Below are 144,179 nucleotides of genomic sequence, written 5' to 3'. Positions count from 1 at the left end.
CGAGGGTAACCAAGGGACAGGCCAAAGGTCAGGGTCACAGGCAAACAGGTGTGGTCAGAGACGAGCCAAACTCGGTACACAGAAAGGTAGATGAAGCACACGGCAGACAGGAACACAAACTAACAAACACTGTTGAACAGCAAAGCAGACCTGCAGTGCGCTGGTTAATATAAACGTCCTGGAAAGGCCTGGGGTGGAGCCAAACAGGGAGGAGAGATGATAAAAAAGCAGCCAGAAGGAGAGTCTGGCCTCTAATGCAGATATGAAGGTGAAGGTAAGCTGCCAGACACTATTGCATGTCCATGACAGTAACCCCCCCTCTTACGAGGCCTCCCCCTACCCCGCCTGGGCCCGGATTTAGAGGGAAACTTCAGATGAAAACTTTTTAACAGACGAGGTGCAAAGACCTCCGATGCAGGGACCCAAAACCTCTCCTCAGGACCAAAGCCTTTCCAATGAACAAGGTACTGAAGAACGCCTCTAGAGTTGGGAATCCAGAACTTGACTGACCTCGTATTCCTGATTATCCTCAGAGACCTGTGCCATGGTAGGGACGAGAAAACTTATTGAGGACTAAAGGCTTCAGAAGGGAAACATGGAAGGAGTAAGCGATTTTGAGGCTTTTGGGGATCTGAAGTTTGAAACAAACCGGATTCAGTTTAGAAGTTATAGTGTATGGACCAATGAATCTTGGAGCAAACTTCAGGGAAGGCACTCGAAGCTTGATGTTCCTGGTGGAAAGCCAAACTTTGTCCCCTGGCTGAAGAGAAGGCGGTTTGTCGGCAGCTGCCCGGAGGGAATCATGAACGTCACTCCAGATAGAATTGAAGGACTGAGCTGAAGCCAACGCTGGGATATCCGGAGAACAGGTCATGGGAAGCGGAAGTTGAGGATGTCTTCCATAAACTGAGAAAAAGGGTGTTTTCTGCGAACTAGTATTTACATGATTGTTATGAGAAAATTCCGCCCACGGAAGTAGAGAGGACCAATTGTCATTATGAGTGGAAACTAAGGTGCGAAGAAAGACCTCTAACTCCTGATTAACCCTCTCCATCTGCCCATTGGATTGAGGATGGTAAGAAGAGGAAAAATCCAAGGCAAAATTGAGGGATTTGCAAAAAGCTCTCCAGAAACGAGACGTAAATTGAACGCCCCTGTCGGAAACAATGTGAGAAGGAACCCCATGGAGGCGGAAAATTTCTCGAATAAAAATGGGAACCAAGGCCGGAGCAGAAGGAAGACCAGGAAGGGGAACAAAATGAGCCATCTTGGAAAACCGATCGACTATCACCCAAAATGATCGTATTACCATCAGACAGTGGGAGATCAGTGATAAAATCCATGGCAATATGAGCCCAGGGTTCCTTAGGAATGGGCAAAGGCATGAGGAGACCAGCAGGAGCTTGTGTGGAGGATTTAGACTGAGCACAGACATGACAAGCCTTGACATAGTCTTTGACCTCCAAGCGGAGATTAGGCCACCAGTAGTGACGGCTAATGAGCAAGAAGGACCGGAGAAAATCCGCGTGGCCCGCCACCTTGGAATCATGTCCCCAATGAAGAATCTCAGCTCTTAGCTCAGTGGGGACAAAGGTCTTACCAGGAGGAATTTTTGAGTCCAGAGTGGTAGAATGGGCAACAATGCATGAAGTTGGGACAATCGGCTCAGGTTCAGGAGTGGACTCCTTGTCCAAAGTGTCAAAGGACCTAGAAAGTGCATCAGCCCGACCGTTGCAGGAACCAGGTTTGTACGTAATAGTGAAATTAAAATGGGAAAAGAAGAGACTTCATCTGGCCTGTCTGGGATTCAAACGTTTAGCATTTTGTAGATACTGCAAATTCTTGTGATCAGTGAAGATCGTTATGGGGTGAAAAGAACCCTCCAAAACATGACGCCACTCTTCTAGCGCCAATTTGATTGCGAGAAATTCCCGGTCGCAGATGGCATACAATCTCTCTGCCTGAGAATTTTTTTTGGAAAAGAACGCACATGGTTGACGTTTCTTCTCAAAGAGTTGAAGAAGCACAGCTCCCACCCCAGTGGCGGAGCCAGAGGGCTAGCTGGGGTGTCAATTGCCACCCCAGACAAAGATCTTGCCACCCCTGTTGCCACCCCGCTCGCTGAAACATTACACTCTGCTGCACAGCGCAGCGGACAGCCCACACAGTCTCAGCCCGGTCCGTGCAGCTCAGCTGCAGGCTGATAAATGGACATTCTGTCTGAGAGTCGGGTGTACTGTAAACTATCGGCAGTACACCGGCCGATCTGCTGACCCAGTACAGTGATGGGGGAGGAGCTGCAATTCTGATTGGTTGTGATGCTGAATCTGAATGAGAATGGATGTCACAGGAGACACGTGGAGCAGAGAGGGAGCCGAGAGAGACAGCAATGCAGGGGGAACCGAGTGCACAGTGACAGCAAGTAAGTGTCACTGAATCTATTCCCCACCACCACTGCTGATAAGCTGATTTAATCCATCCCTAGCACTGACACCCATCCCATCCATCCCCCCCAAGCCCTGACACTCACCCCCCCCCCCTCCCTAGCCCTGACACCCATCCCATCCACCCCCCCCCCAGCCCTGACACTCACCCCCCCTCCCTAGCCCTGACACCCATCCCATCCATCCCCCCCAGCCCTGACACTCACCCCCCCTCCCTAGCCCTGACACCCATCCCATCCATCCCCCCCAGCCCTGACACTCACCCCCCCCTCCCTAGCCCTCACACCCATCCCATCCATCCCCCCCAGCCCTGACACTCACCCCCCTCCCTAGCCCTGACACCCATCCCATCCATCCCCCCCAGCCCTGACACTCACCCCCCTCCCTAGCCCTGACACCCATCCCATCCATCCCCCCCAGCCCTGACACTCACCCCCCACTCCCTAGCCCTGACACCCATCCATCCCCCCAGCCCTGACACTCACCCCCCTCCCTAGCCCTGACACCCATCCCATCCATCCCCCCCAGCCCTGACACTCACCCCCCTCCCTAGCCCTGACACCCATCCCATCCATCCCCCCCAGCCCTGACACTCACCCCCCACTCCCTAGCCCTGACACCCATCCATCCCCCCAGCCCTGACACTCACCCCCCCTCCCTAGCCCTCACACCCATCCCATCCATCCCCCCCAGCCCTGACACTCACCCCCCACTCCCTAGCCCTGACACCCATCCATCCCCCCAGCCCTGACACTCACCCCCCCTCCCTAGCCCTCACACCCATCCCAAACATCCCCCCCAGCCCTGACACTCACCCCCCTCCCTAGCCCTGACACCCATCCCATCCATCCCCCCCAGCCCTGACACTCACCCCCCACTCCCTAGCCCTGACACCCATCCCATCCATCCCCCCCAGCCCTGACACTCACCCCCCCTCCCTAGCCCTCACACCCATCCCATCCATCCCCCCCAGCCCTGACACTCACCCCCCTCCCTAGCCCTGACACCCATCCCATCCATCCCCCCCAGCCCTGACACTCACCCCCCTCCCTAGCCCTGACACCCATCCCATCCATCCCCCCCAGCCCTGACACTCACCCCCACTCCCTAGCCCTGACACCCATCCATCCCCCCAGCCCTGACACTCACCCCCCTCCCTAGCCCTGACACCCATCCCATCCATCCCCCCCAGCCCTGACACTCACCCCCCTCCCTAGCCCTGACACCCATCCCATCCATCCCCCCCAGCCCTGACACTCACCCCCCACTCCCTAGCCCTGACACCCATCCATCCCCTCAGCCCTGACACTCACCCCCCCTCCCTAGCCCTCACACCCATCCCAAACATCCCCCCCAGCCCTGACACTCACCCCCCTCCCTAGCCCTGACACCCATCCCATCCATCCCCCCCAGCCCTGACACTCACCCCCCACTCCCTAGCCCTGACACCCATCCCATCCATCCCCCCCCAGCCCTGACACTCACCCCCCCTCCCTAGCCCTCACACCCATCCCATCCATCCCCCCCAGCCCTGACACTCACCCCCCTCCCTAGCCCTGACACCCATCTCATCCATCCCCCCCAGCCCTGACACTCACCCCCCCCTCCCTAGCCCTCACACCCATCCCATCCATCCCCCCCAGCCCTGACACTCACCCCCCTCCCTAGCCCTGACACCCATCCCATCCATCCCCCCCAGCCCTGACACTCACCCCCCACTCCCTAGCCCTGACACCCATCCATCCCCCCAGCCCTGACACTCACCCCCCCTCCCTAGCCCTCACACCCATCCCAAACATCCCCCCCCAGCCCTGACACTCACCCCCCCCCTCCCTAGCACTGACACCCATCCACCCCCCCCAGCCCTGACACTCACCCCCCTCCCTAGCCCTGACACCCATCCCATCCATCCCCCCCAGCCCTGACACTCACCCCCCCTCCCTAGCCCTGACACCAATCCCATCCATCCCCCCCCAGCCCTGACACTCACCCCCCCTCCCTAGCCCTGACACCCCCCCTCCCTAGCCCTGACACCCATCCAATCCATCCCCCCCAGCCCTGACACTCACCCCCCTCCCTAGCCCTGACACTCACCCACCCCTCCCTAGCCCTGACACCCATCCCATCCATCCCCCCCAAGCCCTGACACTCACCCCCCCCCTCCCTAGCCCTGACACCCATCCCATCCATCCCCCCCCCAGCCCTGACACTCACCCCCCCCCTCCCTAGCCCTGACACCCATCCCATCCATCCCCCCCAGCCCTGACACTCACCCCCCCTCCCTAGCCCTGACACCCATCCCATCCATCCCCCCCAGCCCTGACACTCACCCCCCCTCCCTAGCCCTCACACCCATCCCAAACATCCCCCCCAGCCCTGACACTCACCCCCCCCTCCCTAGCACTGACACCCATCCATCCCCCCCCCAGCCCTGACACTCACCCCCCTCCCTAGCCCTGACACCCATCCCATCCATCCCCCCCAGCCCTGACACTCACCCCCCCTCCCTAGCCCTGACACCCATCCCATCCATCCCCCCCCCAGCCCTGACACTCACCCCCCCTCCCTAGCCCTGACACCCATCCCATCCATCCCCCCCAGCCCTGACACTCACCCCCCACTCCCTAGCCCTGACACCCATCCATCCCCCCAGCCCTGACACTCACCCCCCCTCCCTAGCCCTCACACCCATCCCAAACATCCCCCCCAGCCCTGACACTCACCCCCCTCCCTAGCCCTGACACCCATCCCATCCATCCCCCCCAGCCCTGACACTCACCCCCCACTCCCTAGCCCTGACACCCATCCCATCCATCCCCCCCAGCCCTGACACTCACCCCCCCTCCCTAGCCCTCACACCCATCCCATCCATCCCCCCCAGCCCTGACACTCACCCCCCTCCCTAGCCCTGACACCCATCCCATCCATCCCCCCCAGCCCTGACACTCACCCCCCTCCCTAGCCCTGACACCCATCCCATCCATCCCCCCCAGCCCTGACACTCACCCCCACTCCCTAGCCCTGACACCCATCCATCCCCCCAGCCCTGACACTCACCCCCCTCCCTAGCCCTGACACCCATCCCATCCATCCCCCCCAGCCCTGACACTCACCCCCCTCCCTAGCCCTGACACCCATCCCATCCATCCCCCCCAGCCCTGACACTCACCCCCCACTCCCTAGCCCTGACACCCATCCATCCCCCCAGCCCTGACACTCACCCCCCCTCCCTAGCCCTCACACCCATCCCAAACATCCCCCCCAGCCCTGACACTCACCCCCCCCCTCCCTAGCACTGACACCCATCCATCCCCCCCAGCCCTGACACTCACCCCCCTCCCTAGCCCTGACACCCATCCCATCCATCCCCCCCAGCCCTGACACTCACCCCCCCTCCCTAGCCCTGACACCAATCCCATCCATCCCCCCCCAGCCCTGACACTCACCCCCCCTCCCTAGCCCTGACACCCCCCCTCCCTAGCCCTGACACCCATCCAATCCATCCCCCCCAGCCCTGACACTCACCCCCCTCCCTAGCCCTGACACTCACCCACCCCTCCCTAGCCCTGACACCCATCCCATCCATCCCCCCCAAGCCCTGACACTCACCCCCCCCCCTCCCTAGCCCTGACACCCATCCCATCCATCCCCCCCCAGCCCTGACACTCACCCCCCCCCTCCCTAGCCCTGACACCCATCCCATCCATCCCCCCCAGCCCTGACACTCACCCCCCCTCCCTAGCCCTGACACCCATCCCATCCATCCCCCCCCCTGACACTCACCCCCCCTCCCTAGCCCTCACACCCATCCCAAACATCCCCCCCAGCCCTGACACTCACCCCCCCCTCCCTAGCACTGACACCCATCCATCCCCCCCCAGCCCTGACACTCACCCCCCTCCCTAGCCCTGACACCCATCCCATCCATCCCCCCCAGCCCTGACACTCACCCCCCCTCCCTAGCCCTGACACCCATCCCATCCATCCCCCCCCCAGCCCTGACACTCACCCCCCCTCCCTAGCCCTGACACCCATCCCATCCATCCCCCCCCCAGCCCTGACACTCACCCCCCCTCCCTAGCCCTCACACCCATCCCAAACATCCCCCCCAGCCCTGACACTCACCCCCCCCTCCCTAGCACTGACACCCATCCATCCCCCCCAGCCCTGACACTCACCCCCCTCCCTAGCCCTGACACCCATCCCATCCATCCCCCCCAGCCCTGACACTCACCCCCCCTCCCTAGCCCTGACACCCATCCCATCCATCCCCCCCCCAGCCCTGACACTCACCCCCCCCTCCCTAGCCCTGACACCCATCCCAAACATCCCCCCCAGCCCTGACACTCACCCCCCCCTCCCTAGCACTGACACCCATCCATCCCCCCCAGCCCTGACACTCACCCCCCTCCCTAGCCCTGACACCCATCCCATCCATCCCCCCCAGCCCTGACACTCACCCCCCCTCCCTAGCCCTGACACCCATCCCATCCATCCCCCCCCCCCAGCCCTGACACTCACCCCCCCTCCCTAGCCCTGACACCCATCCCAAACATCCCCCCCAGCCCTGACACTCACCCCCCCCCTCCCTAGCACTGACACCCATCCATCCCCCCCAGCCCTGACACTCACCCCCCTCCCTAGCCCTGACACCCATCCCATCCATCCCCCCCAGCCCTGACACTCACCCCCCCTCCCTAGCCCTGACACCCATCCCATCCATCCCCCCCCCCAGCCCTGACACTCACCCCCCCTCCCTAGCCCTGACACCCATCCCATCCATCCCCCCCAGCCCTGACACTCACCCCCCCCTCCCTAGCCCTGACACCCATCCCATCCATCCCCCCCAGCCCTGACACTCACCCCCCTCCCTAGCCCTGACACCCATCCCATCCATCCCCCCCAGCCCTGACACTCACCCCCCTCCCTAGCCCTGACACCCATCCCATCCATCCCCCCCAGCCCTGACACTCACCCCCCACTCCCTAGCCCTGACACCCATCCATCCCCCCAGCCCTGACACTCACCCCCCACTCCCTAGCCCTGACACCCATCCATCCCCCCAGCCCTGACACTCACCCCCCTCCCTAGCCCTGACACCCATCCCATCCATCCCGCCCAGCCCTGACACTCACCCCCCTCCCTAGCCCTGACACCCATCCCATCCATCCCCCCCAGCCCTGACACTCACCCCCCCCTCCCTAGCACTGACACCCATCCATCCCCCCCCAGCCCTGACACTCACCCCCCTCCCTAGCCCTGACACCCATCCCATCCATCCCCCCCAGCCCTGACACTCACCCCCCCTCCCTAGCCCTGACACCCATCCCATCCATCCCCCCCCAGCCCTGACACTCACCCCCCCTCCCTAGCCCTGACACCCCCCCTCCCTAGCCCTGACACCCATCCAATCCATCCCCCCCAGCCCTGACACTCACCCCCCTCCCTAGCCCTGACACCCATCCCATCCATCCCCCCCAGCCCTGACACTCACCCCCCTCCCTAGCCCTGACACCCATCCCATCCATCCCCCCCAGCCCTGACACTCACCCCCCACTCCCTAGCCCTGACACCCATCCATCCCCCCAGCCCTGACACTCACCCCCCCTCCCTAGCCCTCACACCCATCCCAAACATCCCCCCCAGCCCTGACACTCACCCCCCCCCCTCCCTAGCACTGACACCCATCCATCCCCCCCCCAGCCCTGACACTCACCCCCCTCCCTAGCCCTGACACCCATCCCATCCATCCCCCCCAGCCCTGACACTCACCCCCCCTCCCTAGCCCTGACACCCATCCCATCCATTCCCCCCCAGCCCTGACACTCACCCCCCCTCCCTAGCCCTGACACCCATCCAATCCATCCCCCCCAGCCCTGACACTCACCCCCCCTCCCTAGCCCTCACACCCATCCCATCCATCCCCCCCAGCCCTGACACTCACCCCCCCTCCCTAGCCCTGACACTCATCCCACCCATCCCCCCCAGCCCTGACACTCACCCCCCTCCCTAGCCCTGACAATCATCCCATCCATCCCCCCCCAGCCCTGACACTCACCCCCCCCCCTCCCTAGCCCTGACACCCATCCCATCCATCCCCCCCAGCCCTGACACTCACCCCCCCTCCCTAGCCCTGATACCCATCCCATCCATCCCCCTAGCCCTGACACCCATCCCATCCATCCCCCTAGCCCTGACACTCATCCCACCCATTCCCCCAGCCCTGACACTCATCCCACCCCTCCCTAGCCCTGACACTCATCCCACCCATCCCATCCCCCCCAGCCCTGATACTCATCCCATCCATCCCTAGCCCTGACACTCATCACATCCATCCCCAGCCCTGACACTCATCCCATCTGTCCCCAGCCCTGTCACTCATCCCAACCCCTCTCCCCAGCCCTGACACTTATCCCATCCATCCCTAGCCCTGACACTCATCACCCCCCCCCCCCCCCAGCACTGCCGCTCATCCCCCTTCCCCACCAGCACTGTCACAATTGCATGCTCCAGGATTCCCATACAGCCACCTGCACACCTGACTAGGAGGGGGTGACATATAAAGGAACCAATTTTCTAACAGCTAAAAGGCTGCAGGTGGAAAATAAAGGGGGTCTATTCCTCTATATGCCACCCCTCCTATCCACCACCTGCTGCCCCAAGCTCTTGTGCCCGCAAAAAAAATGTAAAAAAATAAAATTGTGAAAAAATAAATAAACTGGTAAAAAATAAAATAACTAAAATAAAAAAAATGACACCAGTCGCTGAACTACCAGGGTCCCAAAAGTTGCACTTGTGACCGGGCCCTAGCATTTTGCCAACGGCTGGGGGTCAGGGGGGCCCTTTATGGTGTCTTGCACCCGGGCCCAGAAGGTTCTAGTTACACCTCTGACTCATTGGCTGTGCTGAACGATAGAGCGTGGGCGCCTCCGCGCCTGCAGCTAGTTCTCTGACTGTGACTGAGCGGTGAGCAGCAGCGGCGCCGTGAGCAGCTGCACAGCTAACCAATCACGCGTGCCTGCACACCTGATTGGTTCGCTGTGCCGCTACTCACGACGTGATTGGTTCGCTGTGCCGCGCTCACCGCTCGGTCATGAAGAGAACTAGCTGCGGGCCGGGCAGACAAAGACTGAACATGTGGGATGGATGTGTCTGTGTCAGGCTGTGTTCTTCTTCTACCTTAGGACGGTAAGTCTCTCTGGTCTCTTTATTGAAGGGGACATGGCATGCTGGTTACTACATTTATGGGGGAGTACGCTGGTCACAACATTGATGGGAGGGTACGCTGGTCACTACATTGATGGGAGGGTACGCTGGTCACTACATTGATGGGGGGCATGCTGGTCACTACATTGATGGGGGGCATGCTGGTCACTACAAAAGGTAGGCAAGAGACTACTACTGTAGTACTGTCTGACTGTACTAGTGACTGAGTAGTGAGAAGTCTGTAAAGGAAAGGGGATCTATGTTATGGGGAACCTGCCCTTGCCCAATGCCTGGTCTGCTGACTGTAAGGGGGATCTATATGGGGGACCTCACCTCACCCTGGCCTGCTGTAAGGGGGGATCTATATGGGGGACCTCACCTCACCCTGGCCTGCTGTAAGGGGGGATGTATATGGGGGACCTCACCTCACCCTGGCCTGCTGTAAGGGGGGATCTATATGGGGGACCTCACCTCACCCTGGCCTGCTGTAAGGGGGGATCTATATGGGGGACCTCACCTCACCCTGGCCTGCTGTAAGGGGGGATCTATATGGGGACCTCACCTCACCCTGGCCTGCTGTAAGGGGGGATCTATATGGGGGTCCTCACCTCACCCTGGCTTGCTGTAAGGGGGGATGTATATGGGGGACCTCACCTCACCCTGGCCTGCTGTAAGGGGGGATCTATATGGGGACCTCACCTCACCCTGGCCTGCTGTAAGGGGGAATCTATATGGGGGTCCTCACCCTGGCCTGCTGTAAGGGGGAATCTATATGGGGGTCCTCACCCTGGCCTGCTGTAAGGGGGGATCTATATGGGGGACCTCGCCTCACCCTGGCCTGCTGTAAGGGGTTTCTATATGGGGGACAAGGTCCCCCATATAGATCTCCCCCCTTACAGCAGGCCAGGGTGAGGCGAGGTCCCCCATATAGATCCCTCTTACAGCAGGCCAGGGTGAGTTGATCTCCCCCTTTACAGTAGGCCAGGGTGAGGTCCCCTGACCTCACCTCACCCTGGCTTGCTGTAGGGGGAATCTATATGGGGGACGGGACCTCACCTTACCCTGGCCCACTGTACGGGGGAGGTCTATATGGGGGACGTGTTGCTGCTACACTTTTCATTGGTTAAGCTGACACGCATCTCCTTCGTGCTCCAAACGGCTCCAAAACAAAACATAACGCGGCAGCACGCACAGGAAACATATTTTTAGTGTAATTGAACACTTTGTATATTGACCCCCCAAAATAATACCTTGCCACCCCTGTTTTTAAAGTCTAGCTCCGCCACTGTCCCACCCCCACCGAAGAAGCGTCCACTTCAATAAAGAAAGCATCCCCAGAATTAGGTTTCCTCAAGAGAGGTCCAGAGACAAAGGCCTGTTTCAGATCGTGAAACGCAGCGACAGATTTGGGGGGCCAGACTTTGGCATTAGCACCCTTCTTGTTCAAAGAGATAATAGGCGCGGCAATGGAAGAGTAATTCCTTATGAACTGCCTATAATAATTTGTGAAGCCAAGAAAGTGCTGCGTGGCCTTAAGGCTAGCAGGAAGAGGTCAGTTGGTAATGGCTAAGACCTTCCCAGGATCCATACGATAGTGATGGGTAAGCCGAGGTTGGGACCACAGGCAGACGAGGGTAACCAAGGGACAGGCCAAAGGTCAGGGTCACAGGCAAACAGGAGTTAAAACTAACAAACACTGTTGAACAGCAAAGCAGACCTGCAGTGTTCTGGTTAATATAGACTTCCTGGAATGGCCTTGGGTGGAGCCATACAGGGAGGAGAGATGATAAAAAAGCAGCCAGAAGGAGAGTCTGGCCTCTAATGCAGATATGAAGGAGAAGGTAAGCTGCCAGACACTATTGCATGTCCATGACAAACTGGCATTGAGTGAAAGATTTGTTAGTGAAAACCTTCCAGATGGAATGGCACAATACTTGTAGCAAGGAGAGTCTATCGCACAGATGTATACCCGCCATCCGGGGCCTCGTACTGCGGATATATGTTTGTGATATGGAATTCTTATTGTTTTACCAAGAATAATGGATAATATTTTTCAGACGTATTTGATCCATATGACTGAAATACTGCTGCTATTGTCTTATGCAGATATAATAAAGCCCCATCCACTGGAACAAATAGCATGGTCACTATTAAATACGGTTTATATGAACTATATTTGATGTGATCCACTAACAGGTAACGAGTCCATGTTTATGAATTAACATGACTGAATAATGAGAAGCCATATGCTCTGTCCTTTGTGGCAGTTGGGAGTCTGTAGTTTCAGTTATGTTCATTCATAGGCATTCACTCCTCAGTTCCTTTGTACTTTTTGAATGTATACATGTTCTGTGATTGGTGGTCTTGAAGCCACTCCTTGTAACCCCCTTTTGTTCACTTGCTGTAAATAAACCAAGCCTGACCCTGAGACTCAAACAGAGAAGGCTCACAGAGGAAGCTCACACACAGCACAGACCACACATAGACACAGGAAGCTCTGACACCCATTCATGCATGCAGACACACAGAAGCACACAGAAACTCACACACACAACCACTCGCTCTCATCCACACTCATGCATCCACACACATATACATACCCAGAAAGAGAGACCCGGACAAATGGCATCGATATGACCCAGCGTGTCTGTTCCTTTTTTTTGTCGCTGAGCGCTTGGTAAACCTTATTCAAACGAGCGGTACATTTGACTTTTCAGTACAAGCTATTAATGGCGTTTGGTGCGTATTAACCTTCAGTGCACTGAGCGGGCTTCTATGCTCCAAGCTCTATTAATTTCCACAGCAGTATGGCGAGCCAGGAAGTCCTAACAAAACGCTTCCAAACGTCACAGCGGAGAAAACGAGTGGAGTGAGTCGGTTCTGGTTCTACAATGGCCGACCGTGTGGTAAGAAAATTTGTTGTTTAAAACCAAAGCTTACTTTCTTTGTCCGCTGTGGAAGTTTGGAAGCATAGCTTAGCAAAAGGACCTTTTCATTTGCAACATTCGCTCTTTTTTATAACGATGGGGTGTTTGTTATTAATATTTGTGGCTGGGGATCAGGTCTATTAATTGGGGAAGAAACCTGTGTACAAGGTTCCCAGTTAATACATCCTGGGGTTGTGATATATGTGTTAAATATTTCCTTGTAACATCTCTGTTGTAATATCAGTTTTGTTTGATAGGATAGCAATATATTATGAATCGGTGTTGGTTTTGGAGGCAGATTGGTTTGTGTATGTGCTTGATTTGGTGTTTGGCGGGAACTCATTTATTAGTGAAACTGGTGGTTGTTTTAGACGCTGACGTTTGAATTGAGCATAGAGCAGACGATTTTGTACTGAGTTTCTGTTTTAAGTGGCAGATTGTGTTGTGCAGCCTAAAATCAGCATTCCATGAGAATAGCTATTGTCTACACTTTATTCTGAATACGGCTGATCGTAAATCCTGTTTTTCTTGTTGTTTGTATCTCTTTGTCGTATACCAAGAAACACATGTTTGCTCAAACTCTTTGTTTTGTGCCACCATTTTGTGCCGACCATGTGCTTGGGGGCCATTTTGTGACGCAATTTCCTTTGTGTGGCAGCCATTTTTTGGACTCCCACATTCCCATTTTGTTAAATGGTGTTAAAACCCATGTGGCTGAGATGCTATTTTTAGCTTTAACAAACATTTTTCTCTGTTTTTGTTTTTGCTAAACATTTTTTTCTCTTTTTTGGTATCTTTAAAGGGCAACTTTGTTATAGAGTTAGTATGTTATTTTTGCACTGTATTTCAGTGTTAAGTGGTGTTTCTTCATTTAAAATGAAATTCAGCATCTAGGAAGATTTTTTTTTTTTACAGGACCATTGCGGTTGTTTTTCTAGCTTGCTTTGTTCATCTTTTTGTTCATATTTAGCATATGCATATCCAACCCATCAGTTTTTTTGTGTTTTCATGTCTGTTTTTAGTGGTAAATATTTTGTTTTTGCATTTGTGCCCTCCCCCCCCATTGGGAAGTGGAGATGCATTCTTTGATAAAAAAAAGAGACCAGGCGGGAAGGAATCAGTTTCTAAGTACAGAGAAATTCCTACATGGGTTTGTTCTAGGTACTGGAAACCCATGGCAGAGGAATTCATTAAATATGCAGCTCCAATCTATCCAGATCTTGGTACAGTTCTTGGTACGCAGGTTTTGCGTTTAGATTTGAGCGCATATTCTAAGAAGGAGCGGAAAGCCGCTGCCACTACTGGGTGGTTAGTTTTGCAGGCACTATGCAGCGAGGTGAAGAAGAAATAAGCGCTTGAGAAAGAGTTGCAGGAACTGAAAGATATGTTGGTTCAAAGTAATACATGTCGAGTAATTGCTTTAGAGGAAAAGTGTAAAGTGAGAGTAATGATTGCAGATCCCACATTGAATCCTGAAGACCTGCACCAGTCTTCAGATGATGACTATGTGTCCTATTCTGACGGTAGTGATGATCTGGATGAGTGTCATGCACGTCCGATAATCTCACACCAGAGAAAAAGGAAAATAAATTGTCAGCATGGTGGAGAGAAGGGTTTGGGGGATAGTGCTTGTGATCAACTGAATGGTTTAGGAAATGGGGCATTCAAAGTTGAACCTGCAGTGGCTTTGAAGTGTGTTCAGACCTCTGTGGGTGGAGCTGAAGATTTGAATGAGCGGTGCGCAACCCTCATAAGCATGTCTAATGATGCCCTAACAAAAGACAAATTCCCTAAGCCTATAATCAAAAATAGGACATCTTGCAATGTTACTCCCATTAAACAGGAAGCTGAGGATCTGATCAGCTATGGCCAAATTGAGTCAGATACAAGGAAGGCAAGGCCTATAGTTTCCAGAGTAAACATGTGGACTGATCTACTTAAGGCGGGGGTCCCTAGAAAGGTAATAGATGGGATTCCTACACCCGCTTTGTTTAGGAGGTGGAAACAAGTGGCTGGGAATGGTAGATTCAGCGACATTAAGTGTTTTTGCGGTCATAGGATAGCGCCTTTTGCTAGATACTGCCACGCTGTGAAGACTGGACAACAGCAGGGTAGTATTCGCAGGACAGCACGGAGAGACATGCAAGTTTATTCGTTTCGCTGGAAGTCAATGCCTTTAGAGAAAGTGTCACTATACAACAGTGGGCACCATACAACAGTTTTTCAGTTTGAAAATGGTTGATCGAGAAGTGTGAGCAGTGAGCTAAGCATTTGTGTTCATTTTGTTTTGTATGTCTGTTTTTCTGTTTTTGTAGTGTATTTTGTCTCATTTTTGCTGTAACTAAGTTTTTTTTCAATAATAGACTACATTGTGGAGTGTGTCTGATCCATTCTTTTATTGGATTTAGTTTTCAGGTTTGTTTTGTGCTGAGTAGCACTCACAGAGGTAGTTTCCGGTACTGCAGGTTGGATTCTAGGTAGAGAGGTCATACCTTCCAGTGTGCAATCAGTAACCGGCGTCTCAATTTCATTTTTAATGCGACATCAAGGAATAGACTGAAGCCAAGGTTTGTATAGGGAGGACCTTCATTGTGCTTTTGGGATTTTTTGGCTGCATGGGTTAGGTAGAAACGAACATGTGTACTTTGAGCCGTCTACGTGAAACGGGTGATTGCGACACGATTGTTTCAGCCTTTAACATGTGAGGAGTAGATACCGAAACCTGCCCCACATTTGGCTGTGTAAAATAATCGAAGTTGGGGAGCGAGTGGGGGTTGATGAGCTGTATAGCCGTACGAAGCCACCGGCTTGAGGTCTTCTAGCTGTCCGGCGGAGGGCCGTGTAAAATAGTCGGAGACCAGAAGCAGGCCAACACTGTCAAAGTTGGCACCTGGCAGTGTTGCTCCTAAACCAGGTGCAAAGGAGCGATCGAATCATCACGGGCAATGGTTCCTCTGTGCAAGGGGGGGAAACGCAGGCCCCCTAAATTAGCCAAACAACTTTTGTGGTACATGAAGTCTGAGTTTGGGGCTCGGGCCATGAGACTCAGCCTCAGGAAGTGGTATAACCAAGGGAAACAGTTGGTGCATCCCTTTGGAAGGTACCTTTGATGTCTGGAGATGGGACTAGGCTCCAGTCAACAAAGATGCTAGGCGTAGAGCAATTGTGGCTTCAGAGATCTATTATGGTCAATCAGCAAGGCGTGCATGAGGTGGTTTCATTCCGGAAGAACCGCATTATGTACACTAGGACTGATGAAATAGCCGAGTCCAGCGATCTGGTGAGAGAAGTGGAGGAAACTCTTCCTGGGCTAACTTTACTGAGACGAGCCAGATCCGCTGACACTGAACCTGTCACTGTCTCTCCTGATTCACGGCTCGTTATTGACTCTGTCTCTGCACTTTAATCTCCGTTTTCTTCAGCTCACAGTGCATATTTCGATACTGGTAACACCCTCCCACCTCACAGTGTCTCTATCTCTCAACAGCCTGTCATAACAGCTGAACCCTCTCCTTCTAACTCTGTGGCAAACTATAAGTTATTTTAACAGGTCTGCTATGGATGTGGAAAGTCAGGGCACATCAGGCATAATTGTCCGACCAACCCGTCTGGTCCATGGGGAAAGTGGCAATTTATTCCAGGGGATCCGGAAATTTCAAAGACAGGTATGGTCAGAAACGACTATGACTTATCATAGGACGTTGGTAAACCGGTGTCAGCCCAAATCCTAGAGGAATTAAAATATCCCCTGCCTTGCCTCACTGACACTGATGCAGCCAAAACGGTTCTAAGATCTCAAGACCCCAGAGGCAAGGTTCCCCTTCCAGGGGAGAAAACTCCCACTGTAGGTCTCATGGGCCAGACAGTGTCTTCACGAATGACACAAATGACTGAACTTCTCTATTGCAGGCTAGGCCAGTTCTGCAAGGATAAGCCTGTTTTTTTTAGGTCATTGCATTTCTCTGGGTACCAAACATCTAACCACTCAGAGAATACAGACATTGAAGGACCCCAAAGACCTCGTAACCTTAAATGATGCACTATTTTTGAACCTTGCGTCTCTTCTTCCTGTTAAGAAGGAAGAGAAGGGGGGAGAAGGTCGTGCGGAAAATGGTAATTTTCAAAACTTTCTCACTCTCTCTTTCTTTCTTTCTCTCTCTCCCTCTCTCTCTCTCTCTCTCTCCCTCCCTCTCTCTCTCTCTCTCCTCAATTTCCAACTTTAGTAGGAACAACACGATTGTCTTTCTTCGATGGAGTGGCAATCAGTGGCTGTCAGTCCAGTGAATCAGAACCCTATTCCAGACGCTAACCTTTTTGTCGATGGTTCCAGGTACTATACCCCAGATGGTAAGACATAGAGATCAGAGGATCAATTTCTATACAGATTCAAGATACGCTTTTTGGGTTCGCACATGATTGTGGTCCTGAAGGCAGGGGGGTTCTTGACTGGTTTGGGGAAGGTGGTGAAACATGCGGGGTTAATCAGACATTGCCTTTTGCTTGCCACACGAGATAACCATTCTGAAGGTAAAGGCTCATACTACTGAGACGACTATGAAAGCCAATGGAAATGCCTTGGCAGATAGAGCTGCTAAGGAAGGTGCTCTGAGCCCTGGGGCAGAGACCCTGATGCTAGCCATCCCCTCTGACATGCTGCTAGAGGAATTTAGGAAACTGTAGTTCAAAGTGGAAATGCAGGAAAAGAGGGGATGGACAGCCTTAGGGGCTACACATGGTCCAGACGACATCTGGGGTCTTGATGGTAAATGGTGTTTACCCAGGTCGGTTTTTCCAATGATGGCCCACTCGGCACATTACCCTGGGCATCAGACAAAGATGGTTATGTGTGCATAGGTGGAGGAGCATTGGATTGGCCCTGACTTTACTACCGCAGCTGAAAACGGTACCGAGAAGGCACTCACCCAAGCCAGAATATCTCTTTCAGCGCATTCAGATAGACTATATCACTTTGCCAAAGAACGGAACGTACAAGCGTGTCTTGGTCTGTCTGGATATGTTTTCTGGGTGGCCAGAGGCTTGGCCCATCCACAATGCCATTGCCACTGCCACCACGAAAAAGATCCTGCCTGAGATAGTTTGTCGCAAGGGGGCTGCCTGGAAAGATCAAGTCAGATCGCGGATCACACTTTGCTGGTCAGATCTTTGCGGAAGTATGTAAGGCGCTCAGGGATTCAAAGTAGCGGTAAGGTTGAACGGCTGAATGAAAAAAGCCATGGCTCAAATTTTTTTCCATTGCTCTTTACCCCATCAGGAATGCCCCATGGGTTATCACCTTACAAGATTTTGTTTGGGAGTCAACCAGAGACTGGATTGTACTTTCCTCAGCAGCTGTCATCTTTACATTCTCAGCTGACGGGGTAGGTGCAGTCCTGGCAAAGGGAACTCCAAAAGGTCCATCATAGGGTTTGGGAGTTTCTCCCGGACCCTGACACGATAACCTGTGTACATTCTGTCCAACCAGGTGACTGAGTCGTTGTGAGGAAACATCAAAGGACAGGATTGGAGCGGAGGTATTCCAAGGTATATCAGGTTCAGCTGACAACGCCCACTTCCTTGAAGCTCTGGATCCATGCCAGCCACTGCAAAAAGCTGCTCAACTCCATCTAAGAATGATAATGAGGAGTATTGTTTTTATTTACATATGTAGCAAGTGTATTTTAGCAAGGGTAATGCATTTTCAGCTGGCCAAGGCGGCAAACAGGTCTAATTGCTGGGTGTGCTCCAAACACCCACCTAGCTATTACACCCCAGCAATGGCAGACATTCGTATTATCACGAAGACGACCAAGAGACACCTGTCCACAGATTTTAATGACACATTCCTAGAGGTTAACATCCATTTTAGTTTTAATGTTAGCTCTGGCTCCTGTTCTTTGCTGGTCAATCCAATTTGGGTATCGGACAATCAGGTAGTCCACGGCTACTCTTTAACTTTAGTTTTGGCACCGGAACTAAATTGGCAGGATCTATAACCTGTGGGACAGGTATAGCAGTCATCTCACCAATGAAACTCCCGGTGTTTTTACTGTAGAAGAAAATGGTACTAGATTTTCTTTTAGCTTCCAAGGGGGGTTTCTGTGAATACATAGGGGAAGACTGCTGTTCCTGGATAGCAGACAACAGTGATAAGGTCCAGGCCCAAATGGATAAGGTAACTTCATTGCAAGGCAGAGCCAGAGCTATAGCTAGCGAGGGTTGGAATCCTTTTAATGCTTTGGGAGGTTTTGGGGATTTTTTTGTTCTCCATTGGATATTGGTTGAAGGAAATAGGAGTATATATACTTATGTTGTTCTTGTTTATATTCCTCCTACACAATCCTGTTGTCTTGTCGACCGAGTCACCAAAGCCCGAGCAGATGACCTCGGCCTGATCACTGAGACAAGACGCCCCAAGATTCTGCCCCTGCACCCGACGCCAAGGACCCCAGCCCGACCGCTGATCAATGCATCCCATCATCTCATGTCCTCCCTCTGAAGTCACCTCCTGAAGAGCGGAACCCAACTGTCATTTCCTTTCGATGGATTGTTTTTACCCGTTATCTTTTTTCTTTTTATAAATTTATTGTGGACATTTCTTTAGTTAAATTGCCATTATGTCTCCCAGTGTCAGTTTACCAGTAATCGCTATGCACAGCGAATATTGCTTTAACTGGCATTGAGGAAAGACTGTTAGTGAAAACCTTCCATTAGACGGGATAGTTTAATACTTGTAGCCTGATTGCAGCGCAAGGAGAGTCTATCGCACAAATATATACCCGCCATCTGGGGCCCCATCTATTTACTGCGGAGATGTGTTTGTGATGTAGAATTCTTATCGTTTTACCAAGATTAATGGATGGCATCTTTCAGTCATATTTGATCCATATGACTGAAGTACTGCTGCTATTGTCTTATGAAGATATAATAAAGCCCCATCCACTGGAACAAATAGAATGGTCAAATATGGCTTATATGAACTATAATTGATGGGATCCACTAACAGGTAATGAGTCCGTGTTTGTGAATGAGCACAGCCAAGTCCATAAGATGGCAGCCATTTCTGCTCACCTCTGCACATAGCTGTGTTTCTATAGAGACACTGATTCTTCGTTCCTATTGTACTTTTTGAACGTATACATGTTCTGTGATTGGTGGTCTTGAAGCTGCTCCCTGTAACCCCCTTTTGTTCACTTGCTGTAAGCCCTGCCCTGAGACACACAGAGGAGACACACACACAGGAAGCTCGTACACAGTGGACACAGACCACACACACACAACACAAGCACTCACATCCATTCATGCATGCAGACACACAGACATTCACAGAAGCACACAGAGACACTCACACACACACATACATACCCAGAGAGAGACCAGGAGATGGCATCAATATGACCCAGCGTGTCTGTTCCTTTTTTGTCGCTGAGCGCTTGGTAAACCTTATGCAAAAGAGCGGTACATTGTACTTTTCAGTACAAAGGATAAATGGCGTTTGGTGCGTATTAATATCCACAAGTGCGCTTTTTTCGGCGCAGCAAAGTCTTCAGCAGGTTTCTATGCTCCAAGCTCTATTAATTTCCACAACAGTTTACTTTCTTAAAAAACAAGGTAAGTAAAGAAAAAAAAATTTGGGAGCATCCATTTGTTTTTCAGGGCATTCACAGCAAGCGAAATGTTGTTTTTGAGCCCGGAACTCCGCTTTAAATTCTTTAGACACTTTATGATCTCTGAGAGGTATATATGATGCTTAATCTATATTCTTTCTTCTCTATTGCTGTTTGCTATAACATTTAGACTTTTGAAGTTTGTTTGCTTGTTTGGTTTTGATAGTTTGGTTTGGGTTTGTTTGAGTTTGATGTGGTTTGGTGGAACTACAGTGAACACATAACTAGCTCAGTATACGGCTCTAATCACATTACTAACAATAGGAACGTATAGAACTATTCATTACATATTTCTGGCCACTTTCTTCCATAAAACTGACTGTGACTGGAAATAGGTCTGTTCAGCTTCCTTCCTCTGGTGGAATGAGTGCTGGCTGTGTGCTGGGAACTTTCCCAGACAAAAAATGAGTGTAAGGCTGGCTGTGATTGGCCAAGACTCTTGCTGAGTGTGAGATTGGCTGTGATTGGCCACAAACTCCTGGTGGGTAATAAAAAGTTTAACTCTGTGCTTTCTGGTTTCAATTCTGCTGTGTCTGAGCTTACCTTACAGGCATACAATGAATCTTACAGGCAGATTTTTTCCTTTTGCTTCTGTGAACACAATATACAACTGTTATATGACATCCATACATAAATCACAGTAAATAACTGTGTTTGTCTCTCACATATAAACATATGCACTGTATTGAGGTTATTAGCAGGTCTAGCTGTATATACAGTGCTTTGCAAAAGTTTTAGGCCACCTTGAACTTTGCGACCTTTTGCCACATTTCAGGCTTCAAACATAAAGATATAAAACTGTAATTTTTTGTGAAGAATCAACAACAAGTGGGACACAATCATGAAGTGGAACAAAATTTATTGGATATTTCAAACTTTGTTAACAAATAAAAAACTGAAAAATTGGGCGTGCAAAATTATTCAGCCCCTTTACTTTCAGTGCAGCAAACTCTCTCCAGAAGTTCAGTGAGGATCTCTGAATGATCCAATGTTGACCTAAATGACTAATGATGATAAATAGAATCCACCTGTGTGTAATCAAGTCTCCGTATAAATGCACCTGCACTGTGATAGTCTCAGAGGTCCGTTTAAAGTGCAGAGAGCATCATGAAGAACAAGGAACACACCAGGCAGGTCCGAGATACTGTTGTGGAGAAGTTTAAAGCTGGATTTGGATACAAAAAGATTTCCCAAGCTTTAAACATCCCAAGGAGCACTGTGCAAGCGGTAATATTGAAATGGAAGGAGTATCAGACCACTGCAGATCTACGAAGACCTGGCCGTCCCTCTAAACTTTCAGCTCATACAAGGAGAAGACTGATCAGAGATGCAGCCAAGAGGCCCATGATCACTCTGGATGAACTGCAGAGATCTACAGCTGAGGTGGGAGACTCTGTCCATAGGACAACAATCAGTCGTATACTGCACAAATCTGGCCTTTATGGAAGAGTGGCAAGAAGAAAGCCATTTCTTAAAGATATCCATAAAAAGTGTGGTTTAAAGTTTGCCACAAGCCACCTGGGAGACACCAAACATGTGGAAGAAGGGGCTCTGCTCAGATGAAACCAAAATCTAACTTTTTGGCAACAATGCAAAACGTTATGTTTGGCGTAAAAGCAACACAGCTCATCACCCTGAACACACCATCCCCACTGTCAAACATGGTGGTGGCAGCATCATGGTTTGGGCCTGCTTTTCTTCAGCAGGGACAGGGAAGATGGTTAAAATTGATGGGAAGATGGATGGAGCCAAATACAGGACCATTCTGGAAGAAAACCTGATGGAGTTTGCAAAAGACCTAAGACTGGGACGGAGATTTGTCTTCCAACACGACAATGATCCAAAACATAAAGCAAAATCTACAATGGAATGGTTCACAAATAAACATATCCAGGTGTTAGAATGGCCAAGTCAAAGTCCAGACCTGAATCCAATCGAGAATCTGTGGAATGAACTGAAAACTGCTGTTCACAAACGCTCTCCATCCAACCTCATTGAGCTCAAGGAGCTTTGCTAGGAGGAATGGGCAAAAATTTCAGTCTCTCGATGTGCAAAACTGATAGAGAAATACCCCAAGTGACTTACAGCTGTAATCGCAGCAAAAGGTGGCGCTACAAAGTATTAACTTAAGGGGGCTGAATAATTTTGCACGCCCAATTTTTTCTGTTTTTTATTTTTTTTTTAAAGTTTGAAATATCCAATAAATTTCGTTCCACTTCATGATTGTGTCCCACTTGTTGATTCTTCACAAAAAATTACAGTTTTATATCTTTATGTTTGAAGCCTGAAATGTGGCAAAAGGTCGCAAAGTTCAAGGGGGCCGAATACTTTCGCAAGGCACTGTACATGTGAGTCATATTAGCAACCTAGGACAAATTTTAGCTGGCCAGCTACACCTCCTCCCCCAGTGAGAGGGGCTTGTTACCTAACTCTGGGGCTGGTTGTCTTCTTTGCATATATTTTATACCTCTTTGTCTGGGCTCCGGGGGTTGTATTGGAACACAGGGGAGGGGGGTTGGAGGGGTTCACAGATCATGGTAAAATATATCAATCTCTTATCACCAGTAACATGAACACTGGTCATACCAAGCAAAGGATAGATATTTGTTCCATTCTGTGATGTGTTTGTGTCTTATATATAGGAAAATGTTACATTGTAGGACAATCCTGACCATAGGAAGCCTTGTGTCTCCCAATAAAATGATGGATGTGTTCCATCGGGATTACGAAGTTCTTTTGGAATGTGATGAGGAAATGACGACCTCTGATACCGGTGAAGGTTCTGGAAGTTTATTTAGAAGAGAAGAGTTACAAAGTAAAAGTAAAGATTAGAAAGTAGAGAGATGAAGGTGTGCAGAGATCCTTAGACATGGCAGGTGGGCCAAGGATCTGACCTCTTCATCAAACGGGAGGCTTTTACCCCCCAATCCTGGACAGTTGTCATGGAGGACCGTCCCAAACATCAACATTTTACAGATGAAATCATTCAGTGAAAAATTTGTACAAGCAGCACATCATTCATTACAAGAGACATTAATTTCTGTTATCTCTGAACACCTTATCAGACTCCCAAATCCCTCATTGTAGAAGAAGGAGACCAACTGTCTCTATGTTCCCCAACAAGACCTTCCAAGGATCCGGAGAACAACAATTTCTTCTAATAACATCTTTCTGTAAAGTCATTCTAGACAGAGAATCTGTTATTATATAAAGAACCTAACATTAGCATATAAGCACTTAGTCATGTCATTTCATCATTAGTAAATCATATCATATTTTCTACAATTAATAGTAATTATTTTTAATGTTTATAATATTTTTTATAATAATTGTAATTAACACCTTCTGGACCCAGCCTATTTCTGACACTTGTTGTTTACAAGTTAAAATCATTTTTTTTTTGCTAGAAAATGACTTTAGAACCCCCAAACATTATATATATATATATATATACATATATATATATATATATATATATATATATATATGTGTGTGTGTGTTTTTTTAGCAGAGACCCTAGAGAATAAAATGGAGATCATTGCAATATTTTTTATCACACTGTATTTGCACAGCGGTCTTACAAATGCATTTTTTTTAGGGAACAAATTCACTTTTTTGAATAAAAAACTAAGAAAACAGTAAAGTTAGCCCAATTTTTTTCTATAATGTGAAAGGTAATGTTATGCCGAATAAATAAATACCTAACATGTCATGCTTCAAATTGTGCACGCTCGTGGAATGGCGACAAACATTGGTACTTCAAAATCCCCATAGGCGACAATTTAAACATTTCTATAGGTTACCAGTTTAGAGTTACAGAGGAGATCTAGGGCTCTAATTTCCCTCACTCTAATGATTGCGGCGATACCTCACATGTGTGGTTTGAACATCGTTTACATATGTGGACGTGACTTGCGTATGCGTTCGCTTCTGCGCGCAAGCTTTCGGGGATGGGGCGCTTTAAATTTTTTTTTCCTATTTATGTTATCTTTTATTTTTTTACACTGTTTTATTTATTTATTTATTTATTTGCATTTTTGATCACTTTTATTCATAGTACAAGGAATGCTATACTCTCTCATAAACATTAAATTAGATTAAATCTTCATTGCACAATGCTGTTTATTAATAATGTTTAATTTGTTAAATCACCCGCGCCAGGGATCTGGATTGTGTATTACTAAAGTAATGAATGAGTAAATGGAAGGAAATATATAATAATAAACAAAGGGTAAGCAGCTGCTGTGACCCAGGCCTGCTAAAGCCAAAGAATATTGAAGAGTAATGAGGAGAAGGTGAATATACCTTATCCCACAGACACAGCGCTCGCTATCAATTCAAATAACCAGATACCTCTTCTGAAGACGTCACACCCCATGACGATACGCGTCAATTTGGAACACACGTAGACCATGTGACTTTCGGGGTGGAAGTTGCAGGTGGAACGCACGCCGTTAGTTCAAACTCTTGGGACATTTTTCACCCCTCTTACAGAGGTTGTGGTCCCCTCCGTTTCGGAAGCCCTTTTTTTATGCTTTTATTTGTACTTTTATTTGTATTTATTTTTAAAAATAAAACATTTTTATGGAAATCACTATGAGGATCCATTCCTTTTCATTCATGCATTGAGCCACCTGGGATACGAGAGGAAAGAGGAAAGGGAGGTCGATCCCGGACGCCACAGATCCATTGGCCACGGAGACCACTCAAGCCTGTATGATCCCCCTGCCGTAAGGCAAGAGAGGATCCACTTCATTTGGTGAGTTTGGTCCACACGTGGTGATCCTGGCCTCTACCCCCTGCATGAACTCATGGATTACTATCTCCTTTGGGAGTAAGGCTGGATACACACTATACAACTTTTGTTTTAGATTTCCTTTAGATTTACCTTCAACTATGTAGTGCAAGGGCCGGTCTGACTGAAAACAAATTGAAAGTGTTTAGGTCTGACCTCATAGTATATGTCTAAAGACAATTGTATAGTGTGTATGGCCCATAACACCATTTTATTTACCAATCCAGTGGGACTATAATCAGACTTTGGACTCTTACTGTCACAAGTAGTATTGTTGAATACAATTTTTTGTAATTTTATCTTTATTTATTTGCACTTATTAATATATCATTTTGGTGATCACCTTTTTACAGGTGTTATATATATACTTTTCACATTGTGATATATATTTCCTATTGCACCATTGCACGTTATTGGATTGGTGGGCACCGTTCACAGGTATACAGTGGGTACGGAAAGTATTCAGACCCCCTTAAATTTTTCACTCTTTGTTATATTGCAGCCATTTGCTAAAATCATTTAAGTTCATTCTTCTTCCTCATGAATGTACACATAGCACCCCATACTGACAGAAAAACACAGAATTGTTGACATTGTTGCAGATTTATTAAAAAAGAAAAACTGAAATATCACATGGTCCTAAGTATTCAGACCCTTTGCTCAGTATTTAGTAGAAGCCCCCTTTTGATCTAATACAGCCAGGAGTCTTTTTGGGAAAGATGCAACAAGTCTTTCACACCTGGATTTGGGGATCCTCTGCCATTCCTCCTTGCAGATCCTCTCCAGTTCTGTCAGGTTGGATGGTAAACGTTGGTGGACAGCCATTTTTAGGTCTCTCCAGAGATGCTCAATTGGGTTTAAGTCAGGGCTCTGGCTGGGCCATTCAAGAACAGTCACGGAGTTGTTGTGAAGCCACTCCTTCGTTATTTTAGCTGTGTGCTTAGGGTCATTTTCTTGTTGGAAGGTAAACCTTCGGCCCAGTCTGAGGTCCAGAGCACTCTGGAGAAGGTTTTTGTCCAGGATATCCCTGTACTTGGCCGCATTCATCTTTCCCTCGATTGCAACCAGTCGTCCTGTCCCTGCAGCTGAAAAACACCCCCACAGCATGATGCTGCCACCACCATGCTTCACTGTTGGGACTGTATTGGACAGGTGATGAGCAGTGCCTGGTTTTCTCCACACATACCGCTTAGAATTAAGGCCAAAAAGTTCTATTTTGGTCTCATCAGACCAGAGAATCTTATTTCTCACTATCTTGGAGTCCTTCAGGTGTTTTTTAGCAAACTCCATGCGGGCTTTCATGTGTCTTACACTGAGGAGAGGCTTCCGTCGGGCCACTCTGCCATAAAGCCCCGACTGGTGGAGGGCTGCAGTGATGGTTGACTTTCTACAACTTTCTCCCATCTCCTGACTGCATCTCTGGAGCTCAGCCACAGTGATCTTTGGGTTCTTCTTTACCTCTCTCACCAAGGCTCATCTCCCCCGATAGCTCAGTTTGGCCGGACAGCCAGCTCTAGGAAGGGTTCTGGTCGTCCCAAACGTCTTCCATTTGAGGATTATGGAGGCCACTGTGCTCTTAGGAACCTTAAGTGCAGCAGAAATCTTTTTGTAACCTTGGCCAGATCTGTGCCTTGCCACAATTCTGTCTCTGAGCTCTTCAGGCAGTTCCTTTGACCTCATGATTCTCATTTGCTCTGACATGCATTGTGATCTGGAAGGTCTTATATAGACAGGTGTGTGGCTTTCCTAATCAAGTCCAATCAGTAAAATCAAACACAGCTGGACTCAAATGAAGGTGTAGAACCATCTCAAGAATGATCAGAAGAAATGGAAAGCACCTGAGTTAAATATATGAGTGTCATAGCAAAGGGTCTGAATACTTAGGACCATGTGATATTTCAGTTTTTCTTTTTTAATAAATCTGCAACAATGTCAACAATTCTGTGTTTTTCTGTCAGTATGGGGTGCTATGTGTACATTCATGAGGAAGAAGAATGAACTTAAATGATTTTAGCAAATGGCTGCAATATAACAAAGAGTGAAAAATTTAAGGGGGTCTGAATACTTTCCGTACCCACTGTATATATATATATATATATATATATATATATATATATATATATATATATATATATATATATATATATATCACTTATTATTTTTATTTCATTTGTCTATATTATAATTGTCTCCATCACTCTCCTATCCCTGAACATTCATAGGGTATTTATGTACTCCACCTTTTTATTTACTTCATTTACTTACTAATTGAACCCAACCCCCCTCCCATTATTTATATATCCCTGATTATATATAGAGGATATTTATTTAGCTAACAATAATAGGTCTGGCAGCCATTATTGTATCTGGTGATTTGAATTTATAGGGAGCGCTGTGTCTGTGGGATTTGGTATATTCACCTTCTCCTCATTACTCTTCAATGTTTATTAATAATGATAAAAGTGCGAAGATCAGATAAAAAAACTCCCATTTCTGAGCGCCTCCAGCGGTAGAACTACATTGGTGTGTAGACTGTCTGATAATAGCGCTCCGCAGTAGCGTGCGTTCCACCAGGACGTCCGGGGGAGGTGGAACACAAAGTGGAACGCACACTACTGCGGAGCGCTATTATCAGACAGTCTACACACCAATGTAGTTCTACCGCTGGAGGCGCTCAGAAATGGGAGTTTTTTTATCTGATCTTCGCACTTTTATCATTATTAATAAACAGCATTGCCCAATGAAGATTTTATGAGAGAGTTCAGCATTGCACCCGGAATGTCTGCATGGGATCTCCTCCATCTACAGTGGGGATCACTAAGTATATCAGGTGGGGGAGGTCCTAGAGGCCTGAATACATCCGCTGAACGGCCATTATTTCCTAAAAGGGGTGGAGCTAAGCACAGAATCTTATTATCTATTGGGGCGCACAACACTTTGGGAGACGTTTCTAAATGAAGAGACTCAGCAACTATTTATATATGAATTGATATTCATTGGATTTTAATTTTTTTACATTTTTTAATTTATTCCCAATTATAAATTGATCCGCATGCACAGGAAATTTACTCCGGATAATTCTATTTAATGCTGAATTATTTTTGCACATTTTTTGCACTTTATATATTCACCAGTAAGAGATCATTCACATGCAGAGTTATTTATAGATTCACACATAGATTTCATAGAATTGGATTTCTGCAGATATTTTTGCACTTTAATATAAATATAGATTTTTCTATAAGAAATAGAATATTGAAGTATAGGAAATGACTATTTAGTAGCAGCGCCTCATCTACAAACCTCACATATTATTTAAGCACAACACTTAAATTGAAGGCAGCACTGCATAGGTTAACCAGTTGGCGCCCCCATACTGTATTTATACGGCGGCAGAGCGGCTCTCCCAGGCAGAACTGCGTATACGTACACCATGTGCCTGGGAGGAGCTAGGGGGCGAGCGCGCGCCAGCCAGCGGGGAAGCCGATGCGTGTGTCAGGCGGCTCCGATTGCTGCAATGACGCTCTCGATCGTTCCCCGCTGAGGGAAAAGAACGTAAACACAGCCGACCGTCCTTCTCCCTGGGATGATCATAGAGATCCTTCTATATAGGATTACATGTCTCTATGGTCATCTCAGAAGCCACGCTCCCATACAGTTAGAATAATTCCCCTAGGGTCACATTTAACCCCTTGATCACCTGTACTGTTAACCCCTTCCCTGCCAGTGTCATTATTACAGTGACAGTGCATATGTTTAGCACTGATTACTGTAGTAATGTCACTGGTACCCCTAAAAGTGTAAAAAATGTCAGTCTGGGGTCCGATCTGTCCGCCGCAATGTCGCAGTCCCACTAAAAATCGCAGATCGCCACCATTACTAATAAAAAACAAAATCATTAAAAATGACATAAATCTTTCCCCTAGTTAGTAGATGCGATAACTTTTGCGCAAACCAATCAAAATACGCTTATTGTGATTTTTTTTTTACCAAAAATATGTAGCAGAAAACAAATGTTAAAAAATTTTGATTTTCTACATTTTTTTTTTGGGAATGTCATATAGCAGAATGTGAAAAATATTGTTTTTTTTTTTTTTTTTCAAAATTGTCTTTTTTTTCTGTTTATAGCGCAAAAAATAAAAATTGCAGAGGTGATCAAATACCACCAAAAGAAAGCTCTGTTTGTGGGAAAAAGGACGTCAATTTTATTTTGGTACAGCGTCGCACGACCGCGTAATTGTCCGTTAACCACTTACCGCATACTGACGTACCGGTACGTCGGTAAACTTTGTGGGGTTATACCGGGATGATGCCTCTAACTAGACCGTGGTTTAGAGCCGACGGTTGGCTTTCCGTCTGTACCGACCGATGCGGCTCGGGAGCCGCTCGATCGGTACCCGGGGGGGCGGGAGGGGACGTCCTTCCCCTCCCGCCGCCTTCCGTGGCTGTTACTGGGGCTCCCGTCCCACCGGGAGCCCCGAGCACCCAGCCGGCACGTCCGCCGGCTGGATGGAGTCCCGATCAAAGCCAGAAACAGCTTTGATCGGGTCTCCGATGATGTAACCCGGAGGCGGCGTTCATGACGTCACTTCCGGGTTACTGTGCTGCAAAAAGGCGGCAAATTTGAAAAACTGCTGTATGCAAAAATGCCGTTTTCGGCGTTTTGCATACAGGGAAGTGTAGTGGAGGGGTCTAGGGTCTTTTAGACCCTCGATCCCTCCATAAAGTGTACCTGTCACTACATATTGGTGTCACAAGGGATGTTTACATTGCTTGTGACAGCAATAAAAGTGATCAGATTTTCTTTTTTTTTTTAAACTGTAATAAAGTTAAAAAAAAAATAAAATAAATGTGAAAAAAAAAAAAAATTTAGCCGCCCCCATCACCGTTAGCTCGCGCACAAAAAAAAACGTATACGGAAGTCGAGCCGCAAATGAAATCGCTGTTCAAACCACACATGTGAGGTATCGCCGCGATCGCCAGAGCGTGAGCAATAATTAAAAAAAAATAGCTACACTCTAACTCTAAACTGGTAACCGTTAAATAAATTGAAAGCGTCGCAGATTGAGATCTCTATTGACCGTAGTTTGTCGCCATGCCACGGGGGGGGGCGCAATTTTAAACCGTAACATGTTGGGTATCTATTTACTCGGCGTGACATGTTCTTTCACAATATACAAAAAAATGGGCTAACTTTACTGTTTAGTGTTTTTTAAATGCAGTGAAATGTGATTTTTCTAAATTTTTCCAAAAAAATGGCGCTTTAAAGACCGCTGCGCAAATACCGCGTGACAAAAAATATTGCAATGACCGACATTTTATTCTCCGGAGTCTTTGCTAAAAAAATATATATAATGTTTGGGGGTTCTAAGTAGTTTTCTAGGAAAAAATATTGGTTTTAACGCGTGAACAAAAAGTGTCCGAAATAGGGCTGGGGCTTAAGTGGTTAAAGTAACGCAGTGCCGAATCGCAAAATATGGCCTGGTCATTAAGGGGGAAAATCCTTCCGGTCCAGAATTGGTTAAATAAGGAATATCATCAAGTAGAGACGCCATCTTTCTTCTCATTACCATTACAAGGAATGTAAACATCTCTTGTAATAGAAATAAGCAGGACAGGACCTCTTTAATGTGAGATCTGGGAGGTCACAAAGACCTCACACCTCACATCTACACTAAAAAGCAAAAAAAAAAAATGTTTTTTTTCTTTAAACCTGTTGCTAGGCAGTGACGTATGACGTCAGTCCGGTCCTCCAAGGCCATAGAGTGGAGGCGGGACTATCTTGCCCTCACTCGACTTCCTGCCTGAGGGAAGAGAGGAGTGGATCGTTTTCCCCTTACTGGCGGCTCCGGTAAGCTGGGAAATTGACCGGGAAGCGGGGGGGGGGGGGTCACCTCTCCTGCCACCCAATAAAGCTGATCCCGCGGTGAATCCGCAACTGGGACCACCCTTATGTTAAAGCGGACCGCCCACCACTCAAAAAAATACCAGGGTTATGGCTGCTCTCTGCTATCTGCTGCCATAACGCCGGTATTCAGCGTCAAAGTGGCGACGTAGAATGGCGGCGGACGGTCCGGAAGTGGTTAATAATTATTTCTCTTTATCAGATGAATAGGGAATAGAGGAAATGTAACAATCGCTCGGCTCCATAAGGATCATAGAGGTGCCGGGACTGAAGGGTTTAATGGTGATTGTAGTCATCGTCCAATCCCTCCCATCATTCTATCTATATCCAATCACTGATCAATATTCCCGTATACAGAGCCAAGGATTTCCACTTCCTGAGACTGTATACCCCCAGTCACCTGTCCACACTACCACACCCACACCACAATCCCCGCCCCATCTACATCATAACTCATTAAGAATAATAAAGTGTGTGTCTAGACAAATCCTATTGTTCTAGATTTGGATGGAGTGGGGGAGGACTAGAACCCCTGTCGGGATTGCAGTAAAAACCTGACAGAGGTTCTAATCCTCCCCCAGCACCATACAAAACATAAAAAAACATTTTCTTATAGATAAACTGTGATGGTGGAGACCCCAGGGCCGTCATCCTGATCCTGACTACACTATGTAGTTAGTCACTGACCCAGAACAAGCATGCAGCCAGTGAAGGTTGAACAATCTGCCCTCCTGCATGCTTGTTCCTGGTCAGTGACACACTAGGTGGTGAAGTGAGGTTTAGGATGAAGATGACGGCCCCGGAACCTGCAGCTTTATACATAAATCAGTCATGTTTCCTGTCCCACTGCTTCCTCCTATTGGATGAGTATTGCACCAATCACCAATCAGATAATCCCCCTTGTGATGTCTCTGGGCAGATCTCTCACTTCTCATTCCCCCCACATATCTTTATATAACCTCCCCTCCCCCCTACATATACCCCAGCATGGAGTGGCTCAGTGAAGGTGGTGGTGAAGGTGTGGAGGTGTCGGATCGGGTCACACAGATCATAAAAGGAGATCCGCCCGGCCTCATAATCCAGATCTATCCTTACTCTCTTACTGGAGACACCGCCGGGTAATCGGATCTTCTTATTGTCATGTATCACTGAGTACTGATTACCCCTCCCCCACATCTCCAAACTCCAGGACTTCTTATTATCTCCAATCACTGACTGATCTCCTCTCCTGTCTATACTGGGGTAACACATCCCGACTCTCCAGTACAATGACCCCCCGACATCCACTTCCCAGTAATGTCTCCCTGAGGAGAAACTCTGACTGCTCATCACCTGAGAATACTGAAACCTCTCTGGTGTTTCTGGGCGATTCTGATGTGATGATGGGAAGGATGCAATTTTCCTGTCATCTGATATATGTAGATGTAGCACCACCCCCGCAGGAGCTGCTGATTATATTATTGGGTCTACACCCTGCCTAACAACCCAATCAAATTGGCTCGATCCCTCCTCAGGCACAACTGACCCAGAATAGGACTGGACTATCAAATAGATACACAGGTTGGAATACAATACTTCACTATGCAACAATACCTTGTTACCTTCTTGAATAGTAGTCCTTCTGGGTGACACAATGGAACAACGCACAAGATTGTAATTAACCAAACTTAGTTTACTATATATCAAATTGAATAGGGGAGATACAATACAATACAATACAAGTCCATAAAAGGTTATTTAAAACAGCTTTAAAAAGGTAAAAGAATACCCCCACACTCCTCCTGCATTAAGGCTAGACACAGTACCAGGTAGGTGGGCCTATCTGAGTCCCTCCCCCAGAGTTCTCTTCTTTCTTGTTGATCTTCGCTAGCAAGGTTATTGAATAGAGCTCATTTGTAATCCAGATTAGGAATAAAGATCAAGAGAGAGAAAACAACGAGCTGTTAGTTGTCACCGCAGGGTGTCTGCGTAACTGAGCAATAACTTCTGCGAGAGAGATAAGCCTCTGGCGACTCCTTTACAGACCTTATTGTTTGTCTATGAGTCTCCTGAGAGAGTATGGTGATAAACCCCGGGGTTTTATCACCTCCTGCTGCGCTACCGCTATCTGTAGATAAAACTGTCTCTTCAGCAGATAAAGTCAGTTATTGGGCATGTGCCCTCTCACCAACAGAAGTTTCTCCTTGCGCGCTTCCACTGCGGTCTCAGTCCTTTGGCTATATGCCAGCCGCGCGGGGTCCTTCTGGCGGATGACTTCCGGTCTCGGCAAACAGCAGTATGACCTCCAGGAATGTGCCTCGTGCTTGAGATGGGACGGTTCCACGTCGTCCCTCCAGGCTAAAAGGCTCTGGCCCAATATCCAGTGTCAGTCCTTCACTCTCGCTCGCTGGTTCCTCAGAGTCCAGCGCAGAAAGGCCCCCCTTCGCGCGCTTCTCTCTTCCTTTAAATAACCTCCCCCATAGTGCCGTGCGGTGCAGCCGTGCACCCTGGATCTTGCAAAGCAGCCTGGGAGATGTAGTTTCTTCATCTTGTGAAAAGGAAGTCACAGCCTGGGAAATTCCATGCAGCTACCACTAGAGGGAGCCTAGTTCCTTCCCACATATCAAACAGTGTCTTTAGGCATGTTTAACCCCGCTACACACTCCCCCCACTTGAGAAACTTTGGTCCCCAAAGAGGTCAACAGTATGTACCCTAGTGCATAGGTTGGCATTATACAACAAAAACATTAACATTTTGCTGAAATAAGTCAATCTGAATATATCCAATTTTGTATTCTAATAGCAGTGCAACAGTAAAACGATAAAGTGCAATTAATAAGCAAATAAGTGATTTCTACAGTGTTAATATAGTGCTGATTTCTAGTGCTTTTATATAGTGCTCCTTTAAAAAGCACATGTGCCTTTGCAATTTCTTAAACACTTACATCTTAAAGTTTGTGTTGAAAAAAAAAACATCAAAAGGTGAGAAAGAAAAAAAAACATATAGTGAGGTCAGAGCAACAAAATGTGCGCAAACATTAACTCACAAAGTAAACCAAATTGTGAACATCAAAAACTGTGCTTATTATAATGGCCAAACCCAATATCCTTATGTACAAACTTAAATGCAAACGTTTTCTACTTCAATACTTTGTTCCCATGATCTCTCACAGACCCCCCAAAACTTGGGTGGCTTGTACAGTTGTGCCTGGGGGTGAGCTAGGGTTGTCCCCCACCAAATCTACAGTGGAGGAACTAGGCTGGTCAGGAGACCTTTTGGAGATAAAAACAGCTTCTTCCGAACATTCACCCAATTGATCATAGGTCAGTCTCTTAGGTGGGTGAATGACTCTCCTTTCCCTCTGTTCCCGTGGAGGCATGCTCTCAGAGGTACTAGGATCAGGCACTTCTGAGGATTCTTCCATGTCCCCCTCCTCATGTTCCAACACAGAGGCACCTGATGGTTCAAGAGAGGTCAGTTCTTCTTCAGAGAAGGGTGCAACCTCCTCCTCAGGATCTTCATCCTCAGCTGCTTCTTCTGGAAGCATATGAAAGGGTATGAATTCAGGGGCTTCTGCCTGAAGGGCTCCTCTATCAGCCAAGTCAGACGAAGACAGGGAGGCAGGTGTGGGTTCTGGCAACTGAGATGACCACAACCAGTCGGGTACCTCCTCTTCATCTTCCAAATCTTCAGATGGAGAACTTCCCTCTCCCTCATCTGGGAGCATCGTCTGAGATCTGGTAACTGGTCTGGACCGGCGAGAAGTCGAAGGGGCCGCTGACAAGTCTTCCACAGGGGGCATACGAACCGCTTCAGAGAGAGGCAGCAAATGGTTCCGATGCCAAGCCTTCAATGGACCCACACTTCCCTCAGGCCGAATTTGGTACACAGGAAGATTTGGCAGTTGCTTACAGATAACATAAGGTTGGGACTTCCAGCGGTCTGCCAACTTGTGTTTTCCCGGGACACCCAAGTTTCTCAACAAAACCCTGTCCCCTGGTTGCAGGTCATGGATCTGAACTTTCAGGTCGAAATTTTTTTTATTCCGCAGTCCACGTTGATCAGATGTGGCCTGAGCCTTGTCATAGGCCGCTTTCAGACTCTTCCGCAGTCGGTCCACATATCCTCTATGCGATGCTGAAGAGGTATGATCAGGCGAAATGCCAAAGGCCAAATCCACTGGCAACCGAGCCTCCCTTCCAAACATCAGCCGATAAGGGGAATATCCAGTAGCATCACTGACAGTGCTGTTGTAGGCATGCACAATGGCAGCTACGTGCCTGCCCCAATGCTGTTTCTTCTCTGAGCTCAAAGTCCCCAACATATCCAAAAGAGTCCTGTTAAATCGTTCAGGCTGGGCGTCCCCCTGTGGATGGTAGGGAGTGGTTCTAGTCTTTTGAATGCCTAACATATCTAACAGTCTCTTGATCAGTCTGCTTTCAAAGTCCCTTCCCTGATCAGAATGGAGGCGCTGTGGTAACCCATAATGTACAAAGAACTTCTCTACAAGAACTTTGGCTACCGTTGAGGCCTTCTGATCCCTTGTTGGGAATGCTTGAGCATATCTGGTAAAATGGTCTGTTACCACAAGGACATTCCCCTGGCCACTCAGATCAGGCTCTAAGCAAAGGAAATCAATGCACACCAGCTCCATGGGTCCCTGACTTTGTAGATGGCCCATTGGGGCTGCTTGACGTGGCAGAGTCTTCCTCTGTATACACCGGACACAAGAATGACAGTATCCTTCAACTTCGGCCCTCATACAAGGCCAGTAGAACCTGTCCCTGACAAGCTGAAAGGTTCTTTCGGGCCCCAGATGGCCATGATTATCATGAAGAGCGGCCAGAACTCCCTCTCTGTATTTAGCTGGTAAGAACAGTTGCCACTTCTCCTCCAGATCTTCAGATGGACCTCTCCGGTAGGCCACTCCTTCTCTGATCTGTAACCGGGTCCACTCTCTATGCAACAGACGGGCCCCCTGAGGGGAGTCAGTTAGAAGCAACTCAGGGCTCTGGATCTCCAGGGCTTCCAAGAGAAGTTTTCCCAAAGGGTCTTCCAACTGCTCCTTCCGCAAGTCCCTTTTGGACAGCCGGGGCAAACCCTCCCCTTCAACTTGGGTCACCTGGCAGTAGCATTTGGGTACTCCGATAGCCGAAACCCCAATCTCTTCTGCTCTTGACCCTCCTCGGGATCGAAATTCAGTTCCCTGATATAGGGCACGCACCCCTTCTGGAGCCAAATGAGTCCATTCTTCCGCAGGTTCCTGTGGAACATGCAACCTTCTGGATAGGGCATCTGCATCCCTATTTCCGATTCCTGGCCGATACTTCAGGCTAAAATTGAAGCTAGAGAGGGCAGCCAACCATCGATGTCCTGTTGCATCCAGCTTGGCCGTAGTCAACAGATAGGTGAGGGGATTATTATCTGTCTTGACAATGAATTCAGCTCCGTACAGGTAGTCTTTCAATTTGTCAACCACTGCCCACTTCAAGGCCAAGAATTCAAGTTTGTGAGTAGGATAATTCCTTTCAGCAGGCAGTAGGCTTCTGCTCACATAGGCAACAGGTCGCAGATGACCCTCATGCTCCTGATAAAGTACCCCCCCCAGCCCATCTCGGCTGGCATCAACATGCAGTTCATATGGTTTTGTGGGGTCCGCATAGGCCAACACAGGGGCAGTGGTTAGGGTTTCCTTCAGCTGGACAAAGGCCCCTTCGCATTCCGGGGTCCACTGATCCTGGATGGATTCCTTAGCCTTCCGGGGGCCTATGGTGGACTTCGCCGGCTTTACCAACTCAGGGACATCATCTTCTTCATTCTTCAGGAGCTCATTTAGGGGTCGGGCAATCTGGGCGAACCCCTCCACAAACCTCCTGTAATAGGAGCAAAAGCCCAAGAATGACCGGAGTTCGGTCACATTTGTGGGTCTCGGCCAGGAAGCAACAGCATCCAGCTTGTCCGGGTCAGTGGCCACCCCTTCTTCAGACACGATATGGCCCAGGTAATGGACCGAGGACTGATAGAATTGGCACTTCTCAGGAGAAAGTTTCAGACCTTCTTCATGTAGCCTCTTCAAGACCTTTTCCAACCTCTCCTCATGTTCTTCTAAAGTTCTGCCAAACACGATAACATCATCCAAGTATACCAGTACCTCTATCAAATTCATATCTCCAACGGTCCTCTCCATCAGCCTTTGGAAGGTAGCAGGGGCCCCGGACAACCCCTGAGGCATGCGATTGAACTCAAAGAACCCCACAGGGGTGATGAAGGCTGTTTTCTCCCGATCTTCGGGGTGCATGGGGATCTGATAATACCCACTCTTTAAGTCCATCACACTGAACCACTTCGCCCCTGACAGACTCTGTAGGGCATCTTCGATTCGAGGAGTGGTATACTGGTCTGGGATGGTTCTTCTGTTCAGCGTTCGGTAGTCGATACAAAGCCTCAAAGATCCATTTTTCTTCCGGACTACCACTATCGGGGAAGCATACGGGCTCCTGGATTCTCGGATAATCCCGATCTTTTTGAGCTCTGCCAGCTGTTGACGTAGATCTTCTAAGTCACCTAAGGGGACTCGCCGGACTCTCTCCCTGAAAGGCTTGTCCTCACTCAGGCGGATCTTATGAGTGGCGCTCCTGGCACATCCCACGTCAAACTCGTCCTTAGAGAATATTTCCCTCCATCGAGCAAGTTGTGCCTTGGCCCTCTTCACCCATTCCGGCGGGAGGGCAGCGTTTCCAGAGCAAAGCTCCTCTATAACCGCTTCACCCTGTTCCTTTTCTTTGAAATCAATGGGGGCAACTGGGGTAGCCGGGTTGACTTGGCCCAGGAGCACTCTGGCCGGTACCTTCACTGGTGTAATAGAGGTGTTTCTGACACTCACTAAAACCCTTCCACGGTTTTCCTGTAACACCTTCAAAGGGATCACCTCAGGGATCACTTCTATCCCTCTCTGTCTCTCCTTTTGACCTGATTCAAAGATAATGAAGGGACCCGGCTGTTGCCATGTGAGTTTAACAGAAGCCTTAAAACAGGCCACCTCTCCTGGCTGTAAGACCTTTTCTGCTCTATCCAGCTTCCAGAGTCGTCCAACTCCTTCTGCGGGGGTCTCTTGCTCCAACACTAATCGTTGGTAGGCCTGCCGTAGCATGGGATGGATCCTTGGCGCCTGAGCATCTTGTCCCTGGACCAGTTGTATCAGAAGGCGCCTTACCAGGTCAGTGTTTGTTCCTACGATGAGAGAGCTTTTGTTGGCCCCTGGTGGACGAGGACAGACCACCGCTAAGGTGTCGAAGGTTTCCGCTTCACCAGCCACTGATGGATCAAAGGTCAACTTGATTGGCAGATACCCGTCATAGGGAAAACTTTGGGTCCCAATACCCCATATCTCCAGATCTTCCAACTTCTGCAAAGGTAGATGGGTAAGATATTTATCATAGAAGTCTCTATACAAAAGAGTCACCTGGGCCCCTGTGTCAAGGAGGGCTCTTGTGTAAATTCCTTCCACCTGAACCGAGACCACTGGGGAGGGCCCGACCAAGTTAGTTGGGAATTCTCTTGATGTAGCCTTGTTATCTGATTCAGTTCTCTGTACCCTGGCCCTCTTCTCCTTTTTCTTCCTTGATCTAGGCCCCCGCCGAATCCGGTGTGCATTGACTTTCCTTCCCTCAGTAACCCGGAGTCTAGAACTGGGGGTGTTATATTTGGGTCTGACCCCCTGACTCAGTTTCCCTGATCCTGCACCACTTCTGGAGTCCCTTAAGACTGGCGGACACCCGGTTGACTCCTTCACCGGTGTCCTCTGAAGTTTCCCGCTGGCTCGCGAGGTTTCGCGGCAGCATTTCCTGAGCTGGGACATACCCTTCTAACATGCCCAACTCCCCCGCAGTTGAAACAAGTTAACAATCTTGCAGGCCGTGGCTCTGGATCTGTGCTGAGACTAACAGGTTCATCTGGCCTCTCCGATATACTCCCCTTGGGTAGAGTGGATACCTGACCAGTCAGGATGGACACCATTTCTATCAACTGAGACACTTGGGTCTTTAGGAGTTCAACTTGAGAGTCACCCTCTTCCACACTTATCACTCCAACCCGGGCAGTTGAGTCAAACTGCCGACTTTTCTTCTTGTTGTCCAACATGACCTCTTCCTCTCTGACCATTCGAATCAGATCGGGATATTCTAGAATGCCGCCATCTCGACGAGTTCGTAACAGTATGGCAATGGGATCTAAAGGTTGAGCCCCTTTCAGAACCTGTCGTGCACGAGTCTCATCTATTTTCCGGGGGTCTATTCCTTTCTTTAACAAAATCTGGTGGATAATCCTATCCAGACGTTTAATAAATTCGGACAACTTCTCCCCCTCTTCTTGATAACAGTGGTCCAACTGGTAGAGAAGTTCAGCCGCGTTCTCCGTCCGACCAAACACATCTTGCAGAATGTCCAAATAATCCTGTGCAGTGCAGTTCTTCTTGCTAAGCTTTAGATTACGTACAGCCTCTAATGCAGGTCCCCTTAAACTCTCTGTGATCCTCTGCTTCTTGTGCTGTTCTGGTACCTCCCATTCCTCCAAAGCCTGAGTGGCGGTATCTAGCCACTCTTCGAACCCATCTTCTGCTGAAGGCACAGGCTGTTTCCCAGAGAATGTCCGGAGCTTCCTATATCCAGTCATCAGATAGCTCGAGGAGTCCCTGCTACATTTTGCCACAATCTCCCCAAGAACAGCACACAGTTCTGAGCTAAAAGTCGACAAAGGTGATGACTCAGGATGCCCTTCTTGGACACCTTTTTCTTGGCTGGATACCCCAGGGGTGGTGGATGAGGGACCCGCAGTAGGAACTCCTGGATGTATCAGGAAAAGTTCTGTTTGGTCAATAGTTTTTACACTGTTTCCATTGAAATAATCAGGGACCCCTTTCCTCCACTCACACAGTGCATACGTGTGTGGGGCAGTGGTGTCAGTTTTTATGTCAATCACCCAGAATTTCCTGTCTGTGGATAGTGCCCTTAAAACAGGGAGGAGCTTTTCTTCAGTCCAGGCTTCTCCCTTGATTTCAACCACCAGGCCATTTTCCACTATGACATTCTCTTCCTTGCACCACTCAGCAGCAGCGACAGGATCCATTTCTGCGTGGGGAGGGGATTCTGGGGCTGAGAGGGTTGTGTTGCAGGACTGTAGAAATCCCGGACGAGCCCCCACGTGTAGCACCACCCCCGCAGGAGCTGCTGATTATATTATTGGGTCTACACCCTGCCTAACAACCCAATCAAATTGGCTCGATCCCTCCTCAGGCACAACTGACCCAGAATAGGACTGGACTATCAAATAGATACACAGGTTGGAATACAATACTTCACTATGCAACAATACCTTGTTACCTTCTTGAATAGTAGTCCTTCTGGGTGACACAATGGAACAACGCACAAGATTGTAATTAACCAAACTTAGTTTACTATATATCAAATTGAATAGGGGAGATACAATACAATACAATACAAGTCCATAAAAGGTTATTTAAAACAGCTTTAAAAAGGTAAAAGAATACCCCCACACTCCTCCTGCATTAAGGCTAGACACAGTACCAGGTAGGTGGGCCTATCTGAGTCCCTCCCCCAGAGTTCTCTTCTTTCTTGTTGATCTTCGCTAGCAAGGTTATTGAATAGAGCTCATTTGTAATCCAGATTAGGAATAAAGATCAAGAGAGAGAAAACAACGAGCTGTTAGTTGTCACCGCAGGGTGTCTGCGTAACTGAGCAATAACTTCTGCGAGAGAGATAAGCCTCTGGCGACTCCTTTACAGACCTTATTGTTTGTCTATGAGTCTCCTGAGAGAGTATGGTGATAAACCCCGGGGTTTTATCACCTCCTGCTGCGCTACCGCTATCTGTAGATAAAACTGTCTCTTCAGCAGATAAAGTCAGTTATTGGGCATGTGCCCTCTCACCAACAGAAGTTTCTCCTTGCGCGCTTCCACTGCGGTCTCAGTCCTTTGGCTATATGCCAGCCGCGCTGGGTCCTTCTGGCGGATGACTTCCGGTCTCGGCAAACAGCAGTATGACCTCCAGGAATGTGCCTCGTGCTTGAGATGGGACGGTTCCACGTCGTCCCTCCAGGCTAAAAGGCTCTGGCCCAATATCCAGTGTCAGTCCTTCACTCTCGCTCGCTGGTTCCTCAGAGTCCAGCGCAGAAAGGCCCCCCTTCGCGCGCTTCTCTCTTCCTTTAAATAACCTCCCCCATAGTGCCGTGCGGTGCAGCCGTGCACCCTGGATCTTGCAAAGCAGCCTGGGAGATGTAGTTTCTTCATCTTGTGAAAAGGAAGTCACAGCCTGGGAAATTCCATGCAGCTACCACTAGAGGGAGCCTAGTTCCTTCCCACATATCAAACAGTGTCTTTAGGCATGTTTAACCCCGCTACACAGATAATTACCAGCTGTCCTCACATCCAGCAATATGTCTGTAACCCCCGACAACCCCGATCTTTGCTGTACAGCCCCAATATTTGGTCCTCCAGCCTGGCAGTGTGAGTGTTGAATGGTGGAGGGTTGGGGGCGTGGCCTGGATGGTTCAGCATTGATGTGACCTTTGCCCTTTGTAGTAGAATGTGGATAGACATGTGTGCCTGTACATTTCTCTACATTTACCCCAGACATGATATCAGATAAACCTGTGTGTAATGTGTGTGAGATCCCCCCCACATCCAGATCCCCTCCATCATGGAGGAGTTTATCATGTCTCTCTCTGTCCTCATCTCCATCCTCAGTATCACACAAGTCACCTGTGTCTGATTCCTGTAGGACAGTCAGTGGATCCGTCATGTTACACAGCTCCTCAATGTCCTCCATCTTCCTGGACAGCTCCTCCTTCTTTATTTCCAGATCCTGGACCAGATCATTGATTACCCCGGAGACCCGCTCTGCCTGCCCGGAGATATCCCTCAGGAGTCTCTTCTCCAGGTCTTCCAGACGTCTCCTGAGGTCTCTGAACAGGGCAGTGACTCTCTCTGTTTCATCATCTGCTTTTCCTTGTACTTTCCTCCTGCGTTCCTGCAGACTCTGGACTCTTTTCTCCATCTCCTCTCTCTCTGTCATCAGTTTCTGCAGAACATTCCTCAGTTTCTTCTTCTTCATCTCAGAGGCCTCATCCAGAGTCTCCACCGGGTGTCCCCGATGTTCTCCAATGAACCCACAAGACATGCAGATACAGGTGGAGTCCTCAGTGCAGTAATACTCCAGGATCTTCTTATGGACGAAGCATTTCCTGTTCTCCAGGGAAGTGGTGGGGTCACATAAGACGTGTTCTGGTGACTTGCTGTGGACTCTCAGATGATTGTCACACAGAGAAGCTTCACACATCAGACAGGATTTCACAGCAGGTACAGGAGTGTGAATACAGTAAGTACAGAAGACCCCGGACTCCTCCTGATCTGGATGGGTGGACAGGAAATTCTCCACTATGTTACGCAGTGTTATGTTCCTGTGCAGTGCAGGCCGATCCTGGAACTCTCCTCTGCATTCAGGACAGGAATAACCTCCAGACCTCTCCTGTGTATCCAACACACAACCAATACAGTCCCGGCAGAAGTTGTGACCACATTTCAGGGTTACAGGATCTGTATAAATGTTCAGACAGACGGAACATTCCAGCTCCTTCCTCAAATCAGCAGACGCCATCACTGAGAGCAGAAGAGAGAAATGAAACTGAAAGTCTCTGACACTCATTAACCAGCCCTGTACACTCCTACACAGGGCGAGGTGACCAGTTCTGTACATTCCTACACAGGGCGAGGTGACCAGTTCAGTATACTCCTACACAGGGCGAGGCTGAGACACGTAGTCATAGGAAGTCTTATACAGAGGAACACAGATAATACATGGGAGGATTCCTGACAATAATCTCCCTATCTGGGGAAAATAAAGGACATGTAATAAGGTGAGGAAACGTTGTGTCAGGAATTCTCCTTCATATCATTAGCACATTTCACAAAGGAACACACAGTTGATGTATTTGGCTGCAATAACACAAATCCTACAGATAGAGCTGGGTTACCCAGAAGGTGACCCAGGCAGGTGCCTAGATACTGGCAGCTTTCCAGGGGCCGTCTATATCTTCCTCATTTCCCCCCTTCACTATCCCTCTCAAATAGTATGAGGGTAAAACATTTCACACCTCAATCAGGGATTGCAGCTGATGACTTCAACTCCAGAAGCGGCTCTCTAATTAGGCAGTTGCCTAAGGCCTCCTGCTTGCAGGGGCCTAGTGACCATCTAATTTGCCTACCATGTGTGTAGGAGGGAATGTACCCTGGTTGGTGTCCCCAGACCAGAGTGGCTGTAGGGAACGCCAGGGCTGTGGGGCCACATGTCCTAACAAGAGCTTCCTTCTCCCGAGCTCCCCTTTCACTCACTGTGTATGGCTGCTTAAACAGACTGCCCCGCCCACCACACAATCTGCCAATCAGAGGTTACATCACAACAGGGCTCTGCAGCCTGTATCCAATGAGGGCGCTGCTGACATCTCCCTCCTCACCCACCACGTGTGCCTGGCACCCCGTACTGTGTGTGCAGTGAGTGCTCAGAGGAGCATGGAGATGGCGGGAGGAGACCAGAGATGACACGGGTGGTGTGCTTAGGACCAGACACAGGTGAGCTGTGCCATTGCTGCTCATTATCATGGTGGCTCTGTACAGCATTGTCTATGGGAGCTGTATAGTGTGTGCTGGGGCAGACTCAGTCTGTATTAGGACTGTCAGGATTATTGGGTGATTAAATAATAGAAAAAAAAATGGATTTAAAAAGCCATGTATATTCCATCTTATGCATACGGATTTTGAACAGCACAGCTTCCATCTTGTTTCGGAGGTGAAGGAAAGTTCATATATGTTCTTTTGCATAATGTCTGTTAAAAGAGAGTCTAGAATTTCTACAGAAAAACCTTTGTAAGTCTTTAGTTATATATGAGTGGTACATGGACATCTCATCAGATAAGACATCATGGTAGGGCCAGTCTGTCTGTAAGTATGTTAACAATTGAGAATAGCCCAGTGTACTCTATCAGACATTTAAAATATATATTTAAAGATACCTGATATTGTGTGTAAGCTGTATATCAACAATTAAGTCTTATTCTATTATTGATAGAAGTGTGAACTTGGAACTTATATAATGTTAGATATATAAATATATATTATATATTTATATATCTAACATTATATACAACTCTATGAAATTTCACACTAATAAATGGGACACATGGATCACACACTCAGATATACTTTTTTCTAACTACTGTACAGGTGACTAACTATTTAAAACCCTTTCATTTGACACCGGGTATCCGGCCTAACGCTTAGTGTTATGAAACTCTCTTTCTAACAATACTGCTCTGTACCTATATCCAGGAACTATATTTTTGATATCCTTGTTGTTATTTTGATATCAAACTCCCATATTTAATGGAGATAACCGGAAATTACTTAAGATTGTTATATTACTATTTACTCTATGTGATACCATTATTTGTCATATTAATGTACCAATTCTCTTTGTACCACCATCTTCTGTTTCCTTTCAATAAGAGTTTGTATACAAAAAAGATATACAAATATATATATACACATAAGTATACTTTTCTATTAAGTGTAAGGACATATGTATCTTGTAACTAATTACCTCATTTTAGAGAAGTTTGTAGTTAAGTTTTTATGACCACTATAGATCTTCCAATCCTAGCCTAAATGTCTGACAGTAATGTCAGAATTCAAATAATGAATGGATCTTCACTAGCAAGAGGTCAAAGGTTATCTTTAAATAGTGGTCTTATTGTATGTTCTAATTATTTTAAATACTGAATCTAATAAGCAGTACAATGCTGCCCCCTTTGGAGATGCTAATAAATGCATTCTCGGGGTAACTTAGTATTTTCCAATAAAAATATAATCTCTATAAATGGTTTACCAGACCCAACAATTGCCAGGGTACATGATGGAGATTAGATGGACATTTATGTATGTACTGAGAGTATGGACAAGCTTTTATTTTGCTTTTATGGTTAATCTTGAATATAAAGGAATTATCATATAGTTTTATTATCCAAAGTATTGGGTTAATTATTAAAGAGGCGTGACTATGACCTCACCAGTTAATGAGTAGAATGTCCCAACCAATGGGGATAATATTCCTCCCTCTGGGTTTAACTTATGGTAATTTTAATAGTCCTTTGTTCAATACCATGTAAAAAGGAGAACCCAGATGTAATCGGACACATTACACATACTGACAACACCCCTTACACTTGCAACACACACACTACTACATCCATCTATAGACTCATCTAGACATACTCCATCTTGCTCCATCATTTATCTGAAACTTTGAGGGAAGCCAAATGAAACTCCTCCCTCACGGCCACCATCTTGGGAAGGCATCCATCTTAAGGACTCTGGTAATGACCATTTGAAGCTAGCAGCCATCTTAAGTGTGGTAAATATACCTTGTGTGTTATTTGATTTTATTCAATATTGTTTATTTCCTTCCTTATATGTTTTATATTGCATATTTAAGGGTAATAAGATTACAATCCCAGCCATATAAACCATAGTAGATTTTTCTCTAAAAAGCTGATTTTTGTTTTTATACATTTATTAATATCAAATTTAGCGCATTATTTGCGATTTTAGTCTTCCGTTTTGCATGGCTCATTCTCGCTCCATCTGCAGTGGAGTGACTGTCGGCAGTGCAATTCGCAGACAATTGTGGTCTGTTTATATAGAACACTTACCTATGGTTTATGCTATACCTGGAGAAAAGGTAATCTTGCTTTCATTTTTTTTTCTTTCATTATTGAGCTACATATCACATTGCATTCATTGTTTAAGCTTGTATTTTATGTAAAGTTATCCTTTTGTGTCATTTCCAGTTTGATCATATATTGTGAATACATGTCTTGTGAATAAATATTCTTATATATATTCCATACTGTAGACTGTTTTCACTAAGATTGGTATATGCTTTTAAAAAGAAATTAATCAATTAAAAATAATTTGTTACATATTGATTTGTGGAAATAAGTTGAGATTCTCCTACCTCACAGATCTTTGCTTATTGACATAAATAGACACTGTTATATTCAGAGCAGTATAAATATTCTGACAGGACACACCTGAAGTGTGGATATGGGGGGGGGGGCACTTCAACTGACTGCCCTCTCCTCTATTATCTATGTGGGCATGAAGAGTTTCCCCCCCCCCCCCCCGCACCATTTACTTGCCACAGTGATGAAATATATGTGCAAGCTCCAGCTTATGTTAAGAGTTTCTGCAGGGCAAAGGACTTTCTACTTACCCCCACATGTAGGAAAGGCACAGTGATATTCATGTCACAGTCTCTGACCATGTCTTGTATCATGTCTGCAGTCTCTGACCATCTCTGGTATCATGTCCGCACAGTCTCTGACCATCTCTTGTATCATGTCTGCACAGTCTCTCACCATCTCTTGTATCATCACTGTACAGTCTCTGACCATCTCTTGTATCATGTCTGCACAGTCTCTGACCATCTCTTGTATCATGTCTGCACAGTCTCTGACCATCTCTTGTATCATGTCTGCACAGTCTCTGACCATCTTTGTATCATAACTGCACAGTCTCTGACCTTCTCTTGTATCATGTCCGCAGAGTCTCTGACCATCTCTTGTATCATGTCCGCACAGTCTCTGACCATCTCTTGTATCATGTCTGCACAGTCTCTGACCATCTCTTGTATCATTTCCACACAGTCTCTGACCATCTATTGTATCATGTCCGCACAGTCCCTGACCATCTCTTGTATCATGTCTGCAGTCTCTGACCATCTCTTTTTTTTTTAATTTAATTTTTATTGAGTTTCACATGAGAAACATAAACAACAATAGGGAAACAAAGAGAAAGGTAGGGGGTACGCAACATGGGTACATGTACACAGATAGGATCATACATGTTCAAAGAAACAAAATATGGCATAGTATTCATTGACTACTCCTATGTGACCATGACTTCCAGGAATTTTGGAAGGAAGCCAACTTGCCTGACCTGAGGGCTATGAGGCGTTCATGTTCATATGTGAAGTCAACATATTGGACAACGTCTGAAAGGGATGGTATGTCGGTCGTCCTCCACCTCCTGGTAATTAGGACTCTCGCAGCCAGAAAAATATGGGCCACAACAGTCCTATATTGGAGTGGGAATTTGTCTATGGTAAGGTTTAAGAGAGCTAGAGCTGGGTCCGGTGGAGTGAGGACACCTGACGTCGATGAAACCAGTCTGAACACTTGGCGCCAGAAACTTGTGAGACTCTTACAAGCCCACAATATGTGGACAAGATTGCCTACTTGTCCTCAATCTCTCCAGCAAAGTGGTGAATGTGAGAGGTAGAAGGAATTAAGTTTGTAGGGGGTTAAGTACCACCTAGAAAGAACTTTGTATGAAAGTTCCCAGTGGTTTGCACAGTGGGAGATAGAATGTGTATAAAGGATTGCCTGTTTCCATTGGGTTATGTCAAAGGATTTATGGAGCTCCGATTCCCACTTCAGCATGGGGGCTGATTTAGAGAATGTTCGTTTCTGTTGGACTGATTGGTAGAATAGTGAGGTCCCTTTAGATGCTAGAGGTCCTTTCGTGAGGTATTGCCAAAGATCGGACTGGATAGTGATATTCGGCACTATATTCAGTGTTTTTTAATAAAGTTGGCGATGCGTAGGTGTGTGTAGGTCTCGGTGGAAGGGAGACGCAAGGCAGTGAGGGATTTCAATATCGGGCCTTCCTGGATTTCAGCTAACCAAAGTAGACCATTACCCAGCCATTTGTGAAGGGGCAGTTAAGGTTTCCAACGGTATGTGTATTGTAGTGGATACTTGGGAAGAAGCTTGGTGTTGGAGAGTATGTCTCCAAGCCAGTAGGGATGCCTGTGTGGTTAGTGGCATTTGGTGCAATGAGAGAGGTTTCCAGCAGTCTGCCGACAACAGAAGGGACATTGGCTATGGCTGTTTCAGCTAGCACCCATTGGACGTCAGTGTTTGGCGTGAACCAATGATTAATGTGGGTCATGCGGGTCGCCACACAATAGTCATGTAGGTCTACCATGCCTAGTCCGCCCACCCGTTTGTGTTTGATAATTAGCGACCAGGGACATCTAGGCCTTTTGTCCTGCCAGACATAGCGTTTGAGGAGTGATTGGAGAATGGATATGTAGGAGTTGGCTATAGAAAGTGGCAACGTTCTGAAAATGTATAAAATTTTTGGGAGTACCATCATTTTCAAGGCAGCTATCCTGCCCACCCAAGATAATTCCTTATACATTTTTTGGGAAAGGATTTTAGTCACCTCCTGAATGAGGGGTTTTAGGTTGGCAGAAACCACATGTTTTAAGGATGAAGTCAGCTGCAATACCAGATACGGGATGGCCTTGGAGGTCCAGCTATAGGGAAGTGATTTTTCCACGTGGGATCTGGTAGAATCATGAGAGCCTAGGTCTAGAATGAGGGACTTGTGGAAATTGACTTTATAGTACGAGATTTTGCTGAAGGATTCCAATGTTTTGTGGGCAAAGGGAAGCGATATAATAGGGTTGGTGAGGGATAAGATAACGTCCTCCGCGAATAAGCTGATGACATGAGAAGTACCACGGAATTTAAAACCAGCTATATGGGGATTCCAACAGATAGCCTCTGCTAACGGTTCAATCATGGGGTTAAATATTGTGGGGGACAAGGGGCACCCCTGTCTAGTCCCATTACTGATGGGGAAAGGGCGGGAGAGCATTCCAGAAGTATAAACTTGGGCCAAGGGCAAGGAGTATAGGGCCAGGATTGCATTTAAAATCATGCCGCTGAAGCCGAATTTGCGCAATGTGAATTTCATATACGACCAGTGGACCCTATCAAACGCCTTCTCTGCATCTATAGAGAGAAGCAGAGAAGGCATTTTTGTGGAGTTAGCGTGATGAATCAAGTTCAAGATTCTCCTAGTGGCGTCGGAGGCTTGTCTGCCTCTCATGAAACCCAGCTGGTCAGATCTAATTAATAGTGGCATCAAGGACGACAATCTGTTCGCTAGTAGTTTTGCATAGATTTTGACGTCCACGTTCAATAAAGATATAGGGCGAAAATTTGCAGGTGTGTCCGGGCGTTTCCCTGGTTTGGGAAGTGTGACTATGTGGGCTGATAGGAATTACTTAGGGGGAGAGGAAGATGATGCAAAGGCCTGGAAAAGTTTCAGAAGATAGGGAGAAAGGATGGGGGCCATGGATTTATAATAAGCATTAGAAAAACCGTCGGGGCCAGGGGCTTTATCCCTTGGAAGGGATTTGATAGTTTTTTGAATTTCCTCAACGGTGAGTGGGGCATTTAGAGTATCTAGGTGTGTTTTCGTGAGGGAGGGGAGGCGGATAGCTGCCAAAAAGCTGTTGATATCCTCATCGGAGGGTTGAAAAGTGTTACTGTCTTCTTTTAGGTTGTAAAGTGCACCATAATAGTCAGCAAACGCGTTGGCTATATCTTGTGGGTTGATCAGTTTGGTCTTGGAAAATGGGTGCATAATGAACGGGATTTTAGCCTTCGAATTACGAGTCTTTAGTTTGGACGCCAGGAATTTACCCGCCTTGTTGTGTAGGTGATAATAGTTGAGTTTAAGGGATCATAACATGTTGTCATGGTCTCGAATAAGCAACAACCGTAGGGTCGCCCTTAGTCGCGTCAATTGGTCCGTCCTGTGGGGTGTGGCATCTACTTTGTTCAGCGTTTCTAGCTTATGAATATCAGAAAGAATAGAGGATAAGGCCTGTTGGTGTTTCCCTGGCATCTAATTGTATTAAAATACCTCTCATAAACGCTTTGTGGGTGCTCCAGAGGGTGACATCCGAGACATCCCGGGTGTCGTTGTCAGAGAAGAACTGTTCCAGATGTGTTTGCACGTTTGGCCAGTTCTGGGTCCTGGACCAACCTTGTTGCACCTCCAGATGCGGGTAGGGGGGCTGGAGTGGCCAAGATCCAGAACAGTCACAACAGCAGCGTGGTCTGACCAGGTAATATCCTGGATGTTGAGAGAAGCCACTCTCTGGAGAAGCCACTTATCCAACAGGAAAAGGTAAATTCTTGAATACGTTCTATGTCTATGAGAGAGTAAGTGAAATCGTGTTCAGTAGCATGAAAACACCTCCAGCTGTCATAGAGATCCGAGGAGTGCAGGAGACCACGCAATGAAAGAGTGCGGCCCCTGCCCCCCACGGATGAGTCCAGGACAGGATCAGGAACAACATTAAATTCCCCACATACTAACAAATTCCCCCTGCGCACCTTAGAAATTCTCTTAAGGAGGGACCTTAGAAATCTCAGCAGGCGGGCAGCGGGAGCATTAAGGGATACCACAGTCATCAACATTTTGTCAATTGTGCAAATTAGGATGATATATCTACCATCGTCGTCTATATGCGATTCATGCAATTCAAAGTCCACGGAGTCTCTAACGGCTAAAAGAATGCCCCGCTTTTTAACGGCAGCAGAGAAGAGAAAAACATGAGGATATGCAGGGTGGCGGCAGTACGGCGTAGCGTCTTTTTTAAAGTGGGTTTCTTGAATGGTCAAGATGTCGATCTGTTGTTTCACGGCTTCTTTCCACATAGTCCTCCTTTTTGCCGGATGATTAAGGCCGTTGGCATTCAGGGTCAGGAGTTTAAGTCCCATCAGTGTTCCATTGATAGAAAGATATGACAGGTCTTGGACACGTCTTATAGAGGATTGATCTGGTAAAGATATTTTTGGTCAGGCTGGTAGAGTCCATTGCAGGAGAGAAAATGAAAGTCATGGAGGAGGATGTTGTCATGAAGAAAGGGTAGAGTGAAGTACTGGTACTGCTGGATCCGGTTCCTTGTATGGTCCAGTGGAGAAGATGAGAGTGGGTTGCGTTACCCAAGACAAACTGGGAGGGGGGAATCCCAACAGGGGTTGTAAAAAGGAGAAGGCCCCAAAAGAAAAGGGCTTTAAGCCGCCGGAGCTGTGACATGGTAAGGGGGTGATGGAGCAAAACGCTCAAGAAAGTAGGAAAGATTCAGCAAGACGGTGGAGGCTCAATAGAGGACCAGGGTTTCTGTTCTGGAGATCCATGTTTTTGTAGGTATTCAGGGGACCTCCGAGGATGGTAGTTGAGGTCTGGAGCGCTCTTCGGGTCTCAGTGGCGGACAGCGATCATGATGGAAATGATCAGGTGGAGGGTGAGATGCAGGAAGAATGTTCCACGAAGTAAGGAGGGAAACTCCCTCGTCTACGGAGCGTATCATGGAGTTAACCCCATCTCGAGTGACTATCAGAGTAGCTGGATATTTCCATTTGTATGGAATGTTATGCTTGCGAAGGGCTTTGGTCACCGTAGCTAATTTTGGCAACGTTGCATGGTGTGCTGGGAGTAGTCCGGAAAGATTTGAACACCTCTCACTTTATCCGGCAGGGAATCAGGCTTTCTGAAAGCGTCCAGGATTTTTTCCTTGACTTGAAAGAAATGAATACTCAAAAGAACATCTCTGGGTGCTTCTTTGGGGATGTGAGAGGGTTTTGGGATATGGTGGATGCGGTCTATGGTCAAATCCGCTTGAGTCAGATTTGGAATTGCTGCTAGGAAAATGTCTTTAACAAAGTGGGGTAGTTGAGCCGGACTCACATTTTCTGGGACGCCCCGCATTTTGAGGTTGTTGCGACGGGAGCGGTCCTCCAAGTCAGCAATTTTCGATTTGAGCCATTGTATCTCGTCAGCATGGTCAGCATGAGCATCCACCATAGTATTAAATGATTGGGCGCAGGCTGTAAGTTGTTCCTCCACATGAGTAACCCTGGTGTTTAAAGCATGGACATCTGCCCTGCAGTGTTTAATACCTTGCCAGAGGTCAGTATGGAGTGAGGTCTTCAGTGATAAGAGAATTTCTTTAAGTGTAACATCCGAGATGGGTTGTCCTATAGTAGGGAACGATGCGATAGGGTCTGGAGTACCCGTATCCATGCTATGTGTGGGATCACCTGCATCTCCCCCTGACCAGGAGGCATATGCAGCCTCATCACCAGTGTCCCTCCTTGGTTTAGATTTGGCATGGCTGTCTAATGGGGTGAGCGGGTCTGGAGCCAGCATGTCAGGAGCAGGGATGTTGACACCCTCTTGGGAGTTCAGGTGTTTTTGCAGCTGGGAAGAAGAAGGTGGACCCATTACGTCCTTGGATGTGCCAGGAGTCATGGAGTGAAAGAAAAATTTAAATTTTCTTGGCTGGGGGGCCTCGCGGCGGCGAGACATCGCTGGATGGGGGGACAGTAGCGCTCTATGTGAGTCCCCTGAAGTGATAGTACCCTGGTCCTGGTGTGTCAAGTCTATTACATGCGGCCTATGGCCGGCGTGGACTCACCCGGCTCCTCCTCCGGTTTTCGGCCGCCGTGCGGTACTCGAGGCCACGGCTTCGGCCTTGCAGGTAGGCCGCGATCGGGCTTGCGGTGTTCCGGCGAGTACCCCGGCAAGTGTGGTGTCAAACGGTGTGCGGAAGAGCGGGCAGACCAACTATGGCAGTTTGGTGCCGATAAAGGGAAGGATGACGATGATATCCGCTGAATTTTAAGTTGTGCGGCGGAGCTCTGTGGAGAAGCATCCGTTCAGCACACGTCCAGGACACGCCCCCCCCTGACCATCTCTTGTATCATGTCCGCACAGTCTCTGACCATCACTTGTATCATGTCCGCAAGGTCTCTGACCATCTCTTGTATCATGTCTGCACAGTCTCTGACCATCTCTTGTATCATGTCCGCACAGTCTCTGACCATCACTTGTATCATGTCCGCACAGTCTCTGATCATCTCTTGTATCATGTCCGCAAGGTCTCTGACGATGTCTTGTATCATGTCTGCACAGTCTCTGACCATCTCTTGTATCATGTCTACACAGTCTCTGACCATCTCTTGTATCATGTCTGCACAGTCTCTGCCCATCTCTTGTATCATGTCCGCAGTCTCTGGGGGGGAGCCTACAGAGGAGTCAAGAGTGGGAGTGTGTAAAATGTTGCGGATATTAAAAAATATCTGTAGCGTCTTTTTAGGCGTTGTGTTCAAATAGTTCATTAACCAGGCTGACTTAAAAACAAAGTGTGATTTTATTCAAACACAGTCGGCACCAAGCATAAATACAATGTAAAAAGAAAGACAGTTCAGTACATTGTAAGAAAAATAAGAAGGAGATAAAGATTAGTTTCTTGTTAGCTCTTGCTACCATGAGGTGTATGTGAAACAGCTGTTGAAGTTAAGCAGAGTGTGTAGGCCTAAAGAAAACAATGAAGTGAGTTTCAATATGTATGTGAAAAACCTTCAGTGTGTTGAAGGAGTGTATGAGATATCTAAGTCCTGTGTCTTAGGATACTGCATTTATACTGTTCTTCAGACCTTCAAAACTCATAATGCAGTTATGATCTAATACAGTTTAAGCTAAATGTGTGATGCCCATATTAGTAATAATTCCTAATTAGAGATGTACCGAACTGTTCGCCGGCGGACAGTTCCCGGCGAACTTCGCATGTTCGCGTTCGCCGCTGCGGCCGAACATATGCGATGTTCGGTCCGCCTCCTATACATCATCATTGAGGCAAACTTTGACCCTGAACCTCACAGTCAGCAGACACATTCCAGGCCAATCAGCATACCTCCCTCCCACACCCTCCCACCTCCTATAAATAAGCAAGGGCAGCATCCATCTTAGATAATTTCTGAAGCAGTGTGTAGTGAGAGCAGGGAAAGTGCTGCTGCTGTTATAGCTAGGGACAGTTAGTCAGTGTTCCCGGTCTTGTTGTTAGTCAGTGTTCTTGGTACACTCGTGCTGTAAGGACAGCACCCCAAAAAGCCCTTCCTAGGGCTGGTATTTGAGTATTTTTATATATATATATATATATATATATATATATATATATATATATATATATATATATATATCTATTGTGCACTGCAGTTGCCTGCCCGCTGTGTGTGAGAGGCCACAGACCCACCACAGACTGTACTGTGTGCACACCACACTCATTTCGGGTGGCACAGGCACAGTACCTGGCATTTTAAAAAATATTTTTTTTTTTCCTCTGTCATAATTGCAGTGAGTGCTGTGTCAGGTCCACAGAGTGCACTGTACCCACTGCAGTGCACTGCCCACCACTGATATATATACGGTGGCACAGCATCTTGTTGCAAATTGAAAAAAAACAATATTTTTTATTATTGCAGTTGCCTGGGCTGCCAGTGACTGTCAGGTCCACAGAGTGTACTGTGCCCACTGCAGTGCCACTGCCCACCCACCACTGATATATACGGTGGCACAGCAGTTTGCAAATTAAAAAAATATATATTTTTTTTATAATTGCAGTTGCCTGGGTGCCAGTGACTGTCAGGTCCACAGAGTTTACTGTGCCCACTGCAGTGCCACTGCGTGCCCACCCACCACTTATATATACGGTGGCACAGCAGCTTGCAAATTAAAAATATATATATTTTTTTTATAATTGCAGTTGCCTGGGTGCCAGTGACTGTCAGGTCCACAGAGTGTACTGTGCCCACTGCAGTGCCACTGCGTGCCCACCCACCACTGATATATACGGTGGCACAGCAGCTTGCAAATTAAATATATATATATTTTTCTATAATTGCAGTTGCCTGGGCTGCCAGTGACTGTCAGGTCCACAGAGTGTACTGTGCCCACTGCCCAACACTCCTATAGGGTGGCACAGCACCTTGCACTCATAGTACAACACATTAAAAAAAATGACAGGCAGAGGCAGGCCACCCCGCAAGGGCCGTCATGGTCGTGGTGCTGTGATTTCCTTTGGCCCTAGAATAATGCCCAGTGTTCAGAGGCCACAGACCCTGAACTCAAAAAATTCTGAGGCCATAGTTGACTGGCTTACACAGGACACCCAATCGTCTACAGCTTCAGCTCGGAACCCTAATGCACCATCCTCCTCCAGCTCAGCTTCGGGCACCTCTAAATTTACCACTCGCCCGCCCGCCGGCACCACCACCAACACTAGCACCACAGCCGCTTCACTTGATCTGTCAGAGGAGTTATTTACACATCAGTTGGAAGAAATAAGTGATGCGCAACCATTTGTGCCAGAGGATGTAGAAAACGGTCTACAAGATCCTCCTGGTCCAGCATCTTCAGCCACGTCAACCACTGCTGTCCTCCTTGCCCCCTATCAACAACCCACCCCTCCGCCTCTCACCTTCAGCAGTTCCTGCTCATCTGCCCACAGTCAGGTGTCTGTCAAGGAAATGTTTGAGCGTAAGAAGCCAATCTCACAGAGTCACCCCCTTGCCCGGTGTCTGACAGCTGTCTTGTCGGAACTCTTAGCCCGCCAGCTTTTACCATACAAGCTGGTGGAGTCTGAGGCCTTCAAAAAATTTGTCGCTATTGGGACACCGCAGTGGAAGGTACCCGGCCGAAATTATTTTTCACAAAAGTCAATCCCCAACCTGTACTCTATTGTGGAAAAGGAAGTCATGGCATATCTGGCACACAGTGTTGGGGCAAGGGTCCATCTGACCACTGATAGCTGGTCTGCAAAGCACAGTCAGGGCAGGTATATCACTTACACTGCGCATTGGGTAAGCCTGCTGGCGGCTGCCAAGCATGGAATGCGTGGCTCTGCTGCAGAGGAGTTGGTGACACCGCCATGACTTGCAGGCAGGCCTGCTGCCACCTCCTCTACTCCTCCTACTCCATCCTCTTTGCTAACCTCCTCGGCTGAGTCCTCTTCTGCTGTTGCGTCTTGCTCCACACCAACTGCACCCCCCCCCAGCTCCCCAGGGGCTATTCCACATCCCGGATACGACAGTGTCACGCTGTCTTGGGGTTGACTTGCCTGAAAGCAGAGAGTCACACCGGACCAGCACTCCTGTCCGCCCTGAATGCACAGGTGGATCAGTGGCTGACCCCACACCAACTGGAGATCGGCAAAGTGGTGTGTGACAACGGAAGCAATTTGTTGGCGGCATTGAATTTGGTCAAGTTGACACATGTGCCGTGCATGGCACATGTGTTGAATCTGATCATACAACGCTTTGTGCATAAGTACACAGGCTTACAGGACGTCCTCAAGCAGGCGAGGAAGGTGAGTGGCCATTTCAGGCGTTCCTACACGGCCATGGCGCACTTTTCCGATATTCAGCGGCGAAACAACATGCCAGTGAGGCGCTTGATTTTTGACAGCCCGACACATTGAAATTCAACACTCCTAATGCTCGACCGCCTGCTCCAACAAGAAAAAGCGGTCAACGAGTGTTTGTATGACCGGGGTGCTAGGACAGCCTCTGAGGAGCTGGGTATTTTTTTGCCATGTTACTGGACGCTCATGCGCAATGCCTGTAGGCTCATGCGTCCTTTTGAGGAGATGACAAACCTAGTCAGTCGCAACGAAGGCACCATCAGCGACATCATCCCATTTGTTTTCTTCCTGGAGCGTGCCCTGCGAAGAGTGCTGGATCAGGTCGTAGATGAGCGTGAAGAGGAAGAGTTGTGGTCACCATCACCACCAGAAACAGCCTTATCATCGCTTGCTGGACCTGCGGCAACGCTGGAAGAGGAGTCTGAGGAAGAGGAGTCAGAGGAGGAATGTGGCTTTGAGGAGGAGGAAGATCAACCACAGAAGGCATCCCAGGGTGCTTGTTGTCGCCTATCTGGTACCCGTGGTGTTGTACGTGGCTGGGGGGAAGAACAGACCTTCAATGAGATCAGGTCTCAGGACGAGGACGAGGAATGGGACATGAGTAGCTCGGCATCCAACCTTGTGCAAATGGGGTCTTTCATGCTGTCATGCCTGTTGAGGGACCCTCGTATAAAAAGGCTGAAGGAGAAGCAGAAAGTGTCTGAAATGTTACCGAATTTCCGACAGTCGGAAAGGATGCAGCAGTTCCAAAACAAGTTTAAAAGTATGCTTTACACAGCGTATAAGGGTGATGTCACAGCACGGGAATCTAACAGGGGAAGAGGTGAAAGTAATCCTCCTCCTACCATGACCATGCCAGCAAGGACAGGACACTTTACAGACATGTTGTTGATGGAGGACATGCGGAGCTTTTTAAGTCCTACGCATCGCCACAGCCCTTCGGGGTGTAATGTTCCGGTACCTTTGGTACCCTAAATTACACTTTCCACAAGTGTATGCGCCCTACCATTTACTTTTGGAAAGGTGCGCATACACCTTTAAGACTGGAGCTGTCATCACTCAGCGCCGGACTAGATGGCTATTTAAGGCGTCGGCTCTCACTCACATGTGTTCGTTCAAACACCCTTATCTGGATGCTAACCTTGCTTGAAGCTTCCATGCTTGCAAGCTTACTTCGCTGACGGAACCTCGCTGCGCTGATCCCTGTATCCCGCTACTGGATCATCCGCCTCTCCTGAACCACCCTTCGGCTGTATCGCTAATAGTGCTAAGTACCCCGCAGGGGAATTCTCTATAAACTTATACTAAGCTTACACTATCTAGCTCTGCATAGTAGAGACTGTTTATCACATCTGCATAAACTAGATTGCTAGCTCTTGAGACTACTGCTACTTTTCTGCACTGGGTTGATCTCTTTTGTATGTCCACCTGCTATTCTGTCATCTGCTATCATACAACATTGTTAAACCTTCCTGCATCCATCTGCTACTGTCTCACCTTCAAGTGTCTATCACCTACCACCTCCACTCAACCTATCCCTCAAACCTTCATCATTGTGTTACCACATATATAAAGTCACTCTAGGAACCAGCTTGCTAATTGTGTGTATTTACTGGCTGAAATAAGACCTTCCACACATGATGAGTCATTGAGGTTGGGAATGGTATCTCAGCATATCTCTTACATGACAATTGACGTGGAACTATTTCTGCAGCTGAAAATCCACACCATATAAGAAACGCAGGAGCGTTACAGATTGAACGAACCTAAAAAATGGATTCAGCAGAAATAGCCACTCAGGTGACACAATTAAAACAGCAAGTATCTGCGTTAATACACGCACTTGCTGAATTAAAAGAAGACAATCAGGCTCTGTCGCAGCAGGTAATTAGACTGACACAACTTACCTCTGCTCAGTCCCCTGAACCCAAGATAAATCCCCCTTTGGTATTTACAGGCGATCGCAAAAAATTTCGCGAATTTAAAAACGCATGTGAGTTACTTTTTTTGCTAAAACCTCGTACCTACCTTACTGATCACATTAAGGTTTGTACTATTATTTCTTACCTATCAAGCGATCCTCGAGCCTGGGCAGATTCTCTTTTTGAGAAAAACGACCAGCTTCTCAACTCCTATGCCTTGTTCCTGGCAGAGCTCAGTAGCCTATATGATGACCCCAATAGGCAGAGTACTGCCGATCTTCAGTTAAGATCCTTGAAACAAGGAAGGAGGCCTGTGGAAGACTTTGTCGCAGAGTTCAAGAGATGGACCCTTGATTCAGAATGGAATGATGCATCTCTGAAAACCCAATTTAGGCTTGGCCTATCAGAAGCCGTTAAGGACGAGCTCGCCCGAGCGGATCTGCCAAAAACCCTGGATGCATTAATACAACTCAGTATTACCATAGATAGAAGACTACGAGAAAGAAAGGCTGAAAAGATGGGAATGCCATTATCCGTTTCCTCTCGGAGTCTGGCCGTTGACCCCGTTCCTATGGAGATAGGAACCATACGCCCACCGCTATCAACTATGGAAAAAGCCAAAAGACGAAAGGAAAATCTCTGCTTGTACTGTGCATCCCCGAATCACAAGATAAACGTCTGTCCCCTAGTCAACAAAAAGAAGGGTGAGTGTTCACATGTCTCTCTAGGAGGATTGACAACTTAATTCACTAACCCCTACATTTCTGTTTTTTTGACATTACAGTGGGACCAGAACAGGATTACTACTAAGGCCATGATTGACACAGGATCTTGTGGAAATTATATGGATATATGTTTAGCTGCTTTAAATAAAATTCCTATTATTTCTAAACTCAAACCTGTCTCAGTAAGTCTTATTACCGGTGTTCCGTTATCCTCTGGTCCGATCACCGATCAGACACAAGCACTTCTAGTCACTATTAACGAGTCTCATAGGGAGACTTCTACCTTCGATTTAATACCATCACCCCACTTTCCCATTGTGTTGGGACTTCCCTGGTTGCACACACACCAACCAACCATAGATTGGAAGAAACGGACCCTGACCTTCCCTTCTTGTTATTGCGAGGAAACGTGTAACCTCCCGTTTTCCGGGAAGATTCTGTCTGTGGTGACAGATGAGATTGCACCACTATGTTATCAGGATCTTTCTGAGGTTTTTCTTGAGAAAAATGCTCAAGCATTACCTCCTCATCGAGACTATGATTGTAGCATTGATCTACTCCCAAATAGCAAATTGCCGTTCGGTCATGTTTATCCTCTTTCACAGGATGAACTTTCCCATCTCAAAACCTATTTGGATGAGAATTTGGAAAAAGGTTTTATTAGACCTTCCACTTCTTCCACAGCAGCAGGACTCTTTTTTGTTCGCAATAAGGACTCAAGTCTCAGACCTATCATCGACTACAGGAAATTGAATGCTATCACAATAAAAGATCGCTATCCTCTACCGCTTATCCCTGAGCTCATTGAGCAGGTGCGTGGAGCTACCTATTTTTCAAAATTGGACCTGAAAGGAGCATACAATCTCATTCGAATCCGTGATGGAGACGAGTGGAAGACTGCATTCAGAACCAGATACGGATTGTTCGAATATCTTGTGATGCCATTCGGGCTATGCAATGCCCCTGCAGTTTTCCAACGATTTATAAACGATATTTTTAAAGACTTACTAGATGTCTGTGTTGTGGTATATCTGGACGATATACTTATATATTCACGATCCCTGTCTGAACACATAAGACATGTAAGACTTGTATTATCGAGATTGCTTGCACATAACCTTTATGTGAAACTGAAGAAATGCTTGTTTCATAAAGACGAGGTACTCTTTCTAGGCTACATCATATCCAAAACAGGAATCGAGATGGACATGAGTAAAATATCCTGCATTCAGGATTGGCCTACACCAACTACACGCAAGGCGCTACAGCGATTCCTGGGATTTTCAAATTTCTACAGGAAGTTCATTAAAAACTTTTCTGCTATTGTGAGACCCCTCACACAGCTCACTAGCATAAAAAAAAAAACATTCAAATGGTCAGAAGAAGCCAATAAAGCTTTTCACTTGTTAAAGACAAGGTTTACTTCCGCTCCCATATTACGCCATCCAGACCCATCCCTCCAATACATTCTGGAGGTAGATGCGTCAAACATGGCAGTAGGAGCAATACTCTCCCAACGACCAACCCACACTTCACCACTTCATCCAGTCGCCTTTTTTTCTAAATCCCTAAGCAGTCCAGAGATAAATTACCCCGTGGGTGAAAAGGAACTGCTTGCTATAAAATTGGCTCTGGAGAATTGGCGACATTTACTCGAAGGCACCCAATTACCAATAATTATATACACGGACCATAAAAACCTCCAATATCTTCAGACTAGCAAAACTCTCTCGCACCGACAGGTACGATGGTCACTATTCTTTCTAAGGTTTAACTTCCTAGTGACCTACACACCTGCAGATAAAAACAAAAAGGCGGATGCACTATCACGACTAACTGAAGAAAACTACTTTGAAATCCCTTCCGTTCCTATAATACCTCACAAACGCATTATTGGAGTTGTCCGTTCCTTGAAGGAAGAGGTTTTGCATGGTATAAGTTTGGATTCACCCCCACCACAACTAAATACTGATGCAGAAGGCTTCCTCTACTACAACGACAAACTTTACATACCACCTACCATACGCACCAAGATCTTGGAATTATCTCATGATGTGCCTATGGCAGGACATATGGGTATGACAAAGACTCTTAATTTGATTTCCCGGCAATTCTGGTGGCCTGACATGAAAACATCTATACAAAAATTTGTCTCTTCATGCAATGTCTGTGCCAGGTCCAAAATTGACACTACGAGACCATCCGGTCTACTATGCAGTCTACCAATACCCCAAACTCCATGGGAAGTTTTGTCCTTGGACTTCATCGTAGAATTGCCTCTTTCCAAAGGATTTAATACCATCTTGGTGTCAGTGGACCATCTGACAAAGATGGCACATTTCATTGCTATTCGCAGACTACCTTCGTCCAAACAAACGGCAGAACTCCTGATGAAACATGTCTTTAGATTACATGGTATCCCAAAAACTCTTCTGTCTGACTGTGGATCCCAATTTATTTCTAAGTTCTGGCAAGAACTATGTCACATACTACGGATCGAGCGGAAGCTCACTTCTCCTTACCATCCGCAGACCAACGGACAGACTGAAAGAGTCAACCAATGCATCGAGCAGTATTTACGTTGTTACACTTCTTACCAACAGGATGATTGGGTGGATCTTCTCCCTCTGGCAGAATTTGCCTACAACAACGCAACCCACAGTACAACCAAGCAGAGTCCGTTCTATTTGAACTATGGGTTTCATCCCTCTATTCTTCCACCACGCATCCTTCCTTCAAACAACCCAGTAGCCTCAGACTATCTTACCCAAATAAAGGATTCTCTGGGTTTATTAAATACTACCATTGCACACGCTCACAGTCAACAAAAGAAGTACTATGATCTTCGCAGAAGACCTTCTCCACAGTACACTATCGGGGACCTCGTTTGGCTCTCAACAAAAATTTTAAGACTGAAGATCCCTAGCAAAAAGCTTGGACCTCTGTTCTTGGGACCTTTCCCAATCAAAAAACTTATTGGAAAAGCTGCAGTACAGCTTACATTGCCAATAGACCTAAAAATCCATCCCATTTTCCATGTGTCGCTACTGAAGCCCCATGTTCCGGACCACGGAATAAGGCCTAATATTCCACCTCCGCCTCCTGTACAAGTTGAAGGTGGAGAAGAATACGAGATAAAAGAGATTCTGGATTCTCGTATCTACAGAAGAAGACTTCAGTACTTGGTTAGATGGAAGAACTATGGGCCCCAAGACGACACCTGGCTAAACACCTCTGAAATACATGCCCCTAGATTAATCCGCAATTTTCATGCGAGATACCCAGACAAACCAGCTCCAGAGGCCTTCAGGAGCAGGCCTTAAGGGGGGGGTATTGTAATGTTCCGGTACCTTTGGTACCCTAAATTACTATTTTCACAAGTGTATGCGCCCCACCATTCTCTTTTGGAAAGGTGCGCATACACCTTTAAGACTGAAGCTGTCATCACTCAGCGCCGGACTAGATGGCTATTTAAAGCACCGGTTCTCACTCACATGTGTTCGTTCAAACACCCTTACCTGGATGCTAACTTGGCTTGAAGCTTTCGTGCTTGCAAGCATACTTCGCTGACGGAACCTCGCTGCGCTGATCCCTGCATCCCGCTTCCGGATCATCCGCTCCTCCTGAACCAACCTTCGGCTGTATTGCTATTAGTGCTAAGTACCCCGCAGGGGAACCCTCTATAAACTTATACTAAGCTTACACTATCTAGCTCTGCATAGTAAAGACTATTTATCACATCTGCATATCTAGATTGCTAGCTCTTAAGACTACTGCTACTTATTCCTGCACTGGGTTGATCTCTCTTGTATGTCCACCTGCTACTCTGTCATCTGCTACCATACATGATTGCTAAACCTACCTGCATCCATCTGCTACTGTCTTACCTTCAAGTGTCTGTCACCTACCACCTCCACTCAACCTGTCTCTTAAATCTTCATCACTGTGTTACTACATACATAAAGTCACTCTAGGAACCAGCTTGTTGAGTGTGTGTATTTACTAGCTGAATTAAGACCTTCCACACATGATGAGTCATTGAGGTTGGGAATGGTATCTCAGCATCTCTCTTACATGACTACTGAAGTGGAATATTTCTGCAGCTGAAAATCCACACCATACATGAAACGCAGGAGCGTTACACTCGTGCATTGCTACTAAAAGAGTTTATTAAAATCCAAAAGCAACATACATTGTACTCACAAACAAAGGATCATTGGACACATGTAATCATCATTTGTTTGAGTACAATGTATGTTGCTTTTGGATTTTAATAAACCTTTTTAGTGGTAATGCATGAGGTCAGTGCGCCCCGCTCTTGTTATTGTCTTTCAGTTTTTTTGGATACCCTTGGTCCTGAGGGGGGGCGAGACCACAAGTGATGCCTACAAAGTCTACCGAAGATCATTTACCCTTTGTCACATACCACCCGAGCTCAGGAGTATTACTATGCTGTGACTTTTTTTTGTACCAGGTTCCCACCTGGCTGATCGCGCCCTTAACTCCTTGGAGGATGACACCAGGCAAGTGGTAATGGCTCTGCCGGCAGAGGATGGGGCCACAATGGAGAAAATTGTGCCACCCCTGGAGGGCTTATTTGGAGAAAATGTAACGGTCCCGCAGCTGAGGAGCACATTCTTTGTCTGGAGACTACAGGAGGTGAAAGTCTTACACAGTTCATGGTAGTGCTCCAGCACCTCTGGAATTGAAAGAAACGATGCACGTGGCTGTGCAGAAATTTCGAATTTGTGAAAAATTCTGAGGGGCCAATTAGGGGGTCAGGACTTCAAGAAAGGCCCAGTCAGGATGGCCATGCAAGAGTGGATTAGAGTACAACCCACCATCTCTTTTCATTACATAATGGTGGACATGGTTGTATGGACACAGGAAGATGCAGAGGCTACGGTAGCATTAACCAAAAATATTGATCTGTTACATATGCTGGAGGAGGCCTTTTATTCAACACTAAGGGAACTTGCCCTGGACGTGGTCTCCCTGAAGCAACAGGTGTCCGCACTCCAAGGGAATTTGGCCCCTTGCCCTAAAAGTGAGAATACACTACAGAGGGACCCAGAAGAAGACGACGAGAAGTGCTGGCAGTGTGGTTGTTACGGGCATGTGAGTAAGAACTGTGGAAGGTCCAACATTAAAAGCATACGCAGGCCACTGTTAAACTAGTGGCTCCCAGGGCAGAGGGACGACCCCTGAGATGAGCCACACAAGGTCCCATCCTACCACAGACCATGGTTGCCCCAAGCCCAGTGGTGTTCACCATTATCAGGGGATTGGAGGTTCCATAACTAATCAACACTTAGTCGGATAGCATAGTCATGTAGTATGACTTTAATATCCACCGCTTTTGGACAGGAGACCAACTGGACTCCTCCTTGCTATCCCTTAAGTTCTAGTGGAAGGCATCACCTTGGTGAAGATCCAGATTGATGACCAAGTGGTGGATCGGGTAGGAGTGGTACTGAACTGTGACCCAGTCACCTCTTTAGTACCCTTTGTTCTGGGCATTAACATGTTAAGGGGCTTGGACTTGCCCCGCTTTCTGGCCAAGTTTGAACATTCTATCTGGTGAGCACAGGACTGTTGCCTACAACCGGTATGGCTCAACATCATCCAAGCTTGTGAAGTCCAACATTGGGCGGCCAGGAAACTGCCCGAGCAAATCGAAGTTCTCTGTACACCTCCTAAAAAGAAGCTACTACTGGTACCCCTCCAAAAGTTAGTCTGGTCCCTCCCCATAGGTGCTCACAAGAGACTGCAAAGAGCCACCGTGATGATAGAATCACACAGGCACCTGGGCAATAGCTGGTTGCATGCACCTTGTTTAAGGTTCACAAACGGAAGGTCCTGGTACAACTGATCAACCTGATTACCCTCCCCAACCATGCCAATTTAGTAAACCTGTACATAATACCCAGTCACTGCATCTTGGAAGCACAGCCGGGGGTAGAGGCCACATGTGCCCTGCTTTAAGCAGTCAGCACCTCATTGTATGAGTCACAACACAAACTATTCCTGGAACAGCTGGACTTTCCCTGCCACACCTGTCTTTGCTGCCAGCCGGGAGAAATACCGGTATGCAGAGGCCATTGACCACCCAATTCACACAGGGGATATCCCACTAATACCATCACATTCCTGCAGCTCTGTGCGAAGGGGGCAAGGACTTTCTTCATAACATGCTACAAAGCAGAATAATCTGGGAGAGCCACAGTCCTTGGGCTGCCCCCATGGTCTTGGTGAGAATGAAAGTTAGAAGCTTACGGTTCTGTGTGGACTATGACAAGCTGAATACCCCAGGTAGAAGAATCGCTGATGGCATTTGGGTAGGCCAGGTACTTTTCCACCCTTGACTTGGCGAGCTGTTACTGGCAAGTTCCAGCGCAAGATCAGGATCATGAAAAGACTGTCTTTATCACTTTATCATGCCCTTGGGACTGTTCAAGTTTAACCGCACGTCTGTTGGTCAGCGCAATGCCCCCAGCACTTTTAAGCGCCTACTGGAAAGGTGCCTGATAGACCTAAACTTTAAGAATGTGCTAGTTTATCTGGCCAATATTTATCTTTTTTTCCAAGACTTTGGAGGATCATGTCCAACACTTGGATCAGGTGTTGGTGAAAAATCCCAAAAATGAGAGAGGCAACAAACTGGAACCTAAGTAGTAGCGTATGCCCTAATGGGTGGACAGTCAGCCCTTTCCTCCAACTCTAGTGTATGATGTAGTCTCAGGAGGACCTAATCCCATTAAGAGACGTCTTCACCATAGCCTGCTGAGACCATGTGCGCTGAGTGGTGATTGTTCCACCAAAATAGCTGGAGACAGATAACCCTTCAATTCTGCAGACATCCCACCAGTACAGGAGGTGCTGGAGAAATGTTACCTGCCCCCTCTCCTGCTGGAGCCTCTGACTCCTGAAACTTCAGAGGCAAGAAGCCCCCACACCATGAGCACAGACAGTCTGGTCATCCTGGAGAGTACAACAGACTGTCCAACTGTCTAGATCTATCTCAGGAGTCTGTTTTGGGCCTGAACAAAGAGGATATGGGGGATGTGAATAGCCCTTACCATCCTGTGACACAGACCCTCAACCAGAAGATGATTACCTACAACCTGACTCCCTGGAAGACACTGTTGCTTGTCGCCCTCTGCGGTCCAAAATCAAAAAATGTCCTGCAAGATACTCTGATTAAGTTGCTTGAATTTCTTCCTCTTGTGCCTTTACCATGTTCAATATGTTGCTCATGTTGTTCTTTATTTTGTTGCGATTTTGAGTACAGCCTCTGTTATTGACAGGGGAGTGTAGGCAGGTGCAGTCGGTTATCTCCACTGTAGGTGGTGTTCAAATGCAGCAGCAATGCAGAGGAAGAACCGAGATGAACATGGTTCCTCTATGGTTTCCTGAGTCACGTGGGAAGCAATCCGGTTGGATGCTTGCCGCCCATGTGACTCTAGCGACCATCTCGGGTATGGCAGATTCAATTTAAGATCATGGCTTCATGGTTTGACGCGCATTCGCATATGGGTAGTGTAGGTTCAGGTCAATCGTCTGTTAGAGACAGTAGTAGTAACAGGGAAAGGTTTCGGATGAGTAAGTAGGGATCCACACGTTGCTCGGATGCCTTGCAATGGCCAGGCCGCATTCTGCCCCTCCAGACAAACACTTTCAGTTCATCTCAAGCCTGGTCTGCTATACGCTGTTGGCTCTATAAATGTTTCCCAGTTGGGCCTTCCTTCCAGTGGGTTTGTTGTGAACTGTTCTGCCTTTCTTTAATAAAAGTTCCATTATTTGCACCTAGACTCTGTGTGTTATTCCTGCTGTACCATGCTGCACCCACCCACTGGCAGAACCTAGAAACTGGGAGTACAGAGATAACACTAAGTGACATTGGGAACACCGGGGGTCCAGAGAGCTTACTGGAAAACACTGCAAACACTGAGGGTACAGTGATCATGCTGGGAGACATTGGGAACACTGGGGTTACAAAGATCACACTGGGAGACACTGGGGTACAGAGATCACACTGGAAAACACTGGGAACACTGGGGGTACAGTGATCATGCTGGGAGACATTGGGAACACTGAGGGTACAGAGATCACACTGGGAAACATTGGGAACACTGGGGTTCAGAGATCACACTGGGAGAAACTGGAAATTCTGGGGGTACAGAAATCACACTGGAAAACACTGCAAACACTGGGGGTACAGTGATCACGCAGGAAGACATTGGGAACACTGGGGGTACAGAGATCACACTGGGAGACATTGGGAACACTGGGGTCCAGAGATCAAACTGGAAAACACTGCAAACACTGGGAGGTACAGAGATCACACTGGGAGACACTGGGAACACTGGGGGTACAAAGATCACACTGGGAGACATTGGGAAGATTGGGAGTACATAGATCACACTGGGAGACACTGGGAACACTGGGGGTACAGAGATCACAGTGGAAGACCTTTTCAGCACACAGCAGAAACAAGGTGGATCCAGTTATAGGAACACTGAGAATATTGGGGTTACTAGGAGTCTCTCAGAATGTAGTAGGTGTTAGTGACAAGAATTTTCTAACAACACGTCCCAACAACCTTCTAACAAGAACATTCTAACAACATATTTCTGCAAAGTAATTTCTAGCAAGTAAGCCTGTTATATAAAGGACCCAACCATTAGTAAGACATATATGAATTATTTTTCTTCATAAAGGGGGTCACTTTCTGGAAATCTTCTGCCTCCTCCAGTTATATAAACTGGGAAGTTTCAGAAGGTTTGTTGGGAGTTTTCTGTATTGGGTCTTTGTGTAAGAGGATCCGCAGCCGGGCCTACTGGTGGTGTCTGTTCTCTCTTACATCCCAGCAGGGTGTAGACGTGTCTCCGCCACTGTGAGGATGCATAATAATAGATCAGAGGATCCAGACAACAACTGACACTGCTCACACTGACACTGATGATGTAGACGATGTACAGGAAGTTGCCGGCTTGGTTATATATCTGCAGGAAATGCATGAACCAAATCACATTGGCTGGGCCAAAGCAGAGGACAAACACACACAGCACAACCACAGACAGGAGGACGGCTCGGGATCTCCTCTGGGCGCCCTTCATTTTCGGAGTGCTGAGACTGCGGACGATTCCAATGTAACAGAAGGTTGTAATAATTAAAGGTAAGAAATATAAAAGTGAGCTATAAAAGGGGAAAATGTAGTAAATCTGAAATCTTTCAACTAATTCAGCATCCTGCACATCATAACAAGTTGTGATCTTTAGGTCGGGAAATGGTCGGGTTTGTTCTCTTATGAGAATCGGTACGGTGCTGACCATTGATATCACCTAGATACAGCAACACACCAGCCAGGCTCTTCTCACTGAGCGCCAGGGAAGTGACTGGACCGGGTAGACCAGAGCCAGGAACCGGTCCACACTGATACTCGTCATCAGCAGGATGGATCCACGCATGTTACTTAAATACATGGCTGTGACAAATCGGCACATCCCTTCCCCCATCAGCCAGTTATTTCCTGAGAATCGGTACACAATGTGGAAAGGAAGAATGCTAACAAAGAGAACATCAGCAGCAGCTAGGTTCAGCAGATACACCACTGCCGGCTTCTTCACCTTCACCAAGAACACGATGATCGCCATTATATTGAGAGGAAGAGCCACGAGGAGAACCACAGTATAGATGGAGGGCACAAACTTTGTCACCAACCAGCTGTCCATATTCGCCTTAAATTCATGTAAAAATGTTTTCTGCAGTATGTGGACCTCGATTTTTCGGGTTGAGTTCACCTTATTTTCATAACCTAAAAATTTCAAAACATGAGATGAAGTCATTGTATGAGAAACATTTTGCAGCATTTTTCACATTACAACAAATAGGAGGACAGCTGGTGATTTCTTATGTACCCTCTTAATGTTAGGTTCCCTGAGATCTGCTGATGATTTCAATGTAAGAGGAAGAACACAGCAGATTTCTGGGTATAAAGGGTTGAGCTCTAAGAAGTTGGACACTAGGCAAAATTAAACAGCCCAGCATATCTCTGTATATACCGTATGCTTCAGTTGTAGGAGAATGGAGACTATTCAAATCAAAAGGCACAGCAGATCTCTGGGTATATGCTTCAGCTCTAGGAGAAATGGACACTAGGCAAACCAAAAGGCTCAGCAGATCACTTGACTAGGGGATTAAAGATGATTTGTCTCCATACTGCTCTGACCATCACTCTCCTCCTCCATTATAAATAACCACATGACCACAGGTTGGAGTTAAATGGCCATAGCAGCCTTTTATTAACAAACTGTATACATAACAGGTAAATAACACGTTAAACCCAGTTTTTTACTGGAGCCTCAAGGTCCCAGTAGGCATCAAAGAAGGAGGTACCTGCATCCAACTTAATTAGGCCTCCAGCTGCCACAGCACCGGCTCGGAGACAACCAGTCGCAGGTACCAACATACCAACTACTGGGAGCCGTACCTCAGACGGGTCCCTACCAAGTATAAGTTTGCACCATCAGGGAGCCGTACCTGAGACGGGTCCCTACCAAGTATAAGTTTGCACCATCTGGGAGCCGTACCTCAGACGGGTCCCTACCAAGTATAAGTTTGCACCATACTAACCTACCAGGACCTTGTACCCCGCCACCACCGCACAAACATGACACCTTAGGTTTGTACGGCCCCACAAACCTGCAAGGCTCTCTGAAAAACCAGCCTGCACACCAATGCCACCGCCTAATACCCACAGTATCCAAGTAAAACCCATCACCACATCAGTACCCCCCACAATCCAACTCCCAACGTTATAACCACCCAGAAAATCGCCAGCCCGGACAACAAACCGGGACACCCCACATCGACCTAAACCTGAGCCACGGTCAGGCTCCCCATTGACCGCCCATACGCCAGTGAGTAACAACGCCCATCTCAGACCAACAAGTGTCAACCCTGGACAGCAAGTGCAAGGCGCAAGTTAATTTTTTGCAATAAATAAGCTTGTACCGAGATCTAAACCCCACACAACATCTTCCCGGCGTGTCCTGCCACACCAAGGGGCCCAATCCAATTGAGGATAACACTCGCCCATGGCAATGACCCAACCCAAGCCAGGCATCCTTATCAATTGCAGTGTATCCTCCCACTTGGAATGTCCAGTCGCCATCCGATATGCCAGGCGACTGAAACCCAGCACACCCTACTACACCCTACTACACCCTAGGAGTGCCCCCGCTATGGATCTAGTAGGAAGCACCAGTAAGGAACCCAGACTTATCACCCCAGGGATGCACGAAGAGGAGTGACAAACGGTAAAACAAAACACACAAGTCAAACAAGGCATAGACATACTCAGGTAAACCAAGAAACAAGTGAGGGCGAACAAACACAGGAGAACCCCAAAACACCCTCAGCCGATGCCCTTAAACAAACCCTAAGGTGCGCAAACCAAAATTAATAAACCATCCAAACCATACAAAGTGTGATCGAGACAGCACCAAATGTCCTAATGAAGAAGGAGAGTGCCCTATCCCACTACTAAGAGCAGGCAACAGCTTAAAACTGTGTGGAGAGAAGGAGCACTCATCCACCAACTACACTCACAACCCCACCTTGTCAGTCTGTAAACACAGAAACCAACACACTAACCAAGATGACACCGAACGTAACCACCCGGAAACTGTATGCCCTAAATCGTGAAAACAAACCAGCTCACCCAACATACAAGCTCAAAGGAAGGCCAACACCAAGGCCCTCAGGAATACACCTCCCTAAGAGGATGAACCGACCAGGGAAAATTATCTTATTCCGGGAAATGAACAAATAAATAAAATGACACAGGCCTCGCCTAGAAGGCCCACAACCACTGAGCCTGGTCCTACTTTGCCCAAAACTAAAATCCTTTTCCTGTCCCATCGAGCCAACATCGGAAACAAATGAAACAAAGAAAGGAAAGAAAAATCCGCCAATTTGCAAGGAAAGCTCCCAGAACCATAATGCCCAATAACGAACCACCAACTGTTTAACCCCTTGTTTGAAGAACACACTGCCCGACCTGCAGACTCGCCCAACCTATGAACTGAACTCAAATATGCTTCCCACCTCCGGAGAGGTAACGACCACGTGGCCATCTCCCAAACATAGCAGCATAAGCAGTACTGCACTGCAAAGGCTAAACCGCCAATATGGCCAAGGACCTCTCAGGTACACCAGGTACCGAGAATTGTACCCGGAAACCAAGAAAGAGCAGCAATCGGGAGTTAGTACAACCAGTAACAAGGACTGCATAAACAAAGAATTAAAATGCCAACAATGCCAAACCCAAAGGCGAAGCTGACTGGACCGCCATAGAAAAACGACACAGACACGCTGTTGTTCACTATAACCCTCAAATTGTCACAGAGAAACGAACCTGTTACAATGGAACAGAAAACCCCACAGGACCAAAGAACCATAGTACAGAGAACCATAGTAAACAAACAAAACACAGATTTTCAGTAAACCCAGCCTTCCCACCATGGTGGCGGCCAATGACCTGCCTTACACTGACACCGAATGCGTACCAGAACCTGTAAAGCCAATGGCGACACAAAGCTTATAACAAAAAACAACACATGGCATCTGCCAGCCACAACAACCTACTATCGCAGGGTTAGAGAAAAGAATTCCCTTAGACCCAAACGTAATCCCCACCATCCCGTTTAAGGTAATACCATGACTATGCGCCCAAGCGCCCTCAATAGCAAGTTCAAAACAATGATTGAAAAACCTGTCCCTAAGCACGACAGGGCAGGCATAAGAGAATAACCAAGATTGACTGACCTGCCGCCAAGGCAATCGTCAACGCCGCTGAGCCAACACCACCTCAGAATTCAAACCCACCAGTGTATCATCCATAAGCACTCCCCACATTGCCAAAGCATCAGACAGAATCCCTAAGAGGCTAAGCACTAAGGAAGGACCCTAGTCCCTTTAGGAACCAGCGGAACAATGGACAGAACAGTAGCCAACAGCACCATGCAACCAGTAGAACCAGCAGGACCTGTACACAAGAAATCAGCCAAGTAGTGTCAACAACAGACACCCACCAATGCAGGAAACAAAAATATTTTGAACCTCGAAAAGAAAGGGAACTCCCCATGGGCAGTCAGCGATCAAGAAAATTAAAAACAAAAACACCTGAACAAACAGAACCATGCCATGTCCCCCAATTATAAAGGGAGGCTGCCAGGATACCCAGGCAGTAACCAAAAAGCAGAGGCACTGCCAGTGTTTCCTTCCATGGCTCCCTGATCATAATGCAGGACCCAACGCACCGCCATAGCGAAGGACGTATAGGCCACCTAACACGTTCCATCAAGGCATCCCTCGACCAACCCACCATTGGGATAAGACAGGTGTGTGTGGGGGGGGGAGCGCGGTGACCCCCCAAAGTAGAAACCACACAATATCCAACAGCGTGGAGGAAACAAAACACGGACCACCCCGTGCCCAAAGCAACCTCCCTAGCCAAATTCCCACAACGCAGATCCAAATCCCCCATCATCCCTAAATTCTACCAACCAACCAGAAAAAAGAGATGTGAATAAAATGCAGCGATGATACTAAATTGTCCATGGTAACAATCACAGATCGCACACTGAGAGTCTGCCACCACTGAGTGTTTATGCACCATTGATGTAATACCTACTAGTAACTGATGCTAGCCGCTGTTATTCAATGAGGAGGCGCGGGTTTCTCGTATTAGAACGAAAAAAGAGAGGAAACCCCACAGCCAGAGCACTTCAGCTTAAATCGGCTCATTGAGCCAAACAGACCTATGCCCTCACTACACAGCCAACAATAACCAGATGGTTCCAAAGTATTGGATCCCAGCCTCTAAAGCCCCCCAAATGCCTCCATCTCCTCTCCAGAAGGACGGCACCATCTTTGTTCAGGCATCATCCAGGGTCACCATCTACTTCCGGGACCAAGATGTCAGCTCGGAGAGAACACACTGATGGAAATCCTGGTGCCTGCGCAATTCTCGACGGTGTTCACAAATGTCTGATGCAGACCAGCCCCTGCTGCCGCCTCTCAACTCCTTACATCTACATTGTACAGATCATGGGGGGGGGGAACTTTCTTTAAAAGGTTTTGACGCTCGGATGAGAATTCCAGAAACTCCAGCCAAAGGGGAATTTCCACTACGGTAACCACTGTCCCAAAGGAACCTAAGCCACAGGGGGCTGCAGCCCCCAGAGGAGGACCCCCACTGTAACAGACTGCTCTAAGACTAGCCAACAACTTGAGCCTGCCACTGCCCCAAGCAGCCACCCCAGCATAAGCACTGACCATAACACCCCCCACAAGGGCTTGCAACCGTTGACCCCCTAACCCCTTCAGTCCCCCAGCCCCCACTGCCCAGACAAAGCTATAGCAGGAAAACAGAAACAGCTACTTACCAGGCTGTTCAGGATCCCCAGATCCCCCAGCCGCAGCAGACACCTCCATCGCTGCCAATCACCTGTCATGCTCACATCACTGCTCTCACCCCCATAGCTGCAGAGAGGAGCGTTAATGAACTGTCCAGGCTCTGGCCCGCCACTGCATGCTGGCTGGGACACACAGCCCAACCGCCGCTGATGTCATCCACCGCAATCGTCTTATGGAGCCCAGACCTGCTGCAGCCAATCACCAGCCGTGCTCTCCCCCCTGCTGGGAAGACGCGGAAACCCTCTTCTCTCTCACCACACTGTCGTCCCTGGAGCTGCAATCATCTTCCCACAGCCTGCCAATCTCCCTGTCCGCTGAAACACAGAGCACCCCCAGTAACGGGGACACATGAAGGGACACCGGCCGCTCCAGGACCCTAGCCGACTCCCGTACTCTGGCTCCCCTGGGGACAAGCAGATGAATGCTCCCTGGCTGCACCAGAGCCTTAGCTGAGAAGTGACTCAGTGCTGTCCCTGGAGAGGCACCGCTGGAGGGGGGTTATCAAATTGGCACCAGCCCAGGGAGACATGCTGGGACTTAAATGCTCTGGGGGCATCAACCTCCAAGCACGTGCAGGAGCGGGGGGGGGGGGTGTCTGAGCATTGTTCTCCCACCTGACCCCCACCAACAGCAATCCAGCAATCATAACAGAGAATAATCACCCACAGTCAGGAGGAAGGCTCTTCAAATCACCGAATCTATGAAAAGCCGAGAGCAGGGAACCAGGTGCAAATATTCTCCAATGCAGCTTTCCTCTGACTGAAGACTTCCTGAGGCCCCTAGCTTGGCCTCTCCCTGTAGCTCCACCCTTTCCTGGCCAAAACAGGAATTAAAAGTCCCACCACTTATATTTTCTATTGTACTGGGCTGAAAACTCCTCCTTGTCCCAAACCCCTTTAACCCCTGTCATGCCGGCCCTCCGTCCATGTCTATTCTCTCCTTTACTCCGGGCCTCTCTTTCCATTGGTTTTTTAGAGCCATTTTAGTGCCTGAAAGTTCGGGTCCCCATTGACTTCAATGGGGTTCGGTGTCCGGGTAAAGTTCGGAAAAAGTACGGGGCACGGACCCAGACTTTTTTTTCAAGTTCGGCCGAACCCACCGAACACGGACATCCAGGTGTCCACTCAACTCTAGTAGAGAGGAGTGGGAAGCCCAGCTACACTGAGCCATGCTGGATAAGATAAAAGACATCTATGGCTGAGACAGGGAGGCAGAAACAATCTACAGGCTGGGGGGGGGGGGGGGGATAAGAGAATATACGGGCTGGGGGGATAGAAAATAATATACAGGCTTGGGGAGGGACAAAAAAGAATATATAATGTGGGGGGGAGGAAAGTTTACAGGCCGGGGGGGGATGGCAAAAACTGTGAGAGTACAGGGGTGACTGCATTGAAAGAAAGATTGGAAGGATGAGGGTGATATATGACAAGGGGTGCATTAATCTGGAAGAGGGGGAAGAAGGGCAAGAATCTAGAAGGGGGAGCAGGGCAGGATTCTGGAAGGGGGAGCAGGACAATAATCTAGAAGGGGGAACAGGACAAGCATCTGGAAGAAGGGAGCAGGACAAGAATCTGAAAGGAGGGGGGGGAGTAGGACAAGAATCTGGAGGTGGAGCAGGGCAGAAATCTGGAAGAGGGGAGCAGGGCAGGAATCTGGAAGGGGAGAAGCAGGGCAAGAATCTGGAAGGGGGGCTGGACAAGAATCTGGAGGGGGGGAGCCGAGCAGGAATCTGGAGGGGGGAGCCAAGCAGGAATCTGGAGGGCGGAGCAGGGCAGGAATCTGGTAGAGGAGGAGCAGGGCAGAAATCTGGAAGGGGGGAGCAGGGCAGAAATTTGGTAGGGGGGAGCAGGGATGTAATCTGGGAGGGGGAGCAGGGCAGGAATCTGGAGGGGGGAGCAGGGCAAGAATCTAGAAGGGGGGAGCAGGACAAGAATCTGAAAGGGGGGAGCAGGACAAGAATCTAGAAGGGGGGCAGGGCAGGAATCTGGTAGGGCGGAGCAGGGCAAAAATCTGGTAGGTGGGAGCAGGGCAGGAATCTGGTAGGGGGATCTGGGCAGGAATCTAAGGGGGGGGGCAGGGCAAGAATATGGAAGGGGGATCAGGGCAGGAATCTGGTAGGGGGGAAGCAGGGCAAAAATCTAGAAGGGGGGTTTTGGGTAGGAATCTGGAAGGGGGGAGCAGGGCAGAAATCTGGAAAGGGGGGGGCAAGGCAGGAATCCGGAAGGGGGGAGCAGGGCAAGAATATGAAAAGGGAGGAGACGGGCAGGAAAGGAATAAGGAAGGGGTGAGCAGGGCAGGAATCTGGAAGAGGGGAACAGGGCAGGAATCTGGAAGAGGGGGAGCAGGGCAGGAATCTGGAAGGGGGGAGCAGGGCAGGAATCTGGAAGGGGGGAGCAGGGCATGAATCTAGAAGGGGGGGTTTGGATAGGAATCTGGAAGGGGGGAGCAGGGCAGGAATCTGGAATGGGGAAAGCAGGGCAGGAATCTAGAAGGGGATGGTTTGGATAGGAATCTAGAAGGGGGGAGCAGTGCAAGAATCTGAAAGAGGAGGAGATGGGCAGGAAAGGAATATGGAAGGGGTGAGCAGGGCAGAAATCTGGAAGGGGGGAAGGGCAGGAATCTGGAAGAGGGGGAGCAGGGCAGGAATCTGGAAGGGGGAGCAGGGCAGGAATCTGGAAGAGGGAGCAGAGCATGAATCTGGAATGGGGAAAGCAGGGCAGGAATCTAGAAGGGGGTGGTTTGGATAGGAATCTGGAAGGGGGGAGCAGGGCAAGAATCTGAAAGGGGAGGAGATGGGCAGGAAAGGAATATGGAAGGGGTGAGCAGGGCAGAAATCTGGAAGGGGGAAGGACAGGAATCTGGAAGAAGGGGGAGCAGGGCAGGAATCTGGAAGAGGGGAAACAGCACAGGAATCTGAAAGGGGGGAGCAGGGCAGGAATCTGGAAGGGGGGAGCAGGGCAGGAATCTGGAAGGGGGAGCAAGGCAGGAATCTGGAAGGGGGGAGCAGGGCAGGAATCTGGAAGGGGGGAGCATGGCAGGAATCTAGAAGGGGGTGTGAATTAAATTTAGTGAGGTGAATAGAAGGGAATACATGGAAGCAGAGCTGAGATCAGAGCACTGAGCCGTGCAGCCAGACAATGACAGGCGGCTGTGCATCGGCTGCAAATGTAGCAGAAAGGCCGAGGGAGAGAGACGCTTTTCAGCTGCCTGTTGAACTAAGAGGGGCCCAGTAGGGAGTGAGCGGGGTGAGGCCAAGCAAGGCTCTGTGTGTCTCATAGACACGCAGAGGTGGCTCGGGAGTGCGCATGCAGGAGTGCCCCCAGAAAAAGAAGCTTTCTCTGGGGGCGCTAGGTACTCTGATCTTTTTTTTTTTTTCCATTTTTTTCTTTTGTAGTAGTTCTTGTTATTCCTTTTTTTTTTTTTACAAATACATTTTTCCTTTATTATTAAACATATAAACAAAACAAATAATTACAGCTACAATACATTACTCTGCATAGGAAAAAAAAAAAAAATCCATACATACAAACACACACAAAAAAAAAAAAAAAAAATGGGAGAGGAGGGAAGGGGAATATCAACAAAACAATTTAAGGAGAAGAAAGAAAAAAAAAAAAATCATCAATTAATTAATAAATTCCTGCTTCTATCATTGTGGAGCAGGTGACATTGGCACCCCTACAGCATCAATCCAGGCTGACCACACTTTATCAAATTTTTTTGGGCAATTCCTACTACCGTATGTAAAACGGTAGAATGGAAGTGTCTTAGTAACGGCAGCTATCCAAGTTGACCGGGTGGGAGATTCAGGTAACTTCCATTGCAAAAGGATTTCTCTCCTGGCATAAAACAGGGTATACGTAATGCACATTTTAGCATATTTATCCCCGACCACTTCTGTAAGGTTACTCAATAGAGTTACCTTTGGGTCCAAAGGAATCATAGTATCAAAAATTTCCCCAATAGTATCCGTCACCGCTTTCCAAAAGGATGCCAACTCAGGGCACGACCAAACAATGTGTAAAAAGGTACCAGTTTCACGCCCACATCTAGTGCAGGAGGGATCCTTCCCAGGGTATATCCTAGCAAGACGTTGAGGCGTGTAGTATGCTCTGTGTAAAAATTTAAGTTGTATAAATCTATCCCTGGCCGCTATCATTGAGGGAATATAATTATTAACCGATTCCTCCCAATCTTCAACAGTCAGGTCTGGAATGTCATCCTTCCATTTATTATAAATTTTCTCAAGAGACTGACTATAATCTGTTGAAAGTATAAGATATATAGCAGAAAGAGTTTTCCCTATAACCTTAAAAGTTAACATTTTCTCCAATGGGTCCGATTCCAAGACAACGGGGCCTTGGAACTGAGCCCGCATAGCATGGATAAGCTGACGGTAACGAAATCCCATAGTGCTAGGCAATGAGTGCATAAACTGGAGAGCCCCAAACCCTAGGAGTCTTCCATCTTTAATAACATGTTTCATGGTCACAATCCCTCTGGCGGCCCATACCTGGGGATCAGGAAGTTGATACAAATGTGATAAATTAGGATTACCCCACAACGGAGTGTGGGGGGATATATGTAAAGGTTTGTTATATATCACCCGTGCCCGAGTCCATATCCGCAGCACCGTCTTCATCGGAGTGGTAATCTGAGGATGTGCCCGTTCACCTCGAAAAACAAGATTACTAAGGGCCACATAGGATCCCAGCAATGCTGCTTCTAGTGTCACTGCGGAGTTAGACTTGGGCTGGGAGAACCACCACCGGACCGTCACCAGTACAGCCGCCCAGAAGTACAACTTAAAGTTAGGAAATGCTAAACTCCCTCTTGCAAGTGGAAGATACAACATACGCCTTGCGACTCGTGGAGTACGCCCGGCCCATACAAAAGTTGTTATCATACTATCTAATCTCGAAAAAAAGGTTTTAGTCATATCATTAGGGGAATTACGAAAGAAATACAAAAATTTCGGAAGATAACTCATTTTTAATAAATTAATTCTGCCTACCGGGGATAAAGGAAGCATGCGCCATGACGCACACCTTTTATTTAATTGTGAAACTAAAGGATCAATGTTATTTTGCTGATACACATCCAATGTTGGACCCACTTTGATGCCCAAGTACACCATATCCTGTACCCATTTCAACGTTGTCTGAGTATCAATTAAAGGTACCAATGGATGTAGTGCAAAGAGGACAGACTTAGACCAATTAATGAGTATACCTGAAAAACGACCAAAGATGTCGAATAATTGTAGGGCCCTATGTAGTGAGGTAGAAGCATCAGCCAAATAAATCAGTGTCGTCTGCATATAAGGACAACTTCTCCTCAATAACACCCACTTTAATGCCTCGGACTCGTGGATCCGCCCGCAGCATCTCGCTGAATGGGCTGAGACTTATGGGTTGACGGATCTATGGCGTTGGCACCATCCCCACTCTAGGGAATATACCTGCCATTCCGCCACTTATAAATCCTTTTCTTGAATTGATTTAATGTTTGCAGGTGGTTCGCTCCTACCTCGGGTGCGGGAGATTCGGGTTCTTCCTCGTGGGATCTCCGACCACGCTCCGCTTCTTTTGAATATGGAATTATCTGGTAACCCCTCTGATAGACTATGGCGATTATCCAGATATTGGATTTCTGATCCTGATAAAAACCCTCTTGTGGGACCCCAAATAGCGGCCTTTTGGGAGATAAACCCGGGCACGGCATCAGTGGCTATGGTTTGGGATGCCTTTAAGGTTTGCACCCGGGGGTATTATCAGACAGCTATTGGTAAGATCCAACGATATAGGCGAACAAATTTATTGCAAAAAGAAAAAGAGGCTAGAGATATGGAAAATTTGTACGTTCAAACTAGAGATCCCACTCATTATACACGACTTCAATCTCTGACCGGAGAGGTAATGGGAATACGTACAGCTCTTACACAGAAAAAACTACTTTCTCAATCCCAACACATTTTTGTACAAGGAGAGTATAACGGTAAAATGCTTGCGCAAATTTCTAGGGAGCAGACGACTGGGTATAGTATAGCACACATTCAAGATCAATCAGGTACTCTTCATTTTAATCCAGAAACCATCAACCACAATTTCGCTGACTATTATCAGGCCTTATATAATACTAGGGTTGACTATTCAGAAGATGAATTGGATCAATATTTGCAGGTAGTGGACTTTCCAATCTTAACCGATAAATATCGGGCCAAATTAGATGCACCTATTACTCTTTCGGAGATCCAGGAAGTGGTGACCTCTTTACAACTTGATAAAACACCAGGCCCGGATGGAATTCCTGTTGAATTCTATAAGGCCCATTTGGACCTTTTGGGCCCGCATCTATTAGCCACTCTTGTAGGATCTCTGAATGAGGGGGAACTCCCTAAAACTATGAGCGAAGCGGTTATCGTGGTGATCCCTAAACCAGGGAAGGATCCATCATTATGTTCATCATATAGGCCTATCTCTTTATTAAATGTAGATGGGAAGATCCTTTCAAAGATTTTGGCCACTCGACTTAATAGTGTTATTGTAGACTTGATCCATCCGGACCAAACCGGTTTCATACCCGAACGGGGCACGGATATTAATATCCGGAGACTGTTTACACACATGGCCTTGGCGTCGGGGGAGGGAGCAGGTGTGGTGGCCTCACTCGACGCCGAGAAAGCATTTGATTCTGTCGAGTGGCCATTTCTTTGGAAGATCCTAGCCAGCTTCGGGTTTGGCCCTAAGTTTGTGTCATGAATTAAGCTTCTTTATGGGAACCCCACTGCTAGGGTCCGCACTAACTCATCCCTGTCGGATAAATTCCCCCTATTGAGGGGTACCCGACAGGGATGTCCGTTATCTCCGGCCTTGTTTGCCTTGGCCCTGGAGCCGCTCGCGATTATGCTTAGGTACTCTGATCTTTAATATGAGTATGAAGTATAAATAGATTTTATTTTATCCCACACCATTATTTCTCTTTTCATTTCTTTCCCTCCCAGTCACTGTATGGCGTATATGAATGATGATTGGAAGATACATGAAGGTGTGTGTATTGTGTGATCTCATTGTGTACCGCGCACCACAGGGGCATCCAGAATGTCTTCACATTTACATCATCTCCAGTATGAAGGGAAATACAAACACCTTTTTTATGTCTTTTTGGCTTGCAGTGATCAGCAATGCCCTGCAAACCCTAGCAACCCATCCCCCATTAGACGTGTCTAGTACATATGGACCCTTAAATAAACAAGGGGAGCAGAGAATGGCCCCTATACTGGGGGAGGTCCTGTCTAATGCTACAACAATGGTCCAGCTGTCTTTGTCAAATCCTCCCCTTGCTGGCCAGTACGTTGGGGCCCAAATCCAGCATTAGAGTGCTCAGAATGAACCCTTCTGTATCTGGATGTAGTGGTCAGAATGTGTCCCCCAATAAGTGAATTCTACAGGTGACATAAAAATGGCTTCTACACCTTTGTACTACAGAAGAGACTCAGGAAGGAGTTAGCTTTGTGACAGATGAACAGAACCAACCCCACTGAGGAATGTGACCCCATAGCACGAAATCTTCATCCCGTGTCTGCCATTATGGTGAAGGCATTTTCTACAACCCTCCTTCCCCCCCCAGCTCCGCACAAACCGGTCTGACATTCTTCATATACTGCCAGTCACCTTCCTACAAACACAATAGACAGAATTGTAGATTGCTGGTGTATGTTCTGTATGTTCCTCAGGGGCACAGAACATGAACTCCACTACATACACTATATTACCAAAAGTATTGGGACGCCTGCCTTTACACACATCAACTTTACCGCCATCCCAGTCTTAGTCCGTAGGGTTCAATATTGAATTGCAGCTATAACAGCTTCAACTCTTCTGGGAAGGCTGTCCACAAGGTTTAGGAATGTGTCTATGGGAATGTTTCACCATTCTTCCAGGCACTGATGTTGGATGAGAATGCCAGTCAAGTTTCTCCACCCCAAACTCGCTCATCCATGTCTTTATGGACCTTGCTTTGTGGACTGGTGTGCAGTCATGTTGGAACAGGAAGGGGCCATCCCCAAACTCCTCCCACAAAGTTGGGAGGATGAAATTGTCCAAAATGTCTTGATATGCTGATGCCTTAAGAGTTCCCTTTAATGGAACTAAGGGGCCAAACCCAACCACTGAAAAACACCCCACACCATAATCCCCCCCTCTACCAAATGATTTGGACCAGTGCACAAAGCAAGGTCCATAAAGACATGGATGAGCGAGTTTGGGGTGGAGGAACTTGACTGGCCTGCACAAAGTCAAAGTCCTGACCTCAACCCGATAGAACACCTTTGGGATGAATTATAGCGCAGACTGCGAGCCAGGCCTTCTCATCCAACATCAGTGCCTGACCTCACAAATGCGTTTCTGGAAGAATGGTCAAACATTCCCATAGACACTCCTAAACCTTGTGGACGGCCTTCCCAGAAGAGTTGAAGTTGTTATAGCTGCAAAGGGTGGGCCAACTCAATATTGAACCCTACGGACTAAGACTGGGATGGCAGTAAAGTTGATGTGTGTGTAAAGGCCGGCGTCCCAATACTTTTGGTAATATAGTGAAGATTTGTAGAGAGGAGTAGGAAGCCCAGCTACACTGAGCCATGCTGGATAAGATGAAAGACATCTATGGCTGAGACAGGGAGGCATAAACAATCTACAGGCTGGGGGGGGGGGGGGGGGCAGAAAACAATATACAGGCTGGGGAGGACAGAAAACAATATACAGGCTGGGGGAGGACAGAAAACAATATACAGGCTGGGGGGGGGGCAGATAACAATATACAGGTTGGGGGGGAACAATATACAGTCTGGGGGGGGGGCAGAAAACAATATACAGGCTGGGGGAGGACAGAAAACAATATACAGGCTGGGGGGGCAGAAAACAATATAGAGGTTGGGGGGGCGGAAAACAATATACAGTCTGGGGGGGGGGCAGACATAAATATACAGGCTGGGGGGATCAGAAAACAATATACAGTCTGGGGGGGGGCAGACATCAATATACAGGCTGGGGGGATCAGAAAACAATATACAGTCTGGGGGGGGGGGGGCAGACATCAATATACAGGCTGGGGGGATCAGAAAACAATATACAGTCTGGGGGGGGGGGGCAGACATCAATATACAGGCTGGGGGGATCAGAAAACAATATACAGTCTGGGGGGGGGGGGGGGGCAGACATCAATATACAGGCTGGGGGGATCAGAAAACAATATACAGGCTGGAGGAGGACAGAAAACAATATGCAGGCTGTGGGGGGGGGGGGTTTCAAAGAGAATATACAGGCTGGGTGGAGCAGAAAAGAATATACAGGCTGGGGGGAGGAGAATATGCATGCTTGGGGGGTGGGCAGAAGAGAATATACAGGTCGGGGGGGGGTTCATAGGAGAACATACAGGCTGGGGGGGAAGCAGAAAAGAAAATACAGGCTGGGGGGGGAGAAAATAATATATACAGGCTTGGGGAGGGGCAAAAAAAGAATATATAAGCTGGGGGGAGGAAAGTTTACAGGCCGGGGGGGACGGCATAGACTGTGAGAGTACAGGGGTGACTGCAATGAAAGAAAGATTAGAAGGATTAGCAGGGCGGGAGTCTCGAAGGGGGAGCAGGGCATGAATCTGGAATGGGGAAAGCAGGGCAGGAATCTAGAAGGGGGTGGTTTGGATAGGAATCTGGAAGGGGGGAGCAGGGCAAGAATCTGAAAGGGGAGGAGATGGGCAGGAAAGGAATATGGAAGGGGTGAGCAGGGCAGAAATCTGGAAGGGGGGAAGGGCAGGAATCTGGAAGAGGGGGAGCAGGGCATGAATCTGGAAGGGGGGAGCAGGGCAGGAATCTGGAAAGGGGGGGAGCAGGGCATGAATCTAGAAGGGGGTGCATTAATCTGGAAGAGGGGGAGAAGGGCAAGAATCTAGAAGGGAGAGCAGGAAAAGAATCTGAGGTGAGAGGGGGAGTAGGACAAGAATCTGGAAGGGGGAGCAGGGCAGGATTCTGGAAGGGGGAAGAGGGCGGGGGTCTGGAAGGGGGGAGCAGGGCAGAATTCTGGAAGGGGGAGCAGGGCAGGAATCTGGAAGGGGTGCATTAATCTGGAAGAGGGGGGGGGAAGGGCAAGAGTCTAGAAGGGAGAGCAGGGCAGGATTCTTGAAGGGGGAGCAGGAAAAGAATCTAGAGTGGGGAAACAGGACAAGCATCTGGAAGGAGGGAGCAGGACAAGAATCTGAATGGAGAGGGGGAGTAGGACAAGAATCTACAAATGGGGAGCAGGACAAGAATCTGGAAGGGGGAGCAGGGCAGAAATCTGGAAGGGAGAGCAGGGCAGGAATCTGATAGGAGGGGAAGCTGGGCAGGAATCTGAGGGGGGGGCAGGGCAAGAATCTGGAAGGGGGAGCAGGGCAAGAATCAAGAAGGGGGTTTTGGGTAGCAATCTGGAAGGGGGAGCAGGGCAAGAATCTGTAAGGGGGGGAGCAGGGCAGAAATCTGTAAGGGGGAGCAGGGCAAGAATCTGGATGGGGTAGCAGGGCAAGAATCTGGAAGGGGGGAGCAGGGCAAGAATCTGAAAGGGGAAGAGTAGGGCAGGAATATGGAAGGGGTGAGTAGGGCAGGAATCTGGAAGAGGGTAACAGGGCAAGAATATGGAAGGGGGGAACAGAGCAGGAATCTGGAAGAGGGGGAGCAGGGCAGGAAACTGGAAGGGGTGAGTAGGGCAGGAATCTGGAAGAGGGGAACAGGGCAAGAATCTGGAAGAAGGGAACAGGGCAGGAATCTGGAAGAGGGGGAAAAGGGCAGGAATCTGGAAGAGGGGGAGCAGGGCAGGAATCTGGAAGGGGTGAGTAGGGCAGGAATCTGGAAGAGGGGAACAGGGCAAGAATCTGGAAGGGGGAACAGGGCAGGAATCTGGAAGGGGGAGCAGGACAAGAATCTGGAAGGGAGAGCTGGGCAGGAATCTGGTGGGGGCGAGGGCAGGCATCTGGAAGTGGAGGACGACAAGAATCTGGAGGGGGGAGCAGGGCAGAAATATGGAGGGGGGAGAAGGTCAGGAATCTGGAATTGGGGAGCAGGGCAGGAATCTGGAAGGGGGGCAGGGCAGGAATCTGGAAGAGGAGCAGGGAAAGAATCTGGAAGGGGGGAGCAATTAAGGAATCTGGAAGTGGGAAGCAGGACAAGAATCTGGAGGGGGAGCAGGGCAGGAATCTGGAAGGTGTAGCAGGGCAGGAATCTGGAAGGTGTAGCAGGGCAGGAATCTGGAATGTGGGGGAGCAAGGCAGGAATCTTGAAGGGGGGCAGGGCAGGAATCTGGAAGGGGGGGCAGAGCAGGAATCTAGAAGGGGGAGCAGGGCAGGAATCTGGAAGGGGGGAGAAGGGCAGGAATCTGGAAGGGGGTGTGAATAAAATTTAGGGAGGTGAATAGAATGGAAGCAGAGCTAAGATCAGAGCACTGAGCTGTGCAGCCAGACAATGACAGGCGGCTGTGCATCGGCTGCAAATGTAGCAGAAAAGCCGAGGGAGAGAGACGCTTTTCAGCTGCTGGGCCCCTGTTGAACTAAGGGGGGCCCAGTAGGGAGTGAGCGGGGGCGAGGCCAAGCCATGCTCTGTGTGTCTCATAGACATGCAGAGGTGGCTCGGGAGTGCGCATGAAGGAGTGCCCCTAGAAAAAGCAGCTTTCCCTGGGAGCGCTAGGTACTCTGATCTTTAATATGAGTATAAAGTATAAATAGATTTTATTTTATCCCACACCATTATTTCTCTTTTCATTTCTTTCCCTCCCAGTCACTGTATGGCGTATATGAATGATGATTGGAAGATATATGAAGGTGTGTGTATGGTGTGATCTCATTGTGTACCGCACACCACAGGGGCATCCAGAATGTCTTCACATTTACATCATCTCCAGTATGAAGGGAAATACAAACACCTTTTTTATGTCTTTATAATAAAATAAAGTATTATGAGGCGATATCATAAATAAAATGCAGTTTAGCTTTGTATATTCTCCTTCTCAGCAATCTTTATTTAGTAGAAATCATTGCTGTACATCATGATAGACGCTTCATAAATCCTTACTCGCTTGCAGTGATCAGCAATGCCCTGCAAACCCTAGCAACCCATCCCCCATTAGACGTGTCTAGGACATATGGACCCCTAAATAAACAAGGGGAGCAGAGAATGGCCCCTATACTGGGGGAGGTCCTGTCTAATGCTACAACAATGGTCCAGCTGTCTTTGTCAAATTCTCCCCTTGCTGGCCAGTACGTTGGGACCCAAATTTAGCATTAGAGTGCTCAGAATCAACCCTTCTGTATCTGGATGTAGGGGTCAGAATGAACCCCTCTGGATGTAGTGGTCAGAATGTGTCCCCAATAAGTGAATTCTACAGGTGACATAAAAATGGCTTCTACACCTTTGTACTACAGAAGAGACTCAGGAAGGAGTTAGCTTTGTGACAGATGAACAGAACCATCCCCACTGAGGAATGTGACCCCATAGCATGAAATCTTCATCCCCCGTCTGCCATTATGTTGAAGGCATTTTCTACAACCCCCCCCCCCCCCCCGAGCTCCGGACAAACCGGTCTGACATTCTTCATATACTGCCAGTCACCTTCCTACAAACACAATAGACAGAATTGTAGATTGCTGGTGTATGTTCTGTATGTTCCTCAGGGGCACAGAACATGAACTCCACTACATACACTATAATACCAAAAGTATTGGGACACCTCCTTTACACACACATCAACTTCAATGGCATCCCTGTCTTAGTCCGTAGGGTTCAATATTAAGTTGACCCACTCTTTGCAGCTATAACAGCTTCAACTCTTCTGGGAAGACTGTCCACAAGGTTTGACCATTTTTCCAGGCACTGATGTTGGATGAGAAGGCCAGTCAAGTTCCTCCAGCCAAAACTCACTCATCCATGTCTTTATGGACCTTGCTTTGTGCACTGGTTTACAGTCATGTTGGAATAGGAAGGGGCCATCCCCAAACTCTTCCCACAAAGTTGGGAGGATGAAATTGTTTTGGTAAATGTCTTGGTATGCTGACGCCTTAAGAATTCCCTTCACTGGAACTAAGGGGCCAAACCCAATCCCTGAAAAACAACCCCACACCATAATCCCCCCCCTCTACCAAATGATTTGGACCAGAGCACAAAGCAAGGTCCATAAAGACATGGGTGAGCGAGTTTGGGGTGGGGGAACTTGACTGGCCTGCACAGAGTCCTGACCTCAGCCCAATAGATAACCTTTGGCATTAATTAGAGGGGAGACTGCAAGCCAGGCCTTCTCTCCAACATCAGTTCCTGACTTTACAAATGCACTTCTGGAAGAATGGTCAAACATTCTCATAGACACTCCTAAACCTTGTGGACGGCCTTCCCAGAAGAGTTGAAGCTGTTATAGCTGCAAAGGGTGGGCCAACTCAATATTGAACCCTACGGAATAAGACTGGGATGGTAGTAAAGTTGATGTGTGTGTAAAGGCCGGCGTCCCAATACTTTTGGCAATACAGTGAAGATTTGTAGAGAGGAGTGGGAAGCCCAGCTACACTGAGCCATGCTGGATAAGATGAAAGACATCCATGGCTGAGACAGGGAGGCATAAACAATCTACAGGCTGGGGGGAGGAGAATATGCAGGCTCTGCAGGCTCGGGGGGGGGGGGGGGCAGAAGAGAATATACAGCCTGGGGGGAGCCGAAAACAATATACAGGTTGGAGGGGGTTCATAGGAGAATATGCAGACTGGGGGGGAGCAGAAAAGAAAATACAGGCTGGGGGTAGGAGAAAATAACATACAGGCTTGGGGAGGGGCAAAAAAAGAATATATAAGCTGGGGGGGAGGAAAGTTTACAGGCCGGGGGGGGGGGTGGCAAAGACTGTGAGAGTACAGGGGTGACTGCATTGAAAGAAAGATTGGAAGGATGAGGGTGATATATGACAGGGGGGAGCAGGGCCAGAATCTGGAAGGGGGGAGGCAGAACAATAATCATGAAAAGGGAGCAGGGCGGGGGTCTGGAAGGGGGGAGCAGGGCAGGATTCTGGAAGGGGGAGCAGTGCAGGTTTCTGGAAGGGGGGAGCAGGGCATGAATCTGGAAGAGGGGGGAAGAAGGGCAAGAATCTAGAAGGGGGAGCAGGGAAGAATTCTGGAAGGGGGAGCAGGACAGGAATATAGAGGGGGGGAACAGGACAAGCATCTGGAAGGAGGGAGCAGGACATGAATCTGAAAGGCGGGGGGTAGGACAAGAATCTACAAGATGGGGTGAAGGACAAGAATCTGGAGGGGGGAGCAGGGCAGAAATCTGGAAGAGGGGAGCAGGGCAGGAATCTGAAAGGGGAGAAGCAGGGAAAGAATCTGGAAAGGGGAGCTGGACAAGAATCTGGAGGGGGGAGCAGGGCAGGAATCTGGTAGAGGAGGAGCAGGGCAAAAATCTGGAAGGGGGGAGCAGGGCAGAAATTTGGTGGGGGGAGCAGGGATGTAATCTGGGAGGGGGAGCAGGGCAGGAATCTGGAGGGGGGAGCAGGACAATAATCTGGAAGGGGGGAGCAGGAGAAGAATCTAGAAGGGGGAGCAGGGCAAGAATCTGGAGGGGGCAGGGCAGGAATCTGGTAGGGCGGAGCAGGGCAAAAATCTGGTAGGGATGAGCAGGGCAGGAATCTGGTATGGGGAAGCTGGGCAGAAATATGAGGGGGGGAGCAGGGCAAGAATGTGGAAGGGGGAGCAGGGCAGGAATCTGGTAGGGGGAAGCAGGGCAAGAATCTAGAAGGGGAGTTTTGGGTAGGAATCTGTAAGGGGGAGCAGGCAAGAATCTGTAAGGGGGGAGCAGGGCAGAAATCTGGAAGGGGGGCAGGTCAGAAATCTGGAAAGGGGGGGGGCAGGTCAGGAGTCCAGAAGTAGGGAGCAGGGCAAGAATCTGAAAGGAAAGGAGATGGGCAGGAAAGGAATATTGAAGGGGTGAGCAGGGCAGGAATCTGGAAGAGGTTAACAGGGCAGGAATCTGGAAGAGGGGAAGCAGGGCAGGAATCTGGAAGGGGGAGGAGGGCAGGGTTCTGGAAGGGGGGAGCAGGGCAGGAATCTGGAAGGGGGATCAGGGCAGCAATCTGGAAGGGGGAGCAGGGCAGGAATCTGGAAGGTGGGGGGCAGAGCAGGAATCTTGAAGGGGGGCAGGACAGGTATCTGGAAGGGGGAGAAGGTTAATAATCTGTTAGGGGGAGCAATTAAGGAATCTGGAAGTGGAAGCAGGGTAAGAATCTGGAAGGGGGGCAATTAAGGAATCTGGAAGGGGGAGCAGGGCAGGAATCTGGAAGGGGGAGCAGGGCAGGAATCTGGAAGGGGGGAGCAGGGCAGGAATCTGGAAGGGGGGAGAAGGGCAGGAATCTGGAAGGGGGTGTGAATTAAATTTAGGGAGGTGAATAGAAGGGAATACATGGAAGCAGAGCTAAGATCAGAGCACTGAGCTGTGCAGCCAGACAATGACAGGCGGCTGTGCATCGGCTGCAAATGTAGCAGAAAGGCCGAGGGAGAGAGACACTTTTCAGCTGCCTGTTGAACTAAGGGGGCCCAGTAGGGAGTGAGCGGGGGTGAGGCCAAGCCATGCTCTGTGTGTCTCATAGACATGCAGAGGTGGCTCGGGAGTGCGCATGAAGGAGTGCCCCTAGAAAAAGCAGCTTTCCCTGGGAGCGCTAGGTACTCTGATCTTTAATATGAGTATAAAGTATAAATAGATTTTATTTTATCCCACACCATTATTTCTTTTCATTTCTTTCCCTCCCAGTCACTGTATGGCGTATATGAATGATGATTGGAAGATATATGAAGGTGTGTGTATGATGTGATCTCATTGTGTACCGCACACCACAGGGGCATCCAGAATGTCTTCACATTTACATCATCTCCAGTATGAAGGGAAATACAAACACCTTTTTTATGTCTTTATAATAAAATAAAGTATAATGAGGCGATATCATAAATAAAATGCAGTTTAGCTTTGTATATTCTCCTTCTCAGCAATCTTTATTTAGTAGAAATCATTGCTGTACATCATGATAGACGCTTCATAAATCCTTACTGGCTTGCAGTGTTCAGCAATACCCTGCAAACCCTAGCAACCCATCCCCCATTAGACGTGTCAAAGGACATATGGACCCTAAATAAACAAGGGGAGCAGAGAATGGCCCCTATACTGGGGGAGGTCCTGTCTAATGCTACAACAATGGTCCAGCTGTCTTTGTCAAATTCTCCCCTTGCTGGCCTGTACGTTGGGGCCCAAATCCAGCATTAGAGTGCTCAGAATCAACCCTTCTGTATCTGGATGTAGGGGTCAGAATGAACCCCTCTGGATGTAGGGGTCAGAATGTGTCCCCAATAAGTTAATTCTACAGGTGACATAAAAATGGCCCCTACACCTTACTACTACAGAAGAGACTCAGGAAGGAGTTAACTTTGTGACAGATGAAGAGAACCATCCCCACTGAGGAATGTGACCCACAGAGCAGGAAATCTTCATCCACCGTCTGCCATTATGGTGAAGGCATTTTCTACAACCCCCCCCCAGCTCTGGACAAACCGGTCTGACATTCTTCATATACTGCCAGTCACCTTCCTACTAACACAATAGACAGAATTGTAGATTGCTGGTGTATGTTCTGTATGTTCCTCAGGGGCACAGAACATGAACTCCACTACATACACTATATTACCAAAAGTATTGGGACACCTCCTTTACACACATCAACTTCGATGGCATCCCAGTCTTAGTCTGTAGGGTTCAATATTGAGTTGACCCACTCTTTGCAGCTATAACAGCTTCATCTCTTCTGGGAAGACTGTCCACAAGGTTTAGGAGTGTCTATGGGAATGTTTGACCATTATTCCAGAAGCACATTTGTGAGGTCAGACACTGATGTTGGATGAGAAGGCCTGGATCGCAGTCTCCGCTCTTATTTATCCCAATGCTGTTCTATCGCGTTGAGGTTAGTACTTGTCTTTATTGACCTTGCTTTGTGCACTGGTCCAAACCATTTGTTGGAGGGGGGATTAAGATGTCACTCCTATGTCTGATGTGATGTATTATGGCAGGGATCCTCAAACTTTGGCCCTCCAGCTGTTGCAGAACTACACATCCCATGAGGCATTGTAAAAAATTTGCCATTTACAGACATGACTAGGCATTAGGGCTAAACGATAGTCGATATGATATTGACTATCGTTCTGCGGCCGTAGGCGATATTCATATCGCTGAGGTCACGATATTTTGCATAGGCAGGGGGAAGGGACTCGGAGGAGGACTCACAGACTTCTGTTAGGCAGGGTCTCGGAGGAGAACTCACACATCCATCCCACTGCAGGCTGCAGCCTGCCCCACACGTTCAGTGAGTCTCACTCTCCGCCCTAGTTTTCTCAATGGCACATTCAGGGAACCAATCACACCGTGAGCAGCTGCACAGCTATGTGAAAAATAAAGAAATCCGCGCTTGTGGACGGGGAAATAGGGCTGCAGCCTACCTCAAATTATGGCCCTAAGGCTATATCGGAATATGTGGGTAAGGTGAGGTAAAGCGGCGCTGCCTAATATAAAGTGCTAAAGAAGTAAAAAATATATTCCGGTTTAAAGTGCTATGGTGTTATTTGAAAACACAGTATCAAAAAAATTATTTTTTAAATAAAAAGATGTATAAAAAATGTTCTCCTGTTGGAGGGTAATAAAGTGTTCGAGTGCAAATAATAAATAAATACTAGTACCAGTAAAGAGAGTGTATATACACATATGGTGTGTGTTGTAACCAGTGTATATAAGTGAGCCGTGCAGTAAAATTATAAAATCACATCTATACTAATGGTAAATGAATATAACAATACATATAGCAAAAAATGATGCTCATGCAGTGAGATAATAGTCCCAAAAACAGCAAAAACCAAAAACAGCAGATCAACAGTCTTTCTCTTGCTGAGTGATTCTGTGATGTGGAAAAAAATATGTATTCAATGGTCGGTGAACAGCAGCAATTTTGGTGACATTAAGGTGCTTCAAAAACCTTTAGGGGTGATGTGAATGGTGAGTGAGACACACAGGTGCACCCCTCCAATTACTCCCGCACTCACCAGAGGTATGCACCCCTACAGGGGTAACAAGCCTTATTGCAGCGTGGTCTGTGAGGCTCCTGAGGGAGGGGGGATGTCCCCCTGTTGTTCCAGGGAATAGGATCTCCTCCTGATGTGATCTACACTCCGAGCCGCCAGCCAGCCATCGATCCAATGCTATACAGGAAGACAAACTACAAGGTCCATCAGGTTCCCGCAAGGCATTCCTCCTTGCAGATCCTCTCCAGTTCTGTCAGGTTGGATGGTAAACGTTGGTGGACAGCCATTTTTAGGTCTCTCCAGAGATGCTCAATTGGGTTTAAGTCAGGGCTCTGGCTGGGCCATTCAAGAACAGTCACGGAGTTGTTGTGAAGCCACTCCTTCGTTATTTTAGCTGTGTGCTTAGGGTCATTGTCTTGTTGGAAGGTAAACCTTCGGCCCAGTCTGAGGTCCAGAGCACTCTGGAGAAGGTTTTTGTCCAGGATATCCCTGTACTTGGCCGCATTCATCTTTCCCTCAATTGCAACCAGTCGTCCTGTCCCTGCAGCTGAAAAACACCCCCACAGCATGATGCTGCCACCACCATGCTTCACTGTTGGGACTGTATTGGACAGGTGATGAGCAGTGCCTGGTTTTCTCCACACATACCGCTTAGAATTAAGGCCAAAAAGTTCTATTTTGGTCTCATCAGACCAGAGAATCTTATTTCTCACCATCTTGGAGTCCTTCAGGTGTTTTTTAGCAAACTCCATGCGGGCTTTCATGTGTCTTACACTGAGGAGAGGCTTCCGTCGGGCCACTCTGCCATAAAGCCCCGACTGGTGGAGGGCTGCAGTGATGTTTGACTTTCTACAACTTTCTCCCATCTCCTGACTGCATCTCTGGAGCTCAGCCACAGTGATCTTTGGGTTCTTCTTTACCTCTCTCACCAAGGCTCTTCTCCCCCGATAGCTCAGTTTGGCCGGACGGCCAGCTCTAGGAAGGGTTCTGGTCGTCCCAAACGTCTTCCATTTGAGGATTATGGAGGCCACTGTGCTCTTAGGAACCTTAAGTGCAGCAGAAATCTTTTTGTAACCTTGGCCAGATCTGTGCCTTGCCACAATTCTGTCTCTGAGCTCTTCAGGCAGTTCCTTTGACCTCATGATTCTCATTTGCTCTGACATGCATTGTGATCTGGAAGGTCTTAAGCCCCGTACACACACGCAGATCGTCGTCATACAAACGTCGGCGGACGAAAGATCTGCCGATTGTATGCGTGTTAGTATGGTGCCTCCGACAGATGTCTGCACACAATCCGCGGACAAGAGTCTTTCTTGCAAACATGAAAATTTTTGTCTGCAGACACCAGAACGGACGATTGTTCGCCTGTCAGTACAGAAATCAGCCGACAGACCGCAGATTTGCAAGACTGGGCATGCTCAGAAAATAAAAAACACAGGGAAAGTTAACCATTACATGACATCACTTCTGCAGTCAGCTGAAGTCTGCGGACAAAATTCTTGTGCTGTCCTTGTGCTGTCTTTGCACTTTTCAACAGACACCGACATCCCGGGGAGAAAAGACGAACATTTGTATGACGACGATCTGCGTGTGTGTACGGGGCTTTATATAGACAGGTGTGTGGCTTTCCTAATCAAGTCCAATCAGTATAATCAAACACAGCTGGACTCAAATGAAGGTGTAGAACCATCTCAAGGATGATCAGAAGAAATGGAAAGCACCTGAGTTAAATATATGAGTGTCACAGCAAAGGGTCTGAATACTTAGGACCATGTGATATTTCAGTTTTTCTTTTTTAATAAATCTGCAACAATGTCAACAATTCTGTGTTTTTCTGTCAGTATGGGGTGCTATGTGTACATTCATGAGGAAGAAGAATCAACTTAAATGATTTTAGCAAATGGCTGCAATATAACAAAGAGTGAAAAATTTAAGGGGGTCTGAATACTTTCACTGTATACCCATGGCATGTGTGAGCATTATATCATTTACTGACAACTTTGTGTAAAAAAAAAATAATAATAATTTTCCTGAAACTTGTGGCAAAATATAAACTATTCCATGGACTCACCATACTTCTCAGCCAGTAGCTTGGAGTGTCTACTTTGCAAAATGGGGTCATTTGGGGGGGGTTTGTGCTATCTTGAAATTTCAGGGCCTCTGAAACTGTGACAGGTAGTCAGGGGTAAAATCAGCAATTTACGCCATTAGAAAACCTGAAGATGTGGATTGGTTGTCGGGGTCGCGTACTCAGCTAGGCTCCCAAAAAGTCTCACACATGTGGTATCCCTGTACTCAGGAGAAGCAGCAGAATGTATTTTGGGGTGTCATTTCACATATACACATGGCATGCATGAGCAATATATCATTTAGTGATAACTTTCTGTAAAAAAACAACAAAAAAAAAAAGAAATAATAATTTTCCCAACACTTGTGGCAAAATATAAAATATTCCATGGACTCACCATGCCTCTCAGCAAATAGCTTTGGGTGTCTACTTTTCAAAAAGGTTTCATTTGGGGGGTGTTTGAACTGTCCTGGCATTTTATGCTCAATCTTAGCCACACATCACCCACTCTTCTAACCACTTGAAAACCAAGCCTTTTCTGTGCCTTTTTGTTTACATGAAAAAATATTTTTTTTTTTACTAGAAAATTACTTTGAACCCCCAAACATTATATATTTTTTTAAAGCAGAGGCCCTATAGAATAAAATGGTGGATGTTGCAATTTTTTTTATCACACAGTATTTGCGCACAGATTTTCCAAACACAATTTCTGCGAAACAAATATACATTTTTTTTAATTTATTGCACAAATACACTATATAATTCCAATTTGTTTGGTAAAATTTAAAAGATGATCTTATGCCAAGTACATTGATACCAAAAATGACATGCTTTAAAAATTGTGCACGCCTCTGCAGCAGCAACAAAGTATGTACATTTTTAAAAACCTTTAAAAGTCTTTACAGGTTACCACTTTAGACTTACAGAGGAGGTCTACTGCAAGAATTACTGCACTCGATCTGGCGTTCGCGGCGATACCTCACATGCATTCTGAAATTGTGGTTTACATATGACACTAGACCACCGCTTGCGTGCGCCATTGCGCGCAAGCACGGGGACACAGGGGGGGGGGCTTGATTTTTTTTTTTTTTTTGCTTTTTTATGTTATTTTGACACCTTTCCTTTCATTTTTTTTTTAATAATTTTTATTGTTATCACAGTGAATTTAAATATCCCCTATGATAGCAATCTGTAGTGACAGGTACTCTTTTTTAAAAAAAAATGGGGTCTTTTAGACTCTAGATCTCTCCTCTGACCTTAACGCATCTTACCACACCAAAATTGGTGTGATAAAATACTTTCCCAATTTCCCAATGGCCCTGTTTATTTCTGGCGAAACAGAAGTCATGAAATGCTCGTAGCTTTCGGTATCTTAGGCCATAGAGATGATTGGAGCCATTCTCATCTCCAATTAGCTCTATGGTTAGATAATTGAACCACCGGCTGCACTCTCGGGTTAACCGGTGGGACAGGAGAGCCCGAGAAAAACCACGGAAGGTGGCGGAAGGCGACGGTGGGGGGAGAGTCCCCTCCCACTGCATGTATAAGCAGTCTAGCAGCCAATTATATGCTAGGATTGCTTTTACATGTAAGCCGACCGCTGGCTGTAAAAAACGATACCAAGATGATGCCTAAATCTGCAGGCATCATCCTGGTATAACCACTCAAAGTCCAGCAACGTACCAGTACATTGCTGGTCCTTGTTTGGCATATAGTGTAGGTTTTTTTTTTTTTTTTCATGCAGCCTGTGGGCTGAACGAAAAAAAGAGAACCTATCAGAAATCAGCACAGGAATAATGCGTAGTATTACTCATCATTGACCGCCCAAACAGCCACCCACTGAATTTAATGATGGGTATACACGACAATATTCCACGTATACCAAAAACGGAAAATTCCTATCAAATACTTACCGTAATTTTCCTTTCCTGATAGTCTCCATGGCAGCCTACGTGTGGCTTAACCCCGCCTCCACTCCAAGGGTATAGGACCCCCCTCCCATAAATTTCAGCTCTCAGGCACAGCAGGTGTTCCATATCTTAGCCGAATCCAAGACGAGAGGGTGGGAACTCCGGCTGCCATGGAGACTATCAGGAAAGGAAAATTACGGTAAGTATTTGGTAGGGATTTTCCCTTTTCCTGTCAGTCTCCATGGCAGCCTACGTGTGGGAAATAACTAGCTCACGCCACACGGGTGGGAATGCTTTAGCAAAGAAAACTTTAATTCATGCTATTTGCAGACAAAACAGTCAAACCAAATTTAACTGAGGACAGAGAAGCAGGCTCCACACAATAGTGGGTCATAAAAGTATTGATCGACGACCACGAAGCCGCTCTGCAAATTACATCTGGAGCCACGTGCCGCGAGGCCGCACAGGAAGTAGAGATACTCCTTGTAGAGTGCGCCGTCACCGCCTCCGGAGGAGCCAGCCCCTCAGCTCTATAGGCCTGCTGGATAGCTGCCACTATCCATGATGCGATAGTCCTGGAAGAAGCAAGTTTACCTCTGTTCTTTCCCCAGAACAGGACAAAGAGGATGTCAGACTGCCTGAATGGTGCAGTTGCTTGAAGATAGACTTTTAAGGACTCTCCTACATCCAACGGATGAGGATTGGACTCATCAGATGACCGGAAGGTAGGCAGGACGATCTCCTGATTCTGGTGAAACACCGAGGTGACTTTCGTATTTGAATTCAGCATGGGTATCAGAACTACCCGATCTGGGAAGAAAGTCAGAAATGGTTCTCTACATCCGAGAGAACTTAATTCAGAGACTCTTTTAGCCGAAGTAATGGCTACCAGGAAGACAGTCCGGATGGTCAGATCCTTGATAGAGGAAGAGGATTCTATGCCCGTTTTTGAGAGGGCATTTAGGACAAGAGGTAGATCCCATTTTGGAAACCTAGGTCTTCTTTGGGGATTGAGCCTGACTGCTCCTTTGAAGAACTGTTGAATCAGTGGCTGTTGGGCCCACATGACCCCAGAGAAGGCAGACAAAGCCGAAACTTGTACTCTTAGAGTTGCCACTGAAAGGGGCATATCCAGACCAGCCTGAAGAAAACTTAGTATTTCTTGAATCCCAGGGACTGAGGAAGACATACCTTCTGGATATGCAGACTTCATGAATCTTGACCAGATTCTGCAGTATACTTTATTAGTACTTGGTCGTCTAGCGTTCATCAAGGTGGAAATGGCTGTAGATGGGCAGCCGAGCGATTCCAACCTTTCCCTCTTAAGAACCAGACCGTCAACCGGAGAATTGCAGGACAGGGGTGTACTGATGTTCCCTGAAGAAGCAAGTCTGGTCTGAGGGGAAGAGGGACCGGGTCCCGATAACTCAGCTGTAGGAGCAGCGGAAACCATGGCCTGTTTGGCCAGAAAGGCGCCACCATCACTATCTCTACATCTTCCACTTGAAGTCTCTGCAGAAATTTGAGAATGATGGGTACTGGAGGAAAGGCGTAAGCCCTGCTGAACTCCCACCTGTCGGTTAGCGCATCTGTCCCGTAGGCTTGATGGCATTTGCCTCTCATGACATACTTCTCCAACTTGTGGTTGCAAGGAGAGGGGAACAGGTCGACTTCGGGAGATACTCCCAACGACAGGATCCATTTGAACGACTCCACATGGAGAGACCACTCGTTGTGGTTCAACTGGACCCTGGACAGAAAATCTGCTTGAACATTCTGTGAACCTGGAATGTAGACTGCCGAGATATCTATTAGGTGAGTCTGGGCCCAAGACATAATTGGGTCTAACTCTCGTAGTAGAGAGAGACTCCGTGTCCCACCTTGTCTCTTCACATAAGACACTGCCGTGGTGTTGTCCATCCGAATCATTACAGATTTCCCTTCCACCAGGTGTTGGAAAGATCGAAGAGCCTGGTAGGCTGCTCGGAGCTCCAGTGTATTGGAGACTGGTGTGTGTCTCTGAAAAGGCCACCTTCCTTGTGTCAGACAATGAGCCCCCCAACCTGAGTTGCTGGCGTCTGTTGTGATTATAGTCCACGAGACTGGTATCAGAGAGTGACAATTGAGCAGATTCCTGCGTTGCAGCCACCAGAGAAGACTGGATCTCATGCTGGAGGAGATATGAATGTACTGATCCCTCTCTTCTGAGTTCCATTGTTGTAGGAACCCTTTCTGGAAGGGCCTCATACGCCAAAGAGCCCATTTGACCATTGGAGCCGTGGACACCATGGTGCTAATGATTTTGAGGCACTGAGAGGCTTTCGGCCGAGGAGAAGAAAGAGCTGGAAGGATTCTCTCCCTCACTACCGGTATCTTCTCTAATAGTAGAGAGATTGAATTCTCGACGGTGTCGAATTGCACCCTAAGATAGACTAGACGCTGAGTGGGCTCCAGCTGACTTTTTTGTAGGTTTAACAGCCAGCCAAACTCTTTGAGGGTCGAAATGACCTGGTCTCTGTGTGTCAATAACTGATCTTTCTCTTGAGACAGCAGCAGAAGATCGTCTAAGTAATGATGTAGACGTATTCCTTTCAATCTTATGAAGGCTACCACAGCCAGAAGAACTTTGGAGAATACTCTGGGTGAGGTAGACAGGCCGAAGGGTAGGCAAATGAATTGCAGATGCCGATTCAGAACACAGAAGCGGAGATATTTGTGAAAGTCGGTTGCCACGGGTACATGAAAGTACGCATCTTTCAAGTCTATTGAGGCGAGCCAGTCTCCCGGCAGTACTGCCTTTTGAATAGTTGAGAGTGTTTCCATCTTGAATTTTTAATTCTTTATGAACTTGTTCAGGTATGTAAGATCTTTTTTTTTTTTTTTTTGTAAGTAATTTTTATTATATTTCAAAAGGTACACAAAAGTACAACAAAATATTTGCATTGGCAAGCAACAACAGCAAATAACAATGATGCAGTAGAATACAGCAACAAGAATGAACCCCATTTTGGGTAATAACAGCCAAAATTACATCAGCAAAAAAAAAAAAGGAGAAAGAGAACTTTATATCAGGTAGTGGACCAGAAGTCCCAGTGATTTCTAAATTTCGACAGTGTCATGGAGTTGACCGCTAGTGCTTTTTCAGATTGATAATTATGCCTAAGCAGGGAAATTACCTCTGACAGATTGGGGGAGTCGGCCGTCCTCCATTTACGCAGAATTATTGTCCTAGCGGCTAACAACACATGTGACATCCATGGTCTATACTGTGAGGGAATGGATTCCATCCCCAGGTTTAGAACCACTAGAGCTGGATTAGGCTTGATTATACAGCCGGTATGGGAGGCTATGTAACTGAATACCTGATTCCAATAACTGGTGAGCGATGGACAGGACCACATTATATGGAGAATCGTTCCCACCTGGGCGCAGTTTCTCCAGCATAATTGGGAGTGGACGGGCGAGAACCCCGCCAACCGATATGGAGTATAGTGCCAGCGGTTAATTATTTTAAGCATCATCTCCCAGTGATTCACACAATGTGTGAAGGCAGTGGAAGTTAAGGTTGCCAATTTCCATTGGGAGATAGAAAAACTTTGCCCAAGATCCCTATCCCATTTGAACATAAGCCTGGATTTGTAAAAGGTGTTGTCATCTAGCAATATGTGATAGTAGTGCGTCAATTTGGGAGGTGACAGACCCTGGGACATGTAAAGATCCCAGAGCTTGCCATCAACCACCATGCTTTTTAGAGGATGATTTGTTAGAAAGTGATGTATGCGGTAAATGTGAAAGAGGAGATATGGCGGGAGGGCATACCCGGTTAGTAGATCAGTCGGTGTGATCAGATCTTTACCCCGATAGAATTGGTCTATATGGAGCACCTTGTGAATTTGGAGAACCCGTATTGGGAGGTCAGGCACGCGGGCGCTTAGTAACAAGATCGGGAGTCGCTGTGTAGGGAGAATGTCACGATCGTGAGTGGGGACCGTCAATTTCCGCCAGGCCCGAATAGAAGCCTGCATAGGCGGGGATAAGAGTTTGAGATCCCAAGGGATCCATTTGTCACTGGTAAGTAGTACCCGAAGGTCATGGAAGGGAGCTATATTAGTTTCCAGGTCGACCCAAAGAGGAGAGTTCGCCCTGACAACCCAATGTCGTGTATGGGCGAAAATGATAGCCCAGTAGTACATAGAGATGTCAGGCATGGCCGCTCCTCCGAATGTCCTCCGTTGTGTGAGAATAGAAGTGGCGCAGCGTGCCCTCTTATGTTCCCAGACAAAGTGCCGCATATGGGAGGTGAATTTAGCCAATTGCGTAGCCGGGAACGTTATGGGAAGTGCCCGAAATAGGTACAGAAGTTGCGGCAGTATAAACATTTTATACACCGCTAAACGACCGCTCCATGAAAGAAATGTCGTGCGCATTTGCGTCGTTTCCGTCGTTATCTTTGCCAGGAGTCTAGTCACATTGAGCAGTATGATTAGGGTATTCCTAAGGCTTACTCCCTGTTAGCCCCCAACCATATACTTAACCTAAACAAAATACCAGTGACACCAGTTTTGGAGAAAATTGGCCCGGTGGGCCATTTATTAACAATAACCAAAAATAACCAAAACACATTTTAACATAACCATAAATATTCCAGTACCATAAATAAGTTGTTGGTCTTGGGAGGCACAAGATTCCAATTAACCTGGTATCAGCGTAATCCGTTAAACGGTCCCCAGCCGCGCAACACCAGCTCAGGGACAACCCACTTGACCACTGATACCTCCTACCACTTCCGCTTAATATCCACTCTCAACCGGGATACCAGAGGGCTCCATACCTAGATGGGTCACCCTAAACACTTTTTACCAACACTGTTTTATACCGCCTCCAAAGACCCCCAACCGCCACCGCTCGCAGGCGTGACACCTTACAACTGCGAGCCCCTCCACAAACGCAAGGCACGCTGGACACCCTCCTGAACCACAAATCCGTGCCCACCGCATTCAGGTGAACCCCATCACCACGCAGATACCGCCAGGTGTCCACCTCCAACTCCCGATGCCTGACCACCAACCCCCCGTTCCTAATGACAAAGCGGCTAACCGCCGCATTGACCTTGATGCGGGCCTTGTTCAATTTGGCGACCGACCTGGCAAAACGCCAAGCCGTGCGGCCGACAATCTCCGACCAGACAACCACCGTGTCAGGAAAGGCCAAGCGCAACCGAAGAAAATCGTATTTAATGTCCCGGATAAGGTGGCGCATGGACCTGACCCCCAAATCATTGCCCCCTGCATGTACCACCAAAATACCAGGGGCTCTGTCCAACTGTACAAAACGATTGATCTCCGGCAGGACCCGGCACCAAAGCAACCCCGGGATGCCAATCCACCGGACGGTGGCCTCCTCTTTATTAAAACCCAACTGCCTCCCGTCATGCCTCACCTCAGCCCTCCTGGCCCCCCAATACACATACGAGTGTCCCAAGATCCACACGAGGCATGCAGCTCCCCCTGTAAAGAAAAGAAAAACAGCACCCAGGCAATGAAAACATCAAAACAACCGGCCACCCCCCGAACCACACAAGCATCTAAACCAAATGAGGGTGAACATACAAACGAAAAAGAGAAGATTCCCACCTGCCTATTCGCCTCAACGTCGCTTCATCCACACCCCACCTGGCCGCCTCCGTAGCCGCCACGATGCGGAAGGAGTGAGAAGCGTAACTACCGGCATCATGACCCAGCTCGGACAAGCACTTCCGAAACACAGCCACAAATTGGAACCTAGAGAGAGCCAAACCATCCCTATGCATCAAAAATGAACCCGCCACCGACGGACGCACCCGCCTGAACTCCTCCACCACCGCAGCCGGGCAAAGCGAGGAACCCCCCACCCGGTACAGGCGCACATACACACCTCTGCCATCCTGGTCCGTCTTGGAACGTCTCAGAAAGATCACCACAGCCGAGTCAGAACAACTCACCTCCCCGTCCTGTATTCCGCCGTGCACAGTCCTGGAAGGGCTAACCAATTCCCCAATGCGAAATGCCCCGTAGAAGGCCAAAACAAAAGCCGCTGTAAACAAAAGCGACTCATATACCGAGGAGCAGGTGCACCCCAACCTGCCCACCAACTCCCCCAGCAGGTGAAAGGAAACCGGCCGACGCCCATCCGGGCGCCTCACACCCCTCCTGTACCCCTTCAAATCCTCCAACCCAGACATTTTGAACAAGAACGCCAAGCCAGCCAACTTCCGAGTGATGGCCGCCGCTGACACCCCTCGTTCAAAATTCAAGCAAACGAAATACAATAAAAGAGAACGAGAGCCCATACTCACCCCTTCCTTTCCCGTCCGAGTCAACAAGGCCCGCCATTCCCCCCATACCTTGGAATACGCCGCCCAAGTGCCGGCGCTCAAGGACCGTCTGATCAAGTCGGTGGCGATCCCAAAGCAATCATTCAGAGCTCCGATGGACAAGGCTCCCCCCTTTGCTCCGCAGCCGGCGCCAACTCCCGAAACCTGTCCATCTGAAAACGAGACAAAGAATCCGCCGCCGAGTTGGTAACACCTGGGACATGCACAGCGTACAAGTAAACATTTAACTGCAAGCAACGCAAAACAAGATGGCGCAACAGCCGAATCACCGGCGGGGAAGCACACGACAAGCTGTTAATGACCTGCACCACCCCCATGTTATCGCAGTGCAAACGCACCTTTTTGTCACGGAAGACCTCCCCCCACAATTCCACCGCGACCACCACTGGGAACAGTTCCAACAGAACCAAGTTCCGCAAGAAACCTTCCTCCCGCCAAGTCGCCGGCCAGCGCTCGGCGCTCCAACGGCCCCCCAAGTAAGCACCATACCCCGCGGAGCCCGCAGCATCCGTGAACAAGTCCATGTCCCAATTGCTGACCGGACCCCGCAGCCAAAGCGAACGACCGTTGTAGGCTGACAGAAAAACATGCCAGACCCGTAAGTCGTCAATCAGGTCCGCCGACAGCGTGACAAAATGATGCAGAGAGCGGATCCCCGCCGTAGCGGCCGACAAACGACGACTGAAGACCCGACCCATAGGCATGATCCGACATGCAAACGCCAACTTGCCGAGAAGCGACTGCAACCGACGAAGCTGCACTTTTCGTTTCCCCACCAAAAGGCAGATCTCCGTTTTCATGTCCCGCAACTTGTCGTCCGGCAATCGACATTCCATCGCCACCGAATCAACGACAATGCCCAAAAAACTGATCGTGGTCTTTGGACCTTCCGTTTTATCAGCCGCCAAAGGAATACCAAAACGCTCCGCCACATGTTGCATGGAAGCCAACAAGACACCACACAAGGGAGAAGACGGGGGGCCAATAAACAGAAAATCATCCAGGTAATGGATGACCGAATTGACCCCCGACACCTCCCGTACCACCCACTCCACGAACGAACTGAAGGTCTCAAAAAACGCACAGGAGATGGAGCAGCCTATGGGCAAGCAGCGATCGACATAAAAGGCATCCAACCACCTACAACCCAACAACCGAAAGCTGCTCGGATGCACCGGCAACAAACGAAACGCGGCCTCCACATCCGTTTTGGCCAGCAACGCACCCCGCCCATAACGGCGAACCCAACAAATGGCAGCGTCAAAAGACGTGTACCACACTGCACAGGCACTCGGATCAATCCCATCATTGACCGAACCCCCTTTCGGAAAGGACAGATGGTGGATCATTCGAAACTTGTTCGGCTCCTTCTTCGGCACCAAACCCAACGGGGAAACCACCAAATCAGCCAATTGCGGTGCATCAAAAGGACCCGCCATGCGGCCCAAAGCCACCTCCTTCGCCAACTTGTCGGACACCACTCCGGGGTTCAGCCGAGTCAAACGCAAATTATCCGCCAAAGGGGGAACACCATCAAGAGAACAAGGAATGCGGAAACCGACCGCAAACCCCTCCTCCAGCAAGCGGGCCGTCGCCCGGTCCGGATACCTACTTAGGAAAGGCCGCATCCTTTCCACCATCACCGGCGTCGTCCCTCTTGTGCTGAGAGTCCCCGGTACGGGGCTTACCCTGCTTAAAACAACGGGAGAAGGGGTGAGAGCCCCCACAACCGGAGCACTCATGCTTGAACTTGCAGGCAGTTCCAAAGCGGCACGTCCCTTCGTTGAACTGCCAACAGAAACCCCGACGCTTCGCGGCCGGCTGTCCTGGGGAAGAGGGACCGCCGACCCCGCTCGGAAAGGAAGACGACACCGCCCGGGCAGACGTCATGAGGCGCATCCACAAACTAATGTCCTTATGATCCCACCTCAATGACGGGCGAACCGCCTTCCGTTGACGGAACTGCTCGTCATAACGGAGCCACGCCACCCTGTGGGCCTCCCCGATCGCATCCAGATAGCAAAACAAAGCGGAGCAATGCTCCGGATGCTTTTCGCCCACCACACTCGCAAAGATAGCAAATGCCTGAAGCCAATTGCCAAACGTGCGCGGAATTAAACGAAAACGCCGCCGTTCCTCATCCTCCTTCTTCGATTCCTCCGGCTTCACCCTATCCAGGTTAAACTTCTCCAACGGAAGCAACGTAAAAAGCTCGACGTACTCATCCTTCCAGATCTTCTCCCGGACCTCCGCCTTGAGGTGCGCCCCCAAGGGGCCCTCAAAACAGACGTATACCTCACACTTCGCGGAATCCGCACAGCAGGCCCTGGGACCCTCCCCTCTGCGACCTGCGGAGAGTCCATCCCCCCCGGAGCCCCCCCCCACCACCGCGGGCCCCCCCCGGTTCTGCTCCACCCCCAACGCCCCCACCAACGCCGACAAAGCAGACCGGACAGACAAAGGGTGCAAAGACAAAGGCTCACCTGACTGAGACCCCGCGGCCGCGGGTCCCGCAGCCACAGCAGATGACTGACCAGGAGCACTTCCCTCCTCGGAACCGGACAGCTCGCCCCCCGACCGGACCTCCGGACCTCCGGCACTCCGCTCCGCCTCCCCCCCGCCGATGACCGGAACTGACGTCCCCCACCGACTTCCGCTGACGCTTCCTGCCTCGCCCAGCCTCCGCATCCTCTTCCGGGGCCACCGCCGCACCGGACATGCGCGGTGTAGCCGCGCCGGCCGCTCCTCCCGACTGGCCAGGGAAACTGCTGGTACCGCTCCCCCGCCGAGCCAACCCGGGCAGCCGGTCTTCACCGCCACGGGCCGCCGCTGCACTTCCTCCATCCGGATGAGCGGGCGGGGCCGGAGTCCCTGCACGAGAATGGCCCCGCCCACTGGAGCTCCGCCGACGCCGAGGATTCCTCCCAGAGGCCCCGCCGCCCCCAGCAGGCGAACGCTGGGATGGCGGCCCTGGAGGGTCCCCACCAAGGGCTCCCCCACCTCCGCGATGTCCTCCGCCATGGCCGCCTCCAGGTGACGTTCGAGCCACTGGGTCCCACGAGACGCCGCCGCCTCCCGCAGCCAAAATATGAAAGCCTCCAAGTCCCCCATCAAAAGGTGATCGCAGCAGCAAGCACAGGGAGAGAAAACAAGGGGATCCTTTCTTCTTGCTGCCTCGAGGAATGTGCTGGAAAGACCGTAAGTCCCCCCCCACTTCACACTGTAGACCCCACCTCCAAAATGCCCTGCCCAATCCGTGACCTGACCTACATGGCCTGATGTCCTTAACCCCTAACTGCCCGTGGCCCAGTAAACCCCCTCATGAGGCCCTTCGTTTATTTTTTTTATTTTTTTTTACTTCGGGCCTTACTGGAGTTTTGAGATGTCAGCAGGTATATCTATGCCCAAATAATGGATACAGTCAGACGACCAGGGAAATGGGATCCGGGACTGGAGGTCCTTTTGCATGGCAGGGTCTACACCCAAATTGAGAACCGTCGACTTGGACGCATTCAGTTTATAATAGGAGATGCGGCCAAAGGCTTGTAATACGTCATATGCTGCAGGGAGAGATTTAGAAGGGTCGGTAAGCATTAGAACGACGTCGTCTGCAAACAACGTAATTTTATGATGGGAGTCGGGGTATTGGAAGCCAGAAATTGCAGAGTTAGATCTAATAGTCACGGCGAGGGGTTCAATTAGTAGATTGAATATGGCAGGGGATAACGGGCATCCCTGCCTAGTGCCGTTAGTGATGAAAAAAGACTTAGACAACGAACCAGAAGTGTAAACTTGTGCGGAAGGGGAGGAATACAACGCCAGTATTGCAGATAAAATTGGCCCAGAAAACCCGAATTTTAATAAGGTCGATTTCATATATCCCCAGTGCACCCTATCAAAAGCCTTTTCGGCATCCAATGTCAGCAACACTGAGGGTGTTTTGGTAGATCGAGCAATATGAAGTATATTAATTATTCTCCTGGTGGCATCCGAAGATTGCCTACCTGGAGTGAAGCCAAGTTGATCTTTACCGATCAGCTGCGGCAGGACAATTTGTATCCGTTTGGAGATAATCCTAGCGTAGATTTTTGCGTCAGAGTTTAACAAAGAAATCGGGCGGAAATTCGCCGGTGAGACCGGATCTTTGCCCAGCTTAGGAAGCGTTACAATGTGCGCCCCTAGCATTTCGGGGGGCAAAGCGGACACGGACATAGCTTTGTTGAACACCTCCGCGAGGGTTGGTCCTATATGCTGAAAAAAGAGTTTGTAAAACTCATTGGGGAGACCATCCGGTCCAGGTGACTTACTGTTAGGGAGCGTACCAACATTAGACTTAATTTCATCAACAGTAAAGGGTTAAGGGAGTCCAATTGGGACTGTGATAGAGAAGGCAAATTAGTAGATTCCAGGAAAGCGTTAATGCAAGGTGGGCTGGGGCTCTGACTGGTTATCCTTTAAATTATACAGGGAGCTATAAAATGTCGCAAACTCATCTGCAATAGCCTGTGGATGCGAAATCTTATGTTTGGTCTCAGGGTGGATTAGGAATGGAATTCTGGACTTGGCCTGTCTACTTTTAATCTGGGAGGCAAGGTATTTCCCTGCCTTGTTGGCTTGGGAGTAATGCTTGATCTTCAGGAAATTCAATTGTTTGTCTGATTGTTCCAGAAGAACAAGATGGAGTTCCTGCCTAAGTTGCACCAGTTTAGCGGAGACAGCTGTCTCAGGATTTTGTTTGTTTCCCTTTTCCAGGGATTGGATATTGTCCAACAAGGAGGACAACCTCACGTTCCTCTGCCTCCGAAGCCTTGCCTGCTGCTGGATGCACACCCCCCGAATATACGCCTTGTGTGCCCCCCACAGCACCCAAGGGTCAGAGACAGAGGAAGTATTGTTGAGAAAGAATTCCCGCAGGCTTTCAGATATCCGGGAGGAACCCCCCGACTCCTGTAGCATGCGTGTATCACATCTCCATACCCCTGACGGAGCCACTTTCATGGACTCCTCAATGGTCAGCTCCACCCCCGCATGATCTGACCAAGTAATGGTCCTGATCTCCGAGGAGGAGGATCTGCTCAACAGATATTTATCCACTATGAACATGTCCAGTCTAGAGTACGAACCATGTCTGGACGAGAAGAACGAGTAATCCCTCTCATTGGCGTGATGACACCGCCACACATCATATAGTTGTTCAGAATGAAACAAGCCCCCCAACGCCTGTTGCCGGCCCCGGGGGGAAGAAGACACGTCCAGCCCGGGATCAGCAACAAGGTTAAAATCACCACACATAAGCAAATGTCCCTGCCGAACTTTTGATACCTGCTTGAGCAATCTGCGGACAAAGCGGAGTTGGTGAGAGTTCGGTTCATACAGATTGACAATCGTCACCAGTAGATTGTTCAGTTCACACACGGCTATGATAAACCTCCCCTGGGGGTCCAGAACAGTGGTGAGAATTTTAAGTGCCAGGGAATTTTTGAATGCCAATAGAACTCCCCGCTGTTTCACCTTGTCCGATGCCTGAAGGATTTGGGAGAAGTCCTTGTGAGTGCAGGACGGATGTGAGTCAAGCCGAAAATGGGTCTCTTGAACATCGAGTATGTCAGCCTTGCTATCCAACGCCTCCTTCCACAATGAGCGGCGTTTAGCGGGGTGATTGAGGCCGTTTGCATTTATGGACAAAAGTTTAATAGTCATCAGACAGGTGTGGGTAAACGAGATGCATAGCGCCCAATGATCCCATGAGCCTAGCTGGGAGGATGTGCAGAGAACCTGGCCCCCCGCGAAGCTTGCAAAAATAGTCAATCAAACAGGAATGTTGCTGAGAGTGCCAATGCCAACTAAAAAAATACAAACAAAGTAAAGGTAAGAAAGGGACCGTCTCTGCGATCCGCGGTCGGAAAATACCGACAGAGAGCAATGAAGGGGCCAAAGGAAAGCAGATCTTTCTATGGCCTTGGACACCTGTTGGCGTGGATACAACGTGCCATTCCTCCTCCAAGGGTCGCAGCTGCGAGGGAGATGAAGTGTCATGCAGTTGAGGGGGCAGAATATTCCACCGACGAAGGGCTTGAATTCCTTCATCTAGAGTGCGAATCTGTACTGAGGAACCACCATAAGTCACACAGAGGAGGGCAGGATACTTCCACTTATGTGGGATATTGTGGTTCCTCAAGGCCTTCGTGATCGTCACGAGATTCCTTCTTGCTTGTAGTGTGTGCCTGGATAAGTCCGGGGAGCAGTTGGAGAGCACCATAACCCTCTGGGAGGTTACGAGATTGGCGGGATGCTAGCATGATTTGCTCCTTAGTGCGGTAGAAATGTACCCGCAGGAGCACGTCCCTGGGGATTTCATTAGGCAGGAATGAAGGCTTAGGCAATCTGTGGATCCTATCTATGAGCAAGTCCGCTGCAGGGATAGAGGGCACCAGGGCTTGAAATAGAGCAGTGGCATACTCTTGGAGCTGGGAGGGTTGTACCGTTTCGGGTATCCCCCTAATTTTGACATTGTTCCGCCTGGAGCTATCCTCCAGGTCTGCCACCTTGTTCTTCAGCCATTGAATCTCATCATCATGAGTGTTGACAGTATCAATAACTGCATTAATGCACGTGGCCTGCGTCCCTGCAGTGCGCTCTACAGTGTCCACTCTAGACCCCAGAGATACCATTTCAGTTCTCAGCTGCTGCATGCATGCCTGCATGTCTGCCTGCATTGTTACCCGGAGTGTGTAAAGCATATCTTTCATCACCCCTTCTGAGATGGGATTGCTGCCGGAGGGGAAAGATGCGAAGGGATCAGGGTGGGAGTGAGCCTGGTGGCCTGCGGCTTGGGGAGTAATAGAGATCTCCATACCTGGTCCCTTTGCAGGTCGCTGTGGAGAGTCCCTCCTTTGTCGGGACTTCGCTGGGCTCCTGGATGAGGGTGAAGGTGGTGATGGAGAGCCAGAGGACTGTCCGCTGTCCGGATTGGCAATTTGCCTAAAGCAGGAGCAGCCGAGTTCAGTTTAGGGAGTTGTCGATCCCGCTGCTGAGTTCCCGGGCCGCCGCCATTTTGGTGAAGTCCCGTGCTGTGGGAGATCAGGAATCCGGACAGCTTGTTGAGCTGCTCGGTCCCCTTTTTGCGGCGGGTCATCGCGGCTGTGATGCTCGGGAAGCGCTGGGACGGTTTGCGGGGTTCGGCCGGTCTGCAGAGTCCTAGTAGCTGCGTGTGTCCAGGGTGGCCGCACGGAGAGGATTCAGAACGCATCCATCTTCTCCACCGGAAGCCACGCCCCTAGGTATGTAAGATCTATAACGGGCCTCCAGGCCCCGTTCTTCTTCTGGACTAGAAAGAGGGGTGAATAAACACCTTGAAATTTTTCCTGTTCTGGAACCGGAAACCACTGCTCCTTGAGCCACCAAAGCGTCTACATAGGCGAGCAAGACTTCTCTTCTCTCTTCTAGACAGGGCAAATGAGTTGGAATGAACCGTGGAACTGGATCTGCCAGAAATGACCATCTGTGGCCTGTAGAGACCGTCTTTACGGTCCAAAAGTCCGTGATTGAGGCCGTCCAGACATGCTGAAAATGGAGAAGACGTGCCCCCACCTGGCATGTCTGAACGGGCCCAATCTCAAAAAGATTTAGTGGATTCTTGTCCAGCAGGCGCTGGATTTTTGGATGACCTCCGAGTAGAAGATTGACCACCTCTCCAATTTCTCCGGAAGTCTCTATTAGGTTTGTAAGAGCGTGTGTCTCTTGATCTCTCCGTGTATTGCCTCCTAGGTTGGGGCTTCTTCTGACCGAATAAACGTCTCTCCTGCGGGAGGAAGCCTGACTTTCCGCCAGTAGCCTTAGCAATGGCGCTGTCTAATTTATTCCCGAAAAGGGAAGTACCCTTGAAAGGGATCTTACACCATGCTTGCTTAGAAGCTGGATCCGCAAGCCACGGGCGAAGCCACAAGGCCCTTTTTGCCGTCACTGAGGATAACATAGATCTGGACAGAAGGCGCAGAATATCAATGGATGCTTCTCCTAAAAATACTGAAGCCAACTTGAGTTCATGAATAGGAGAGCTTTCAACAGCTTCTTCTGCAAAGCTTCCAAGTTTAGTCTCAACATCAGATACCCAGACTTCCAAGGCTTTAGACATCGTGGCTAATGCCATAACGGGTTTGCAGGCCGCTCCGGCCGTCACATAGATCCTCTTTAAGTCTAGATCTATTTTTCTATCCAACGGATCTCTGAAGGAAACCGCGTCATCCAGGGGCAAAGTGACATGCTTTGCTAATCTTGTAACTGCGGCATCCACAAGGGGAGCAGATTCCAGACGGGCGACATCTTCAGGTTTGAAGGGATATAATTTCCCAAGTTTGGAAGATAGGGAAGACTTAGTATCCCCTTTACTCCACTCTTCAGTAATCACCTCTTGTAATTCAGAGAGGGAAGGAAAGTTGATACGCTCCTTGCCAAGGTGCTTGAAGAACTTCTGCTGCTTTTTCTGGGGAGACACAGGATCCTCCCATCTTAGAGCTTCCTTAATGGATCTGATCAGGGGTGAAACCAGGGCAAACTCAAAGCCGCCCACTGCCTCTTCTTCTTCCGAATCACTGTCAGATGATTTTGCAGAAGTAATGCTCGGTTGAGAGGGGCCTTGATCTTCCTGCACTTCCGCTGGAGAACTGGATGTAGTGGGACCAAGTGGTGGGACTGTACCCCATTCTTTCAGGGACTGTTGCACTATTCTCTTCACTGGAGATTCCAAACCATGGTCCTTGTGCACCCTCTCACCGGCTGCTTGAGCAAAACATAGCTCACATAGGGACTTGTCCTCCGGGACATGCGCCCCACAACCCCAACAGGCTTTCTGGTATGTGCGGTGACTCTGGTGTTGTTTATGGTGTCTGGGGTAGGAATTAGAGCGTCTCCCTTGCTGCCTACTCCCTGATGGAGATTCATGGCGCTTTGATCTGGAGGATGAACTCCCACGAGGTCTGACAGGGTCTCTTTCTTGTGACAAATCAGGCCTGGAAGAGCTGATGGAAAAAGAGAAAATCGGGGAGACACTGGATTTAGCCATGAAACAGGGACCAGCTAGCCCTCCCCCATCCCCCCTGAAAAATGCCAGCACCTGTTGTGAGAGGGCTGGCCACAGGAGGGCGGTGACGCAGGATCCATACTTCAGGCAAATAACCAGACTGATAAAGAAAGGTAATACACATCAGACACCAGGATAGTGATACATTGTGAGGTGGCAAACCATCCGCTCCCCCCCACCCCCTCTGCAGTCAAGTATCCATTGCACATCTCTGTAGCAAGGAATCCAGAGACACAGGGAAGCTGCCGCAACGCCCACAGTACTTTCCCAAAGTACAGGGGAACTGTCAGCTGCTTAAATCTCCCGCCGGAATGACGTCAGCGGTGATGCGGCCGCGATCGCTAATGCGCATGCGCGAACCAAGCCTCGGCTTCGTTCGTGACGTACTGCGCATGTGCAGGACTACGAAGCGTCCACCGATTGGTCGCAAGAGGCAGAGGAGGAAGAGGAAGGGTTGCTGGAACGCAGGAAGAGTTCCAGCGCCATTGGGGCCAAACAAACACTGCAAAGTGATAGAAAGAGAGACAAACAAAGTGTACATAAATTACAAATACCGCTGCCATGAAGGGATGCAATGCGAATCTTCAGACCCATGTCAGAAAACGCCGGCCAAGCTTCAGTCAACCGCAGAGAGCAGGGGAATTTAAATGTCACTCACCTGCCCGTGGCTGGGCCCTGGACATGCAGACACCATTCAAAGTATCCTGAGGTAAGCGGGACAATAGTAAGACATCAGAATTGTAGGTCCTTGGAGGAGGACAAAAAAGGAACACCTGCTGTGCCTGAGAGCTGAAATTTATGGGAGGGGGGGTCCTATACCCTTGGAGTGGAGGCGGGGTTAACCCACACGTAGGCTGCCATGGAGACTGACAGGAAATAGGATTTTAACTGCAGTGCTGAAATCAGAAAATCACCACAGCTGCTGCCAGCAAAGGTATCCATATATGCTGAGCGCAAACGCTGTTTGTGTCAGAATATATAAAATCAATGCCATGGCAGCCGACGAGTACCTGCAAGAGAATCAGGTCACAAAAGAATGAAAAAACAAAGGACATTAAAAGTACACTTGGAAGAGTAAAAGAACATATAAAATGACTGACACAACAACAGTTTTTGGATCCTTTTATTTTTCTTTCTAACTGTTGTTCCTTGATTTGGGACTGCGATCTTCCAGCTTGGGTCTCTCAAAATGTCGATGGACATCCAACATCCTTCGAGACCCTGTGTTTGTGTGCCCTACACTATGTCGTGCTGTACCCTACACTAAAACTCCACTAGTGTATGGTAGCGCTTGAAACATTCCCCAATGCAGAGACCAGGTTGGTCAGGACATTTGGGACAATAATAACGGGTGTCACGTCTACATCCGCGCCTGCTACAGACACGACATCATCTTTGGGGTCGTCTTTGGGTAGGGGTACTCGGGAGGACATAAGGAAAATGTCTCTCATGCAGCCGGCTCACTGCATCTGGAAGGGGAAGTTGGGCAGGCATGCCTCCTGGGTACAGGTAGGCAAGGATGATCGCTTCCTGGAATTCCCGGAAGGATCCAGTTCGTCCTGACGCCCTGTATAGGACAAAGTCGTTCAGCATAGCCAATTGGAATAAATAAACAGACACTTTTTTGTACCAGCGTCTGGCTTTACGGGCAACTAAATACGGCGCCAAAAGCTGGTCGTTAAGGTCCACCCCTCCCATATTAAGGTTATATTCGTGGACACGAGGGGTTTCTCCATAACGCCAGTTGCCGTAGGGATTTGGATCGTCGTGTCTGCGTGAAGGGAGGACATAACATAAACATCCCGTGTATCCTTCCACTTCACCGCAAGCAATTTGTCCGTTTTCAAGCAGGCTCTCGCCCCCCGACTAAGACGGGAATTTACAAGCCGTTGGGGGAAGCCCGGAGATTAGGACGCACGGTGCCACATGTGCCAATTTGTAAATCGAGAAGGTGACTAAATAGTGGCACGCTAAATAGTGGCACGCTTGTGTAAAAGTTGTCCACGTACAAATGGTACCCCTTTCCGGATAAGGGTGACACCAAGTCCCAAACAATCTTGCCGCTGCTCCCTATGTAGTCTGGGCAGTTTGGGGGCTCCACACAGCTATCTTTTCCCTCATAGACCCGGAAACTAACTGTATAACCTGTGGCCCTGTCACACAATTTATACAGTTTGACCCCGTATCTGGCACGCTTGCTGGGTAGGTACTGTTTCATAGCAAGGCGGCCAGTAAATTTAATCAGGGACTCTTCAACGCAGACAACTTGTTCGGGGGTAAACAAGGCTGCAAACCGCTGATTGAAGTGGTCTATAAGGGGCCAAATTTTGTGGAGCCGATCATATTCAGGGCCTCCCCGAGGAGGACAGATTTCATTGTTGCTGAAATGCATAAATCGCAGAATTTGCTTGTATCTCCCCCTGGACATGGAGGCAGAGTACATGCGCATATGGTGAACTGGGCTAGTGGACCAATATAGCCGCAATTCATTCTGTTTAGTTATGCCCATGTGGAGGGAAAGGCCCAGAAAGATTTTAAAATCGGAAACCGTTATAGGTTTCCAGCCGAATGGTCTGGCAAGGGGCGAATTTGGGTTGGCGGCGATAAATTGTTGTGCGTATAAATGTGATTGATCCACAATAGATCTGTAAAGATCTTCCGTGAAGAACAGCTCAAAAAAGTTCAGGGGCGTAAAACCAGCTGTCTCCACGTGGATTCCAGGTTGGGCAGTGAATGGGGGAAGTACTGGCGCTGTAGAATCAGTGGGTTGCCAATTGGGATATGCCAGCGCATCAGGGAGGGCACTATGGGCTCTACGGGCCTGTCTACGAATATGCGGTGGCTGCGGGCCACTACTTGTGCTAGCCACCGCATCAGCTTCAACTGCACTTAGGGGACTCGCCACGTCTCCAGGTGATACTGCAGTGCTGGTTGTACTAGGTCCAGGGTGTACTAGGCCGCTGGCACTTGCCAGGTCGCCAGGAGGATGAGCGGCACTAGTAACCATACTCTGCTCCATACGAGCACCCTGCGATTCCTGCATCTCAACAACTCCAGAATGGGGTCGGGAACGCCTGGGTCTAGAAGGGACCCATCTGTCGTCGGAGCTATCTGTCAGGGAGCCGCTGCTGTAATCTTGTTCGTATACTGACAGTAATTCGGCCACTGTAGCTTCCCCATCGCTATCAGATGACACGGCCAGTATATTATAAGCCTCTTCACCACTGTACAAACGTTTAGACATTTTGGTAACTAAATTTACCCGTACAGTGATGCGACTCACAGGTAATAAAAGCACCTGGTTGTCAAGGACTATTTCAAGCGCTACCAAAAAAACTGCTAATGCTAGCAGGGATCAGGCCTGACTCTGCTAACACAGCGGTTTTGTGTCTTGTGTTTTTTTGTAAGTGACAGTAATCTATTGATTACTACACTTGCCTGGGTGAAAGGGTTAAACGCAGATGCTGGCAGGAATCAGTGCTGACCGTGCAAACACTGCGTTTTGGGAACCCTAAACTATGGGGGCGCTAGTATAGTTCTGATCAGATCAGATATTGATCTGTTCAAACACTATACCAGTAATGGAAGAGTATGTGCGTGTGTGTGTGTGGTAATCAAGGGGTTATTTCTAACTATGCGCCGGGGATCTGGGGGGGACCCTAAACCTCCTTTGGGATAGAAACGAACTCGCTAGCGCAACCTCAAGTCACAATCACACTATTACAAAATACAGTAAAAACTGTATATTATGTGTGTATTAGTGTGCAATGTGACAGGGGGGAAGGGGTTAACTGGATGTGATCAGGGGGGGATCAGGGGGTTAAATCTTTATTGGGAGGGGGTGGCGGGTATCCTACGGATAAAAGAAATGGTGGCAAGCGCTAAACCTGGTCACAAGTCACACTTATACGGGTATATAGAAAATGCTATATACTGTATACAGTGTGTGTTGTGGCAGGGGGTGTAGGGGTGATCAGAGGGGGATCAGGGGGTTAAATCTTTATTGGCGGGGACCCTAAACCTCCTTGGGACAGAAACTTAGTCGCCTACGCTAATTCTGATCACAATCACACTAATACAAAAATACAAAAACACAGAATATTACGTTTGTATTAGTGTTGAATGTGATGGGGTAGAGGTTAACTGGCGATGATCAGGGGGGGATCAGGAGGTTAAGTCTTTATTGGGGGGGGTGGCGGGTAATTTAAGTGGAAAAGGGGGGGCCGCAAGCGCTACACCTGACCACAAATCACACTTATACGGGTATATAGGAAAATTCTATATACTGTATACGGTGTGTGTTGTGGCAGGGGGTGTAGGGGTGATCAGGGGGGGATCAGGGGGTTAAATGGCGGGGACCCTAAACCTTCTTGGGACAGAAACTTAGTCGCCTGCGCTAATTCTGATCACAATCACACTAACACAAAAATACGAAATCACTGTATATTACGTTTGTATTAGTGTTGAATGTGACAGCGGGGTAGGGGTTAACTGGCGGTGATCAGGGGGGGATCAGGGGGTTAAATCTTTATGGGGGGGTGGGGGTAATTTAAGTGGAAAAGGGGGGGTCGCAAGCGCTACACCTGACCACAAATCACACTTATACAGGTATATAGGAAAATGCTATATGCTGTATACAGTGTGTGTTGTGTCAGGGGCTGTAGGGGTTAATTGGGGGGGGGCGATCGGGGGTTAAATGTGCCTATCTACCTGTGTGTGGGTGTGCTTGGTGCAGTACTTACAGTTAGATGTGCTCTCCTCTCACGCTGGATCCAAAAAGGACGATGTGAGGGGAGGGCATATCTTCTCTAAGCCTGTGTTTACATTTCACAGGCTTAGAGTGTCATTTGATTGCGCACCAGAGCGGCGAAGGCTAGTGACGTACTGATACGTCACTCTGCCTGGCCGGGGCTGACCGCCGCAGTATATGTACTTGCGCCGGTCGGCAAGTGGTTAATAGACCTGATCCCCAGCCACAAATATTATTACTAAACACCCCATCGTTATACAAAAGAGCGAACACTGCAAATGAAAAGGTTCTTTTGCTAAGTTTTGTTTCTAACTTCCACAGCGGACAAAGAAAGTAAGCCTTGGTTTAAAGCAACAAATTTTCAAAAACTGAAATTAAGTGTCTTACCACACGGCCAGCCTTTGTTGCAGCAAACTGGACTCACTTCCCTCCTTTTTTGCGCTGGGAAGCTAGCAACGTGTTAGAGCTGCCTGACTCGTCATTACTGTCGTGGAAATTAATAGGGCTTGGAGCATAGAAACCCGCTCAGTGCGCTGAAGATTAATACGCACCAAACGCTATTAATAGCTTGTACTGAAAATTACAATGTACCGCTCTTTTGTATAAGGTTTCTGAGGGCTCGGCAGCAAAGGAAATGAACAGACACACTTGCTTTAGTCAATTCGATGCTATCTGGAGGTTTTCCTGTGTGTGACTGACTCCTCCAAGACCAGTAGGTTTATTTAACAAAAGGGTGTTACAGGGAGTGGCTTCAAGACCACCAATCACAGAACATGTATACATTCAAAAAGTACAATGGAAACTGTAGAGTGGATGCCCATGAATGGACACGGCCGAACAAAAGGGAATTCCAACTGTAGCACATGGTTTCCCATTGTTCACCCATGTCAATCCATAAACATGTACTCATACTTGTTAGTGGGTCCAATCATACATGATTCATATATATATATATATAAACAAAATGTGACAGTGACCATTCTATTTGTTCCAGTTGATGAGGCTTTATCTGCATAAGATAATAGCAGCAGCCCTTCAGTCACACCGATCGAATGTGACTAAAAGGTGCCATCTATTAATCTTGGTAAAATGATAAGAATTTCCATATCACAAACATATCTCAGCAGTACAGGGGCCCGAACTGCGGATATAGATCTGTGCGATGGACTCTCTTTGCTACTAGTATTGTGCCATCTCCTCCAATGGAAGGTTTTCACTAACAAGTCTTTCCTGCAATGACAGTTAAAGCGATAATCACTTTGAATAGCGATTATCGATAAAACCGACACTGGGAGACATTATGACTATTTAACTAAAGAAAAGGTCCACAATTAAATTTCCACAACAGATGTATTGGGGGATGCATTGGGGGATGTATTGGGGGTGAATTGGGGGATGTATGGGGGGGGTTCACAGATCATGGGAAAATATATCAATCTCTTATCTCCAGTAACATGAACACTGGTCATACCAAGCAAAGGAGAGATATTTATTCCATTCTGTGAGGTGTTTGTGTCTTATATATAGGAAAATGTTACATTGTAGGACAACCCTGACCATAGGAAGCCTTGTGTGCCCCAATAAAATGATGGATGTGTTCCATCGGGATTACAAAGTTATTGTGGAATGTGATGAGGAAATGACGACCTCTGATCCCAGTGAAGGTTCTGGAAGTTTATTTAGAAGAGAAGAGTTACAAAGTAAAAGTAAAGATTAGAAAGTACAGAGATAAAGGTGTGCAGAGATCCTTAGACATGGCAGGTGGACCCAGGATCTGACCTCTTCATCAAACGGGAGGCTTTTACCCTCCAATCCTGGACAGTTGTCATGGAGGACCCTCCCAAACATCAACATTTTACAGATGAAATCATTCAGTGAAGAATTTGTACAAGCAGCACATCATTCATTACAAGAGACATTCATTTCTGTTATCTCTGAACACCTTATCAGCTTGTCCCACCTCCAGACTCCCAAATCCCTCATTGTAGAAGAAGGAGACCAACTGTCTCTATGTTCCCCAACAAGACCTTCCAAGGATCCGGAGAACAACAATTTCTTCTAATGACATCTTTCTGTAAAGTCATTCTAAACAGAGAAGCTGTTATATTAAGAACCTAACATTAGCATATAAGCACTTAGTCATTTCATCATTAGTAAATCAGATCATCATTTTTATAATTATTAGTAATTATTTTAAATAGTTATAATATTTTTTATAACAAATGTAATTAATAATTATTTCTCTTTATCAGATGAATAGGGAATAGAGGAAATGTAACAATCGCTCGGCTCCATAAGGATCATAGAGGTGCTGGGACTGAAGGGGTTAATGGTGATTGTAGTCATCGTCCAATCCCTCCCATCATTCTATCTATATCCAATCACTGATCAATATTCCCGTCTACAGAGCAGAGGATTTCCACTTCCTGAGACTGTATACCCCCCGTCACCTGTCCACACTACCACACCCACACCACAATCCCCGCCCCCTCTACGTCATAACAAATAGGAACAAAACTAGCACTGGCTGTATTCATAGTGACAGTCACCACAGCTAATCACAGTGAGGGGGAGGGGCACTCACAGATCCATGGAACCTGTCAGGAAAAAAAGTAGGAATTCTCATTGTGGATAATAAAGTGTGTGTCTAGACAAATCCTACTGTTCTAGTTTTGGATGGAGTGGGGGAGGAGTAGAACCCCTGTCAGGTCTTTACTGCTACCCAGGGCTCCATTAGAGAGATTTCCCCTCACTTCCTGTTTTGGTGATGTTTTATCAGACAGGAAATGAAGGAAAATCTACACCAGGGACACAGAAAGAAATAAAGATCTGACAGGAGTTCTAATTATTCCCCCACTATACTACAGAAAATATTTTTTTATTTCTGTGTTGCTATTGGAGAGTTCCCCTCGCTTCCTCTCTATTGAAATGTTGTCACCACGAAAGGAAGTGAGGGGGAATCGCACTAATGGAGCCCAGGTTAGCAAGAAGTACCTGGCATGGGTTCTAATCCTTCCTCACTCCATCCACACTCCATCCAATGCTAAAAAAAGAAAAAAAAAAAAAGAAAAACACTTTTTGCTATAAAAATGATGCAGACTCCAGGGCCAACATACTGAAACTGGCTACACTACCTAGTGTGCCACTGACCCAGAACAAGCATGCAGACAGTAAAGGCTGAAAAATCTGACCTCCTGCATGCTTGTTCCTGGTCAGTGGCATACTAGGTAGTAAGTAAGTAAGCGGGATTGTGCCCAAATGCCCATTTGAAAAGAGATTGGTTTAGCAGAGTTTTATTACAGAGGCTGTATGAGGAGATCTGGCTATCGAGCATATACATCAGTGTATTATCATCTCTGCTGTTCCCTTACCTCCATTCGGTAAGGGTATTTTGTGTTGCTTCTGATACACATTGTTTGCATGGTTGGGACCCCCTGTGGATGTATATGAGCTTTTTACACACCTTTCTGGTAAGCTGCTTTTCTATCGGGTGATAGTATTCAACTGTTAATTTTTTTCCCATTTCTGGTAAGAGTTACCCTGGAGATCCGTTTTGGTGGTTGAACTCTCTTTCTATTCACCCATTTATTTCACTCTCATATGAGCACTTTTTCACTTTGAGTTTGGGTGATTTTATCTATCTATTGAGAGTTTTTTTGAATTTGTTGTCTGGTTTCACGCTATGGCGATATATATTTTTTTACTTCCTATACAACCATCACATTTAGAGCATCTGTGCTGAGGCTGCGGAGTCCATCGTGTCCAAGTCCTTGGGAACTTCAGGATTCATCGATATCTTTTGGCACAAATTTATCTGGTTCTGGTAAGCGTCCCATCTACACGGTCACTCTCATTCACGTTATTTCTGGATTGTTTTATGGACTTTTGATTGGACTATTTCAGTTTATTTATTTTTCACTGTTTTTGGCATATTTCACATATATGACTGATCACGTTTTAGCGCAACTTATATATTACTGTTTTTTTTGGGGTGTCGGTCACACTTGAAGTTGCTGCTTCTCAATTGGATTAGCGCAGTTGTTTTTTTCCTTTTTATACTACGTAGTAAAATGAGGGCAGATCTCTCACTTCTGATTCCCCCCACATATCTTTATACAACCATACCCTACCAATATTGCAGCATGGAGGGGCTCAGTGAAGGTGGTGGTGAAGGTGTGGAGGTGTCGGATCGGGTCACACAGATCATAAAAGGAGATCCGGCCGGCCTCATAATCCAGATCTATCCTGATTCTCTCACTGGAGACATCGCCGGGTAATGGGATCTTCTTCCTGTCATGTATCACTGAGCACTGCTTACCCCACAACTTCTCCAAACTCCAGGACTTCTTATTATATCCAATCAGTGACTGATGTCCAAACCTGTCTATACTGGGGTAACACATCCCGACTACCCAGTACTCTGCCCCCCCGACATCCACTTCCCAGTAATGTCTCCCTGAGGAGAATCTCTGACTGCTCATCACCTGAAGACACTGAAACCTCTTTCGTGTTTCTGGGCGATTCTGAGGTGATGAGAAGGTCGCAGTTTTCCTGTCATCTGATATATGTAGATTATTACCAGCTGTCCTCACATCCAGTAATATGTCTGTAACCCCCGATGTTTGCTGTACAGACCCAATATTTGGTCCTCCAGCCTGGCGGTGTGAGTGTTGTATGGTGGGGGAGGGTTGGGGGCGTGGCCTGGATGGTTGTATGGTGGGGGAGGGTTGGGGGCGTGGCCTGGATGGTTCAGCATTGATGTGACCTTTGCCCTTTGTAGTAGAATGTGGATAGACATGTGTGCCTGTACATTTCTCTACATTTACCCCAGACATGATATCAGATAAACCTGTGTGTAATGTGTGTGAGATCCCCCCCACATCCAGATCCCCTCCATCATGGAGGAGTTTATCATGTCTCTCTCTGTCCTCATCATCTCCATCCTCAGTATCACACAAGTCACCTGTGTCTGATTCCTGTAGGACAGTCAGTGGATCCGTCATGTTACACAGCTCCTCAATGTCCCCCATCTTCCTGGACAGCTCCTCCTTCTTTATTTCCAGATGCTGGACCAGATCATTGATTACCCCGGAGATTCGCTCTGCCTGCCCGGAGATATCCCTCAGGACTCTCTTCTCCAGGTCTTCCAGACGTCTCCTGAGGTCTCTGAACAGGGCAGTGACTCTCTCTGTTTCATCATCTGCTTTTCCTTGTACTTTCCTCCTGCGTTCCTGCAGACTCTGCACTCTTTTCTCCATCTCCTCTCTCTCTGTCATCAGTTTCTGCAGAACATTCCTCAGTTTCTTCTTCTTCTTCTCAGAGGCCTCATCCAGAATCTCCACCTGGTGTCCCCGATGTTCTCCGGCCAAACTGCAGGACACACAGATACAGGTGGAGTCCTCAGTGCAGTAATACTCCAGGATCTTCTTATGGACGGAGCATTTCCTGTTCTCCAGGGAAGTGGTGGGGTCACATAAGACGTGTTCTGGTGACTTGCTGTGGACTCTCAGGTGATTGTCACACAGAGAAGCTTCACAATGCAGACAGGATTTCACAGCAGGTACAGGAGTGTGAATACAGTAAGTACAGAAGACCCCGGACTCCTCCTGATCTGGATGGGTGGACTGGAAATTCTCCACTATGTTACGTAGTTTCAGATTCCTCTGAAGGACGGGACGTTTCTTGGAGCTTTGTTTACATTCAGGACAGGAATAACCTCCAGACCCCTCCTGTGTATCCAACACACGACCAATACAGTCCCGGCAGAAGTTGTGTCCACATGTCAGGGTTACAGGATCTGTATAAAAGTCCAGACAGACGGAACATTCCAGCTCTTTCCTCAGATCAGCAGACGCCATCGCTGAGAGCAGAAGAGAGAGATGACGAATAGAATGGTAGTGGAATGGTGAAAGTCTCTGACACTCATTAACCAATGTCACCAGTTCTGTACACTCCTACACAGGGCGAGGTGACCAGCTCTGTACATTCCTACACAGGGCGAGACTGAGACACGTAGTCATAGGAAGTCTTATGCAGAGGAACACAGATAATACATGGGAGGATTCCTGACAATAATCTCCCTATCTGGGGAAAATAAAGGACATGTAATAAGGTGAGGAAATGTTGTGTCAGGAATTCTCTTTCATATCATTAGATTTCACAGACAAAGGAACACAAAGTTGATGTATTTGGCTACAATAACACAAGTCATACGGATAGAGCCGGATTACCCAGTAGGTGACCCAGGCAGGTGCCTAGGGACTGGCAGCTTTCCAGGGGCCGTCTATATCTTCCTCATTTTTCCCCTTCACTGTCACTCTAGTATGAGTGTAAAACATTTTAGGCTCCATTCACACATTCTCCGGCTGCGGTTCACAGCATGGAGTCCAGTGCTTCCCTGTTCACCGATTCAGATGCGAATCAGGTCTGAATCTTTGCTTGATATCGCACCTGCAATGGACCAGAAGACACGCAGGAACCTTTTTCAATGCGGACCGTCTTCATTGAGAACCGGTCACACTCTCATTTCATGCAAATTGGATGCGGGAAACACACATCCAATTCGCATATGTGTGAATGGAGCCTTAGACCTCAATCAGCGATTGCAACAGATGACTTCAAATCAATAGAGCTGCAGTCTTGGCTTGAATATCCTGACCAATAGTTGTCTTCTTCCTCAGTTGTCTGCCCCATCTCCTCCAACCAGGTCCAAATGTCTTTAGTCATAGAGCTAATGTGCTGAAAGTTGAGGACATGCTGATGAGGACATGGAGCTGGGATTGTGGTCGGGTGATTGTTTGAGTGGCCACTATGTAAGTGAGTTGCACTGATCAGCCATAACATTCTGACCACTGACAAGTAAGTCTTGTTACTTTCAGATGCCTTCTTGTAATGGCATCTGAAAGCACCACACTGGTACAGGTGAGCGAGGGTCTCTTTCATCCACAGTGATAGAAATGGCAGCATGATCCGACCATGTTATATCAGAGATGGATGAAGAAGACACCCTTTGGAGTGTTTGTCTACCAGAAATAGGTCAATTCGGGAATATGTGTTATATCTAACTGATCGGAATATAAAGTCTTTCTCATTGCCGTGATGACATCACCAAGCGTCGTATTACTCCTCTTTGTGCAATAGTTCCCCAAAAGAGGGGCCAAAAGTCCTTGCCATAGAGGATGAATCAAGCCCTGGTTGGGGAACTGTGTTGAAGCCCCCACACATAATAGGATTTCCGTACAATACCTTTGAGATTTTACTAAGCAATTTGTGTATGAATCTCAGTTGATGTGTGTTTGGTGCATATACAGATACCAGAGTGTATGCAGTAGAGTTAATGTCACACAACAAGGTTATATACCTACCATTAGGGTCTGAGAGAACATAGGCTAGAAGCGCTAGTAGAGGCTAGAAACATGTGTGGGAAGTCTCGGTGTGAACACTTTGGAACATGGTCTTTATGAAGTGGGTTTCTTGAACCACAAGAACATCTGCTTTATGGTGCGTAGCTTCTTTCCATAGGGAATATCTTTTAGCCAGATTGGTGAGACTATTAGCATTAATTGAAAGACATTTAAGACTCATTTCCAATGGACTTCAAAAGGATGATGTACCAAGTAGAACAAAGGATGAAGATTGTGGAATGGCCGTAAGTCCTGTTGATGCATAAAAGGAAACAAGTCCTGGAAGTTTTTCTCATGAACAGTAGATATCCGAGGAGAAGAGTATGGGGTCCTGACTCCATAGGGACTTGGGTTTGGTATATAGAAGGTGGGGTGCAAACATGCCCCAATAAGGACTAGGTATGGTAAAATGAAAAGAAAAAGAGAAAAAAGCAAAAGGGCACTCAAAAAAGAAAGATCCTTTGTGGATCTAGAGCAGTTGAAACTGCAAAAGCTCAGGGGTGTCAAAGTACACTGGTTTGTACTTCCACAGCCTCCAGGAAATGGTGTCCTTAAGTCAGTGTGACAGGAGAATTAAGTACCAGTTGTATCATGCTGTCGTTTGGGTTTGCGCTGCACCATGCAACATTCTGGATCTATGAAGGCTTTCATCGGTGGTGTTTTAGGTTGCAAGGAAGATGGGTCTGAAAGGATGTGGATTTGTCTCAAGAAGTGGAGGCCTTCTTCCAAAGAGGACAGCCTTGTAGTGGTGCCTTGACAGGTTATCAAAAGTATAACTGGATATCTCCATTGAGAGGGCTTTGGTCACTGATTGTAGGTTACATCTTAGTTGAAGCGTATACTTGGCGAAGTCGGGCATTTTCTGGAGCTGCACCACCTTTTCAGGCAGTTGATCAGTTTTACGGAACACTGCAAGCAGTTGCTCCTTGACCTGAAAAAAGTTTGTTGAGATACTGTATGCGCTGGTTTTGGTATTCTATGAATACAATCAATAGTAGGGTCAGCAGAGGACAAGGTAGGAAGGACTGTTAAGAAGTCATCTAACACGTAGTGAGGCAATTGAGAGGAGGTATTATGAGAGGAGGTATTAGATTAAGGTATACCACAAATTTTCAACTTTTCCTCCTTGATCTATTCTCTAAGTCTGCCACTTTGGCTTTCAACCAGGCAATATCCTCAGACTGTTCAGTAAACAAATCTATCAGTGTGTTAAAGGAGGTAGCAAACTCAGTCCTTTTGTTCTCAATGTGACTGATTCTGTTGCCCAGCTCACACACCTCTAATTCTTGCTGCTGTAGACTGGACAGGATGTCTGACTGGATGGAGGCCCACAAGGATATCAGCATTTCTTTTAGTGTAATATCAGATATGGGCTGGCCGGTAGTTGGAAAAGCGGCAATTGGGTCAGGCGTTATTTGTCGCCAGGATCACCTGAACTGAATGGTTTGCTGTCTCCCTGGTGCCAGGGTTCAGCATGTGGTGGATCGGGTTGATAAATTACTGGGAGGGGTTGGGCATGACCCAGCTGTCTTGGTCCACATTGGAACCAATGACAGAATATATGGAAGGTGGAGGCTCCTTAAGAACCAATTTATTGAACTAGACTGAAAGTTGAAGGGAAGGACCTCCAAGGTGATATTCTCTGAAATATTGCCTGTGTCATGCGCTACACAGGAAAGGCCGGGGGAGATTAGAGAGCTGAATGCATGGCTAAAGACCTGGTGTAAGAAGGAGGGATTTGGGTTTTTAGAGCACTGGGCTCACTTTTCATTGGGGCGCAACCTATATGCTAAAGATGGTTTTCATCTAAATTGAAGGGGGTCTTTTGTGCTAGGGGAGAGGTTTATGGGAAGGCTGGAGGAGTTTTTAAACTAGAATTGAGGGGGAGGGTGAATCAGATTATAATGGGGTAGACAGGGGTCACTATTGGTGGGTGGATTGGGGAAAGATGGGGGGAGAGTTATGGCAGATGATAAGAAGGTTCCCATGTTACAAACAACCATTGGAAATTGTACTATTTGTACCAAAATTAAAAATATGCATAAAGATTGTGCAAAATGTGACAATGATTTAAAGTGTTTGTTCACCAATGCCAGAAGTCTGCCAAGCAAAATCGGTGAGTTGGAAGCTCTGGTGCACCAGGAGAACTATGACTTAATTGGTATTGCTGACTCTTGGCTTCATTCTTCATATGACTGGGCTACTAATATTCCTGGCTATGCTCTCTTTCGGAAAGACAGGGTAAAATGGAGGGGGAGGGGTTGTGTCTCTCTCTATGTGAGAAGTGATCTCAAAGTGAGTGTGAAATATGACCTAGTTGATGGAGAGTGTGCTGACTCTGAAGCAGTATGGGTGGAAATGTACATGGGTGTGCGTAATACAAAGATTATCATTGGAGTTTGTTATAGACCTCCCAGTATTAATGAGGAGGCGGAGACTCAGCTCCTGGCACAGATAGAAAGGCCTGCAAGGGCTGAGACAGTGTTAATAATGGGGGATGGCAACTACCCAGACATTGACTGGAGTATTGGCACTGCTGGAACAGTTAAAGGGCAAACATTTATAAACCTATTACAAGACAATTTTATGGTGCAGTTTATTGAGGCCCCGACTAGAAATGATGCTCTGTTAGAACCGGTAATCTCAAACCATGCAGAGCTTATTAATAATGTTCATATAAAAGAACGTCTGGGTAGCAGTGACCATAATATGATTTCTTTTAATGTTAGCTGTAAACACAAAATGCATACAGGAAATACAAAAACACTTAACTTTAAGAGAGAAAATTTTCCAAGGATGAGGGCTGCTCTCCAGGATTTAGACTGGGAGGGAATATTGGCATCGATGAGCACAGAACAGAAATGGGAAATTTTCAAAAAGTCTTTATGCAAACTTACTGCAAAGTATATTCCCATGGGTAATAAGTTTAAAAGGCTAAAAATAAAACCTATGTGGCTCACGGCCAAAGTTAAAAGAGCTATAAATAAAAAGAAAAGAGCTTTTAAAAAATATAAAAATGAAGGAACACTATCATCGTTTAATTGTTACAAAGAATATAACAGAATATATAAAAAGGAAACCAAGAACACAAAAAATTCAAAATGAACGATAGATTGCAAAAGATAGTAGGACAAACCCCCAAAACATTCTTCAAATATATTAATAGTAAAAAGTTAGGTCTGAGCATGTAGGCCCTTTATAAAATAATCAGGAGTGGGTGACTGGGGACAAAGAGAAGGCAAATTTATTAAATACTTTCTTCAGCTCTGTATATACAAAGGAGCATGGGGGAGCTCATGACCATAATGAGGATGGTATTGACACAGCCCCAAATGATCCACAATGGCTCAAAAGTGATATGGTCCACAAATATTTAGACAGAATAAGGGTGGATAAAGCACATGGACCAGATGGCATCCACCCACGCATCCTAAAAGAATTGAGTGCTGTAATTTCAAAGCCTTTGTTTATAATTTTTAGGGACTCGTTAAGGACTGGAATAGTACCACTGGATTGGCGTAGGGCCAATATGGTGCCTATATTTTAAAGGGATTAAAGTCGGGAAGATACTGGAGAGTTTAATAAAAGACCACATAGATGAGTTCTTGCTGGAAAAAAATATTTTAAGCAACAGACAGAATGGATTCATGAAAGACAGAAGATGTCAAACAAACCTGATTTCTTTTTATGAGGAGGTAAGTAAAACCTTGGACAGAGGGGTGGCTGTGGACGTGGTATACTTGGACAGAGGGGTGGCTGTGGACGTGGTATACTTGGACAGAGGGTTGGCTGTGGACGTGGTATACTTGGACAGAGGGTTGGCTGTGGACATGGTATACTTGGACTGAGGGGTGGCTGTGGACGTGGTATACTTGGACTGAGGGGTGGCTGTGGACGTGGTATACTTGGACAGAGGGGTGGCTGTGGACATGGTATACTTGGACACAGGGGTGGCTGTGGACGTGGTATACTTGGACAGAGGGGTGGCTGAGGACATAGTATACGTGGACAGAGGGGTGGCTGTGGATGTAGTATACTTGGACAGACGGGTGGCTGTGGACGTGGTATACTTGGATTTTGCAAAAGCGTGTGACACAGTTCCCCACACACGGCTAATGTGTAAGGTAAAGTCTACTGGCTTGGATAGATTGGTTTGTAATTGGATAGAAAATTGGCTAAAAGATAGAATTCAGAGAGTAGTGGTTAATGATTCTTACTCTGAAGGGTCTAAGGTTATCAGATTGGTTAACACACTGCTCAAAAAAAATGAAAGAAACACTTTTTATTCAGGGTGTAGCATCAAGTCAATTAAACCCCTGGGATATTGATCTGGTCAGTTAAGTAGCAGAGTGGGTTGGTAATCCATTTCAGCTGCTTTGGTGTTAATTAAATTAACGGGTGCACTAGATTGGCAACAATGAAATAACCTCCAAAACAGGAATAGTTTTTACAGGTGGAGGCCACTAACTTTTTCCCTACTCGTCATCTTTTCTGGCTGTTTGTCACTAGTTTCACATTTGGCTGGGGTCAGTGTCACTACTGGTAGAATGAGGCCATACCTGGACCCTATAAAGGTTGCACAGGCAGTCCAACTCCTCCAAGATGGCACATCAATATGTGCCATTGCCAGAAGTTTTTCTGTGTCTCCCAGCACAGTCTCAGGAGCATGGAGGAGATTCCAGGAGACAGGCAGTTACTCTAGGAGAGCTGGACAGGGCCGTAGAAGGTCCTTAACCCATCAGCAGGACCAGTATCTATTCCTATGGCAGTGCTCATCCTGTTCTTTCTTGCAACGAGTCCTAGAAAATTACCTCCAGCAGGTCACTGGTGTGAATGTCTCTGACTAAAAAATCAGAAACAGACTTCCTGAGGGTGGCCTGAGGGCCCAAACTCCTCTAGTGGGTCCTGTGCCCCCTGCCTGGCACTGTGGAGCTCAGTTGGCATTTGCCATTGAACACCAGAATTGGCAGGTCCAACACTGGCACCCTGTGCTTTTCACAGATGAGAGCAGGTTCACCCTGAGCACATGTGACAGACGTGAAAGGGTCTGGAGAAGCCGCGGAGGATCGGTATTTTTGGTGAAGATTTCATGTATTTTCTCATGAGGGGGTGTGGTCTCTGCTATTCTGGATTCTAATTGGACAGTACCTGTGGAAAAGAACACAAAAGAAAGATCAGACAGAGAAGATGAATGATGGTGATGACTGGTGTATGGTAATACCAGTGAAGTGGGTGATGATGAATGCCGGGTGTTCTATGCCTCAGTGTATTTCCAATGCATGCTGGGATGTCTAATAAGAGAGCCCAGCACTAGTTGTGTATTGTTGAATGCCACAGCAGGATCTAGATAATATTCTCAATGTCATCCACATTATAAAATATTCCTGTGTATAGTGTGTGATAATATATGTACATGGGGAAGCCACGTCTGCTCATTATACCTGTGGGCCCTTCTTCCTATAATTATTTAGAGTGGTGGCCCTCAAACTATGACCCATGGGTCAGATACAGCCCTGTATCCAGAGTGGCAGATGGTACCTTGGGATGGAATGTTGAATGTTCCAGTACCAGGCAGTATATGTTAGCCAGAACTGTCAATTCCCAGCCTGCTGGTGCCTGCCCAGTCCCAGCTGTGACATCATCCCACCACTAGAGGAGCAGTCTGGGATATAGAGAATATACAAAGGGAAGTGACCACTGAACGCCAATGGGGAGCTACAGTCAGCCATTATTATGAGATGTGTTTAGTGGATAACCAGACAGATCAGGACTAAGTACCATATGCACATGGATCATTATTATTTTTATTTAAATAAAATAATAATAATTTCCTATTTTTATTCTAGACAATCTCAATAATCTCAATAATCCAATCACTAGATTGAAAAAATGGACACCACTAAGTAAAGTGTAAGATATAGGAAAAAGGAGATGAGGATGCACTGACTGACCTCTCAAAACCTTCTGCTCTCCAGCTCCCTCGTCACCTCCTCCCATGCTCGCCTCCAGGACTTTATCAGAGTCTCTCCAATCCTATGGAACTCCTTACCCTTATCTGTCCGATTATCTCCTACTCTATTAGCTTTCAGGCGATCTCTGAAAACCCTCCTCTTCAGAGAAGCCTATCCTACCCACACCTAACAACTATACTTCCATTTTCTCCATCAGCCCATTTCCCACGGTTATTGCCTTTTGTTTCACTTGACCCTCCCTTCTAGATTGTAAGCTCTAATGAGCAGGGCCCTCTAATTCCTCCTGTACTGAATTATATTGTAACTGTATTGTCTTCCCTCAAATTTTAAAGCGATTCGCAAACGGTTAGCGCTATATAAATCCTGTATAATAATAATAATAATCAGTGGTGTACCCCAAGGTTCAGTGTTGGGACCCTTACTTTTTAATATCTTTATAAATGATGGGGGGTCTGGGATTAAAAGTACCATTTCAGTCTTTGCAGATGACACCAAGCTTTGCAGTGGAATAACTTCCTAGCAGGATGTCTCCAACTTACAAGCCAACCTCAATGCACTGTTTCATTGGGCAACTATGGGGCAAATGAGGTTTAATGTTGATAAATGTAAAGTTATGCACCTGGGGGCTAAGAATATGCATGCATCATAAATACTAGAGGGAGTAGAACTGGGGGAATCCATAGCGGAGAAGGATCTGGGGGAATCCATAGCGGAGAAGGATCTGGGGGAATCCATAGCGGAGAAGGATCTGGGGGAATCCATAGCAGAGAAGGATCTGGGGGAATCCATAGCGGAGAAGGATCTGGGTGTTCTGGTAGATCATAAGCTTAATAATAGCATACAATGCCAAGCTGCGGTTTCCAAAGTAAGCAAAGTCCTTTCTTGTATAACAGAGAGAGATAGAATTTTGCCCATGTACAAATCATTAGTAAGACCTCATCTGGAATATGCAGTTCAGTTTTGGGCTAAAGTTCTCAGAAAGGATATCGGGGAACTGGAGAAAGTGCAGAGAAGGGCAACCAAACTGATAAGAGGCATGGAGGAGCTCAGCTATGAGAAAAGATTAGAGGAACTGAATTTATTCTCTCTTGAGAAGAGGAGATTAAGGGGGGATATGATCAACATGTATAAATACATAAGAGGGAATATGATCTCCATGTATAAATACATAAGGGGGATATGATCTCCATGTATAAATACATAAGGGGGGATATGATCTCCATGTATAAATACATAAGGGCGGGGATATGATCTCCATGTATAAATACATAAGGGGGATATGATCTCCATGTATAAATACATAAGGGGGGATATGATCTCCATGTATAAATACATAAGGGGGGATATGATCTCCATGTATAAATACATAAGGGGGATATGATCTCCATGTATAAATACATAAGGGGGGATATGATCTCCATGTATAAATACATAAGGGCGGGGATATGATCTCCATGTATAAATACATAAGGGGGATATGATCTCCATGTATAAATACATAAGGGGGGATATGATCTCCATGTATAAATACATAAGGGGGAATATGATCTCCATGTATAAATACATAAGAGGGGATATGATCTCCATGTATAAATACATACGGGGGGATATGATCTCCATGTATAAATACATAAGGGGGGATATGATCTCCATGTATAAATACATAAGGGGGGATATGATCACCATGTATAAATACATAAGGGGGGATATGATCTCCATGTATAAATACATAAGGGGGGATATGATCTCCATGTATAAATACATAAGGGGGGGATGTGATCTCCATGTATAAATACATAAGGGGATATGATCTCCATGTATAAATACATACGGGGGGATATGATCATCATGTATAAATACATAAGGGGGGATATGATCTCCATGTATAAATACATAAGGGGGGATATGATCTCCATGTATAAATACATAAGGGGGGGATGTGATCTCCATGTATAAATACATAGGGGGATATGATCACCATGTATAAATACATAAGGGGGATATGATCTCCATGTATAAATACATAAGGGGGGATATGATCTCCATGTATAAATACATAAGGGGGGATATGATCTCCATGTATAAATACATAAGGGCGGGGATATGATCTCCATGTATAAATACATAAGGGGGATATGATCTCCATGTATAAATACATAAGGGGGGATATGATCTCCATGTATAAATACATAAGGGGGGATATGATCTCCATGTATAAATACATAAGGGGGATATGATCTCCATGTATAAATACATAAGGGGGGATATGATCTCCATGTATAAATACATAAGGGCGGGGATATGATCTCCATGTATAAATACATAAGGGGGATATGATCTCCATGTATAAATACATAAGGGGGGATATGATCTCCATGTATAAATACATAAGGGGGAATATGATCTCCATGTATAAATACATAAGAGGGGATATGATCTCCATGTATAAATACATACGGGGGGATATGATCTCCATGTATAAATACATAAGGGGGGATATGATCTCCATGTATAAATACATAAGGGGGGATATGATCACCATGTATAAATACATAAGGGGGGATATGATCTCCATGTATAAATACATAAGGGGGGATATGATCTCCATGTATAAATACATAAGGGGGGGATGTGATCTCCATGTATAAATACATAAGGGGATATGATCTCCATGTATAAATACATACGGGGGGATATGATCATCATGTATAAATACATAAGGGGGGATATGATCTCCATGTATAAATACATAAGGGGGGATATGATCTCCATGTATAAATACATAAGGGGGGGATGTGATCTCCATGTATAAATACATAGGGGGATATGATCACCATGTATAAATACATAAGGGGGATATAATCTCCATGTATAAATACATAAGGGGGGATATGATCTCCATGTATAAATACATAAGGGGGGATATGATCTCCATGTATAAATACATAAGGGGGATATGATCTCCATGTATAAATACATAAGGGGGGGTATGATCTCCATGTATAAATACATAAGGGCGGGGATATGATCTCCATGTATAAATACATAAGGGGGATATGATCTCCATGTATAAATACATAAGGGGGGATATGATCTCCATGTATAAATACATAAGGGGGAATATGATCTCCATGTATAAATACATAAGAGGGGATATGATCTCCATGTATAAATACATACGGGGGGATATGATCTCCATGTATAAATACATAAGGGGGGATATGATCTCCATGTATAAATACATAAGGGGGGATATGATCACCATGTATAAATACATAAGGGGGGATATGATCTCCATGTATAAATACATAAGGGGGGATATGATCTCCATGTATAAATACATAAGGGGGGGATGTGATCTCCATGTATAAATACATAAGGGGATATGATCTCCATGTATAAATACATACGGGGGGATATGATCATCATGTATAAATACATAAGGGGGGATATGATCTCCATGTATAAATACATAAGGGGGGATATGATCTCCATGTATAAATACATAAGGGGGGGATGTGATCTCCATGTATAAATACATAGGGGGATATGATCACCATGTATAAATACATAAGGGGGGATATGATCTCCATGTATAAATACATAAGGGGGAATATGATCTCCATGTATAAATACATAAGAGGGGATATGATCTCCATGTATAAATACATACGGGGGGATATGATCATCATGTATAAATACATAAGGGGGGATATGATCTCCATGTATAAATACATAAGGGGGGATATGATCTCCATGTATAAATACATAAGGGGGGGATGTGATCTCCATGTATAAATACATAGGGGGATATGATCACCATGTATAAATACATACGGGGGGATATGATCATCATGTATAAATACATAAAGGGGGGGGGGATATGATCTCCATGTATAAATACATAAGGGGTCCAAATAGTGAACTTGGTGTTGAGTTGTTCACTTTAAGGTCATCACAGAGGACAAAGGGGTGCTCTTTACATCTAGAGGAAAACAGATTTTGTCTCCAAATACGGAAAGGTTTCTTCACCATAAGAGCTGTGAAAATGTGGAATAGACTCCCTCCAGAGGTGGTTCTGGCCAGCTCACTAGATTGCTTTAAAAAAGGTCTGGATTCTTTCCTGGGTGTCCTTAATATAACTGGGTACTAAAACTTTTTTAGGTAAAGTGGATCCAGGGTATATCCGATTGCCTCTCGGGGGATCAGGAAGGAATTTTTTTCCCCTGCTGGAGCAAATTGGATCATGCTTTGCCGGGGCTTTTTTGCCTTCCTCTGGATCAACTGCAGGTATAGGATTGTATATATGGGATTGTATGGTTGGGGCGGGTATAGGATTGTGTATATGGGATTGTATGGTTGGGTTTTCAATACTGTTATTTTTTTTTTGGTTGAACCAGATGGACTTGTGTCTTTTTTTTAACCTGACTAACTATGTAACTATGTTATGGTTAGTAATGGACGAACATCGGTCGGGGCGGTTCGTGAACGCCAGCTGTGAATTTTCTCAAAAGTCAGCGAGTTTGCGGCGGGCCCCATTGACTTTAACCGGTTGCCGACTGCGCACAGTATATTTACTGCGGCAGTCAGCCCCGGCCAGGCAGAGTGATGTAGGTCTACGTCGCTCGCCTGTCACTGCTATTAGAGCCAATAGCGGGCGAGCGCGCGCCCGCTGAGGCGCGCGCCCGCCTCGGCTCGTTCAGGGAGGAGTGCGGGCGTGTGAACGGCGGACCCGATGTCCGCCGGTCACTCGCCGATCGTCGGTACAGCGGGAGAAAGGCAGAGCGGCTTATGTAAACAAGCCGCCTGTCATTCTCCCCTGTGTAAAAATGAAGATCAGACGGTTCTACTATGTAGAACCGTTGATCTTTGTTTTTACACCAATAGCATTGTCCCACTACAGTTAGAATCACGCCCCTAGGATACACTTAACCCCTCCCTGTCCAATACAGTTAACCCCTTCCCTGCCAGTGTCATTTTTGCAGTAACAGTGCATATGTATAGCACTGATTACTGCAGTAATATCACTGGTACCCCCAAAAGTGTCAAAAATGTCAGTCAAGGGTCCGATCTGTCCGCTGCAATGTCGCAGTACCGTAAAAGAAATCGCAGATCGCCGCCATTACTCGTTAAAAAAAAAAACACCAAAAATGACAAAAATCTTTCCCTTTGTTAGTAAACGCGATAACTTTTGCGCAAACCAATCAAAATACGCTTTTTGTGATTTTTTTTTACCAAACATATGTAGCATAAAACAATTTGGCCGAAAATGTTAAAAAATTTAGATTTTTACCTTTTTTTGGGGGGGAATTTCATATAAAAAAAAAGTGAAAAATATTGTTATTTTTGCAAAAATTACGCTATTTTTGTTTATAGCGCATGATTAAAAAATCGCACAGGTGATCAAATACCACCAAAAGAAAGCTCTGTTTGAGGGAAAAAAAGGACGTGAAATTTGTTTAGGTACAGCGTCGAACGACCGCGCAATTGTCCATTAAAGTCACGCAGTAAAAAAATCGCAAAAAAACCCCTGGTCAGGAAGTGGGTAAAATCTTCCGGGGCTTAAGTGGTTAATGGGAGGCGAACTTTAAAAACCTTTAGGTCATATTTTCAGCCACAAAAGACGTACTAGCTGTGCACAAATAGTCCCAGCACATGGACAATGTCAAAACAGAAGTATTGCAATCGAAAAAGTTGCCCTATTTTTTTTTTTTTTTACAGCACAAATTTTTTTTTTTTTCATAAATCAGCCAGAACTGACAGCAGCCAGTAAATACATTGTCTAATAAATATAGGGTCCATTCACACATCTGTAAAATGGGTCCACATCCATTCCACAATTTGGCGGAATGTTTACAGACCCATTGATTTTCATTTCCAGTCTGAAAAATTAGGCATTCACAGGATAAAGAAGTAAGTGTCGGCCATTCCAGGCCCCAAAAAGTAGCCCACATGCGTTTACCTGATAGCTAAGAACGTAGTATTCTGTGGCTGAAGGTACATTAGGCATTCACACAGTATACAGAAATAAGTGTCGGCCTGTATAGGCTGCAAAAATTAGCTGACATGGTTTGAACTGACAGCAAAAAACTTAGTTTTTGATGGCTAGAGGTATAGTAGGCGTTCACAGTACACAGAACCGCAGAACCGTAAGTGTCGGCCTGTATATTCCCTGCCCGTGTTTGCTAGACCATGTGTCTGTGTAGATAACACCCCGCTTCAATCTGTGGTATTGGGGGGCCACAGGTTTATCACACCAGTTCTACAAATAATTGGCCAGTAACTGTTGTCACTGTGTGTAGCACAGTTAACACAGCAAAAGAGGCCAAATGTTTGCAGGACTAAAATACAATCTTAGAAAAGTATACTGTTAAATAACACCCCACTTCAATATGTGCTATTGGGGGGCCCCTGGACTTCAATATGTGCTATTGGGGGGCCCTGGTTTATCACACCAGTTGTTCAAAAAATTGGCCAGTGAGTTTGGCACTGTGTGTAGCAGACTTCACTCAGCAAAAGAGGCAATATTGTTGCAGGACACAAATACACTTGAAAAAGTTTACTCAGATAACACCCCACTTCAATATTTGGCATTGGGAGGGGAGCATTAGTGTAGCACACCAGTTCAAAAAATTGGCCAGTGAGTCTGGCGCTGTGTGTACCAGACTTCACTCAGCAAACTAGGCAATATTGTTGCATGACACAAATATACCTGTTTACTCAGATAACACCCCACTTCAATATTTGGCATTGGGGGGGGGGGGGCAATTGGTCTATCACACCAGTTATAATACATTATAAGTAGAGTTGAGCGGACACCTGGATGTCCGTGTTCGGCGGGTTCGGCCAAACTTTAAAAAAAAGTCCGGGTCCGTGTCCCGGACTTTTGCCGAACTTTTCCCGGACACCGAACCCCATTGAAGTCAATGGGGACCCGAACTTTCAGGCACTAAAATGGCTCTAAAACACCAAAGGAAAGGGCTAGAGTGCTGCAAATGGCAGCAAAACGTATTTAAGAGCATGGCAAGTGCTCTGCAAACAAATGTGGATAGGGAAATAACTTAAAACAACAAAAAAAAAAACAGAAAAATAAAACAATGTTCTTCATCTCTGAAGGACGAGGCCCATATGGAGTAGGAGGGAGGTTGAGGTGGTGGTGGATGTGGCGGTGTCATAGGCGTGCGCACAGGGTGTGCCGGGTGTACCTGGGCACACCCTAATCCCCTAGGGCACATTAGCATTATCGCTCTGTTTGCCAGTGAGGAGATGGGAAAGATCTCCCTCAGACCTGCTCTGCTCTATTTCACTTTGCCAGCAGGGAGAGTAATGTATCGGGGCCATGTACATGTAGGCAAACACATGCATGTGTATTTAAACTTTGGGGTGCACACCCTAATGTAATAGGCTGCGCACACCTATGGGCGGTGTAGGTGAAAGCGGCGGTGGAGGAGGAGGACCAGGGCCGGATTAAGAGCATCATGGGCTTGGTGCTGAGGATTTTTAAGGGCCGTGCCTTGGCATGCACCCAGAGGAGGAAGGGTGCAGCCATGCATGCCTAATTCAACATGGGATGCTGTCTCTGAAGCCCATAAACACATCCATGCATCGGCAACTGTCCCTCCTTGTCCGGCCTTCGTGCTGTGTGGGGAGGTTCTGAGGGAGCTGCCTGGGGAAGCGAGCATAGAAGCCAGACTTCTGTGTTTACAAGTGACAGAAGAGCGGTAACAGTGAATATGGCCAACCCGGGGCCTATATAAAGGTAGGGGCCTGGAACTGCAGCTCCAATAGCCCCTACGTTAATCTGGCCCTGAGAAGGACGAGGTAGCCAACACTGCTTCTTTTCACAAATTTTAAATGAGGGTACACCCCAAAAGAGTGAGAAAGAGCAAAAATATAACAATGGCTGGGTAAGGTCGGTATCCATCTCTATTCTGCACAAGGTACGGAAAAGTCCCGTGGGATCCATGCCTGGTTCATTTTAATGAACGTGAGCTTGTCCACATTGTCTCTGGACAGGCGGCTGCGCTTGTCTGTTATAACGCCCCCAGCCGTGCTAAATACCCGTTCAGATAATACACTGGCTGCAGGGCACGCCAGCACCTCCAAGGCGTAAAGGGCAAGCTCAGGCCATGTGCCCAATTTGGAGACCCAGAAGTTGAAGGGGGCAGACCCGTCATTCACTACATGTAGGCGTGTGCACACATACTGCTCCACCATGTTGGTAAAATATTGCCTCCTGCTAAGACGTTCCATCTGAGCTGCTGGTTCTGCTGTTTGTTGTAGCGTGCTGCAGTGGCGTAGCGTGGGGGGTGCAGGGGGGGCTGGCCGCACCGGGCGCAACATCTGGGGGGGCGCATCCGCAGTGTCACTCTGTCTGTCTGACTCTGACATACACAGTTCACAACTGTCTGCGGCTGCCTCCATCTTTAGGCTGGGAGATGTCCAGCGCGGCCGCCCTATGGCTGAAAATGGTGGGTCGGGGCGGGGCTGGACTGTGCCTCACCTGTCCATTGGTGTAGGGTGGGGTGGCGTTCCAAGCCAAGCTCCGCCTACGCCTCATCTCCTCACTGCTCACTGGGTTTTTTTTTTGCATCACCTGATTAGAGCCAGAGGCTGCATTGAAAGGGGGCACGCTGGTCTCTCTGCATTGAAAGGGGGCACGCTGGTCTCTGCATTGAAAGGGGGCACGCTGGTCATTCTGCATTGATGGGGGCACGCTGGTCTCTCTGCATTGAATGGGGGCACGCTGGTCATTCTGCATTGAAAGGGGGCACGCTGTCATTCTGCATTGAAAGGGGGCACGCTGGTCTCACTGCATTGAAAGGGGGCACGCTGGTCTCACTGCATTGGAAAGGGGCACGCTGGTCTCACTGCATTGGAAAGGGGCACGCTGTCTCACTGCATTGGAAAGGGGCACGCTGGTCATTCTGCATTGAATATGGGCACACTGGACTCTCTGCATTGAAAGTGGGCACACTGGACTCTCTGCATTGAAAGGGGGCACGATGGACATTCAAACTTGTATTTAGATGCATTTTACTTTAACTACATCAGTATTTTCATAACAAACAATACATGTGCTTAGGGGGTAAGGGTTTCTTTAACTAATCTAGTGGAAGAGACTCAAGTGCTAAAATCCCGCGGGTTAAGGGGCGCAAATTACTTGCCTTGCCCCGGGTGCTGACAACCCACGCTACGCCACTGGCGTGCTGACAAAGCTTTTCCACATTTCGGCCATGCTAACCCTGCCTTCTGAGGTGCTGGCGGTGCCCTGGTTGCTTTGGCGACCTCTTCCTCCTCCTCCTCTGCCTTGTGCTTCCACTGTGGCCCCGCTGTCAGGTGGGAATGCCAACAGCATCGCGTCTTCCAGCGTGCGCTTGTACTCACGCATCTTGCGATCGCGCTCCAGTGAGTGAATTAAGGACGGTACGTTGTCCTTGTAACGGGGATCCAGCAGCGTGGCCACCCAGTAATCAGCACAAGTTAGAATGTGGGCAACTCGGCGGTCATTGTGGAGACACTGCAGCATGTAATCGCTCATGTGTGCCAGGCTGCCCAGAGGCAACGAAAGGCTGTCCTCTGTGGGAGATGTATCGTCCGTGTCCTCTGTATCCCCCCAGCCACGCACCAGTGATGGCCATGAGCTGGCCTGGGTGCCACCCTGCTGTGAACATGGTTCCATCTCCTCCTCCAGCTCCTCCTCCTCATCCTCCAGAACTGTGCCCCTGCTGGACAATTGTGTCCCTGGCGTTTGTGTGTGCAGGAACCCACCCTCGGAGCCCCTTGCGAATGACTGCCCTGAAAGCCTTGGAAATTTTACCTCTTCATCCTCCTCCTCCTCCTCATCCTGTGCCACATACTCTTCCATCATCGCCCGAATTGTTTTTTCAAGAAGGCATAGAAGTGGGATAGTTAAGCTGAGAACGGCGTCATCGGCACTGGCCATGTTGGTGGAGTACTCAAAACAGCGCAACAAGGCACACAGGTCTCGCATGGAGGCCCAGTTATTGGTGGTGAAGTGGTGCTGTTCCGCAGAGCGACTCACGCGTGCGTGCTGCAGCTGAAACTCCACTATGGCCTGCTGCTGCTCGCACAGTCTTTGCAGCATGTGCAAGGTGGAGTTCCACCTTGTGGGCACGTCACATATGAGGCGGTGAGCGGGAAGGCCGAAGTTACGCTGCAGCGCTGACAGGCGAGCAGCAGCAGGGTGAGAACGCCGAAAGTGCGCACAGACGGCCCGCACTTTCTGCAGCAGCTCTGACATATCGGGTAGTTTTTAAGGAACCTCTGCACCACCAAATTCAGCACATGCGCCAGGCAAGGGATGTGCGTCAAACCGGCTAGGCCCTGAGCTGCTATGAGATTTCGCCCGTTATCGCACACCACCAGGCCGGGCTTGAGGCTCGCTGGCAGCAACCACTCATTTGTCTGCTGTTCCATGCTCCTCCACAACTCCTGCGCGGTGTGTGGTTTGTCCCCCAAACAGGCAAGTTGTAAAACTGCCTGCTGTCGTTTACCCCTGGCCGTGCTGAAGTTGGTGGTGAAGGTGTTACGCTGTCCGGATGAGGAGGCGGTAGAGGATGAGGAAGCGGAGTAGGAGGAGTTAGGAACAGGAGGCAAACTGAAGCGCCCTGCAATCCTCGGTGGTGGAAGGACATGCGCCAAATTGCAATCCGCCTCAGGCCCATCCGCCACTGCATTTACCCAGTGTGCCATTAGGGAGATATAACGCCCCTGACCGTGCTTACTGGTCCACGTATCGGTAGTTAGGTGGACCTTGGCACAGATGGCGTTGCGCAGTGCACACCTGATTTTTTCCCCCACTTGGTTGTGCAGGGAAGGGATGGCTTGCCTGGAAAAGTAGTGGCGGCTGGGCACGATGTACTGTGGGACAGCCACCGACATAAGGTTTTTAAAACTGTGCGTCTCCACCAGACGGAATGACAGCATTTCAAAGGCCAAGAATTTTGAAATGCTGGCATTCAGGGCCAGGGATCGCGGGTGGGTAGGGGGGTACTTCCTCTTCCTCTCAAGTGTTTGGGAGATGGAAAGCTGAACGCTTCCACGGGACATTGTGGAGATGGTTGGTGACCCAGGTGGTGGTGTTGCTGACAGATCATTTGTTTGCGGGGTGGCAGGTGCCGGTATCACTACAGATGTGGCTGGAGCGGCCGAGACTGCAGCAGAAGAGGAAGCAGGATGAGCCAGAGACGTTTCTTGGTTTTGAAGGTGTCTGTTCCACTGCAGCTCGTGCTTTGCACTTAGATGCCTGATCATGCAGGTTGTGCTCAGGTTGAGAAGGTTTATGCCTCGCTTCAGGCTCTGACTGCACAGGGTGCAAACCACTCGTGTCCTGTCATCAGCACATTTTCTAAAGAACTTCCACGCTAGAGAACTCCTTTGAGCTGACTTTGGTGCGCTCGTTCCCTTGCTGCGTTGGGCAGTAGCAGGCGTAGTGTCTAGGGCACGGCCGCTCCGCTTCTGCACCCTGCTCCCTCTTCTGCTGTGCTGGTGGCTCTGTGCGACCACCGCCTCTTCCTCCAAACTACTCAGGTCACCTGCATGACGTTCATTCCATGTGGGGTCGAGGACTTCATCGTCCTCCACATCATCTTCCACCCAGTCTTCACCCCTGCCCTCCTTGTCGGTCTCCACAATTCTGAACGCCGCAGCAGTTGGCACCTGCGTTTCGTCATCATCGGAGACGTGCTGCTATGGTCCTTGCATGTACTCATCTTGAGAAATAAGTGGTTGGGCATCGCTGCACTCAATCTCTTCCACTTCTGGGGCAGGGCTAGGTGGATGGCCCTGGGAAACCCTGCTGACAAAGTCATCAAAAAGAAGAAGAGACTGCTGTATGGCTTGGGGCTCAGACTGCTTGCCTGATTTGCAAGGGGGTGAGGTGAAAGACGGTTGGACATCGGCTGCAGGTGCCAACTCTGACCTTTCTGCAGTAGACTGGGTGGGAGACAATGTGAAGGAACTGGAGACACTGTAGGCAGCAAACCAATCTACTATCGCCTCTCTGTGTTCTGGCCTCATCACTTCTAGAGGCGTATGATGCCCTACCAAATACTGATGCAGGTTCTGTCGCCTACTCACACTTGAGGAAGGTGTTTCACTTGTGCGTGTAGCTGGCACAGATCGACCACGTCCTCTCCTTGCAACAGGAGCTCTACCAGCAGCACCACGACCCAGGCCACGGCCCCTATTTGACGGTCTCCTCATAATTCTGTAATTTAAGATCTTGCCCTAGAAAGGTGTTTATTGAATAGCGGAACAAAACAACAACAGTATCGCACGGGTGTATCTCACAGTCAAATATGCAAACTATGCCGCAATTTAATGTTTTTTACCCCAAAAGGGTGTATATTGAATAGCGGAATAGGATAAAAAACGGTGTATCTCACACGTACAAACACAGACTAGGCCCGATTAAATTTTTTTGTACCCTAAAGGGAGGATGAGGAAGAGGAGTAGGAGGAGATGGGAACAGGAGGCAAACTGAAGCGCCCTGCAATCCTTGGCGGGGGAAGGAGATGCGCCAAACTAATTTAAAAGGTGTATCTCACACGTACCGATACAGACTATGCCGTAATTTAATTTTTTACACTCCAAAAGGGTGTATATTGAATAGCGGAATAGGAAAAATTTTATAATACGGTGTATCTCACACGTACAAACACAGACTAGGCCCCGATTACAATTTTTTGTACCCTAAAGGCAAGATGAGGAAGAGGAGTAGGAGGAGTTGGGAACAGGAGTGAAACTGAAGCGCCCTGCAATCCTTGGCGGGGGAAGGAGATGCGCCAAGCAAATTTAAAAGGTGTATCTCACACGTACCGATACAGACTATGCCGTAATTTAATTTTTTACACTCCAAAAGGGTGTATATTGAATAGCGGAATAGGACAAATTTTACAAAACGGTGTATCTCACACGTACAAACACAAACTAGGACCCGATTGCAATTTTTTCTACCCTAAAGGCAGGATGAGGAGTAGGAGGAGTTCGGAACAGGCAGGAGGCAGACTGAAGCACCCTCAAATCCTCGGCAGTATGAGATGCGCCCCAAAAATTGGAAAGGTGTATCTCACACGTACCGACACAGACTATCACGCAATTTAATTGTTTATACCCAAAGGTTTTGATTAAATAGCGGAATAGAAAATATGATCAAAAAAAAGTATATGTATATCACACGTACACAACCACACTAGGCCCCAATTACTATTGTTTGTACCCCTAAAGGCAGGATGAGGAGTAGGAGGAGTATGGAACAGGCAGCACCCTCAAATCTTCAGAAGTATGAGATGAACCCCAAAAACTTGGAAAGGTGGATCTCACACGTACCAACACAGACTATCCCACAATTTAACTGATCCCCAAAGGTTTTTATTAAATAGCGGAATAGAAAATATGATAAAAAAAAAGTGTATGTATATCACACGTACACAACCACACTAGGCCCCAATTACTATTGTTTGTACCCCTAAAAGGCTGGATGAGGAGTAGGAGGAGTATGGAACAGGCAGCACCCTCAAATCTTCAGAAGTATGAGATGAACTCCAAAAACTTGCAAAGGTGGATCTCACACGTACCAACACAGACTATCCCGCAATTTAATTGATCCCCAAAGGTTTTTATTGAATAGCGGAATAGGAAATATGATCAAAAAAAGTGTATATATCTCACACATACAGAAGCACACTAGGCCCCAATTACTATTGTTTGTACCCCTAAAGGCAGGATGAGGAGTAGGAGGAGTATGGAACAGGCAGCACCCTCAAATCTTCAGAAGTATGAGATGAACCCCAAAAACTTGCAAAGGTGGATCTCACACGTACCAACACAGACTATCCCGCAATTTAATTGATCCCCAAAGGTTTTGATTAAATAGCGGAATAGAAAACATGATCAAAAAAAGTGTATGTATATCACACGTACACAACCACACTAGGCCCCAATTACTATTGTTTGTACCCCTAAAAGGCTGGATGAGGAGTAGGAGGAGTATGGAACAGGGAGCACCCTCAAATCTTCAGAAGTATGAGATGAACCCCAAAAACTTGCAAAGGTGGATCTCACACGTACCAACACAAACTATCCCACAATTTAACTGATCCCCAAAGGTTTTGATTAAATAGCGGAATAGAAAATATGATCAAAAAAAGTGTATGTATATCACACGTACACAACCACACTAGGCCCCAATTACTATTGTTTGTACCCCTAAAAGGCTGGATGAGGAGTAGGAGGAGTATGGAACAGGCAGCACCCTCAAATCTTCAGAAGTATGAGATGAACCCCAAAAACTTGCAAAGGAGGATCTCACACGTACCAACACAGACTATCCCGCAATTTAATTGATCCCCAAAGGTTTTTATTGAATAGCGGAATAGGAAATATGATCAAAAAAAGTGTATGTATCTCACACGTACAGAAGCACACTAGGCCCCAATTACTATTGTTTGTACCCCTAAAGGCAGGATGAGCAGTAGGAGGAGTATGGAACAGGCAGCACCCTCAAATCTTCAGAAGTATGAGATGAACCCCAAAAACTTGGAAAGGTGGATCTCTCCCACACGTACCAACACAGACTATCCCGCAATTTAACTGATCCCCAAAGGTTTTGATTAAATAGCAGAATAGAAAATATGATCAAAAAAAGTGTATGTATCTCACACGTACAGAAGCACACTAGGCCCCAATTACTATTGTTTGTACCCCTAAAGGCAGGATGAGGAGTAGGAGGAGTATGGAACAGGCAGCACCCTCAAATCTTCAGAAGTATGAGATGAACCCCAAAAACTTGCAAAGGTGGATCTCACACGTACCAACACAGACTATCCCGCAATTTAATTGATCCCCAAAGGTTTTTATTGAATAGCGGAATAGGAAATATGATCAAAAAAAGTGTATATATCTCACACGTACAGAAGCACACTAGGCCCCAATTACTATTGTTTGTACCCCTAAAGGCAGGATGAGGAGTAGGAGGAGTATGGAACAGGCAGCACCCTCAAATCTTCAGAAGTATGAGATGAACCCCAAAAACTTGCAAAGGTGGATCTCACACGTACCAACACAGACTATCCCGCAATTTAATTGATCCCCAAAGGTTTTGATTAAATAGCGGAATAGAAAATATGATCAAAAAAAGTGTATGTATATCACACGTACACAACCACCCTAGGCCCCAATTACTATTGTTTGTACCCCTAAAAGGCTGGATGAGGAGTAGGAGGAGTATGGAACAGGCAGCACCCTCAAA

General features: G+C 47.5%; 1 protein-coding gene and 1 pseudogene across 2 annotated transcripts; both read right to left on the bottom strand.

Moving 5' to 3' along the window:
- Positions 1 to 31,511: 31,511 nt before the first annotated feature.
- LOC309550867 (E3 ubiquitin/ISG15 ligase TRIM25-like) lies at positions 31,512 to 121,407 on the bottom strand. The gene is made up of 3 exons (XM_082251232.1): positions 119,885 to 121,407; positions 41,348 to 42,592; positions 31,512 to 32,359 (listed from the first exon to the last, which is right to left on the bottom strand). The coding sequence occupies exons 1-3, from the start codon at positions 121,386 to 121,388 to the stop codon at positions 31,866 to 31,868; spliced, it is 3,243 nt and encodes a 1,080-aa protein (XP_082107358.1). The 5' UTR covers positions 121,389 to 121,407; the 3' UTR covers positions 31,512 to 31,865.
- Positions 67,517 to 68,510, bottom strand: LOC309566569 (proteinase-activated receptor 1-like; annotated as a pseudogene). The gene has a single exon. The product of its transcript is annotated as a proteinase-activated receptor 1-like (transcript).
- Positions 121,408 to 144,179: the final 22,772 nt, after the last annotated feature.

Source organism: Pelophylax lessonae (genome assembly GCF_965119305.1).
Source record: "Pelophylax lessonae genome assembly, chromosome: 1".
Taxonomy (NCBI): Eukaryota; Metazoa; Chordata; class Amphibia; order Anura; family Ranidae; genus Pelophylax; species Pelophylax lessonae.
The sequence above is the reverse complement of the archived record's forward strand: the minus strand, read 5'-3'. Positions and strand labels throughout refer to the sequence as shown.

Excerpts from the sequence above, each read along its gene's own strand:
- LOC309550867 (XM_082251232.1), bottom strand. The coding sequence starts at position 121,388 with ATGGCGTCTGCTGATCTGAGGAAAGAGCTGGAATGTTCCGTCTGTCTG. Across the intron at positions 42,593-119,884 it reads ACATCAGTCACTGATTGGAT|TGATGGCGTCTGCTGATTTG; the intron begins ATAATAAGAAGT and ends TTCTGCTCTCAG. Across the intron at positions 32,360-41,347 it reads GCTGGATGTGAGGACAGCTG|ATATATCAGATGACAGGAAA; the intron begins GTAATTATCTGT and ends TGCTACATCTAC.